Source organism: Mizuhopecten yessoensis, unplaced genomic scaffold, assembly GCF_002113885.1.
Source record: "Mizuhopecten yessoensis strain PY_sf001 unplaced genomic scaffold, ASM211388v2 scaffold11109, whole genome shotgun sequence".
In the NCBI taxonomy this organism is placed as follows: Eukaryota; Metazoa; Mollusca; class Bivalvia; order Pectinida; family Pectinidae; genus Mizuhopecten; species Mizuhopecten yessoensis.
In genome coordinates, this window is record NW_018408884.1 from 1,198,864 (window position 1) to 1,316,190 (window position 117,327).

General features: G+C 38.2%; 5 protein-coding genes across 22 annotated transcripts in view; 1 reads left to right on the plus strand and 4 right to left on the minus strand.

Annotated features, from left to right (window-relative positions):
- Positions 1–6,891, plus strand: part of LOC110465945 (leucine-rich repeat-containing protein 71-like) — a 57,027-nt gene extending 50,136 nt beyond the window's left edge. For 11 of the 18 annotated variants that reach the window (XM_021522140.1, XM_021522142.1, XM_021522148.1 and 8 more), the window contains 4 exons: positions 3,387–3,475; positions 4,388–4,496; positions 5,356–5,471; positions 6,733–6,891. In XM_021522140.1, the coding sequence (XP_021377815.1) occupies positions 3,387–3,475; positions 4,388–4,496; positions 5,356–5,471; positions 6,733–6,849 (431 nt within the window). In that variant the 3' untranslated portion in view covers positions 6,850–6,891. Of the gene's footprint in view, positions 1–1,539; positions 1,555–3,386; positions 3,476–4,387; positions 4,497–5,355; positions 5,472–6,732 lie in introns of all 18 variants that reach the window. The other 7 variants (XM_021522145.1, XM_021522136.1, XM_021522141.1 and 4 more) reach the window with 1 other exon arrangement.
- A 7,078-nt stretch (positions 6,892–13,969) lies between these two features.
- Positions 13,970–27,420, minus strand: LOC110465986. The gene is made up of 7 exons (XM_021522210.1): positions 27,340–27,420; positions 21,803–22,260; positions 19,971–20,201; positions 18,962–19,033; positions 18,703–18,783; positions 15,746–15,916; positions 13,970–15,024 (listed from the first exon to the last, which is right to left on the minus strand). Exons 2-7 carry the CDS (start codon positions 22,255–22,257, stop codon positions 14,973–14,975), a joined length of 1,062 nt encoding a protein of 353 aa, XP_021377885.1. The 5' UTR covers positions 22,258–22,260; positions 27,340–27,420; the 3' UTR covers positions 13,970–14,972.
- A 16,906-nt stretch (positions 27,421–44,326) lies between these two features.
- Positions 44,327–59,160, minus strand: LOC110465985. The gene is made up of 9 exons (XM_021522208.1): positions 59,015–59,160; positions 54,284–54,351; positions 51,634–51,840; positions 50,606–50,750; positions 50,085–50,330; positions 48,443–48,739; positions 47,647–47,703; positions 47,210–47,254; positions 44,327–46,390 (listed from the first exon to the last, which is right to left on the minus strand). The coding sequence occupies exons 2-9, from the start codon at positions 54,288–54,290 to the stop codon at positions 46,348–46,350; spliced, it is 1,047 nt and encodes a 348-aa protein (XP_021377883.1). The 5' UTR covers positions 54,291–54,351; positions 59,015–59,160; the 3' UTR covers positions 44,327–46,347.
- A 2,934-nt stretch (positions 59,161–62,094) lies between these two features.
- LOC110465960 lies at positions 62,095–77,771 on the minus strand. The gene is made up of 7 exons (XM_021522176.1): positions 77,608–77,771; positions 72,438–72,497; positions 68,378–68,669; positions 67,767–67,865; positions 66,508–66,549; positions 65,743–66,093; positions 62,095–63,268 (listed from the first exon to the last, which is right to left on the minus strand). Exons 1-7 carry the CDS (start codon positions 77,618–77,620, stop codon positions 63,178–63,180), a joined length of 948 nt encoding a protein of 315 aa, XP_021377851.1. The 5' UTR covers positions 77,621–77,771; the 3' UTR covers positions 62,095–63,177.
- An 8,339-nt stretch (positions 77,772–86,110) lies between these two features.
- LOC110465976 (potassium voltage-gated channel protein Shaw-like) lies at positions 86,111–107,534 on the minus strand. The gene is made up of 4 exons (XM_021522196.1): positions 105,776–107,534; positions 93,691–93,990; positions 88,129–88,571; positions 86,111–87,104 (listed from the first exon to the last, which is right to left on the minus strand). Exons 1-4 carry the CDS (start codon positions 106,100–106,102, stop codon positions 86,579–86,581), a joined length of 1,596 nt encoding a protein of 531 aa, XP_021377871.1. The 5' UTR covers positions 106,103–107,534; the 3' UTR covers positions 86,111–86,578.
- Between the last annotated feature and the right edge of the window lie 9,793 nt (positions 107,535–117,327).

The following is a 117,327-nucleotide window of genomic DNA, read 5'->3' on the forward strand; positions in this document are numbered from 1 at the left end:
GACAAAACAGGGCACTGGTCAAGTATTTTTTCTTATGTTTTTTATTTAACTGATATATATATATATACATAATTAATGATCTATTTTCAAATGTTAATCTATTGAATCTTCCTTCTTGTGAATTATATTTATTTTACAATACCATCCTCAATAATAGACAAGAACAAACAAGTAATCAAGAAACTATTTAAGGTTAATACTTACCATTCAATCAATCCTAGTCAATTTAGATTATTTTTTCATTTAAAGTAATTAGTGTTGATTGATAGCATGTGGTTTTGGGTACAATTATACAATTCAAATATTATAGTGGGCAAAAAACCTACGTCTGTGGAATTTTGAAAATTTTGAGAATTTTTGAAAAACACAACTTTTTGTTGCATTGGGCAATGGTTTTTATTTAATTTATATAAGATAATAGTGACATATTCCATATCCTGACAGTGTTCTTACGTTAAGTTTGATTGAAGATCTCGGTGAGCTATTTATTGAGACTTGATGTAACAAATTGTGAAGTTTTATAGTGCCCTATATATACTTACACTAGGGTATATTGTTGGTTTAGGTAAATATCTAGTCGTTAGAAAGTTAATTGTTTCTGTATGTTGTTATGCTTCTTAGAAACATCAGATGCATAAATTATTATCCTGTAGATAGCTTAAATATAGTTTTCTCATCAAAAAGTAATCAAAAGAATATGTACATGATTGAACATAAAAATGTTGTACGTAATAAAACATGATTTTTTTGTACAGTTATAAATATAACTAAATCAAATAATTAATATCAAAATAAGAAAAGTTATGAATAGAACAATGTGATAAATTTTATTGTTTTATTCGATACATGTTCTTATAAAATTGTACTATTGTTTAAATTGGCAACCATTTTCTCAAAAATGTGTGTTCAAATATGGCTCAGCATAAACTTAAACTGATAACAAAATTGTCTTGAACATTTTTCCAACAACTTATATTTAGATAGATGATTTTTTTTTTTTTTTTACTTAGAAGTAAATGATCATATTTTTTTGCCAAGTATTAAGGATTATTATTCCAAATAATTTTATGCATTAAAGTATTTGTATGATGATAAGTAAAACCTGTCTAAACTGATCATCTTTGAGACACAAAATGTCCTATTATACAGGTCCGAATATTTAATAGTGTCACCTAGCTGGCATGTCTAACTTAACCTGTTGTCAGGTTACTGATTCTTGAGGGAGACTCACGGTGGCTCCAGTTTCATAAATGCTTCTAATAGCTTAACCCTTTCACCCCTAGGTAGCTTTAGTGGACTCTTCCATGCATTTATTGGGATGAGTCAATTGTGGTATACAGTGGTGAAAGGGTTAAAGTGAGATTTTTCTTTAGTTATACTTTCACTGCAAGGAAACTTACCGTATTTGACCACAAATAAGCCCCCTCTTGAAGTTAATGATGTTTGTTAGATGTTTGGTAGCTGAAGTCAGTTTAGACAGGTGACCACAGGTTAAAAGTATTTGACTGATGTATATTTCTCTCCCCCGGTCACTACCAGAAACCACCAACAAAGGTAAACAATGTCATGTTGTAACACAAACACTTCGTTGTTGACAATTTTATTTGCAAATCCCAGTTTATTTTTACTTTCTCCAAAGTTTCACACCAACGTTTTGCTTTTTGATGTATCAGCAGATTTTACTACATATTCATGCACACTACAAAGATTTGATTTTCTAAACAGATAAAATTGACAGAGTTAATGCCCTTGGTAATTATAATTGACAGAGTTAATGCCCTTGGTAATTAGAATTGACAGAGTTAATGCCCTTGGTAATTAGCAATCTGAGAAAGTTACAATAAATGCAAAACCCTCAAAAGTCTTAAAAGCAATAGTCAAAACAGACACAAAAATCCCTGTACATATGCATTATCATACTATTTTGAAGGTGCAATATGGGACATTCAGACCAGAAAAACGAATAATGGCACTTATTACCACCAGAACATAGGTGTAAAGTTTGTGTGAGAAGAAAATGCAATTAAATTATTTATTTTCATTAGATAATTAACAGCAATATCATATAACTCCAAAATTCTTTTTTTTCATTACTACACGATATGATCAAATAAAATTCTGAGCAGAAGACATCTTTAAGGTTGTAATTGACCCATTATAGAAGTGTTTGTGGTTGTGAGAACAGAATGACCACAGCTATGTACTGTACTTTGTGTCACTTGTCTATCAGAACTGTTCACAGTAACTAGTCGCCATGGACATTCCGACTTGATGTTACGTATTTGTTTTACAGGAAGTCGTCTATTTACAGGGTTTTATTTCAGATATAAGGTACCCTATACGTCATACAAGTCACACACACGTCACACACACGTCATACACGTCAATCACGTCGTACACCACAGGTTTCTGTTATATACACAAAACAAACTTAAAAATACCTCTAACCAATATCTTTTCATTTGTTAATTTAAAAATGATCATCATAATCTTTAAAATATCTTCAATATTAAAGTACTGCTGACTCAGTCTTCAGTCTCATTACGGTTAAACTGTGTTAGTTTGAACACTTCGAAAGATACATCAAAATATTGTTAATTATAATTTATGCAACAACTGTTAGTAATTAAATCATTTAAGTTACTGTAGGTTATAGCTTTTGGAAAGCTTGTTGTAACATCAGATTTCGTCATCTGGCAACCTAATTTATATGCAGTCCTAAAATTTGGCTTAGTTTTCTTCGATTTTGCATGTAATAAAATTGGTTCAACTCATAAAACATATGACATTTAACAAATAAGCAGCAAAAACCAGGAAAGACATACAATAACATATATATATAATGTTATAACAAGTGTGTAACTTTCGGTATATGACAGTTTAAATCTGCATGCTTTCTGCTTACATTGTCCGGAGTGCATGTTGCATGATCGTAGCTATATCTGTGTGCTCTACTGCACATATTGTGCCATTTTCTGGCCAGAAATTTGTTTCTGGTGATGGTTTGCTTTTAATTTCTTCACTTCAAAAAATAAAAAAAACCATTGATTTAAACTAATTAAAACGGATAATCATCTTCGGAAAAAAATGTAACTTGATCATAAGAAGTACATGTATATATCTTTTATCATTTATCGTTAATCTTGTACATGGTATAATTACCTTGTAGTGTTTATTTCAATAAATATTTGGAGGAAGTTAATTGTCCTCTGATTAAGTTTTGATTTTACAAGTTGTCAATATGATTTAATATTACTTAATTCTGTATAAAACTTGATATTGTTTATGTTTCTGAAACTCAACCTCAAATAATACATATTAACCACTGTTACACCTTCATGAACGAAAGATAAAATGTATTTGACAGAATCTGTTCTTTCTTGCAGCCTCCATAGCGGCAGATACAAAAACAGCGGGTAAAGGGAAAGGCAAGGGGAAGGACAAAGGAAAAGGTCCAGCTGTACAGGAAGTAGAGGTGAGTACAGGGTAAGGGTGGTTAGTGGGAAAAGGGTAAATGAGAGAAAGTCTTTATGATGTGACATTTAAGCAGACTAACTGATGTTGTAGCTCAAACAAGTCTGGTAATGAAAGTTAAGATCGAGTCTCCATACTACTGTCAAATTATACACCTAATCATTGGAATGTATCTATTTTACGGGCATAACAATAGCTTTCATTAATCATGCATTCCTGAAAAGAAACCAAAAACCAAAACCTTGCAAGATTTTATTTTTTTAAAAAATGATAGAACAGCATAAAAAAGTGCAACACTACCTGACTGGAATTCCAACCCTGGACCTCCGGTCAGAATATGGTAATTGCAACTGACAAATGACAGCTAGTCCCTGCATGGCCTTGTTAAGCTACAGATAAATCCCAAAAAAAATAAAGTGATATTACTGTATACTTTGAAGAAAAAAACTTCAGCGAAATGTTCTAGTGTTGTGCCTTGTGTTTGACCTCGTTTGAAACCAGTAGATAGAGTGCTGGTAGGGGTAACACTCCCATTGTCAGGGCCAATGATTGTGTCACTCCTAAAGTAATTATATAATGTATATTTTAAGGCAAACCTTAATTGGTGAAAATATGTATTGATCATCCACATCAAATTAAGTGTCATTGCTTTTATATGAAATAATTAAATTAATATGAAAGTTGACATAAATATTTATTATTTCCAATTAATATTTATATCATAACTGATCAGTCAACGAGTGAGAGAAGTCTGGACCAGCAGGCCTGTGATTAAGGCCAGTTTGTACTAGGACTGTACCTGGTTCTATGATCTTACAGACATTTATAAACATGGACTAGATATTATTTCCACAACAATGTCAGTACTATACTGTCTGGTACATCATGATGTCGTTGTCTGTATTTTTACCAGGACGCCGGAGCCTCCGACTTTGTAAACCCGCTGACTGATGCGGCCGATTTTATAGATGGACAACTGCTTGTGGCGGGGAACAGGGTTCTCATCAACCTTAACTTGTCAAGTAAGTCGTTAATTCTTCCTAAATGTTACCGGAAAATGATCTACATTGTAGTTCACGACTTGGACGAGATGGAATATTTCAACAATTGTTCTGCTGCTTTCAGTTTAACATTACTCGCATGAACATTTGTAGAGTATAAAAGCAAATTATTTGTATTGAGGTATGAACTTAAGATTTATTGAGTTGAGTTAACAAGTATATTTCAGTTCTTATGAGATACAAGGTATAAAGATACAAAAGGATGAGATTGAAAAATGGTTTTGCTGTGATTTGAGTTGAGAATTACCCACATAAAAAAGTAGCAGGGTATAACAGATTGAATTATTTATATTCAGGTATAAAAGTATAAATTATTCGTATTCAGGAATGAAAGTATAAATTATTCGTATTTCAGGTATAAAAGTATAAATTATTCGTATTCAGGTATAAAAGTATAAATTATTCGTATTCAGGTATAAAAGTATAAGTTATTCGTATTCAGGCATAGGTATAAAGTATATTTTACTTGTCAGTTACGCACTAGGTATGATTTACTTGTACTGGAGCATACATATATAATTTGTATTGAGGTATGATTTACTTGTACTGAAGCATACATATATAATTTGTATTGAGGTATGATTTACTTGTACTGGAGCATACATATATAATTTGTATTGAGGTATTAACTTCTTATAAATTTGTTTACATGTAAGTAGGAAAGTATCAATTGTTTTTATTGAGATATGAAATGTGATTTATTCGAGTTTATTCCAAAGTATGATTTATTTCTATTGAGAAACAAGTTTATTTATATTGTGGTATAAAAGAATGAATTACACGGACATGCATTGTCATTGACGTTTACTTTCTGTGACAGGGAACTGTATCGGAGAACATGGGCTAGCTGCTCTGCTGAAAGCGATGCAGTACCAGACAACACTAACCCACGACAGTAAAAGTAGCGGTACCGGGCTGATGAGGATAGGAGTATATGTAAGTACAATACTTTAGTTCTGTATAAGCAACTTAATATGGCCTCACTTCCTTATAAACATCTACATTCAGCTACAGGACTTGTTATCATAATATATTATAATGACAATTGAATTGGATTTACAAGGTAGAGGTCTTAAAACCAGACATTTGCTAATTACCAGTAAAATGCTGAAGGTAGATTAAAAACTTTTATAAGATTTACAGAATAAAAATGCGGGAACCACTCTGAGTTACCGTGACGACTGTATCAGTGAAGGAGTGAGAGGTGACGACTGTATCAGTGAAGGAGTGAGAGGTGACGACTGTATCAGTGAAGGAGTGAGAGGTGAAGTTGTTGATGACCACTATTTGTATAGGATTGGGAATGACTCAAATTTATAGTAAGGGATCCATACAAGTTAACGTACAGAAGTTCATATTATGCAGTTATAGAATGAGTATGAGGAAATAGCAAATTTATGGTCCCCCGAGGTGAAAAACGTTTTCCAGAGGCGGCAAAGCTGCCGAGGGAAATAGTTTTTTCACCAAGGGTGAACATAAATTTGCTATTTCCCGAATTACCCGTTCTATAACTCTTTTATTATAATGAAACAAATTAATTTAAGTTAGCAAATGAATTTATTAATTCATTATGATTTCTTTAAACAAATTCAAAGAGAGAAAAAAAATATTACAATTGGAAGAGCTGTATGCATCGTCGTTGATGATATCTTCATTTCTAGCATCCAAGAAATGTTTTTGTAGACCGTCACCATTGATTTCCTAGCATATTTAGTCCCATCCACTTTTTTTAAAGTTCTGCATAAAACATCAGTAATGATCAAAACGGCCTACATCGATGTCGTCATTTTCGGTGTCGTCGTTTGGTTCTGAATTGTGACGTCACCTGCGTCACGGAGAAGGCCACGCCTACCGAATATTTTCATTGGTTGAAATTTTATAAGTTCCGCCTTCAAATATTTATGAGGGAGTGGTCTCTTTCTGTCAGGGAGTAGTCCTTTTTTTGCAGGGAATAGTTCTAATTTGGGGAGGGAGTAGCCCTCAGATGTAGAGGTTTTAGCGATTTTAGGGAAATAGGACATTTTATCGTATTGTTTTTATATAGGGAAAACTCAGTAGAGGTATAATAATAATTTATAGGGATCCATACAAATTTACAGGCAGAAATTCATACAAATTTATAGTCAGGAATCCATTCTAATTAACTTACAAGTTTATTTTTAGCATTAGTAATTTTGATATCATGTTGTTTCCCCAGAAAAACAAAGTGTCGACAGACAGCGAGGTGCTGGCCAAGCTGACAGAGTTTATGATGCCCAAAGATCCGTTCTACAAACCACCGCCACAGACACCGGACGGTGACTCCAACTCCTAACCTTAAAAACCATGTGTACTGACTGCTAGATTTCCGTCCAACCTCATCAATTCATTCATCAATTTCCTGTTTAAGATTTAGAATGTTTGTTTCTCTGTTTTGTAACTTTTATATTTTGTCATGCGTTATGTCCTTATTTAATTGTTTTAATTAATTTGTCCAAAAGTATAAAAAAAAAAAATATTTCTAATTCTGTGCAAATATTTCAGTGAAATTATTCTGTAATACAGACATATGTATTATAAATTATACTTAGTGAAAGGAGATTTTTTCAGTAACAGTATTTTTGACAGGAGAAAATGGATGTAGAAGTAATACATTTCGTATCTGCTATATTAATAGTGTTTTTTTTAAAACGAACTGTGATCAAACAAAATGGCTGGTGTAACAACAAACAAGTGGATTTACTTTGATTAAGTTTATTGGTTATAAAAACTTTGGCAGGTGTCTGGGTTTTTTGTAAAATTTAATTTTTATTGATGATGTTTCGCCATGAAGCAGCTAAGTGTAAGAAATAAGCCCCCAACATTAAGCTTTAGAATAAAAGAAAAGAAAAATGATAATAGTAGGAAAGTTTGAGCAGAAAATATCCAGTTTATGAAGACGAACTTGGAGGAAGGGGAAGCGACTCCTTACACCAGATAATGTGTGATATTTCTGTGTTATTACATTATATGTATACTTACTGTATAAAGAATGATGTTAAATGTATGTAGTAAGTTCTGTGATATTTATACAATAATGTGTGAGTGTGAGAGGGAGAATGAAGGAAATGCTTGTTTTAATAGTTTTCAGGGTGTAACGCTAATGACAAATATTGGCTATATATATTTATGTCTTGAAGAAGCTTGTGAACTTCGGTGACATTCCTCAGATACTTTGTAATTGAATAATCTGGACACCAAGAAAAACGTATAAGAAATCACTGTTTTGACTTTAAACACTAATTGTATTGGTGAAAATAATTACGATTCTGGTACAAAAATTATTATTTTTCTGAAATTTTATATTGATATTCACACAAAGTGTCATAGTTTTATAGGAAACCTGTTAATAAAACATAGTAATGGCAGTATAAAATTGTTTTTATCACTTTGTGTTGATAGGAGATACAACGTATTGTAAACTTCATTATACTATAATGGGGGTTCGACGATATAAGTGAGGGAGACATAAAAAGGAATTGTACTTGTAACAAACATAGCACATCACATCATCAGATGCTGGATACTAATTGGATAACATTGACGTGTAACATGCTGGTAGTAGGTTAGTCTAGTTTAAATCTGCTATAAGAAGGGACAACCACTGTTTGCTCATACCTTTCACGGACTGTTGGCTTTCGGAACCGTGAACGCGCGCTATTAATATGGTTTGAGGGCCGATTATAGACAAGGATGGGTGCAATTAAGAACCAATTGTGTGAAATTTCGGGGGTCCTTGATATGATGTTTTTGCTGTTCTGTACATCGAAGCAGTGTTGTGAGCTTTCCTTTGTTCTGTGAGGTTCCATTACGACGCATTCTGCAATAAAGTGCTGCCGAGTCTCTGGTGCCTGGTTATTGAGTTTGCATGTACCATTCACTTCGTATTGGTTGAACGCAGCTCTGTTTGATTGTAAAGTGTAAGTTCCAGTAAATAACATGGCATTGACCTCTAATCCACGTACATCCGTTCGGGTTGGTCTCAAAGTATGTAGTAGCTACTGTGACAACACTGTCTGGAGGGTGCTAGATTTATTCGAGGGTTTTTCTAATGGAAATATACTGTTTCAAGTCCATACAAGAATCTAGGAATGCTGAATGTGTTCCAGATATGTGGGTTTAATTTGTTGGGAGACACCAGTTTCTCTGTTGAACACAGCCGCAAGAAGTGAGTACGCTGTTTTCTGCCAGTATTGATGTTGTTGATGATGCCTTGGGTCTCTGTGCTGCGACGTATCCGAGGTATACGGCATTTGTTGTTACTTTGATTTCTTTATCGTGTAGAGTGAGAGGGCTGTGGTTCCTTTATTGTTGTAGTGTAGCAGTGAACTCTTGCTTGGGTTGATTCTGTATATGTTCTGGTTACTGAACTGGTAAACAGTGTTGCCATCACCCCCATCTCTATGTCAGAGGTCGTCTGCAAAAGTGATATGTTGTGGTATTCTGATGGTGCCTATCGCTGCTCCATCGAACTTGTCTTAGAAAAAGAAAAGGCTGTTGTTGTACCTTTTATAGTACTAGTAGACAGTACTCCACATTGTTGTACCCCTTGTGATAGATTGAAGGTTTCGGAAGTATGTCCTTGACACGGTCATGTTCTCATACAGGTCTTTCAGTAACAGCCATTCAGAATCTTGAATAATCCGATCATGATACAGATTGTGAAGTAGAATTTGATAGTTAACCCCATCAAAGGCCTTTTGGGTATGCAGCGTAGTGACTGGTCATTTGATGACGTTGCCTTTGATTTCAGAATGCATTATGTGATAAGAGCAGAGTTTAAATGAGAATGTTCCTTTGGTAAATCCTGTTTGGAGTTTGGATTGTGACTTTCCGAATACCGACGTATTTTTATCATTCAGTGTGTTCCTGTATTTTCAGAAGTATAGGCGTCACACAAGGAGCACCTCATCAGTATTGTACTTAAAATGAAGGTCCCAGACTCCCTGAAGACTCCTTCTATAGTTGTTAGGGTTGTATGTAGGACCATTATTATGGATGGGAGTTAGAAACGCTTTCTTCAGAGAGTCTGGGACCTTCATTTCAAGTATGAAATTGTAGGTTTATACCATAATGTCAATGGCACACTCACCTGCTAGCTTCAGATGTCTATGAGCTATAAATCCTCGCTGATACTGATGAATTGCTCCTTTTCGAACATGTCATCTACCAGAGGACGTGCCAGTTCCTTAAAGCAGACGGCCCATCCTTCTGTGATGTCTGGACAAACATGTTATATGACATGTTGGGTGTTTGATTGATCTTTGCGACTTTGTGAGCTTGTAAAATGTTTTTGGTTTCCCTTTGATTCCATGACATTGTTGGAGAAGGAGCGAAGAAAAAACATCTCTATCGTTAGCCGGTTTTCTAGTCATAGAGGCATTCAGGTCACCACGGAGTAAGATAACATGTGTGCTGTTGAATTTCGTGATGACTTCCCGGATCTCTGCTACGGTTGCTTATATCCCCCCTTAAAATGGTGCCTCTAGATGACATGAATGTACAATGTAGTTATGATACACAAGCTGGAGTCCATGTCTTGTTTCCGGGGGCTTGGTTGTTTTCAAGTTCCAGTTTGTTTTGTATTTTATGGAAGTGTCTCCGTACCCTCGAGGAATTGTGATAGGTGGTATAGGGTATAGGTGTTTACAGCCTTGGAAACAGCAGTGTGTGCTGCATGATCTTCTGATAATTTGTTTAGTGATCCAAGTTGGAAATCGAAGAACCAGTGTTCCTGTAAGCATATTATATCACGAATTGTACTAGATTTGCATGGAAGTCTATGAAATTCGATTTAACAAATGGGTGCCCGAACGGCAGGAGAAGTAGGTGGGGCGGGCACCAATTCACACATACTGAATCATTATCAGAATCAACAGGAAATCTAAATATTTCGCATTTCGTCTACACCAGCGAACCACATTTTTTCTTAATTCCCTACCGTCAAAGCCTAAGCTGCTCTCGCCTATTTTTGCCTCGGCCGATTATTTTTGTTTCTAGTTTGAGATGATCGGGAAACCAATATGTTCTCCTGACAGTCATCTCTGTATTAGATAATTTGGATTTCCAATATTTTGGCCCGAGCATCACCGATGAATCCTAGAAGGACAAAACGGCTGTATTTGAATTGCAGTTGTATTCATTTTGGCTTACTGTATCAATTACCAAATCTAAAGGGAATCGCTTATGTATGTATTGTGTTCATCTTCGCATTGAAAGTTTATTAATTTGCTGACGAACTTATGAAAATATCATGGCGAATAATGTCTATGTCTATGCTTATTGGTTAATTTTAATTAGTTGAAGATAATTGGCAAGTGAGGAGAGGACTATGCTGGATGAAAACTGGGTACCTTCACGGGGTTAAAGAAAAGTGTAAGTGCTGGTTTGAAGAAAGTAAAATAATTGATAGAGGTGATATACTATTGTCTGAAATAATCAATGGAAAGAAGGAGGCTTTTCTGGGGGGGGGGGGGGGGGGGGGGGGTTGTATAATGGTATTCGGTAAGAATTGTGATAAGAATTGCAGGAGGAGCGAATCGGAGTAAAGTTTCTCCGTTTAGCTATCAGATCGATTTAAATTTTGTAAGGAATGGTAAACCTCTGATTTTTCCTTCTGTCTACTAAAGAGCGCCGTTCTAGACTGTTACGCATTTCAACCAGAAGGAGTTGTTTCTCAATATATAGGAGACGTAGCGAGCTGCTCTACATTGCACAAGTTCGACTTCGTCAATGGTAGTTCTGGTATAATTATGGACCTAACTTGTATACTCTCAGAAAGCTGTCACAAGAGATATATATGCCTGTTGTTTAACCGTTCGGATTCATCCTGATGTTAACTTTGTTTTAGAGCCTACATTTTTATAAAGGCTTTCCTTTTTAAATTCGATTGCAAAGGGACTCCAGGATACTTTGCTTCCGTGATATGTTGTAGTTGTTTTCCGTAAAGCACATGTGAACACTGGACAATATTTGTTGTTGTTAGAGATTGGATGAAAGTAGACATTTATCTGGATAGAAACACATATCCCATCGACACTCATACAGTGCCAACCTGTCACGGTCGTGCTGTAGTGTTCTATGTATATTGAAGAACCATCCACGAACACCATGTCAGTGGATTTATGTACGGGGGATGTCGTTTAATAGAAGTGGCAAGGGCTGCTGACTACGCCCTGATGCACCCAACCTTTTATTTCAATTGGTACTCTATATGTTATCTGTTGGTGAACTTTCAATCCAGGTGTTGACCCCTTCGTATGACAGAGTAAAGAATTAATTACTTTCAAAGGTCTTCAAAATCCTCGGACTGTTTATCACTGTCTAAAGTCTGTGTTTACCTTCTAGAAACTCTAAAGCTGACTGGCTTCCGCACGACCTGAATTTTCGAAAATCGTGTAGGGTTGGATGTTTTGTTTCTCATTATTAGCATTTATTATGTTGCTTACTGCGAGTACTATACAATAGTACAGCAAATACAGGTAATTGGTATTTTATGTAGTTTTCTTGGTTGTACCTTTTTATAAACGGATGACACATACGCTTACTTCCAGTCATTCCTCCCTCTAAAGACTTGTTAAAACTCATTTGTAGGATTGAGGCTATTTTAAGATTCTTTGAGTATCATTGTTTTCATATTGGCAGTACTTAGCTGCTTAACACTGGTATTAATCTTTCCAAACGAAGAACTACACCTTTTGCTGTTATGGTGAATTTTGATATGACATGGAAGCTTGGCGTAAAAGGCATTTTTCATCTATTATAAAACTGGTCACTAGAGAAGTTTGTTTTTCACCAAATACCGACTGGAATTCTGGGCTTTTAGTGTAGGATTATTTACCAGTTTTTTTCCATTTGAGAGGATTTTAACAAACAAAAAATCCACATGCATTAATGACTTTGATCATATGCTTGGGGTTTGGTGTTTGGGAAGAATTTTTAACTTTTAGGGCTGGTCACCAGATTTCTTGTATAATCAATGTCTGCTTTTCGGTGTAATTAGGAATGGTAGATATATATATAATCCCTCCGGTCTTAAGTTTTGCCTCTTCAAATGTTGGCCCTAAATTGTCGATTGGCGGTTAAACAATACAAAAACAATTTTGAATGTCAATTTGTTATAGCTGTTTCTCAAGAAGTTCTGAATGGAAAAATCACGAAACATTGTTTACATGACCTCTTCAGTTTCCGCTTCAAAATCGTTCGTATGTTGAATATTTAAATGCAGGATCCCATTCATATATGTTCTAATTTGAGACGGATCGAAAAACAATATTGTCGCCATTTTGAATTTGCATGTAAAATTTTGGAACTGTTTTCACTGCATAATATAAAACCTTTCCCCTGGTCACTTATTACATATATTGTGGCTTCTTCAGAATTCGACCGATTCTGAAAACAAAAATAGCCTATTGGGCCGTCAAGAATTTCGTGCGGGTATTGCGTATGAAAGTTGTTATCTCAATTACTTGGAAAGTATTGAAGTGATTCTCCTATCTCTGGTTGTGTACGCTGTAATTGGAGATAAATTAGAGCTGCATGCTAGGCAGTCATCTTTGATTTTGCATTCCAAGGTTGTTACCGCTATTTCTCATGAACTATTTAAAAGATCATTACGAAACAGTGTTTACATGGTTCACATAGTCTGTAGGTGAACATTCTTAAAATTCGGTCGATTAAGAAAATTTGGCAAACAGGCCATCTGCATGTGTATGGCAGTTGCAGATTTATATTTGTTAACGATAATTTTCCGAGAGAAAAAAAATTGAGTCGTGAAAAAGTTGTATACATGATCCTGTTTGCGCATGTTCCAATGTGAGATGGATCGCAAAACCTAACAATTTTTTCCTGAATGGTCATGTTTTAACTTAATAATCACGATCCCTTTGGAACTTGCAGATGAGCTTGTGCAAGTAAAAAGCATAGAAATATATCAAACATATGAATCTGCACAATAGCAAAACCATTATCTTTCAATTGTGGGCGCCAGGACCTCAATTATCTATTGTTTAACATACATTTATTTTGTGAATAATCAATTGCCTAAGATCGTCATAAATATTTGGTCTCTTACGGGCAATCAAGTTCGTTTAAATGAGTAACACTGACCCGCCTTTAAGGTTATAGGGTTCAATGTATCAAACTATTTAAATTTCTTCCGAACACAATTACAGTAGTTTTCATGTAGCATGTTGAGTATAAGAACTAAAATAACTTTTAATTGATAACCTTGACCTACTTACAAAATAACGTATCATATATGCTTAAATGTTTCAAAGGCGTTTTAATTAGCGATATACAATGTACTTAATGTCTGAAGATTGTGTTATCGTTCATGGAGGTAGATATCTACTTACATCATTTCAGGAACCCTTCAAATGAACACACAAAAAAACAATTAATAATAATAGTGATAATTTATTTTATCAAGCTCAACAAGCATATAAGTTAATACTTCGGCAGTAATATAATGTTAACGTAACACCTATTTACATGTATATACAGTCACGTGGTCATAAACGGAAGTGAAATGAGACACCGGGTCGATATATCGTCCCCAAGGGGAGAACCGCTACCTCTTGATACGTCCCCACACATATACAGCACACGAACCTGCGCAGTGTATATTACTGACTGATGACGTACTTCACTAAAACAATCCTTACACATGATTGGATATTGTTTTTAAATGTGAAATAAGGTATGAATCGCTGGAATTGTTATCTTCAATGTTCAACATTGTCAGCGAATGGTTATCTCCCCTTTGGACATATGGAGCTTACTGAAGGTGAATCCATTCTCTACAACAACACTTTGTCTTACCTACACATTCATTATCACAAGTTTCCGTTCTGGAAGAATTTATAATTTGCTCTGACATAGAGTCACTCTCCTTGTTTTGGAATTGAAGAAGACATATTTACGTTTTCTAAGATGAGACAAATGTAACTTCAATTGTCATGATGTTTGTCTAGAGTCTCAATCCCTTTCTGAAAATCGATTTAATTGAATCTTCAATCATTTCGGTTTATTCCTGGTTCAATAAAACGGTCTTTCTTTCGTTACTACGATTACCGTTGCTGAGGAGTCTGTTCAGACGTAGTTCGTTCTATTTCCTTTACATATTGTTTCGAATCCCGTAGTATTTTTAGAGTTGGTTCCCTCGTTCAGATACTGGCACACATTTCACTTCATTCTCTTGCCTTTCAAGTCACCCACGCTCCTTGTGAAGAACTGACCTAGAATTGTTTTGTTGGCGAAGAGGTATATTTGTTGTTGGAGACTTTGCATTGGGTTGTCTTCCTTGGTTTGTATATCGTGTATATAGAACTAGAGGTATTTCCCTTGTAAAGGAATCGACAGAGTTAATTTCTGTGGCTGTGATATGGTCTGCAGTTTCTTTTCTTATCGTGAAGAGGACTACACGTACTTTCCTTGTGGTAGCTTTGACTCACCAACATTTGCTTTGTATCTGCAAGAAATAAAATTAACATTTTCAATAAAACGCTGGACTAACAACACCAAATATTTCCTTATATACTAACATGGTAGTGGGTGCTTGTGAATCGACATGTACCAACTTCGTCTATTGATAACCCGATAGTAAAATCAAGGTTTCCGACTCCATTGTCCTAGTACGTGTAATGACCATGTGCAGGAACATGTGTGATTGTGTCACAAACGTTCATAACCATTACATAACACGATTATGTCCAACCAACTGAATTCTGACCGTTTTTGATGTCTCATGAAGTCTCCAAAAATTATACGACATTATATATAATAAATCATACACTAAATTGAAGAAAAATAAAATTTCCTTTCCGGCGAGATATTATCATTGGTAATGACACAATCATTTGTTTTCTGGACTACTAGATTTAGCAACCTTGATTATATTGCAAGTGTAATTAGGAGGCGAGAACCTGTGGTAAACCCAAACTGTTTCTGGTTATAACCGTCTTTACATGAGAGGCTTGAACGCTGAAACGTTCTCTCTCGAACACCGCGTTAGACATTGTCTGTTGGTAGATTAACCATTCCTCACCTCAAAAAACCATATTTAATCATGCTCTTTACCATTATATATAAAGCTCCTTATCTCAAACATCCAATTGAGGTGTTCTACACTAGTAGGTATAAACTCCCTTATCTCGAACATTTTCTACAGTATGCATTTTCTGATCGCTTACTTGTTGTTGTAGCATTGCTTAAATAAAGGGTTGAGTTCAGTAACACGTTTGTCCAGCAGTCCGTCCGATCGTCTGTCCAGCAGTCCGTCCGATCGTCTGTCCAGGAGTCCGTCCGACCGCCCGTCTGATATAGATCCGTCAGTGAACGAAGACTTGAGCGATTGAGTCGACCTGTGAAATTATCGTTAAGTGATTTAGACCGATCGTCGGCTCTATCAGTAATAAACTGCATATAGAAGTTCTACAAGATTTCTTCGGACATGTCGGTAAGCCGAATTCTACCGAACTCCTACGGATATTGCAAAAAGAAATTCCACAGGCTTACTAAAATTTTCCCACATTATCTTGTATATTACTTCAGTGGATTTTCATCATTTAAAATTAGTACATGACTACTCTCCCCTACGGCAAAACATTTTATTACCACTTATTGTTAAAAACAAATTCAATATTATGAATTTACACTGGCGTAACTGATTCAGTTCAAGGGGAAATCGCGGAGAAAGAAACACCACGAGGGATACTTTTAAAGTAAACTGAAAAAAATCCTTTCTTGTGTATACATTACCTGTTCTATTACGACAAAATGATTAAGGTGGAATAGGACCATCCTCGATATCAAGGGGTTACGCTCACTTTTGCCCTGGAATATGTCATAGCAAAATTGAAGGCTCGGTGTGCAGCACCTTGTGGGTGCGACAAGAAGTCTAGTTGGGTCCTTTGATGTACATCAAAAGAATCTCGCGGTCGCGTAACGGTAAAAATTGACAGGATTTGAAGTCGGGCATCGCTCCTTTGTAATCTTCAAAGGACAAGTATCAGCCTAGTGATTGGTCAGGTTTTTTTTACCTGACACCAATAAAATAGCTGGCCGCGTGCCTTCAATTTTGCTATGACATATTCCAGTGGTGTAGAGAGCGAAAGTGAGCGTAACCCCTGGATATCGAGGATGGAATAGGACAGGTTTCAGCATTTTCCGGAACAAATTTTAGAACAGGTTTTAGCATTCAGGCCCAACTTCAAGCCTGTCTCAATTCGGGTATAATCACATCCACGGACAAATCCAAATATTATAATATAAATTGAGAGCGTCTCGCATATTTTATCACGTCTGCCGAACACCTGTTTAAATGGTCATATAATATTTTCTATTTAGGAATGAACCAATTATCACGGACCATAGTTTCTTAACGTGAATTGTTACGACGACATAACATGTGATCCCTTTTATACAGATGACAAAAATAAAAATGCTACGTCTATATCGTTTTTTGTACTATCAATTACAGAACTTCTGCTTTCAGGACGCCTAACAAATTCAAAATAAGGAGAAAAATCCCAATTAAAAGGGAAAACCGACCAATAGAACTAAACAATAACTATCCTTGTCCGTCTACCATTAAATCTCCTGTTCGATGTCCGTCAGTTTGTCCGTCTACCATTAAATCTCCTGTTTGATGTCCGTCAGTTTGTCCGTCTACCATTAAATCGCCTGTACGATGTCCATCAGTTTGTCCGTCTACCAATAAATCTCCTGTTCGATGTTCGTCAGTTTGTTCGTCTACCATTAAATCGCCTGTTCGATGGCCATCAGTTTGTCCGTCTACCATTAAACCTCCTGTTCGATGTCCGTCAGTTTGTCCGTCTACCATTAAATCTCCTGTTAGATGTCCATCAGTTTGTCTGTCTACCGTTAAATCTCCTGTTCGATGTTCATCAGTTTGTCCGTCTACCATTAAATCTCCTGTTCGATGTTCGTCAGTTTGTCCGTCTACCATTAAATCTCCTGATCGATGTCCATCAGTTTGTCCGTCTACCATTAAATCTCCTGTTCGATGTCCGTCAGTTTGTCCGTCTAACAATAAATCTCCTGTTCGATGTTCGTCAGTTTGTCCGTCTACCATTAAATCTCCTGTTCGATGTTCGTCAGTTTGTTCGTCTACCATTAAATCGCCTGTTCGATGTCCATCAGTTTGTCCGTCTACCATTAAATCTCCTGTTAGATGTCCATCAGTTTGTCTGTCTACCGTTAAATCTCCTGTTCGATGTTCGTCAGGTTGATCACCATACAAGGTCACCGAGACGACACGGATTAAGCTATGCTCTTCACGTGCATTGTTGTAACGAGCTTGGTATTAATTATTATTTAGCGACGAGGCACATGAAGAAGACGTGGACTGGTCAATGAAACCCTGCTTGTTGCAACAACGCATGTGAAAATCACAACTTAATCCGTATTGTCTTCGTTGCTTTGTATGGTGAACCCCAACCAGGAGGTTTACAGGGAAACGGAGCGAATAGTTTATTCTTATTCTTAATGACCGGCATTCCTCTCTTGGCGCTGAGAGATATTTTCTCCGTTTCTCTTGAAGTCGCCAGGTGTCCTGACACGTAGCGTTATATTTTGTTGTCCGTGGATAGGAAACGCCTGCAGTGTCGTCCGTAGGTACAGTTCCACTTTAGGTAACAAGCTGGGATTATTGTAAGTGATTATTGGTTCATTCTAATTCAAGCAAACTGTAGGACTATTAAACCAGATGCAGACGTGTGACTAACGCGATAAATATGGAAGACTTTCTTACTGTAAATAAACAGATGAGTTTGTCCGTCGATGTGATTATACCCGGACCGAGCAGCCTAAACGTTGTATCTGAATGCTTGTGAAATCCGTGCTATTCTAAATACTTAAACCAGTTCCATTCCAACTAAATCATCAATAGGCTATGCATCATTTTATAACAGAAAGGAATTGGTCAGTTTACCTTAACAAGATCCCTCGTGGTGCAGGTTTTTGAGCCAATTTCCCAGTAAACTGAATGTTTAGAGGTCACATTATTCCCTACATTGCAATTATTCATTATTTATAGCTGTGCATAGTGCAAAGCACCCCATCATCGCACCACAATTGCTTCTAGCAATGGGCTTCACAGCCTTGTACTACGAATAATAAAACTCACGCTCTGTCGTCGAAAATATCCGAACCTCGATCGGTGTCCGGACCCGTTTTTAGAATATAACTTCCGCTGTACTCGGTAAAGCTGTAAGAACAAAGACGGTTGTTAGGCGACGAGTTTCATTTTCCCAAGTAATATACAATAACTTAGGTGCTTTCGTACCGTTCAAAGTATTACCTTTATATAATTAACAATGCAATTCAGGTATTTCAGTATCGAATTATGAGAGATATCATTTGGTGAAGCTTGTATGCACACTTACGTTTTACGAGACAGTGCTGTCATAAGGCTGGCGTTGAGGCCCTCTGTGGAGTTTGACCGGGACAGGCTTCCTCTGGAAGGATAACAAGACAAAGAATTACAATAGAATTCCACATGACATATCAACACCACTAAACAGTCACATGACACCTCAACGTTCAGACGAACTACCCATACTTAAACTGATGACACAAAAGCGCCATAGTACCATCACAATGTCGGTGCGATTTTTGAAAGAGCGCAAAACGACATGTAGTTTATTTAAGGATTTTGTAAATTATAAAACAAGCAGTTAGTCAGTTGTGTCCTGTACCTTTCAGTCGATCATGCCGGTCACCAAGCTATCTAGTGTTGGCTTATCTTCAGTGATCAAAATAAGTAGCTCGAAACAGAGGGACAATTAGGTAAATAAAATTCATCTCAAATTGTGAGGGACAAATTAATTAATTTGTCATCCTTCTTAATAGGTATGGCAGTTATACATACAAAGGGAGAAAATCAAAAGCGTTCGTATGTAACTGCGTTTTATAAAATGTTACTTAAAAGACATTTTTGTCCTTGTTGAAGAATTATGAATGAAAAAATTAAACAATCTATTTGCTTTCAAACCACCAGTTAAAGTGATCCGACCAGGCGTGACGTCACTCCCGCCCAGTGATCCATTTTGTATCAAAAAATGTTTAAAGGCGAATGATGCAGGCCAGAGGCGCATGCGTGTCACAGCGGACGAGTTTGATACATGCTGATGGAGTACTGGCCAGGTGTTTAACAGTACGAACTACTTACCGCGGAGGTTTGTGGTCAACTGACTTCAAATCACAGAACTTATAGGAACATCACAGGGGCAGATTTCATTTACAGGATTTTAGCTAATTCGAGTTTGTTGACAAATTTTGAACTTGATTGTTAATTTCAATCAGTCTGGGTTTGTTAATAGAATAGTATTCAGCTTGTGTCTGTTATCAAAGCTTTAAATAGGTTTGTTGTGAAGTAAAAGTTCCAGGCCTTACCTGTCGCTAGGTAGACATGAAGGTAACGACAATGTGGAGCCTCTGAAGGTCCCAAACGAGGATTCCTTCCACAGCGCCACCTGGTGACTGTCTGACGAGTAGAACGTGCTTTTTGTATGATTACTGGAGGTTTCCGACCAGTCCGACTGTGTCGAGGATTGCGATTGGTCAGATTGTGTTGATGACTGTGATTGGTCAGAATCCATAGAAAGTGTATATGGCGCATACGCACTGTTTAAGATAAAGACAACCAATATAATATTACCGTTGACACTATAACGATACATATTTTGCTGTAACTGGACACAGATCAGTAGCGACGATCGGCCCAGATACAGCACCTACAAGTAAATAAATAGTCAACATATAGGTAGTGTATACCGACCTTACAATTCAGCATTTCCCCAATATTTTCACTCAATTTTACATATTCGACAATATTATGCAAACAAACCTGGATTATGTCCATTTTATCAAGTACATAAGTAACGAAACACATTTATTCCAGGCCAATAAGGTAAGACCGAAGTAATACAGGCTTTACATTTGACTGTTCCTTTGCACGTGCAAACACTTCTCACGTGGTCAGACTGGTATACGTAGTAACTGTTTGTTATAAAGATATGCACATTTAGTTTTATAGTGGTCACTTTTGGAACAGCGTTGCGCGTGCCTATAGGACTGGGTCACGTGCTTTTCCAGTAATTCAATTGTTTTGAAAATAACATTTGTCGCTATATCACTCCATTAGGTCGGGGATTAGGAAACGTGACCGTTAAGTGCTTTAAATATGGAAACCATCTGCAGCATCGGACATTTTCTTTTTTAATTGTTCCTCGACTTTGAGACAGGAAAGCGACTAACATAGATCTGCTGTGCCAGTTGTAACACTAGGGATCCTTTTATTATCTATCATTCTGGCTTTTTTGTTCCTTTTTCTGATACCTAAGTTGGCAATATCTCGCTTGTGGCATATCCTTAAATGACCCTGTAAACCAAAATCCAACTTCGCCCGAGCAAGGGAGGTTATAGATTGTAGAATTATATCCACTGGGCACGTATTCATGAAACCGTTCTCATGCTCAAGCATGGATTCTGTGCTTAAACTGACTTTCCTGTAATTTGGTTAATCTGTGTCAAATGATCAAAAAGTGAACTGGAAACATTGAAACAGTATTCGGCTCTAAGTCTCTACAAAATTTTCCAAATCATTGACAAAATAAGTTTTTTTATATTAATTTATAACCAGAACAAAAATTAGGCTTGAACACAAATCCATGCTTGAGCATGGGAACAGTTTCATGAATACGTGGAGTTACTGCTCTCTGATTGACGTTCAGCTCTAAATAGGTGGCGGTAAGGACCACTTAGTACGATGTAGAAATAATATTACTAAGTGAATTTTTTTTTCGCTACCGTGTCCATTCAGCCGTGTGAATCTCCCATGTAATAGACACAATCTTAATATGAACTTACCTGTTGGAAAGACTTAAAATCGATACGGTAGAAAGCTTATTTGCCACGTTATCGCGTAATGAAGAACAATAGACACTTCACTGCATGTATGTTTTGTTACAACGAACCACGCACGTGCAGCGCTCTTCCAAAAGCCTCCCTCGAATGGCAAATGGAAGCGAGGGAGCCTAGTGTTACCGGTCTTGGACGAATAAACATTGTCTACCGGCCTTCGTTGATTATTTTCAAACTTTTTTCAATTCCCATTAACATTCCAACATAATACAGAACCATCTATTGATTATTTTCTTATATGCTCTATCACATTGGTAAATATTTTTAAATTCTGCTGACCTTATGAATTACCGTGTACCTACCTTTCATCTCCTGGCTTCTCGTCGTAAAGGTCTTGTGTCTGGATTTCTGCTTTTGGTTTATTCTTTTGTACTCGGATCCTGTAAATTGGCATTGCGAACCTGAGAAATACCGCCAGAATCGCCAGCAAGCCCACCGTTATGGCCGCCCCCATGATCACCTGATCCTGAATTGAAAACGAGGCTTCAGTTCTATCTAAGACCGGATATGTGGTACTCAATGTGTCTGATAAGTTCGTTACCGTGATACTTCCGGTTATGGTGGATAATTGCACTGTCTGGTTTATTTGACGTTCCGTGAGGTTATTCTGTATATGATGTGGTACACTCATGGTCGTTTCCACTGAGGAAGCGTCCGTAACATTTAATGTATTTATTATCTCTGTCACATTCACATTGCTATCCCCAATTGTCTGTTGGATGATGGAAGCCAGGGAGTCCGACGGTAAAGTACCCATACCCTGTAACACAAAATTAACCAATGAATGTGGACGCAAACCCAAATAACGTATCACAAACCTTTTCAACTTGTTATAACATACGAAGTATTTGTAAAGCACAACAGACCCCGGAGACAACACATTTTGCTACATTTTGTTTTGTAGACAATATGTATGCAGTTACTAACACAGTATTTCATGTTTACATAACGATGGCAGCGATCTGGATCTAGCATCTCTATCACATGTATGTGTGATACCTCATTACGTATACTAAAGCATCTACAAATAAACCTCAATATCCGACCACTAAGGCTTTCGACTATTTATTGTTCGCCTGTTCGTCTTAAAGTAATTGGTTTTCGGCACATTATCAAAACTTACAACACTAGTTAATTGCCTAACAGAAATAGGTTTATATGACGTAATGTGACGTATATTAGTTTAAATTGACACAGTGCTCCTGTCAAGACAGCTTCGAACAGATCACGTGATTAATGGTATGACGTCACCTGTACACAATGCCACACCAACAACCGGTCAGTGAATGACCCAAATTAGACACATACGTTACACACGTATAGTCAACTTGCATGATCAACACCGCTATATAATTGTTATAAGATGGCTGTTAGATACTAATATAGAAAAAGTTTATGGTGTTTTAACTGTCATTTACCGGTTTGAATGCAAACATTTGTATGTGTATTTTATGGTTAATATATATATAGAAGCTATTAACGGCCATACCGGTATATTAACATGATGAATTATTAACTATCTGTCATTTATTTGGAAAGCTGTCTATAGCTAATTACGTCTTTGTTTAGAGTGTGTGTCGTTTATGAAACAATATTGACGAAACTGCACTCAAACAATCTTGGTCTATAGCGTGATTGATTCAAAGTTTTTCGCTGTCGGACTGCTAAGCGTTACACTGACATATGCAAAGATGGCGCAATAAACAAATGACGTCACACAATCTTCACTATGTGTGCAACTTCAAATTGGCCGGTTACTACACAGAATTAGATTATATATGTAACTCAAATGTAAATATACAGACCAAAAGATAGCCAAACGGCTTTCCTTGAGAGATGAATCCCCTGTTAAGGCGGTTATGACGTCATAGTGATTCTGTTGAATACAACTTGTCTTTGTAGGTATATGGCTATTCCATGTATTTGATAAAAAGGTATGCCTTATGCCGTGGGCCATATATTGAAGAAACTCAATCATGTTCTCTGTACCAAACGCACTCGTACGATATTGACTTTTTCGATGGGAAACACATGTATTTAAGATTGAAGTGTGACGTTGCAAAATATTCTGACGCGAAATTGAAGTCATGAAACCTTGATACTAGTATAGTAGTTATCAGGTAAGAGTGCTTACAGTGACTTGAACTGAAAAATATTTTTTAACATTTGTATAACTAATTATATTTTCTGTGTTATTGAAAAATGACAAATAGAAGCATTGCTTTTTTTCTTAATCTCAAAATAAAGCAACTCTAAACTTCAAGTCACACACAGGACTGTCACGTGTGTGTAAGTAAACACGTGCTTGATAAAACAGAGTAACACTACGGGAAACCATATCACCGTTAAACGCTGGAAAAAGACCGAACAATTGCATTTCAATGGTTTCTCAGTATTTTAGAATATCAATAGATTCATAAACGATTCACATTATCAAAATGAATAAGTACACACTGTATTTAAGTAATACCTAGTGCAATCAGACGGAGTTTGTGATTTCCAGTTACCATTAATAGTATAAGGATATCATAGAAAAACATATCAGCACTTAACTACAGGTGTGTCACATGTGTATTTTCATGTAAGTCACGCGTGTGTACAAGTAAGGTCCACATGCATAAGCACATGTATTTATATGTACATATATTTGTTTGGCTCACAGTCATTATGGCATGCAGGTATGTATAAGTATGCATTATACAGGTAAGCTACTTGGACGTAAACGTTTACGAAAGGTGGCCGTATCCACTAACATTACATAAACACGTCTCAACAATGTTATATTACATGTTTTATGCAACATGGCGAATGACGAATGGGTGTGAAATGCCGACTTCCGAGTTCTAATAGACAATAAATGTGCCCCGCCCGACTGTAAAACTCACAGAAACTGGGACGAACCGCGTTTCAGGTTGGTTACCATTTTTTTGGAAACATCAGTCATATACATCTTGATTAACACAGATCCCCACTAGCCCTTTACTAACGTAATGTTAAATGTATGAGTGTTACTTCTTCGTTTTAAGTTATTAATGTATGACAACGTTGTTGTGTGTTGTATTAAATCATTTCTAATTCGTAACTTACAATGTGAAGTGCATATTTGTTAATTGTATATTGCATCATCTTTACTTCACGGTAAATAATACAACATCTGCAGTATTACGCTAGCTAGACCAGTAGTCATTGTATGTTCGCTGTTTCTGATCAGACAAGATATCTCCACATTGTCCCCAATTACAACACATTGTCCCCAATTACAACACATTGTCCCCAATTACAACACATTATTAAATATTCGCACAAAACAGGATTTATTTTAAAAATCATGCATCCTCGCAAAAATATTATTTATTCTCGAGACGTCCTTATTTATGGGATTATTGTGCTGATCCTTGTCATGCACTGAATATATCACCGTCCTTTTGACTAGGTGAAGCCAACACCCTTACGATGTCCAGACAAACATGTTCGCCTGTCTCCGACAAACCTGCACATCGTAATAAATACACGATACAACTACAAATGAATCAATGCTTTTTCTCTCTCTAATAAATTGGTGTCCAAACGCCACAGGTTGAAAACTGCATAAAAATGTTATTTTACCGTAAGACCTATTTTTCAAAATATTTTGTTCCGTTTCGACAGGTTATGCATGCTTAGGTTCGCAGTAATAATTCCTCGTTATTGTGTTTGTTGGAAATGTAGTTCTTTCGCACATCTTGGTACAAATCTCTAGATCTACCGAGTGCATTTCTAAAAGAACCCCACGACGGCATTGCAGGTCCTAAGCATTCTCCATTGTTGAAATATCCGATGTTCACATAAATATTACAATCATGTATCAATAATAAGCCTTGACTTTACCTCTTGGAAGATAGCTAACATAGGCCACTCTAAAGCGTTTTACAGTACAAAGATTTACAATCAATACATTTTGAGGAATTCACAGGAGCTGCCTAATCAGGCTCTAACTACAAGTCCTATGCCACCTGGCTTATATCTCCCTATGTGTGTATGCCTGCGTGTGTGCTGGAGATGTCATGTAGAATGTCTCCTAGAATGTGCACGGTCATGTATTTGACCGAGTGTGCTAAATTTGATGGGGATACCATATTTTTATAAATGCAATAAAGTCCGTTTGTAGTAGCTGTGTGTGTCATAAACAAACCAGATACACTGTTTGACCTTCACATATCAAAATATCTTTGAGACAATATTTCTCTTTTTCAAATGCACGACAAAAGTGATTCGGAGGCAAAGTTACTGCTTACGTAAATCCGTCCCAATATTATTCGTCAGGACGTCAAAGTTATTAATATATACAGTTTGTTCGCTGATTTACCGTGTAATGTAAAGAGACACGTGGAATTGAACTTTCAACATTTAAATGTCGACATTGAGGTCTGACCCGGGCCCGGTTGTTACTATTTGTCATCTTCAATCCTGCCCAGCGAAACAAACCTGGAGGATTAGACAACTATATTAAAGTATAACAGACATGCCCTAGAGTGTCTGTGATGTTATATCACATCGTCAATTTAACAAGTTGTCACAACAAGCGTATGTCTGATTGAGAAATAGTCATAACAAGCGTGTGTCTGATTGAGAAGTTGTCATAGCAAGCGTGTGTCTGATTGAGAAGTTGTCATAACAAGCGCGTGTGTGAGTGAGAAGGGCGGTTTACACGATCACACCTGGATGACTTATTTACGAGCCGTTAATGTCACCTAACATATCATTTGACGACAGCCACGCGTTGTCAAATTACACAAGATGTTGATAATGTTTACAGACGTACAGAAGAATGTTTAGACACAAACCTAAAACAAAATTTTATATAAAAAAAGGTAGAAAAAAAACCCACCAGAATGCCGTTGTGGCCAAGAGCGCCGCGTGGAGGACATACATGTTTACAGAACGTCGTTTTACAAATTACTATGACTGAAGAGAAATGTACCCCTTTTTTTGCTGAAAGAGACATAACTGTAAATATGTCTCAGGAGAGAAAGATGCATATTTGCCAGAGGTAAACATTAATGTGCAAGATAAATAGAAACGCTTACGCCTGTGTTGGACTAGCATCACCGTAACACACCCAGGTGCTGAAAGAGAGACATAAGGTTGGACACACAAACTGAATTTCTTCTGTTAGCTGGTGTTCTTCCACAGATGTTGGTTCAAGTTTTTAAAAAGTTCACTGTTTATCTGCAGACTTGGGAATTTAAAAAGAAAATACATACTTACACCCCACTTCATTATCATCAACTCTTTACTCTGTACATTTTTTTTCTGTATTTATTACGAACACCAACTCAAACAAGTCAGTATTGTCCCTTGGCAACAACTTGCTGTCTGCTTTATAGGATATTTTTCAATCATAACATTTCTTCTCCTTTTTTTCTATGTCGTTTGCTTCTATTCTATTGACACAATTGTTTTCGGCTTTTGCGTCCATGTGTGTTTGACACCTGTATTTATTTTAACGTTTTGTGTTGCTCTTGATATTGCCTGTATCATTTTGTATTTGATTCAATACTGACATATTCCGATGCTTTTTTGTCTTTTGACGATGCAATAATCCCATGTCCATTTTGTATATCTTTCATAATCCTAAACTTACACAACGCACCACGATACAACACAACATTAAACAAAACCGTTAAGTCTACCTTGATGCAGTCATCCACATACATCACATTTCACTCTAGACACGTCATTTTTTTTCTTCAAACGACCATATCATAATTCTCACACGAAATTCTCAAAATGATGTAGCTATAAATAAGAAATGAAAATCGCTGAGCTATAAAGAAGTCTTACTCCAGGTAGGACTTACCTGGTATGTCTGATCCGTACGAGAGTTACTGCTACACCTGTACGCTACTGGAGTGTGAATGAATTTAACTATAGTCTGTTGTTTTCAAAGATTAGGTCACGGGGAATGCACCACTACACATTAAAGTATGATGTCACTTTCGTGGTTTTAAAAATAGACCAGGAAACCTCCCCCACTAATAGAGTTTTCCGGAGGCCTTTCGTGGGTTAGGCAACTTGTTTATGTTTATTTTGTTTTTCCATTTCCAGAATAACAACATCTATAATTGGATAATAATTAGTCCACTTACCACGTGAGTGAGGATGATAAACATTAAGTATTCGAAATTTAAGTAATAACTTGATTCAAGAAACTGTTAAGAGAAGTCATATATTATGAATATATAAGCTGTATCACAGTCTTGTTATACACGTCTTGTTTCTGTATAATGGGATTGAGGATATACTTTACGAAGAGTTATATTCTCATTTCATTATGTAATATTTAGTAATCGTTCTACCTTCATGTTGAGGTTGTGTGAATGACTTTGAAGTTTTGTTATTTCTTAGAAATTTGGCTAGCTTAAGGCTTATTTGTATAATGTCATACACAATTAAATCTTGCTGAGCCCGCTAAGTAACCCGAGGAAAAGCTCTAAGTTTTTCCCCAACTTATAACTATTTCATGAATTTGTTTGGAATGGAGTCTATTGCATATGTTCTCCGCCATTGTACAAGATAGTTGTGAAGTATTGATCGATATGTATATTTCTATATGCCTAAATGCAAAGTGCATATGAGGATTCAATGGTAAACCCGTTTGTCATCCCTAAGGCCGAGCTATTTTCTTATGGCGTAACAAAGAATTTTCGTGGAGTGTGATAGCTCTATTTCTTTCCCTGCCTAAACCATGCATGTGACCTTATCATTGTCAGTGACCTTGCGCCAACCATTTGAAATTGTCCCTACACCTTCCTGTGAACATGTCTTTATATTCTGCTCTTGTCCCCGCCATGCGACCTTGCCCTACGCGACCTACGTGGCCTATAACACATGTATTCATCCCTTTGTCATTTGACCCCAATAACAGGTTTGACCTTATCGCTGGCCTCTGTCCTTGTCCCCATCATTTGACAGTTTTCCTTCCTCGCCACCCCAACGTCTTGGCCATGCCCCGCCCATCACTATGGCATGCTTTAACATTGTCATACAAGTGTTCAATCGTAGAAAGGAAGTTTTGGTAGCAATGTACAAAGGCGTTCATTTATATATGTTAATTGTCCAGAAACACCATATCTGGCTATTTCTGCATTTATTTAGCAACAAAACGCAGTTTTGTTGCTTAAGTGTGTGATTTACGCATGCGCAATGAATAATCTGCATCAGGAAATATAGCGACACTTAACCAATATGATGTTTATAAAAGAAAACTGGTAATTAAATTCAAGTTTATTTAACGCCCAAAGACCTATGTCTGGTACAATTTTATTATATTGTTAGGTGTATATATATATGTATTGCTACGAACTGGACAACTGCAGGGACACACTGAAAAGTTGACAACTACAGGACACACTGGTTAGGTGACAACAACTGGACACACTGAAAAGTTGACAACTACAGGGACACACTGACTAAGTGACAACTACAGGACACACTGGTTAGGTGACATCTACAGGGACACAATGATTAGGTGACAACTACAGGACACAATGATTAGGTGACAACTACAGGGATATAATGATTCGGTGACAACTACAGGACACACTGATTAGGTAACAACTACAGGGACACAATGATTAGGTGACAACTACAGGACACAATGATTAGGTGACAACTACGGGGACACAATGATTAAGTGACAACTACAGGACACACTTGTTAGGTGACACCTACGGGAACACAATGATAAGGTGACAACTACAGGGACACACTGATAAGGTGACAACTACAGGAACACTGAAAAGTTGACAACTACAGGGACACACTGATTAGGTGACAACTACAGGACACACTGATTAGGTGACATCTACAGAGACACAATGATTAGGTGACAACTAGAGGGACACAATGAATAGGTGACAACTACAGGGACACAATGATTAGGTGACAACTACAGGGACACAATGATTAGGTGACAACTACAGGGCACAATGATTAGGTGACAACTACAGAGACACACTGATTAGGTGACAACTACAGATGTACATGCAGGGACGTACTGATTAAATGACAACTACAGGACACACTAATTAAGTGACAAGTACAAGGACACAATGATTAAGTAACATCATCCCTTTACAAAGTAGATTCTGTGTATACAGGTATATATAGATCTATACGCGACGGCCTGAAATGTCACAACTCAGCACTTAATTAAAATAATTTACCATAACGTAAAAAAGATTAAACAAAAGTATTGCACTTTTATAAAAGATCAAAAAAGATATCCTTTGAGTCAGTATTTTGGGGGACATAAAGTCATTTGAGTTAGGAAAGTAAAAACTTGAAAATTATGTGTCTGTTAAAAAAATAGGAATTAAGTATAACCCCACATCTACCTCCACCCCCATAAACATTTTAATGAATAGTTTAGGGCGGGGAGACGATTATTATGAATAAATAATATCAAACAAATACCATCACATCATTACCACAATGATGTAAAGCTTGTAATTCCGCCATTATTGTCGTAGTAACCTCCCTACATAACAACGAGTGTATGACGTCATTGGTCGGCGGTTGTCGTAGCCTCGGTGAGTAATGGCGTTGGAGTGGGCGGGGCGGGGCGGACGTTATTTAGCAAGAGAACATACACGCTAACACGATACTACCGCAGTCAGTCTGTTTTTACTCCCGTTTATAAATACAATCGGCTGATATTAATATGTAGTACAGAAATATGTTCAGACTCTACGCTATGATCAAAATGCGGATGTGCCACTGAAGGTCGCTGAAGTTAAGATTTAACACGGGGCGACGTATCCAAGCTAAACAATAACGAGCCGGCGAGGGGTGTGTTTACTAATCGGTCATAACTACCTCAACATTGTCTTACCTTGTTTGTACGTCAATTTAAACAAATGTCAACAAAGAAAAGAAAAAAACGGAATTAATCATCGGCAGATTTCAATATAGCGACCCACGTACGTGTTTTATATGACGAATTGTTTGTCAGATCTCTACGTAATTGACTTTAATGTTATAACAGACCGTTTATCACCACGTTAATAGAGATGAAGGATTATTATTAGGCAGCTGATGGATCACAATGTCCACAATTGTTTCTTTTATTTCCCAGAAATACTGAATGAATCCTTTCAAATGTGAGATAGATGTTTGTAAAAAGTATTTAATGACCAATGATGTATTCTAAGAAACTGCTTCTTTTTTTCAGATGAATCTCACTACTAAATTCCCGACAAATTACGATTAGCGCTTCTTTTAATTTTACATTTTTTAATTTGATATTTAGAATACATTTTTATAGTAAAGTAACCAGAGTTACCTCCCCTCGTTGAACTCATTCACGGTCGCCTTATTTAGACAGTCACTATGTTCTATTTAAAATAAGAATATATTTGTTCATGCAGTCGAGTTAAATACACATTTTTTATCGGAGAATTTTCATTCTGAGAACTATTTTTGGTGCTTTAAGTTCTTGGCACGTGCTACTACGTAATTTCAGGGTTCGAGGAATACGTCACATATTTTTCTGAGTGACAAATCGTGCCTTACCAAAATGGCACACATCAAACGAATTTGAAACCAGGATTTATGGAGGATTGGTCTTTATTTCAAATACTCCACGATTAGCTCAGCACGACCTCCCGATTCATCACTTTTATCAATCGACATTATAAATTTAGTTGAAACACAGGAACTGGACGCAATTCACTGTGTCGAGATCAATCAACTATCTATTAAGTATGCTTAAATAATCTTATCCTATACGTAAAATATAAAGATCTTGTGTCCTTAATTTCGTGAAATGGAAACGATTTTAGCATTCTTTTTATCAATTGGTTGAGAATTTTGCGATTATTTTGAGAGAAAAAAACGCGCATTTTCTAGGTCAATCTCAAGTCTAAAATTCCGCCATCTTATCTATGTATATCATCTTTATGATATTGTGATATCATTATAATTCGGTTATCTGTGCCGTTTAAATTATCACTTCGTGACTTCACAAAAGGTCGTATTAACATGTTCACTGAATAGAGAAATAATCATGTTGAAGAGATGTGAGACAACATTTAACGGTCAAGTTTAACGATGTTTGTCTTACTGCCGCTCATTTGATAAATACTGATAAATGTTATGTGACACAACAGTTATAAAAGTGTGATAAATAAAGGTCCCGTGACTTTTTTATGAGCTGAAATACCTATTATTTACGCCTTTTTCATTACACAACAATACATTTATAATTATAGTGCATGCTGTGACTTTAAGTGTTAAAGAAGGTATGTTTATTTGAATTTATTCATAGTTTACGATGTGCGGGCTTTGATAAATGAGAGTAACGCAGTACACACCTAGTGTGATATCGCCACCACGTGATACTTAAAAGAACTTTTTTTGTGCAAGATGTCGCTTCTGTTCTCAGTGATAATTCAGTTGAGACGAGGAAGGAACAGACATACAAAGTTGAAAACTGTCAAGAAATAAATCTCGTGCATTAAATTTCCTTATATTCTACCAGAAAAAAACTATGAGTAATTGATGAAGTATACTAATCTATGTGCATACTAAATACTTATTTTAAAAAGTGTTACCAACCCTGTGTAAGAGTGACCTGCCCTGTCTGAGAGTGACCTCCCCTGTCTGAGAGTGAACTCCCCTGTCTATGGGTTAACTACCGTGTCTGGCGATCATACAGGAACGGATGGGTGGCAACAGACGGTTTAGCAATTAGAGTGATATTTATGCAAACTTACAGCACCTTTATTCATCATTTCACCAAAAGATTTGATGTAACGCCTTGCGGAAACATGTCAAGAATTTCACAAATAGAAAGAGGGATCAAACGCCATGTTTTGTCTTCGTTTGTCAAGGTCATTATGTTGCTCTGTTGTTTGACAGTGGTGTAAGATACCCGGCTAGCCTACGAAGATGCTATGTTTTTTTAGCTTTGTCTGTTTCAAAAACACTCTCTGTTAACAGCAATATGGGTTACAAAAGACATAGACCCATGATTATTTCAATAGGACCCTCATACATTCCAACTAAACGTTATCGTATAAGGTAACAACGCTATTCCCCTGATTTATCGAGGTCTGTGTGCCCTCTACGTGAGACACGAAAGAGACCAAGATATATATATATATATGTTGTCCCCATCCCGCCATGACTACACATGGGACATCACTTTTTCTTTTCTTATTCTTTTCTCTTTCGTGCTTAAAACTCTAAACAAACATTATAATAGGAGGAACTTGCACACGATGACATTGTTCCTTTATCAGGAAACGTCCCGGATGTATCATACTGTATAACATAAACAAATAACACGTTTGCTGTGAAAGGAGTGGCCCGGACCTGTCATTAAATCCAGCACTATGGTAAAACGCCCGAGGCCCGATTTCGGTAAATTGTTGTCTTTGGTGATGCAGGCCTTAGAAAACACGAAATATCAAATCTCTGGTAATTTGATATGGCAGACGAGCAAAAAATGTAAAAAAAAACCACCGATTTATCTTAGTCCAAATATCTTAACACATCTGAAGGTCTTAACGAACGCAGAAGCCATGACCATTTTATGTTTCGACCCTCGCCCAGATTGTTAGACTGAAGATCTATTAACAGCGACTAGTGTGACCGTCTTTATGCGATGATACTTTTTTGAACTCTACGTGTAATAATGTTTACATCAATGTCATTTTATTAAGTTTGATTTGTCCTTTACGTTATCTTTGAGAACGACGCAAAAGGTTCATAAACATCGTTTATACGTAGGTACGACCCTTTCCGAGTAAGCTAGTAGCATGCTCGTCTACGAATGTAATGCAGTTCCTTAAACAGTCATTTACATTGTATTTAGTTAGAATATTGTTCAATCTCCGCTATGTTTATGCGGTCAAGTTGAAAACACTGCTCACTTTCTTTTAGAATGTACCAGATATGACGACATTAAAAAGCAGTATTTATATTCTTTGCCTTAAAATATTACAACATATTTTTTACTGTTTCGGAACGAGACACTGCCATTATAAGAAAATAAGGTTATCTTCCTAGCTGTCCAAGATTATATATTAAAAACAAACAGGTTTTCCTTATGATTTGATATTTCATAAACATGTATGTGCTTAAAGCCGAATTGTACGTATGTAAGAACAAGTAAAACCCTTTAACAACCAAAACCCTTCACCATTAATTATCTCCTTTTCTTTCTCCTTGTTTAAACTATTGTCACTGATTGTGTTATTTTATGTATTTTCATTGATAACAATATGCTGTCCATCCTAAATATATTTTTCAGTTTACGATAAGGTGATAGATTTACATAAATGTCTAAGACACCTGTTTCTATTTCCTATTTTGTACCATGTATTTTGTTACAACATGTATTATAATAATAAATAATATACAACATTTGATATAGCGCCCTATCTAGCTAACATAAGACACTCTAAAGCGCTTTACAGTACATAGATATACAATTTTATACAGTCAATACAATTAGCGTATATATATTAATCAATACAATATTGAGGAATTCGCAGGAGCTGCCTTATCAGGCGCTAACTACTAGTCCTATGCCACCTGGCTAATATCTCCATATGTGTGTATGTCTGTGTGTGTGCTGGAGATGTATTGTATTGTATTGTATTTAAGTAATTCAATAAAAGAATGTTTTAACTAAGCTAGTTTACATTTTTAACGGTATTGTGTTTAGGACGTGGGATAACAACGCCAAAACAAATTCAAATGCAATATTGGTATTAAAGTTTGAATTCCGGAGCATGTAAATGATGCTGGCTCCGTTTTTTAGAACATCTAACCATTCTTCGAGTGATTTAAAAAGTGAAACAATGGAACCTACAAAACACCCCGGGTTACATTATGTATGTGATTAATTCTTTGATTAATTCTAAATAAACAAAGCATTGGTTATTTACGATGATATAGCTTCATGTATTTTGTCATACTAGTAAGAAATTTCAAAAATAAAATATTAAAAAAATGATAATTATTCCGGAAATCATCCGAAAACGAGGTATAGACTCAATTCCAGTGAAAATGACAAGGAGGACGAACTTGCACTCGAAAAGTTCGTCAACAATATTTTTGATGAATTTGGTGAAAGAATATGTCGACAGACTATTTGTATTCCAAGGATAACTTAATGGACACCACTTGTAGCTGACTTTTTTATTCTTATAAAAGTTAATTGATAAAAGGGTGATTAAAGAAAGAAGATGAAATACAGGACAGATTCTTTTTATCAAATTCAGAAATATTTCTTTGTTTAACCATGACCAAAGATGATTTCGAGAACTATTTGAATTGCATTTATCCTCTCAAACTTGAAACTATTGATATCGCACCTATTTACTTTCCTAATTTGACATTTACCTTCAATCTGATAATAACAATCAACATTATGATATTTACCTTCAATCTGATAATAATAATCAACTCTATGACATTTACCTTCAATCTGATAACAATTATCAACTCTATGATATTTACCATCAATCTGATAATAATAATAATCAACTCTACGATATTTACCTTCAATCTGATAATAATAATCAACTCTATGACATTTACATTCAATCTGATAATAATAATCAACTCAATGACATTTACCTTCAATCTGATAATAATGATCAACTCTATGACATTTACCTTCAGTCTGATAATAATCATCAACTCTATGACATTTACCTTTAATCTGATAATAATAATCAACTCTATTACATTTACCTTCAATCTGATAATAATGATCAACTCTATGACATTTACCTTCAATCTGATAACAAATATCAACTCTATGATATTTACCATCAATCTGATAATAATAATAATCAACTCTCCGAAATTTACCTTCAATCTGATAATAATAACCAGCTCTATGACATTTACCTTCAATCTGATAATAATAATCAACTCTATGACATTTACCTTCAATCTGATAATAATCATCAACTCTATGACATTTACCTTTAATCTGATGATAATAATCAACTCTATAACATTTACCTTCAATCTGATAACAATAATCAACTCTATAACATTTACCTTCAATCTGATAATAATAATCAACTCTATGACATTTACCTTCAATATGATAATAATAATAACTTACTTACATGTCACAGTTGAAAGCAACTCCAAGTCCTGTTCTAAGTGTCAGTAATTATGAATAGATATGTTTTTGTAAACCTATAAATTACGAAGCCATGGTTTTGCATCTGCAAGTTATACATTAAGAAGATCTGTAACTTGATTATGATCTGAGATCGAACTATGAGATTTCAATGTCTACCATGAATATAGGAAACATCATGAAACAGGGTGTGCTCTTCCTTAAAGTCTTCCTACTTTTGTCCATTTTTTGTGTGGAGTTTTATGATGTCTTTCCTTGTTAGTGTCTCCTAACTTTCTGTTGCTGTCTGTTGAATACCCGTTTCTAATTCGAGTTTTTACTCTTGTTATTTATTCTGATTTACTTATATGATCACTAGAACAATCGGATGTACAGTTAGCTGACACACGGTCCTCATTCAATGTTAAAATTGTAATAAGTACGGCCTGTGACAATTTTGAAGAGCACAATCGTTTCAGCTAATGGTATATCTTTCGGTCTTTTTTCAATACTGACAACAGACTAAGGATCCAAATTCACTATGCGTCATGGAGGGGGGGGGGGGGGCAAGATAGCCGACGACATAAAAATAAAAGTTCTCTTTAATACAAAAATAAATAAATAAACGATGACACTATCTGATAATGTTGCAAAAAATATACAGCTCGACGAACGAACATCTGATCCCCCTGCCCTTGCCACGGTTACCTGGTATACTAAGAGGACTATATATGGAATCAGGTATATGTGTTGATAGATGGTGATAGGTCACTCTGTAACGTTCCGGTTTGTTGACTCGCATTGACCTAGTATAGTTTACGGTCTGGCATCATGTATATCTACTATTGAATTCCTAACATCGGCTTCTTCAGCGGTTACTCTAACGTTCCGGTTCATTGAATCGCATTCACCTAGTATTAACACCGGCTACATCAGCAGTTACTGAATATATGGTGTCTATGGTTACGTACGGTTTGACAGTATTATGTTCTTTCTATTATATGTAACACAAAGTGCATTGATGACGTCACCCATTGTTCTCATTGTGTATTAAATATAAATGTTTATTCAGAGTGTTAACGCCTTAGCTGTGGAGACAGTGCCCATTACTTGTGTTTATATAGCCACAGTCCTCTGACATTTTGAAACCTTTGAAGTTCCGACCTATTCGAAATTCTCTTGATATGAATGTTCGTTGTACCTTTTTTAAATATAAATGTGCTAATAGCAAAATGGTTTCGTTCTTTGCATTTCTCAAAATCATTTTTTCGAGTGTTACAATTATCCGAGGTTTGCTATTCACATATACCAAGACCTACATCACCTAAGTCCACACTTTACCGAATCGGGACTCGGGACGAAATAAAACGGCTATGTTTTTGGATTATATAATACCATAGTTAAATGGAGGAATTAGGGAATTGTTTGAGCCCCTTTCATAGCAAGAATGTTTGTTTGTTTATGTATAGTAACAGATCCTGAGCATTTCCCCGAAACATGACATACGTCCCCGTAACAGCTTAGGTCTACGACGACGGTGTCCACTGGTGATAGTGTCTCTAAGGGTGCACTTTACAACTCACTTGAGTGTTGTAACCTGCAGACGGCGTTAGCAGGATACTCCAGCTGGTCGAATTTTTGTATGTGCTAAGTAACATATCTACCGGTAATTGTCCTTTATCAAACAACAGTTGTTTAGAACAATCAAAAACCATATTTGATTATCCGTTTTGTTCTACCTAACTTTCCGTCCTCTTTAGGGTTTAACTTCCCTGCAACCATGGTTGTTGTGAGAAGATTAAACACCAGACAAACAAACAAACAAACATATTTTTGAATTGATTTTCGCCTAAATGGCGATACATGGTCATTAAACTACGTTCATAAAACAGGCTAAATAAATTATGGCTTTTGTTTTCACGAGGATCGGCAATTCGAGCATATAAAAATGCGACCAGGCTTATTATACAACACAACAAGGTGTTTTGGTGAGTTTAAAACCCTACTATTTGAATCGGCAAAGGGCAAGGGAAGTCGGATAAACAATGCAATAGTTACAAGAAGAAAGCCGAGATTCACATTATTCTTATTTGTGAATTAACTCTAACAACAGAAAAAAACCTATTGTGAAATATTATGAACCAATTATTGAAGTGCAGATGCAGCATTGGCCAGAACGTAGCCTCTTTATTAAACAGGAGGCCCAATGGGCCTGTATCGCTCAACTGGTATTAATCTCACACCAGTAACCTTAAACGTTGACCAAGATAGAAAACATGAAAACGGGATAAATTAAGCTACAGCACAAACATCACCGCCAAGGTGGGTTTGTTTTTGGTTATTAAGGAGAATGTGAAAGTCTCATCATTTTAAAAAATAAACCTTTGAATTGAGGTAAGTAAGTCTTCATGCTGGGTCAGGTGTTGTTATGTTCTCACCATTTTGCAAAAGCGATCCGATGTAATACATTAATGCAAATGCAATACTTAATTGAGCAAATATATAAATTCATAAGAAAAATTACACTGTTCTTCTTTGGGGAATTGCTATAAAATATATATAATGATTGGAAACGTTGGATTATACTGTTGATACAGATATTTAACAGATAATTAACAGATAATTAACAGATAATTAACAGATAATATGGTTAACAACAGTACCTAACGAAATTTTCATTTTCATTATAAATTCGTCAAGTTAATAAGTGCATAACAACATAAACCTGAGATTAGTCTTTGGCTAAACATGTATTATCCTAAAAGATAAACTGAAAATTGTGTTTGTATTACCTCAGTAGAAAGACGTTCTGATTGGCAGGGTAATACAAATATATTTTTTTATTTCAAATGCCACTGTGTGAAAGACGTAATTTGTATAGACTGAAAACTGGTGGTATTTAAATTATAGAAACTGTGTAATAAATAACAGTAGGTATCAAACAGCAGACTGTATCCAGTTAGGTATATAGGTATCCCGAACATTGGCCTACCAAGCGATACCAATCATTTTTATTTAAGGCGTTTTTCTACGGCATCAAAACATCCATAAATATCGTTCTTAGTCATATTTGAGGCAAAAAATACCGATCGAAATTTCATCGCATCGAAGCTTATGTCAGAGTTTATAATAAAAACGAGTGTCTCGTCTGTATTCGTTGATGTGTGAACTGCAGTACGACTTGTAACGTGTGACGGACGAGGCTCGTCACATATACAAGTTAACTCATTTGTAAAGTAAAGCTGTAACTGGTCGGATCAGTGTGATCGAACGATCAGTTGTCTCTGCTTCGTCTATGTTGTGTGGGCGCTTTATATACACTGTCACACTATACCGTTCATCACGTTAGTGAATCCCCTGTTCACCATACTAGTATATCCTGTACCTATAAACCGTTCTATGGAAGTGTTTTTTTACGAATTAACAATTGTGTTTAATAAGTAAACAAATGATTTATCGTAACAGATGACATAGTGTTCACATTGTACTTAAATATACCCTACGCGTGAGTGTGTGTGTCAAAATGTGTCAAGTTATCAATAACAAACCTAAAATACAATTATGAAAAAAGCTGACAACAAAAGTTGGTGGGTTTTTTGGTTTTGTTTTTGTTTTTTTTACATATTTCAAAATATGGCAGAGACGTCTCCGTGTTGAATACAATGGGTTTAAGAGGATTGTTTAGTAAAATCTCGGGGAATTTTGACAGGTACTTGAAATGGATTCCTAAGATAAGTGATATCATCCGACAGACGATATATATATATATATATATATATATATACTAAAGGACATGACATATGTATTCATTTGGTGTATGTAAGTATTTGGACACTTTACAAAATGACAAGCCATATACTCAATTTTAGTATTTGGGTTGTACATTATAACTGTTCAGTTTATGCTCTGCTCTGATGAACGCGATACCCTGTCGATGTGACCGGTCGAGTACGAAGCAAGCTTATCCCTACCTTGGGTGGCGGTGTCCTGTCTCGTACGGTGCTGTCCACTAAAACGTCACGCGATGTAGAACTGCAGGACGGTCACTGTATGTTGGATTTGGTGATATTTTCGTTGTCCAAGCTGGATTCAATGAAGTTCAAAATCATAACCTCAATAGCATCCTCTAACGGGAATTGAGATGTCCCCTACTATACGACAGTGGGAGTTCTGACCAGAGCATGTAGTAGTCAGATTTACAGGTACCGGAAATCCGCGAAAAGTTCAAAGTTACCAGAGCCCAGAGAACTAGTGGTTGCTGTGATATTGGCGTCCTCAGAACGGCAGATTCAAAGGGTTCCGCGGGTCGTTAGACCTAACGTTCCATTTAATTGGGGTCCCCAAATCAGACCCAAATGATTGTCTGGGGTTGGTAGACCCAACGTTCCAATAAAGATTGTGTCCCCAAATCAAATCCCAATGGTTTCCGCGGTGCGGTAGACCAGACGGATCCAGAGAAGTAGGTGTCTACAAAACAGATCGAAAGTAGTTCCAGCGATCGCGTCGTCAGACCTCCATGATTTCGACGTTTACGAATAACTTATTATAATATTAAGATTAACATTAACTATTTTGTAGTTCAGACGTCATCTACACTGATGGATATGAAACAATGACTGTAAACTGATGTGAAACACAAATAGTGGTGGCAGATTTATACACGACCTCCTCTGCTGTTTATGAGGACCGTTTGCCTAGTATATCACAGACGTATGTGCATGTTTGTTACTATAACTGGTCCACCACTGAAATATTCATACATTCCAGATTTTAGATTCATTCATTTGCATCCTATACAACTACCAGGTCAGAACGCCCTCTCGCTTATGTCACTGTCACAGTCGCCTTTGTTTGACATCCAAATGGTTTCCTATTCCAAGGTCAATAGACAGCTAGTTGATTCCATAGAAGATGTTTATCTCATGTAGAACAGTACGTACAACTGATGGCAGTGCTTTGTGGCATATAAAGGTACCCAGTCACTAGTTGCAGGATTCTTGAATTACATTGACCACGACATAGTACGGACATCAAATAGGACTGCAGTCAACAACGAAACTCAAATCAATGCATCAGAGTTGCTAAAGAAAGTGACATCCCTAATTTTGGAACTAAACATCTGTTACCTTGGTGATATGTCCTGTTTTGTCTCGGTAATAAAGGTATACGTTGCCTTGGTGATAACATTATACGCTGCGCCTTGGTGATAAGACTCTGCGTTGTTCAGTAACATGAACGGGTGAGACCAACGGCACCATATATCACATTTATAACCGGACCTCCCGAGGTAGAACCCCTTCGTTTTATCGGCGAGTACTTCAGATAGTTAAGCGATCATCAGACTCCAGACAGACAATTGACGTCATTTGTAGTTACGGACGATATGGACGGAATAGAACCAAGCGGACGTAAATCTCCGGGCTTCCGAGCCGCCTATAGATGTAAGACTGACGATACTCCAGAAAGACAGACGCTGCCTCAGTATTCAGCACCATACCATTTATTGTCCCACCTATAGTTACAGTATGTAAGTTTGTACGTACGGGTGAGAAAGGTCCCAACTGTACGGACTGGACACTGGTCGGATCCCGTCTGTGATCGGAGATCTGTCCTCTGGTTGTTAGAACAACCTCCGCCACTGATCGTTCTACAGACAACCCAGGGGCGTACTTGTTTGATATACTCTGTGTTAATCGTCCGTGCGTTCCTTCTCTGACCCCGTAATCGATCTGTCCTGACCGCTGTTCATCGGCCCAGCACGCCCCCCGGTCTGATCACCTCTCTGGGCTACAGATTTACTTTAATAGCTGAAGTTTTTCGTTCAGTATTTAAGTCATGTATCGACAAAACTAAACAACATACACGTTCAAAACGTTCAATCATTCAACGAATGAAATTTATGTTTTATTTGGATTGACTTTTTTTCTAAAAATCGTGTAAATTTTGGGCAGACATTTAAACTCATATACAGTAACATTAATAATGACGCGCCCCACGAGACAAGCAAGTGTTCGTCGTTTTGATCGAGCACAATCCTGGGCACAGGAGTCGAGGTGCATGAACAACGCCTAAACCCATATGTATTGTTAAACTGTTCTCGTACTATTTTTGCAGATCGCCCGTCCAGCGGTTTATCTTTCCTCTATCTGCTTGCCTGATCTTTTATTAAACTTACAGCTTCATTGACATCTAAAATAATTCACAAAAATGTATCAAAGTTTGTGTTTATACACAATCTATTTATAATTGATTTTGATATTATATTCAAATACAAGAAACAAGACACATTATTTCTGTCGTATATATTTTGCATAAAATATTAGCTCTGAAGATAGTCTTACGACAGAACATATAAAAATAGCATAGTGGGCATCAATGTAACAAACATACAATGAGACAAAGAAGCACATCAAAATTGAAACTAGAAATAAACATGGCCATAGATAGAAACATGCAGGAAATTACATGCGTATAAGAGTTGACTTATAAAAATCCATTTAATAAAACATTTAACCATAATCAATAAATCCAGGAAAAATATTTTACACTTTTAGGTTATATATGATTAAGATATTTATAAGTTATAATTATAAAAATAATAATCAAAACTCAAATATTTATAAAATACATTTAAGTTAGTAAAGATTCTGATTATCTTATCTTAAATACAGTAGAAATTATAAGTTCAGAGGACAGACCATCCAAACATATTTAAAAGAAATTGACTGGACAAAACATTCCGCAGATCGTTTAGTACAGTTTGGGCCATCCCAAGTGTGAATCAGCCGCCGGAATTTGAATGCTTATTCCTATAGTAATTTTGAGGCTATCGTCTGTTTACTACATTCGATGAAGGGCTTACTATCCGAATCCTCGACCATTCTCGCTAGAAAGTAGTATTTCCTGACATCGAGTCGGTATTGGGTTCTTTCGCTTATAGTTGTGACTGTTTCGCATGTTTTCCACTGTTTTCCGTACTGTTCTCGAAGAAGGATGGATGCCGGGATCACGTCGTATCTCTAGTGCCGGTACTGAAATGAGGGAAATCGTAGGCCTCTGAGAGGGTTCGACTTTTCAGCAATGTTGTTAACTAGTGTAGCCCTTCGCTGTGCATTAGCAAGACTTATGACTCTTTCATCTGTCATTTATCATCGACTACAACAGTGTTACAAGCATAATAACTACTCGGTAATTTGTCGGTTATTTTTCTGTTCCTTTGTTTTGTAGATGCACGTACTATAGAGATACTATTAGCATCTCTACATTGTGATGTGCATTCGTTGACTGACTTTTCGAACAACTATTGACCAAGGTTGACAGATATTGTTTCTCAGTTCAAAAATGATGTAATTGGGTCAAAGTATGTCCGTTCTATTTAACCTGGAGTGTCATCTCCATTTTGAAATTGGTTCTATTTGATCTTGATCTCTGTCTGTGAACCTATATCGCTCCAAAACAGCGTACAATGCTTGGCTTTCCCCTGTATCGTCCTCAATCAGATGTCCATCCATGTTCTCCAGCGGTCCCCAATGGACTTTTTCTTGGTTTGGATATAATTTGTAGCGTGTTTTGGAAATGTTCATGAAATGATCTATTGAATTATTCACTGTTAATATCTTATATTTCGCCTTTTTAAAGTAATAGCGATATGCCTTGTTGTTCTATAGTGTTCGTGTTTCTATGATGACTTTTTCACTTATTTCGAACATCTAATTTGTAAAGAGGTAGATAAGTCACTTGCAGTTGTGTGTTGCTTCATATATCGCCTTTGCACAAGATTATATATGTCCTCTTATGTTCTATATTTACATTTGCTCTACATTGCCACTATATAACACTACCAAAGCCGGTTCCTAGTTATGAGACCATAACACAGGCGTAGTGGTATCTCCACGGGTCCGACTAACTATCGAATCACTATTCCCTTCCGCACTAGCAAGCAGATAAGCAAAATGAAAACAACTGTGATCCATTTATCTTTACCGTTTTATTCAAGACTTGTAAAATGTGAATTGAATACACTGATTGACCAAATAATGGAAATAGTATCGACACTTTTGTGTTTATTTCAACGAACTAATTTTTGTATGCGGAAAGTCACGAGACAACATTCTGTGAGCAATTCCGTGGGTTGTTCTACCTCTTGAACAAACAACGCAAAATTCGAATTTAAAAGTGCGTTGTGAACTTAAAAATGAATATTGAAAAAATAAAAATGTAAATATTAATTTTGCTGTATAATTTATACCGCCTTTAGTCATAAGTATCGATGTCCATTTTATAGTAATTGTATGTAATTGTGGGTAATTCTTTTGAACACTGACCGCTTTATGTTTATCAACAGGTTACGGGCTATATCATGTGTGTGTACATATCGATTACGCATTGGCGTACATATGAGAGTCTTTGGAACTCTGATTTTCTATGAAATGGATACACGTTTAAGACAGCCACATCTCATCAAGCACCTTACTTCCAGAAACCAATTCTAATAACTGGATGTATTCAGACATGGAAAGATAAACATTATGAGAACCACAATTGTAAGATTTTGTAAACAACGTAAGGATAAGTCAGATATTTATTAAGAAGTAAAATTGGCTGTTACATATAAAATGTAAAATGTTTTGTGTTACAGCGTCAAAATTAGAAAGACAAAAAAACGGTGGTGAATGGTGTAATTTTGTTTTGCAAATTGCAAATCCTTGCATTTACTAATGCGTAATCGACAGTCATTGCAAGTAAACATATTTTTTTTATTTCTTTTTGTAAAATAGCCATTCATGATCTATCGAGATTGATTTCGAACGAGAGAAAGAAGAAGATGGAGAACGAGCAGACAGACAGAGACAGGATGAGGTCTTGATCCTTGAAATATAATGATTGATACGGCAAAACGAATGGATTAATTAGATAAAACCCTGACGCGGTATTAATCTTTATGCCATGGCGTTTGTTTTGATGCATTAATCATTGTTTTATCTAAACTGCACAAGTCATTACCTTTTATTGCAATACCGTTGATGCAAAACATTTTTCTTAGATTTACTTAAAATGAGACGACCGGGTGGTGTCAGCATGTTTATAGAAAAGGATGATATCCATAAAATTACTTACACGAAAAAAGCACCAATCTCGATCATTTCGAGGTCAACAAAGTTGGCCAGTTTTGAATCCCGATATATTGGTAACTTGTGTTGAACCTCTGAAATATTTGTATAAAAGTTGTTTGTTTGTCAATAATATTGATTGTCGAGTCCAGGGCATTCCCTGGTAAAAGGTTGGATTGTTGTGTTAGGAACACCCCTTCGTAAAAGTTTTCTTTGTCGATTTCGGGACATCACAAAAACACGTTATCTTTCTTTACATATTGATACTATTGGAAAGTTTTGGAAATATAACAAAAACGGAGCCATTGACTAGATTTAGCGATTTTGAAAAAAGTGTTTATGAAATTGACAAAGTATAGATGTATTGTTTATTTTTGAATGTGTGTTTTGATCCTCATAACGAGCATTTCAATGTGCCAGGACGAGCGTAAACCATTAAGGATATGACAATGTTATTAAGTTTTGATATAAAGTATATAAATAATGTATGAATGACGTCACTCGGATGAATACTCGTTATTTATTAGCTATATCTCTAACATTTTATTAATCATATCATTGACATACTTATACTTATACTTACATATATATATATAACATAGGAACATGTATACAAAAATAGGCAGGCACAGATTTGAGGACACTTCCCCTTGTCACTTAAAATCACCATTATACATTTTACTGAGTATCAGGTCGAGATAAACATAGTACAATAATGTATATTTAATGTAAACATTTTGTTCATGTTAACAGCTCACACAGGTAACCAGTAATACGGTACTATACTATTCTCACAGATCATCAACACTATATAGTTTTCACAGTTCATCAACACTATATAGTTCTCACAGATCATCAACACTATATAGTTCTCACAGTTAGGTATAGCACGATATAAGTACTCACCTTCACAAATGATATTGTTAAAACATCCAGTCAGTGGTTATTCATCTAATGTTATTAGCTCATGTTTTGGAACATACATATCCTCGGAAGTAATGGTAAAATAAGGTAGCCACAGCAAAGGGAGATATGACCCTAGATAGCTACATTATAGCGAGGGAGAGGTGACCGGATCTGGCCCCATAATATATAGGGAGGAAGTGGCCTAAATTGGCTACAATACAAACATGCGTATTGATATATTCCTGCTCGAACTTCACTGTCGATTGACCTCAGGTCATAGTTTAGATCAACTAAATTTCGTCTGCGTGTCGCTCACACAAGTTAAATCCGGGCACGTTGTATGGACTAGGAGTTGTATAGACTAGAAATAGACTGGTGTCCGACATGTAACTATTGGTCCCAAGTTACTACGTCCTCAATATGGAAGCATGGCTAGTTTGGTGACCGACATGTCTCCGAGGAAGCGCATAGCTGATTGGCCCTAACAACCAAACATCTATTGGAATTAACGCATCTCAGTGTAGGCGTGTCCATATATATCTATTTACCATTAATAGAATCGTAGTCTAAACAAACGCTTCTATTTTTGGGTTCATTGTTTTTGGCACGATTCATATATGTTTCCATCCGATTGAGGACCTCATTGAAAGTTGTCATGTTTGCTGAATATTTGGTATCCATGCTCTCTACACAGCTCAGTCTAAATGCCGTGTCTGTTCAGGTGGAACCCCCAATTCGAATCTCTGAAACATTGAAAGAAATATGTACGACAAAATATTAACCAGGTGTTCTAAACATAACAATACATTTACTGGTGCTCGGAGTATAACAATGCAGTCATCGATGTTTAAATGTTGTATCATACGGGTATTCTTAATGTATCAATACATTTCCTGTTGTTCTGAATATAGTAAAGCATGTATTGGCGTTCTAAATACAGCAATGCATTATCTGGGTGTTTTTTTTAATTTAATTCAAAAATTGACTTCATTCATACAAAATTGAAAGATAGCCCTTCCACCAAACTGAAGACAAGGGAGATAATTCATATAATTCTTGATGAAGGAGCATGTTTTATGTGAGGTTGATCAATGTTGGTAGCATTCCTAGGGGCAGACTGACATGACGGATGAAACAACGAAATCGTGGAAAAACAAGTTTCATCGAAAATATAAAGGATCAGTGGTACAGTAAAAATGTTTGCTTTGTTAAGCTGTTTGCATCAACTTACTAAATTTGTAAAAAGGTGCATCCTTACTTCTTTTTTCCAGTGAGTATTATTACAAACCTGACCTGACCTATCAAATTAAAATCCTAACAACTCTCCAGTTATCTACACAGAAAAAGGCCACAAGATTTAGCTATTAGGCAATTTCGCTATAAGCTAACCCGACTTTTGGAAATGTCACATTGCAAGAAATAACCTCATCGTATGATGATGATTCTCCTCCAACTGAAGTTCAATTAAATGTTATGGGAAGAAACGTTATGTTCAAAATCTGTGTTATTTTAAACTAGGCCATTGTGATGACCTGTGTTAGTACTCGTCACGTGATACCTACACAGGACGCCACAGGAAGGGGTCACGGCCGTGAAAGAGAGCTCTCCTGTCAACAGAGGTACAACAATTCATTACTTCTTACTAGACATAATCTATCACATTTATCTATGTGACAAACAAGCAAGCGTCAAAATAATCCTGTTTTATTCAAAATTCAAAATTCTCTTACAACCAATACTACAAAATATTATTTTTATACAAATTTAGTAGGATAAAAGAAAAGACTCGGATAGATCACACATCCAACATTTAAATACTGATTGAGTGCACGTGGCATGTTGGTACTATAGTGTTAAAATCACAATTGGTAATATAGGAGCTAGACTACTTCTTATAAATGTCGTTCAGTGAAATCTCGGGGATAAATACGAGATGGATGGAAATCTCGTCGACATCCCGCGAGTTCGTTCGAGATCAAGGAGGACCAGGAATACTTACGTGTTAAACTCATCGAGATCTCTCGTATCTGTGCGAGATGGCCACTCCACGGTCACCCTGGCAACATATCAATAAATGTCACATGACCAATTTGTGTCGGACATAATCTCCAAGTGATACCAGTTTGTCAACTAATTTTATGCCATCGCCTTTTTAAAATTGCTGTTAGTTTCGAAGTATTTCATTATAAAAACATACGTATAATTGTAAATTGTCCTTCAATAAAAAAAAGATCGACCCATCAGAAATACTGGGAAACATGTCATCAAATGTGCATCGTTTTTTTCCGTATGCGAAGGTAGCCATGCAATATTTACGAAAGAAAAAGCACCCCCTTTTATGTTTGCCATCTGATTTATGTCACAAGATATACCAATAAACTTACCTCCTAAGAAGCTCATTTTACAAGGACACTTGACAGTTTATTATTTCGCTATAAGGTTACCACATGTAAAGTTAAATTAATGAAAAGTGGACCAATGCAAATCGAAAACTACTGACCTTGTTTTTACTTTACATTTGTTCTCGTGTTAATCGAAAGAGACTTCCAGAACATGGAAATTAGAATATAGAATCCATGAAGTAAAGACAAGCTTAATGACTTATAAAGGGTCCAAAACGAAAATTCATGAAAAACGTGAAAGGAGTTGAAGTTCAGATAATTTATATCTAGTGCTTGAAAAAAAATCTTTGTTTTTTTACTTAACCTTAATTAGCACGATTCATATTAAAAGATTATACATGCAATTTATCGCGTTTTAACTAAGTTAATGACAGCAACAATGAACATGCTTACAGATCTTTCCGGTGAGGTCGACCCACTGGTGCCCCTCGATCCGAAACCGCTACTGGGACCCTTCGTGATGGTGGACCTCTCAGATTCCCGACCTTATAGTCGTAATCACTTTGTGCACGTTCCGGCCTGTAGTTAATCTCGCTTACAGGTCGGTCCCGTTCATCACCACGGGGACCCTGTTGCCGGTTCCGGTCTGGGTCGCCTTTGTAAATATAGAACATCTCTGCTCCGCGCATTCCCCTTGTAAGCGACCCCGTGACAGAGTTGGCTCTCTGTGGGCGGGGATCTATATGGTGACTGTAAGTAGAAACAAAGTGGGTTTTAACTCTTTAACCGTGCTATGGTTGACTTGGTTAATATGCCCATGAATCAAGTGGAAGGGCCGCAGTGACAAAGGGGTTAAGGCGTCTGATATTCTGTTAACATTAGTCCTCCACCACTGGGTCGCGGGTTCGAGACCAACGTTGGGCAGTAGCCAGGTACTGACCAGGTAGGTCGGTGGTTTCCCCCGGGATCTCTGGTATTTCTCCATCACCAAAATAGGACGTAAAACAAACACAGAACAAAAGGATAACGTGGCGCGCGTTATATACAGGTAAAAACAACAGTGATGAACAGGTTATTATATAGAAACCCTACTGACATGATCGCGAACAGGGATCTACGGCTAAGGACGTTGAAGAATTGTTGAAGAAGGCAAACAGTTACTCAGAAGTCAAGTGCAATAACATAGATATTCTCATACATGTGGGGTCGAATGACGTCGAATCACGAACAACCCGGACGAACACTGTGAGCATGAGTAATACAGAGACATGGTGTCTACGTATTTCTTTCTAACATTCTCCACAGTAAACGACAAATACATCAACATATGTAAACCAATCCACTTATACACTTTAACAGACATGTAAACAATTTATTGATATAGGATATATTAATTAAAATGGAATAGCAAAGTATTAAACGAAAATTAACCAATATTACCATATTATACCATATAAACAGGAACACAGTCAACATGGAACAGTTGTCCACTTTACAAGATGTCATCAATATAAAACACTTAAGTGGGGTAAAACAGAGCAATAGAGGTCAGTAACACAATCAAATACTGGTTAAGTTTGGCATCAGTAAAGATTGAAAGCAGAATTTTAAAGAACAGGAATAGTGATCAAAAAGGTTTCATGAAAGGAGCAAATATAAAAAATAGTACTACCTTTTATAAGTAATTGAATAAATATACAGAAACATTTTTCTTATCTTGGATTTGGGGATGATGTGAAGAAATTATTAATTGATACGACATTTAAATGTTCAAATGTTGCCTTCGTAAAATGTTAGAATATGAATCAGTCAGTATCACATTTCATAGATATAAATGACAAAGTGTCAGTTTAAAAAATTCCTGTCCCTACAAAAAGTATTCACTGTTTTTCGAAACGTTCATAGCTTGCTTAGCGGTGGTCCATGTCTGTGTGTTGCTTACCTCAGTTCATAAACACCTTGGTCTAGTTTTTTTACTTTTTGTTTCGACAAGGTCGTCTTTTCTTCATGTCTATCTATTGTTAAAAAATATTCCTTACAATGATACCAACCCCACACAGGGGACCAACAGTTTAGTGACAAGTTATCTACTGACCTGTAAGTACCGTCAACACTGGTACTCCGAGGTCTGTAGCGGTTATCGTTCTTATCGAAGAGAGGTTCATCCCGTCGTACAGGTGTTTCACCTCCCCTGTACTGGTTATCGGCCCTGTATGGAGTATCGCTCCTGTATAAGTTTTCATCTCGGTAAGTAGGAGGGGCGCTGGAGCGCGGAGGCACAACGTAGGCAATTTCGTCAGCGTTGTTCCCTTTGTTGCCATAGTAACCCTTGTTTGCTGACCTTCAACACAAAAATATACGTCTTTATGTAAGGTCAAATATTAACCCAATAAGGAATACTTACTCTTTCTCAACTGAAAATGCAAATGATATTCCAACACCTGGCGTGTGACGTGCGGTGTTCAATTGATGTACGATACAGTGGGTAGCGGATGTGACGTATATATATAGTACCCAAAATGGTACACGTATCTTTTGTTCCTCTGTGACTTGATTGTAGACCGATATATACCGGATGACGTAGTGACCTTTTTTTTAATGACGTAGTACACATACCTTTTCTGGCGGCGAGACTTGGCCGTTCCCTGGACGATGCACACAATACACAAGAGCACCATGATGACGAAAGCACCCACCGCTACCAACACACCAATCAGGATCTTCGTCTCTGCCGTCATGCCTTCGTCAGTCATAGCTTTGTCTGAAGTTATATGTTACACAACCAGAAAACATCATATAAAAGATCCTTTTTATTATTGTATCTGTTGACGATTGTTAACGGGCGTGATAATGTGTTTCTGTAGACAGCACTACATTAATAAACAGTGACAGAAACAGCACTTTAGTTAGTTCGTTTACCAGAGCAATATTAGATATTTGATGTAACTGAATAAAGTTATATCAACAAGGCGTCGACAGAAACATTAGCGACAGCAGCACTTTGGTGGATACTGTAAATTACTTTATTTTCGCGTGATTTTTATTTCACAAACACTACCTTTGTAATTATTTGAAATCGCGATTGAGAGGATGTTATTTCACTATTGATAGTAATCTTATCTATTGAATATAATTTATATTCGGGTTAGACTGAATTCGCGTCTGAATGAGGTATCCATAGTACCACATTAATGTTTGTCAACGAATGCAAGATGATTCTCATGTAAGGTAGTTTTATTTTATTTTATTATTTGAAGTAATTATCTAGGTAAACCAACCATACCATACAAACCAACAATAACAAATTGTTTACGTAAGTTTTTTTTATTTTTTGCGAAAAATCATTTTCGCGTTAATTCGCGATAAGGTTCATTTACAAACGAATTTATTATCATTACCACCAATTCTGAAGTATCATCCTCTCTATAAACGACAAAAAAAGTATTCACGAATTAAACCTGCATATTTAACAAAATAAATTTCACGCAAAAATAAAATAGCATGTAATTACAGTAAGCCTTTTATGCTATAACATTTATACGTTTCCCTGTCAGGAAAGTACTGTTGCTCGATGTTGCCTCAATCACAAACAGGAGCTGTCGTATCAAAACTATCACGTGTTCCAAACACTAAAAGTAACAAACCTCCACAGAACGGCATGGTGTCCACGTCCCACGTGCCGTCAGCCTGACACGTGACCTTAGACTGGCCATTGAGGACGTAGGGTGAGTAACAGGACAGCGTGACATCTGTACCTGCTGTCCGGTTGTAAGAGGACAACACCAGTTGTTTATGGTTGGTGGAACTGATGATGTCAGGTTGGCCGTCTTGGGTGTTTAACTTCGAACATACTGAAGACAACAACAAACAATCAACACTTAAACCTGTGGGGTTATTATCACATGATAAGAACAATACAATATCAATTTTAGACTAACCCATCTCTAGAAAATTGAATGATTTAGAAAATATAAACTCTGATAATTTTGATCACTTTGATGTATAATGCTTTAAAATCTCAATCTTTGCGGAGATAGGTGGGCAGCTGCATAAAACACACTGTACAAATTAGGGGCTAGTAGCCAGTCAACATCAAATTTGATTTGAAGGCAAAACATCTAATTCGAGAGATAATCAAATTTGTTTAAATTTATAACTAATACAAGAAGGAAAGGCGATACATCATTGCCGACTTCACATTTATATTCGTCTAGAAAGGTGTATTTATCACCAATTTGTACACAATTGGTATGTACAGTATTTATGTTTGTACCGTTTTTAAATCGTATATGTCAACTGTCGATATGTCCCTAACAAACGTTTCCATAACGGTAGTGATATTGATACAGATAAACGGCTGTATCATAGTAAGGTAGATGCCGGGTACTTCATAAAACGTGACCTCCATGTCAAAACAAATTATCAAAATACGGAGATAGACGTGAACATTCCTAAATTCACGTCATTTAGCAAGTTAGTGCTTAATCTTCAGCCCGGTAACGTAAGGTGTTTCTCCGGGTCAAAAACTACCATCCGTTGATATAGGACAATAGCATCTACTGTCGCATTACTTTTAAGCAAATGTATAATACTATAATTTGTAAGAGATATTAAAGATATAGATACCTACAGTAACTTAGAATTGCTCATGAAGAGTCAGGGGAGCATATGAACATTATACAATTGTTTCATGGCTATTTGGGGAACAGTCAAAACTATCATCCCGAGGTAGGGGGAAGCCCTGGGGAACTGTTTGCCCGAGGCCGCTAGGCCAAGGGCAAACAGTTCCACAGGGCTTCCCCCTACCGAGGGATGATAGTTTTGACTGTTCCCAAAATAACCATGAAACAATTGTTTTATTACCAAATAAATATTAGTATCAATGCTGCATGCAATGTTGCCATTGCTTCAACACTGAGTCGCGGTCACCGAAACGCTTGAACGGGGCTCTCGAGGGGGGATTTCTGCGCATCGAATTCGCGCCGGGTAACAGTTCGCTCCGACCGGGAAAACAGTTTTGACTGTTTCACCCCTACAGCCGAAATTGGACAAAAGGCCAGAAACAGTCAAAAATGACTAATTATAATTTATATAGACTATTGGGTAATAAAACAAAATGACAAGTACTCTCAGTCGACCTTCTACTATGGTTATGATTTTTTTTGGAAGAATTAGATCCCTAACTAATACATCAATAAATATCATTAAAAGAATCACATCTCGCTAATATTCAATCCGGGTGGTCGGGTGGTGCAGTGGATAGCGCACCTGCCTCCAAGGCGGCCGGGGTTCGATTGCCCGATCGGACGTGAAAAGGTATTGGGTCACCTGCCCGAATGCGTGGGTTTTTCCGGGTACTCCGGTTTCCTTCCACAATAAGACCCATCGCGCGCCAACATCCGGGCCAACACGAGTGAATAATATAAGTTGAAACAACTTGTTTCATAATTATTGTAGAATAAATGAAGTTTATATTTTCATAATATTCAAATCACCGTCATGTGACATTTATTTATGTACACGCTGTACTCTATGCAATTACATCAATGACTAAGTCACAATGTTCCTTCATACAAAAACAGCAGCCATTTCAAAAAGCATATACTTTCTGTCAAGATATCTTAATGAAAATGTAAGGAGTTAAAAATAGATTATTGATAAAAATCATTAATTTATAATAATTTATGAATATTCATATTGTTTAGCTATTATCATTTCCCCGTAAATATTTCTCTGTAAATTAACGGCACATTCCGTTATATGAGCCAGCATTGTTACAAAGGTCAGAAAGCGGTCACAGATTTTGTGAAGCCTCAGGATACATCTACACGTAACCTACCGTAGGCTTAATGCTTTAATTAAAGTGAAAGGTAAATAATTAATTTTTATATGACGCCCGTTAATGCCTTATACTTTATGTATAATGTCATATCTAGATTTACCTGTCGCACCTGTTTCTCCTCCATAGATCACGTGATACAGTTAACATTCCACACGTATGGTGACGGTATTATATTACCACGATTGTATCCTAGCAAACAACTGAGTAGGAACGAGTGTTGTAAACATTCTCCATTGATGAATATATTTCAGTAGCAAAATTATTTTATCATAAATTAAATAAACAAACATTAACATAATGAATTAAATTCTTTAATCCACTGATAACAGCACCAGGCATGCATACTTCAATGAACCAAATAAATATCTGCGTATATAAAATCTCTATTACAACTCTAACCTGTGTGTAATCCGTAGGTTTTACTTTCAAATTTGTCACCGGAAATCACTCACCTTTCATTTTGATTTGTCACTTCCGGCTCCGGTGGACTATGTGGTCAGTCTGTTGGTTGTGCTGATAACTGTAAATGAATAAAGGGAACGCTCAAATTGATTAAGTGTATATAATCCAACACCGTGTAAGGTTGTTTTTAATTGTTCTCTGAATCGAATGAGGGAGAGACCACGACGGCATATCGGAAGTATCCAGCGACCTGTTGTCGAAAATAAGAGACAAGGGCGTTCCGAAAACAACAACTTTGGTCTTTAAATGACGTCATGAAACCGTGACGGTTTACAACACTGTCGCTGGCAAAAAATCACAACGTTTTACAAATCTATTGATGGTTTATCAAGACAACAAATACTGAGAGCGTCTTATTGATAGCGGCTGATCATGAGATACTAGTGTTCCGAATGGACAATATTTTTGACGGCCGATAGGTGACATTTTCGCTACTTGATAAATTATTTTTTCACAAACAGCAACAATAAATCAGACATATTTAATTCCGTGAGTGAATGACGCAGTGTATTAAAAAATTCAGATTGAAATAGTGTAACAATGGATTGACTTGTATCTCTACAATATCGGGAGTTTATTGGTTTTAAGTCGCTTAAAAGTGGCGTACACTTGTCAACCTGCAATTGTTGTTTATTTGGTTCAGAGCGTTTCGTCCTCGCGACAACTAAGGTAATATGTAAAGGATATGGTCCAGTTCCTGGCGTTTTATTATCACGTACAGATGTATATTGTAATACTAGAAAGAAATAACCTCACACACAGTTGGGACAGAGGCCTGGATTCGATCACACAAAAAGGCATGGCATATTCCTATAACTAAACCATGCTTATGTAATAGTAAAGGACAATATTTACGTGAATGTGACTATACGTGCTATATGTAATAAAACAATACAATATGTAACTCATAAGACACCTTGCGAATGTTTTAAAACATCAAATACCGTCACAAAAATACGATTATCATGTAATTTTGTAATAGCGTCACAAGTTGAATCCGTAAATAACGTTACAAAAACAAACAATACCATATCACATTAAACGTGAAGTTTTGTTCGCCAAGCTTTCTTAACGAAGATGTTAAGATAGGAAAGAGTTTCGAAAACAGCCATTTGACATGCAATTTGGGAATAATTGACACAATGGCCTAGTAATCTTAAGATATAACAGCTGCATGCGAGTTAAGGAATATACAATACATGTTCAAAATCATACATATAAATTAGGACAAACATCTACCAAACACGAAAGCGATGAGTCGATATCTCCTGTAACAAGGCTATAGTTTTAGTTAGTGGAGACAATACTGCACTTTTATAATTTGCCATTTTTGATTTCCTGCTACCATAATTGAAAGGTTAAAATAAAGATGAAAAAGAAAGGACCTACCTTTTCAACAATTGCAAGTTGTCGACTGTACGTCGTGCCGAACCGGGACTGATAAGGGTATTGGCATAGTGATTACCACATATTGATCTACTGTTAAACCAAATATCCCTATCTCTACCACTTCCTAATTATAGCAGGGCCGAGGTGCCAAACAGGAGGGCTGGCCCCGATTGTGTACACTCCCTCCGTACAAATTAACCCTGCTAAACAGGCCTGGAGTCAGTGATCTTCCCATAGGACATGGGAGAGGTAGTTGGGTAACCCTGACTGTCAGTCTGTCGGATTTATAAAGGATATACCCGATCACTCAGGGTTGTTATGCTAAGTACGATGTGATTATCATAGTTTGTATTGCATCAACCATTTAAGACGTTCTTAATTTACTACTTCTTTCTCTGTTATGACTTGGCTTTTTTACCTTATTCAGCAATAACTGTTTTTTAACCACCATATTTCAAATTTTGCATAATTTATTTTTGTTTTTGGTTATAGCTGAGCGGTGGTATGTTTTGATGGCCTATTTTAACCTCACATTGTACAAATAATTCGCCCATGGCGATGAACAAACGGTATATTTGTGTGATGTTGCGCGTCTAAAACGATACTCAGCAGTTTTAATATGAAGATGAGTTTGAAGATACCACTATTTGGTGATAAAAACATACATTTCGAGATGAATAACGAGATATTTAGAAATATGAAAACGTTCAATTGTTATGGTGAAGCTTTTGGATTTTGATGCCCATGGATTTGTAGGTGACTGTCTGTAAAATCGTGTGAAACTGAAATGTTAGAGGAAGATTGCTTTTTAAGTTTTATCACTTTTGCGTAATCCTTTGTTCTAATTTTGTAAATTACAGAATGTTAGAATTCAAAGCCAAATATCCCTTTCCATTGGACTTCTGCAGTACAATCCACTGTGAGATATATACCTACATTGTACTTATATCAAATCACACAGGATACTACTGTTAAATAAGGTCTTTAAAATACTGAATAAAAAGACAAAGGCATAAAACAGTTCTGTTTTATGTTTTCAGTTAATTTGCTTTAGTTTTAGTGATAAATGTTATAAATTTAACATTTCAAACAGCGAAGAAAATAGAATACTTTATAGGATGCCTAGTGTTTATTGCACTAAACAACTAAGTTTATATATCTTTACAATCCTAAGTGTAATACAATATTTTCCCCCCAACAAGATATATTTTGTTTTGGAAGAGTGTCTCTGACTTAGATTTAGCATGTGTTGTGATCTTAAAAGATTTGATGTCGAAATATAAATATTGGATCCATATACCTCTTTTATCATGCTACCAGTTGGTACTGTAGGCTAATAATGTAATCAAACATGTTACCATAACAACAAGTCTATGTTTTGTAAGATGGTTAAGTACTTCAGAGCCAGTTGTTCAGATTGTTAAACGTTACCGGTGATTAATAAACAATTTCAAAATGATGATTTTTGAAAAATGTCTTGAAATTATCAAATAGTTTTCGGAAGACGATCATTAATAATCTCTCGACATGTAATGTTAAGAACTTCGCAAATTTGTCCAGTTTTTTTATGTATTCACCCGATAACCTCCTGAAACTCTTTCTTCATTCCTCCTTATAGAGTAAGCTGTATATTTACTCTGATATTTTGTATATCACACATCATTTTAGTTGGTTTATTAGGAAGTGATTGTCCTGCCTGATATCACATATCACATCATGTGTTTGTATATCATTGCTATTTTACCCCGACTATTAAAGCATCTTTTTTGGTTATATTTCATTGTTATATTGATTTAACCAATACCATTTAGTTATAATTACCTCCTGTGATATATGTTAACAATTTCCTAAGTTGACGATCTATACTATCTGTGTATAACACTTCAGTACATTTGTTTATTGTCAAAAATATGAGACATAAAAATAAGTGAATACTGTGTCGTTGTTGTGTCCTTTATGCAAATAATGTTAATATGCCGAGCGACAGTGTGATATTGTGGGCCTGCAGTCGTTAGCAGTAACGTCCTGTATTTATAAAAATAAATGAATTTTCAATACTCATTCATAAATACATATCAGTTATATCAGCAATAGACAGTGTAAGATGAATGACAAATCAATATTGTATGATGTGTGTATTATGGGATAGAAATGAACCGGAGAGATCAAGACACGCCCTGACAACAGGGTAACAGACTAGCAATGACGCCTGACTGGGGTGTCGGGGTGGTGTGTATAGTGTAATATCTTGGTGGGGCCCGCTATATAGACACCAACACATGCATGATATGTATCCCCTACTACAGAAACTAGGACATAAAGAATTAACTATTTGGAGATCAAATTGATATAAAAATGTACTGGGTCGATATTTTTAAGACTGTACAAAAAAGCAAAAGGGTAGGAAAGTGGACGGGTTAGAATAAATAATGCAACTGTATCATGTATATTATACAATGGCAAGGAGGATGCTATGGTTGTATTGTTAATACTCATATTGCCATCAAATCACTGTATACCTATAAATGTGCAAATGAAATAGAATAGACTTGAGTTAACTATGAGGGAATTACTGTCACTTAACATACATGGGGACAGATGATTTCAAGGACTAGAAAGACTCTGGCGATAAACTAAGGGCACTAGACGGACTAAAATGACTGATAAGACACGAGTTAATTTAAAATTTGTGTCAGTATAAAGACCAGACGGATGCACTTTAGAAGTACTGTAGAGTGACTATGGAGACACTTGGTGCTGTGGCTATTATACTATACGTTTGTCTAAGGTGAGTCAATTGAGTCACTAAGAATGAAAACGAACCAATGAGGGGCTAGATGAGGATTATATAAGGACTACTAAAGTAAGTAAACCTGTGTATAACAACAATTACGAGACAGATTGAGGTGGAGTGGGGAGACAATGTTTTCTGGATAAGGGACAATACTTATTGACTACAAAAAGAGAAACAGTTTGATGCTGGGAGATTATGTACACCTAGAAACCCTTTTGCACCACTCAGGTGTATTCTATCGAAACTAGTGATACGTGAAACTAAACAAAATCGTCCGTGGTCTAAACTAACCTGCATGTTACCGCCTATGTCTAATCGTTCATATACTGACGTAATAGATAGATGCCAGTGATAGACGCCCCTGTCTGTGGTTAATACTGACACGATCGAAGTTCCATTGACATAACCATGCAGAGGATGTGGGGTCGCCTAGCACGCGATCAATGGCCCACCTAACAGGTAATAGGCGGACATCCTTATATCAAACATCTGTATTCAACATCGAAATCACCCATCATCAATGACATAATCTCATTACCTGCCGTTCTGATTACCTCCTCGTGTTCTGGCCACAGCTGTACCCGGCTGTTGGTTAATCCTCCCCTGTGTGGACGCTATGTCCCTCCTGTTCAGGGTCGTTCCAGGGTTTGTTATGGTCGGGCTGTCAAGCGTGAACTTTACACAAAATTACCTGACGGAGACGACGTGAGAGGAATAATTTATTCACCTAGTAAACTTTAAGGAGAACTGTGCCGCCTTGGGTGTGGCTAGACAGGTTATGCATCCCCGATATCACTGATACAGACAATACACTGACGTAACGACAAATTTGATCATTTGACATCTTGTTGTGAAGACCACATTAGTTTCATAAAGAAGACCCCAACCACATTAATAGTCGCAACTTATACGGTGCGGCTGGAGTATACATTATGACTTATAATTGGATCTGGCATTAGTCAGAATATTAAGTCCGGTTTAAAACGTTGACGAAACAATTTTACTTTTATTTGACTTAATAATTATATTTAGATATACGCTGCCTTACTGAGTGTTCTAAGTGAATATTTTTGGTGAACAAAAGAAACTAGAATTTCAGAATTGAATCCAGTTGGAATTTGGTAATTCAGAGAAATCTAGACACCTGTACTATAACAATGCTATCACACAGGTATTTCATAAAACAATTAAAGAATATTCATGAAGAGACGAGGCGTGTCAATAACCGCGGCACCACTCCCGGCAAAGTATCCCATCAACTTAATGACCAGGTCACATGACTTGACCCTTTGGGCTTTAACATTCTTCTGATACCTGGTGTGTGAAACCCTACAATAAGTGTGGCGGGATGTTACAAACGTATACTGTTAATTATGGACCAATGAAGCAGGCTCTCTAGTAAAGATATTCTCGTAAGTATAGTATATTGAGTCACTCCTACTGAATGCACTTTGGAAATATGAGCAATAACCAGACATTCACTTCCTCCTTCTTTAAAAATTAGTTTTCCTTACCTGGCTTTCCTCATCTATCTTTTTTTCTCTCTTTACTCTCTGTATATTTCAGTTCCCTTACCTGTAATTAAATGTCAGTTATATGTGATAATTCGTTTTGCATAACCAAGACCGTTTTTCTTATTATATCTTATTATCATTACAGTTTTTGTCACTCTTTGGTCCTTTATCCAAAAAACTGTATATTTTTTTCCTTCAAAACTCTTAATTTGATCTTCACATATATATTGAAAACTTTATCATAAGGCACGTTGTCTTTGGTTCTATCAGATACAACGTATTTATATGTTGATTTTCAATTGAGTTCTTTTTTTTTTCTTTTTTTTTCCCTTCTCAGTCCATGTGATTATATTTGTCCAATGAAGATGGTAATACTTATCTGAGTTTATGCCGAGACGTACTCCCGACATCGTTTGTCACCTAGGTTATACCCTCGAACAGATTAATGAATCTTGTTGTTACATCCTAGTAACAAACTCTCCTCCTCAGACGCCAGATAAACTCTCTTTGTGTCCCTATACCGCAGAAGTGGTGTCATCTGCTATTTTTGCGATTATTACATTCCCTTTTCTGACTGCTCAAATAAGGATCAAACCTTTGGTAACATTTTAAATAAAATATTACATTCATCCATGTTAAATTTCTTCGGCTGATTTGTGATGTTTTGAATTGACCTGTTCTCTCGATTTTTTGTTGTTGGTACAACAATAGATATTCTGTTATCAACAAGCAAAGACAATCACAAGTATTTAAAAATAAAAACGTCCAATCGTCATTTTCCCCTCTACTCATCCAGCAGTAGGAAAGGTGTCCTCCTCTAACCAAACCACATTACACTAGGTAGGCTGTCACCATATGTTACGTTGACACTAAATATTTAAACTGTTGATATATCTCTTTACCTCAGACAATTTCTAAATGCATTTGTTCCTTTTCCCCATCTTTCTCTGTCTCGGACAGTCACCCTAGCTGCATTCGTTTTTCACTATCTCGTTGGTTTCATTCTTTTACAACCATTACTGTTTTTTTCCGAAATGGTAATTTATTGCAGTACCACCGAAGGGTCCTAAATGGACCAAACAGACACATGGTGCAGTAATTGATATTGTAGACTTTCTTAACAGACAATCTATTGTTAATACGTGCTACCTTGATTTGTATTTTTTATAAATTATTTAAGCAATTAAGTGATTGAATGCTGGTGCACCGTCGGTCCCCGAGGTCAGCTGTAACCATATAACTGGTATCTGTTCTGTTACGGTGTATATGGATTAATAGGGCAAGAATAACCTATCTGTTGTGACCATTTTTCTGAACTTTTTACACATGGATATGTTGCAGTAAAGGTTTACGTTATGTGACTATCATCTTCAACACACTAATGCATTTCTCTGTATCTTCTTTGTCTAGTTCTGTTCTGATACCATCTTTCCCTCCACATTTTGGAGACGTTTGATTGCTTTCTCTACAGGCCCATGACCTCTTCTGAGATGTTTACAGATTTTGCTGGAAAAGACCTTTGATATAAAATAACTCTCCTCCGTCCGTCTGTTCGTTCAATCGTCATATATGTTTTTATATACTGATGAAGGCTTAAGAAGAGATCGGAGAAATATATAAAAGACGTTCAATTATATATAGGCTTTAACTTGTATATACGAGTATGCTTAACGAAAAGTAACGGTTACGACCAGGGCTTCTTCTTGGTAGACATAATAGAAGAGATATACAAGAAAAGGAAAACCTCACATGGTCAAAATAAAGAAATCAAATTCAAAGTTATATCGGCTGATATAAGCAGACTTTGTTTTTGTTTTATATTATTGTGATCTCACCTAAAGTCATTTTGCAAGGATTCATCTTCATAAACCAATTGAAGATTCATGATGTCCTGCCTTAATACGATGATATACGTAAAACGCATGAAACCCGATAAATAAAGGTATTCTATTTGCAAAATCGTTTTATAGTTGTCGTTTAAACGGAGATTTAATATATGCATAACATATGGCATTGTGTCTCACACAAATCCCCCCCACCCTCTCTCTCTCTCTCTCTCTCTCTCTCTCTCTCTCTCTCTCTCTCAAGAAAATAACAAGACGTCTCAATTATCATCGCTTTATTGAAGGTTGTGTCAGCAATATCATAAAAACATATATAGCACAAAGGCACACAAGTGTTTGGAGATTATCTCCCCTTATAAAAGGCACTATGTGAGAACTCTGAAAAGTGGAGTTACCTCCCTTGTCATGCACTCTGGCTATGACGTAAAATATACAACATTATATATATACCACATACATGTATAAAATAAGTCAAATAACACCACCACATATAACAAAATGATATATGACGTTGTGATAGCCCACATCATCTGGACTCCGATAGTGATGTTATTGTGTAAACACGTACGGGGCGTCATTTCCCTTCATGAATCAAGAGCAACTCTTCGGGTAAAGAGACCCCATCAATGTTGTCTTAACTACCTATGTATCAGATACAAACATGAAAATATGTGTAAAAGATATCGAAAATACAAAATGTTTTATCATTATGTATTTTTACGTGATTTATTTAATTATCAAATAATAGATGACACAAACGTAATACCCATTGTCTTCAACATTACGACAGACTAAACTTGTTCCTGAACTATGAACATATAGCTGTCCCTGACAGGTACTCGTGAGTTGGTTTCATTTGAAGATGAAGATAGTGCTAAAATTACAATGCAAATTAGACTATATAACTAAACAGTGAGTAATTTTAACAACGAGATCGAAAGAAATACTTTCCATCTTCTAAAAATACGCTGGTCTTCCTGTACTGTCGTGAAAAATCACTTCACGTTATTGTAAATGATGCACGCTTCTGTAGAAAGATCGCATCTATAATCACTTAACAATAGGTAACTCATTTTTGAAAAACAATTATTAAAAGCACTTTCAACTAATAGAAATAGATTTTAAAAAATGATAAAATAAATATATACATAACAAAATTGACATGTTCACACGTGCCAAGCAGTCCGACTGGTTCCATTGGTATATTAAGAATCCAGTAATTGTGTGTATTACAATATACTGTTCTCTCATTTACCGGAACTCCGAAATATTAGGCCGGTATATGTAGGAGGTACCGTTTGGATACGTCACTGTTCTTAGGAAGGTGTGGTTCAAAGCTTGGTTCAGAATGCAGTCTGCTTACTATCGTCAAGCATTCGTCGGTAGGTCTGGTAAATCTTCATAAAGTTGTCACGTTCCATGCCATTCATCTCCCTGGAAACAGAAGAAATATAGAGTGGGTCAATGTAAGAGGCGGAAAAACATGACACCAGAGAAATGGCACACAGCCTAATGGTATGTTAACTAATAATCGGTAGGTCATGGCAACAAGAAGTTTTAATGTAATAGTACTGGTTATCAACGTGATATATAGGAAAATATTTCTCTGAAATGTCAGATAAATCTCGTCAACGGTTTAATGAAACCTTAAGCCAAACATTCTACTGAAAATATAATCGTTGAACAGATTAGAACCAAAAACGAAAATTATTACTAGAAAATAATGACAAAACTCCTAATAAAGTCAAAAACAAGTGAAGGTTTTCAGAAACAGCAAATACTCGGAAATCAGGCGAACTGATGACTGAAAGCTCGATGATCATACCAAAAATGTTCGGGAAGGCCTAATCGTAGTGGAAATATATCAGTTGGATGATATTTCTCATGGAAATCTTAAAGCACAGCCAAATTACATATTTAAAAAAATCACGTGTCTTAAAATGAAACAAGTACAACACAAACTCGAAGCTAAATATTGTACCATTGGGTTTCAATGCAAACATAGTTACCTGGAGAACAACTGGACATGAGGAGGAGAAACCTATACATAATCACCACTTGTAGCTACATGTATAAGGCAGACCACATCTGATATCAACCTACCCCAGACACCAGTAAGATACAGGGAAGGAATGTGTTCGAGGTGCTGTTAACTAATGAAGAAAGTGTGTATGTAAGACTGACCGACCAACGAATAGCAATGTTTAACTACAATTGTTTTTCTGAGGAAATTCAAGTGGAATTACTCCAACCAGAACACTACCAAACAGGTATGGGGATACATGTGACAGCCAGACAGAAGCCTGAATCTACCAAACAGGTATGGGGATATAATGTGACAGCCAGACAGAAACCTGGATCTACCAAACAGGTATGGGAATACATGTGACAGTCAGACAGAAACCTGGATCTACCAAACAGGTATGGGGATACATGTGACAGTCAGACAGAAGCCTGGATCTACCAAAAAGGTATGGGGATACATGTGACAGCCAGACAGAAACCTGGATCTACCAAACAGGTATGGGGATACATGTGACAGCCAGACAGAAGCCTGGATCTCCCAAACAGGTATGGGGATATAATGTGACAGCCAGACAGAAGCCTGGAACTACCAAACAGTTATGGGGATACATGTGACAGCCAGACAGAAGCCTGGATCTACCAAACAGTTATGGGGATACATGTGACAGCCAGACAGAAGCCTGGATCTCCCAAACAGGTATGGGGATATAATGTGACAGCCAGACATAAGCCTGGATCTACCAAACAGGTATGGGGATATAATGTGACAGCCAGACATAAGCCTGGATCTACCAAACAGGTATGGGGATATAATGTGACAACCAGACAGAAGCCTGGATCTACCAAACAAGTATTGGGATACATGTGACAGCCAGACAGAAGCCCGAATCTACCAAACAGGTATGGGGATATAATGTGACAGCCAGACAGAAACCTGGATCTACCAAACAGGTATGGGGATATAATGTGACAGCCAGACATAAGCCTGGATCTACCAAACAGGTATGGGGATATAATGTGACAACCAGACAGAAGCCTGGATCTACCAAACAAGTATTCGGATACATGTGACAGCCAGACAGAAGCCTGAATCTACCAAACAGGTATGGGGATATAATGTGACAGCCAGACAGAAACCTGGATCTACTTTAATCACTTAAAGTTGTCAGTGAGTGAGGATGGCTGGGTCATTGGAAGAATCATTTCATCTTTGACAAAGAAACGAACAGAGATGTCAAATATAAGAAAATGCCTTGGAAGTAGCACTGGCACTGCAAGACGAATGACAACATTAGACAATATTAAACAGCAAGGAATAAACCAACTTTAGTCGTCACAGACCGGATCTTTCAACTATATTTGAAGCAAATGCCTATGATAAGAAGCAAAACAAATCAAAAGGTCATCAGACCTATTTTAAAAGTTCTCCTACTGTCTTAACTCCATTGCTAAAAACGGACAAAATGTCATTAGTAATGTCTAAAGGCGTGCCACCAAACCTGTATTATAACCAAAGACCTGTCATATCAAGACTTAGAGCAGTTATGGCTGCAGTTTATAAGGTCTGCAATAGCTTACACCAAGTTGCTTTTCAAACATCAAAAACTGAAAAGGTGAGCCGAATTAGCCAGCTAAGATATAAAATATGTTTTCTGTAACAGGTTGGTAAATGTATCGAACAACTGTAGTGACAGACTCCGGTATCCTAACAAGCAGTGGGCAAAATTCACACTAATGTTTTATCTTTTCATCATAGATATTACGTTTACAAACTGGGATTCTAGTTCAAGAACGAGAACTCGTATTAAGAAGTCATCAGAAGAGAAATCAAGTAACATTATCATATACAAATATGAATGGAGAGTGGCGCCCAATAAACTTACTGGCGGAACTCTCGCTCTAAGATGTATTCCTGTTCCGGAAGTTCCGATGCCGCTATGTTGATCTGACGAGTTGTCTCCCATTCCAACACCTGTCCACCATCTCGACCGGAAGTGGAAGTGGAAAAAACATGTCCGTTACCGCCTCCACCACTTCCGTAAATATGTCCGTTCCCGCCGCCACCACCTCCGTAACCTCCTGAAGTTTCCATGGTCATATTTCTCTCCAGAGTCTGCATGTCTCGTCCGTCCTCGTATCCGCCCTGGTAACCTCCATTCCTGTGCATGTCAGTACCCTGCCAATTTGTAGCCTCCAATTCCTGCAGGCGACCATCAATCTGATCGTCAGGAACTCTGTGGAGTCAAATACAAACACGTAAAACATCTCACTGAACATCAGGGGAGGTAATCTCAAACATGTAAAACATATCACACAACATCAGGAGAGGTAATCTCAAATATGTAAAATAGCTCACACAACATCGGGGGAGGTAATCTCAAACGTGTACAAAAAAAATCTCAATACCATATTAGAATAGGTAATCGTAAACATTTGAATACATCTCGAAACAACAGCAATTAACATACTTGGGGAACACCTCGTCACAACATAAGCGAAACGCTCAACGAATATAACTTAGGAACACCGCTGATTGTGTCATATATAAGTAATGTAAAGTAGCTGAACAGGAAATTATTTACATAAATATCTCTGCTGCTGGATGTACAGACATCCAGTGGACGCACGTGCAGTCATTCTAGACTTACCCTCGTAATGTTTCCAGCCAGACACGTGGTAATTTCATGTCCCTAAAACATAAAATGAAATATTACCAAAAACGAAACTCTCGGTGCTACCATTACTTTCAGGATTTCAAAAACGAGTAACAAAATGTCACAAACAATACTTTGTTTGATGTTCATATTCATATGAACAATCATTAACGTTCGCGTTGGGAAGTAAGCGAAAGGGGACACATTCTCGTAGCTATCGCGATAATAGCTAACGACTAAGTAATTATTTACCAGAAATAGGAAGTAAGAAGCACGTATTAAATTTAGTCGACGCAAAAGCTTTACAAAGTTAACTTGTTAACTGTACCAGACGATCATTTCATCCATAAAGGACTTGTCTTAGGTACCAAAGGTCGAAAGAATAAAAATCCTTGTCTCACGTGTTCGAGAACATGCATAGAAAACAGCAAAACGAAAAAGAGCCTATATAAAAAACTTCATAACGTTAAATGTACAAGTTTTGGTGCCACTGATATTTTTAGTTTTAAACCAGTTTTCATGTTAACGATGTCAGAATAATTCCGGCTGCAAGGTTAAGGCAAACCTTGGGGACTGATAGTCTATCAGCTTGTGATGAATAATTATCACTAGAAATACGAAGTAAGAATAAACGTATTAATAAATATGTCAGTCGATTTAAAGATAACGTTAACATTATCACTGCACATTACGGTCATTTCGTTCATAAACGGCTCAAAAAGTGGTACTGAAGATTAAAAAGAATGAAATTCTAGACTGGTTTCCTCCCCTGTTAGCTCCTCTGCAATACGCTTCACAGAGATTGGTAGCGAGTAACCTTGGGCAGGAATCCCTTTTCCAACTTGTGCGCATCTTTCTCACTCATTGTTGATATTGAGAGTTCTGACGATAACTGCTTTTGAAGATCTCATTGTGTATATTATTTCGAAATTCAGAGATGATGCATCATTTTCATATGCGCATCTAATGCTCTTCGCTTGTAATGTTTTCAGTCAATCCAAGTGCGTGCGTGATAGCGATGCTAAACCCCATCGGGTTTTACTTCTTAGTAACTGTACCCGTCACCGGATATCGGAACTGACCAATGAAAAAATAAACACGGGTGCCCGCTACAGGTCCTTTGTGAGGCGAGCTAAGGGAGGGAACCATGACAGTTTAGGAAAACCCATGTCTGATGCATTCCGAAATAACAAGGTTATTGGTGGAAGATAACGATAGTGATTTGGTAGTTAAACATTTGTTTATATACTCACACTTCATACAGGTTGTCGTAATCCACCTTGTCCAGCTTGTCCCAATTCTTGTCAAATGACCGGAAACTCATGATTGACTCCACGTCAGTGCTGCGACCACTGGAAACAGAAAGACGAGTGTCTGAACGTCCGCTCAATGCCGAGCAGTAATAAGCCCTCTCCCACTTAACTGTGGTTCTCTATCTTCAGTGACCTCCCCTTAACTTCTGTTTGGATTTAGCGGTAGAACTATTGGGTCAGACCGCTCTCGTCGACAAGGTAGCACAATCGGTTAGGGCGATAGTTATAGGCAGTAAGAGTAGATCAGAGTTCGAATCCGGGTCTATCCCCGCAATGTTTTTTTTTTATCACTTATAACAATGTTCTTGATCATATTGTGTTTATTCCATTTTAATAAAAAAAAAAAATGCCTTGAAAGATATGGATTTCTTACAGAAATGATTTATCAAAATTAGAGTCTTACTGGAAAGAAAAACAGTTTCCAATATTTAGTAAAAGTGTTTGGCAGTGGTATGGGGATCTTTAATTACATGTACATTGGATATTTCAACACAAGCTTCTGGAGCAACGTATCATAATATCCTCAATCAAATTACAACAATAAAGCTTACCTTATGCCATCGTGCATATGTTTCTCTTTCCGCTTGGCGGCGCCACCGGCTCCTGCTCCTGCTCCTGCCCCTGCCCCTGCTAACGCCTTACCTCCCTTGCCGCCAGCTCCCCCGCAGCACAGACACGGGAAGGGGCAGAGACAACAGAGGATAGGGATTGCCAGAAACAGGAAGGTTGCCAGACCCGTGAGTACGCCTGCCAAAATGGCGGTGTCCTGATGGCTTAGTCCCGGGAGAACACCCATTCCTGCCCCATAGAAGATGGGGCTTTTTGCAATACTAGTTACCTCCCCTGAAAAGAGAAACAAACGATGGAATTCTAAATAAAACGGAATTGCAGATCGCAATTGGAATCAGAAGTGATGTGAGTTGTGAGATGTTATTTGTTTTAAAGAGACTGAATTCAATCAACATTAGTAACACCTTGCATCACTCTAGGAAAACGATCAACCATCAGAGGTAAAATAGATATTGTCTACCATTTCCTACACACAATAACAACCATCGCGTATATAACCAGTAGCCATTCATCGATCACTACCCTAACTCTCACATTGATGACCTGACATTACATGGATTTTACCTAGACGTACAATGCAGGTGGCGTTAATAAAGCAGAAGACGGTTATCCTTCCGGGACACTCTGCATTATCTCCCCGTACTTTTTCAGGGTTTCCATGTACATTTTCCTTTGTTCAAATGTTGCTGTAATTTTAACGATTCTAAGTTCCATAGAAGTATTGTACACGTCGATGTTATCTCTTGTTGTTAATAGGTAACCTTATTTCCTCTCCACAATCTTAGTTCTGTTCTTTGTCCAGTTTCTGTTATACTGTAGTACTATCGACCTTATCATTACAGAACCCCGTGTGGACCCGATAGAAACAATAACTTTAACTCACCCACAAGGTCCATCTTTACTTGTCATAATAAAAGTATCATATGGGAATAAGATCGGAAACACACCTGTTTTTATACCTATTATGTTTTAGAATATCTAGGTCTAGTCATAGGATCCTGATGTCAGAACTTACCATTCGTCAGTAGCAACATACCAACGTTCAATTGGTGAGTTAGACATCATGATATAGTGGATGCGACCTACTGACCAATAACGTCCTCGCCAATGTTTATTGTCTCTGTGTATTGACGCTGTGGTATAGTTTGTCCCTGTGTGCTGACGCTGTGGTATGTTTTAGTCTTGTGTGCTGACGCTGTGGTATATTTTAGTCTTGTGTGCTGACGCTGTGTTATATTTTGTCCTTGTGTGTCGACGTTATGGTATGTTTTGTCCCTGTGTGCTGACGTTGTGGTATGTTTTGTCCCTGTGTGCTGACGCTGTTATATTTTGTCCTTGTTTGTTGACACTGTGGTATGTTTTAGTCTTGTGTGCTGACGCTGTGGTATATTTTGTCCCAGTGTGTTGACGCTGTGGTATGTTTTAGTCTTGTGTGCTGACACTGTGGTATGTTTTAGTCTTGTGTGCTGACGCTGTGGTATATTTTGACCCTTTGTGTTGACGTTGTGGTATGTTTTGGCCCTGTGTGCTGACGCTGTGGTATATGTTGTCCCTGTGTGTTGACGTTGTGGTATATTTTGTCCCTGTGTGCTGACGCTGTGGTATGTTTTGTCCCTGTGTGCTGACGTTGTTATATTTTGACCTTGTTTGTTGACACTGTGGTTTGTTTAAGTCTTGTGTGCTAACGCAGTGTTATATTTTGTCCCTGTGTGTCGACGTTATGGTATGTTTTGTCCCTGTGTGCTGACGTTGTGGTATGTGTTGTCCCTGTGTGCTGACGTTGTGGTATGTTTTGTCCCTGTGTGCTGACGTTGTGGTATGTTTTAGTCTTGTGTGTTGGCGGTGTGGTATGTTTTGCCCCTGTGTGCTGACGCTGTGGTATGTTTTAGTCTTGTGTGTTGGCGTTGTGGTATGTTTTGTCCCTGTGTGCTGACGTTGAGGTATATTTTGTCCCTGTGTGCTGACGTTGTTATATTTTGACCTTGTTTGTTGACACTGTGGTTTGTTTAAGTCTTGTGTGCTAACGCAGTGTTATATTTTGTCCCTGTGTGTCGACGTTATGGTATGTTTTGTCCCTGTGTGCTGACGTTGTGGTATGTTTTGTCCCTGTGTGTTGACGCTGTGGTATAGTTTGTCCTTGTGTGTTGACGCTGTGGTATATTTTGTCCTTGTGTGTTGACGCTGTGGTTTGTTTTAGTCTTGTGTGCTGACGCTGTGGTATATTTTAGTCTTGTGTGCTGACGTTGTGGTATGTTTTGTCCCTGTGTGCTGACGCTGTGTTATATTTTGTCCTTGTGTGTAGACGCTGTGATATATTTTGTCCCTGTGTGTTGACGCTGTGTTATATTTTGTCCTTGTGCTTTGACGCTTAGGTATATTTTGTCCTTGTGTGTTGACACAGTGGTATAGTTTGTCCCTGTGTGTTGCCGCTGTGGTATAGTTTGTCCTTGTGTGTTGACGCTGTGGTATATTTTGTCCTTGTGTGTTGACGCTGTGGTATATTTTGTCCTTGTGTGTTGACGCTGTGGTTTGTTTTAGTCTTGTGTGCTGACGCTGTGGTATATGTTGTCCCTGTGTGTTGACGCTGTGGTATATTTTGTCCTTGTGTGTTGACGCTGTGGGTTGTTTTAGTCTTGAGTGCTGACGCTGTGGTATATTTTGTCCCTGTGTGCTGACGCTGTGGTATATTTTAGTCTTGTGTGCTGACGTTGTGGTATGTTTTGTCCCTGTGTGTTGACGCTGTGGTATAGTTTGTCCCTGTGTGTTGACGCTGTGGTATATTTTGTCCCTGTGTGTTGACGCTTTCGTATATTTTGTCCTTGTGTGTTGACGCTGTGGTATAGTTTGTCCCTGTGTGTTGACGCTGTGGTATATTTTGTCCTTGTGTGTTGACGCTGTGGTTTGTTTTAGTCTTGTGTGCTGACGCTGTGGTATATGTTGTCTCTGTGTGTTGACGTTGTGGTATATTTTGTCCCTGTGTGCTGGCGCTGTGGTATGTTTTAGTCTTGTGTGCTGACGCTGTGGTAGATTTTAGTCTTGTGTGCTGACGCTGTGTTATATTTTGTCCCTGTGTGTCGACGTTATGGTATGTTTTGTCCCTGTGTGCTGACGGTGTGGTATGTTTTGTCCCTGTGTGCTGACGCTGTCGTATATTTTGTCCCTGTGTGCTGACGCTGTGGTATGTTTTGTCCCTGTGTGCTGACGCTGTTATATTTTGTCCTTGTTTGTTGACACTGTGGTATGTTTTAGTCTTGTGTGCTGACGCTGTGGTAGATTTTAGTCTTGTGTGCTGACGCTGTGTTATATTTTGTCCCTGTGTGTCGACGTTATGGTATGTTTTGCCCCTGTGTGCTGACGTTGTGGTATGTTTTGTCCCTGTGTGTTGACGCTGTGGTATAGTTTGTCCTTGTGTGTTGACGCTGTGGTATATTTTGTCCTTGTGTGTTGACGCTGTGGGTTGTTTTAGTCTTGAGTGCTGACGCTGTGGTATATTTTGTCCCTGTGTGTCGACGTTGTGGTATGTTTTGTCCCTGTGTGCTGACACTGTCGTATATTTTGTCCCTGTGTGCTGACGCTGTGGTATATTTTAGTCTTGTGTGCTGACGTTGTGGTATGTTTTGTCCCTGTGTGCTGACGTTGTGGTATGTTTTAGTCTTGTGTGCTGACGCTGTGGTATGTTTTAGTCTTGTGTGTTGACTCTGTGGTATAGGTTGTCCCCGTGTGTTGACGCCGTGGTATATTTTGTCCTTGTGTATTGATGCTGTGGTATAGTTTGTCCCTTTGTGTTGACACTGTGGTATATTTTGTCCTTGTGTGTTGACGCTCTGGTATATTTTGTCCTTGTGTGTTGAAGCTGTGGTATATTTTGTCTTTCTGTGTTGACGCTGTGTTTGATTTTGTCCCAGTGTGTTGACGGGGTGGTATATTCTGTCCCTGTGCTGACGTTGTGGTATATTTTGTATCTGTGTGATGATGCCGTGGTATATTTTGTCCCTGTGATCACGTGATAACTACCTAAACTCGTCACAGATGTTGACTTACCAAATCCGCCCTCACAGACGCAGTTTGGGTCAGCTGACATGCTCTGCCACGTGCCGATACCTAGCGGAAAACAAAAACATCATACAAATAAATGACAATATCGAATGGTTGGCCTTGGAGAGTTTTGGTAGCATACGCATATGCATCACAATAAATACAACTGCACTTAACAGTCTCTACAAGATACAGAGACAGAATTTATTTATTTCATTTCCATAGCAAGTCAGCATTGCGTAGTATACATGTATTGCGTGCACTCGTAGGAGGGAAACAATGTAGCAGAGCATGTTACAAGGTTGAATGGGGAAAACATATGACCGGGAAAACTCGAGCGGGAGAGATAAGTTTAATGATTTGATTTATCAATTTACGCTATTATATGAATATATGTAAATGAGATGTAATTCTTTTTAAATATACTGTTCGTGCTGACCAGGTTTTCACGTGATAATGTCTGGTGATATAGGTCACAAAAGCTGTGTTGAGGACATGGTGTCTGGTGTATACAGAATACCGTTAGTAAACTAAAATGTATTGGTTATATACTTACTGAACTGATGACTGTCTAGAACTGTTGATATAAGTAAAAATGTCATCTTATACGGATTGGGTGGATGTACGAACGAACAGATAGGATTGTATCACAGGGGAACAAATATTGGGATGTTTATTACTTTCCGACCTTTTTCTCAGAGCCTAATCTATAAATATTGTCTGAGAAAGGCCGAAGGGCATGCGGCCTTTCTAATACATAACTCAAAGTAATGAGATTTTAAGTTCGAGGATACGAGTATATAGTGGTGGCCATGGGATCGCCATTACATCAACAGAAATAATCATACAGCAAAAAACCTCCAGTTACTCTGAATCAGACACGCTTTGTAATATACACTTTTTAAATGAAATCCTTAAAAACGTCTGACTTTTTAATTGCATTAGATAAGTCTTTCGAGTGGAACGGAATTCCCGGGATAGAAACTCGCATATATTAAATGTTTACAGTATATAACTGGGAGCTGGCCTGGAGATAAAAACTCACTAAAATTAAGTGTTTATTGAAGTCAACAGTGGGCTGTCTGGAGAAGACGAGAATTGAAATAAAAACTCACTAAAATTAGCTGTTTATTGAAGTCAACAGTGGGCTGTCTGGAGAAGACGAGAATTGAAATAAAAACTCACTAAAATTAAGTGTTTATTGAAGTCAACAGTGGGCTGTCAGGAGAAGACGAGAATCGAAATAAAAACTCACTAAAATTAAGTGTTTATTGAAGTCAACAGTTGGCTGTCAGGAGAAGACGAGAATTGAAATAAAAACTCACTAAAATTAGCTGTTTATTGAAGTCAACAGTGGGCTGTCTGAAGGCGACGAGAATTGAAACAAAACCTCACTAAAATTAGATGTTTATTGAAGTCAACAGTGGGCTGTCTGGAGGCGACGAGAATTGAAACAAAAACTCACTAAAATTAAGTGTTTATTGAAGTCAACAGTGGGCTGTCTGGAGGCGACGAGACTTGAAATAAAATCTCACTAAAATTAAGTGTTTATTAAAGTCAACAGCGGGTTGTCTGGAGAAGGCGAGAATTGAAATAAAAACTCGCTAAAATTAGGTGTTTATTGAAGTCAACAGTGGGCTGTCTGGAGGCGACGAGAATTGAAATAAAAACTCACTAAAATTAAGTGTTGTCTGTATCGTCCTCGAGGCGACGAGCAAAAACGATGATGCAACATCTCTAAGATTTATTTATCAATGCAAACAAAAAAAGTCATGTGGGTTCTCATTCTTTTATAATTTTACTTACTATTGATATACATCGTTCATGTTTATATGTACTTTATTTGGGTGAAAATATATCGGTAAGGCACGTTCGAGTATGACATTGTGTAAGTACATATTTCTCCCACCAATACACCGCTAGCTGTTGTGTTACATGTTTATGGTGCACTCAGCACTATGACTGGGAAACCTACCGTAGAATACTTCTAACAAAGTGCATACCTGTACAGGTTTACACGTACAGTATATATATGTACTTATTTACCTGTGGAGACAGTCGTGTAAAGGACACAGGTAAAACAATTGGACGTCACCTGTATACCAGTACGTATAGAGTCCTTACCTAGCTAATATAACCATGTGATGTCGTGTTATGTCGTCGCTTCCGGACAAACCTAACGGAGCCACAAAACATGTCGTTAACATGCGTCCCCGGGGGACAGGCGCGAGGCTCTCAAACGGGGTTACCAAAACGTATGTTTATTATAAGTCATGTTCTAAGGTAGTCGGGTTTTTCACTTACCCTTAATTATCATTACTCAACAATGCAATGCGTAAAAAGTGAGAAGGAGGGAAGTGTGTGTGGTGTGTGTGTGTGTGTAGGGGGGGGGGGGGGGGGGGNGACCTATGACGGGGTCGCATTAATTAAATCATATAGTCACCTTCGAAGAAATGAAAAACATTGATTGATATTTTCGTTGTATTTTAATGTTATTAACATTATAAAACATGGCATCCAGTCTTGAAAATGATGCAACATATTTTGCGTATAATAATTGTAAAATTTTAATGAAAACTGACACACTTGACAAATGATTGACAATCGCATTCCTAGTGATGTACATTACAGTTGATATATATTTCTCTCGTCCGTCGCTGAAAGCCGTCAGTAATTTCTCTTTTCTTGTTTTCAACTATCGAGCCATTCTTTCAACAGGTGCCGGTTAAAAGAACTGTTAATTAACCGATTTATTAATAGCTTTCTTCATTTTGTTTGGTTAAACCCATAAACTATGGAACGTGTCCTTTTGAAATTTGGCGCCGATAACTTCGTGCTCCGCCATTATGAAAATTCCACCGCGAGTTAGTACACTATTACTGATCGCTATATTCTTACTAGTGGTTAGCCTTTTTGAACTTCAAGATTTTATTAAAATCAAACAATATCAAAATATTTGAAGAATACTAAGATAAAATCAATGTATAGATGTGTAACTTGACATAGCTTTGTTGTTTATGCATATCATTGAGCAAACTTTTCACTACAAATTCTTACGTGGTTTGTTCTCATTTGTAAACAACAACGTCAGTTACTTAGAAGTGTCATACAAAATTGTGGCAGACAGAAGTTCACAGCTCACGACTGTTGTCTGTGACGTTTATCTCACTCTCGTTAGCTAATTATTATTTTTTGAGATGAAACAGAAAAATCCGTACAGGATACGAAACGACTGTTGTTTATCATACTCCATGGATTCTTCTGTGTGGCAATACTAGCCGGTCGTTTACAGTTGTGTCCCCACTCTAGAGCCGGGTTTAATATGAGGACGTTTGGTAGATAATTACGCTTTAAGGCTGTCATTTACCTAGACGAGTCAATCTCAGAAATTATAGACTTGATCGTGGTGTGTTTGACCTTTGGTGACCTAGCAATATATTTGGTAAAGGAGTTTGGCAATATATTTAAGGATGCTTGATTGGAAAAACCACAAGGTGGTAAATATACTAGGAAGGTTGAGGGAGAATGTATTAAGGTTTTTATTTAATTTCTTTTTTATTATTTAGTTCGCTGAGATGGGATGAACTGGAAAGTGATGTCACTAAATTGCGTTTTGATCATTTCAGGGTGTTTATTGCAAAACACATCTTCTGAACTTTATGACAAAACCGGAAGTACCGTAAATATATATTGTACTACTCATGTCTACGTTACTGCTACTACAATTAATATTTGTGTGGACGTCTGTCGTTCTGGCCATTTGTGTTCATTTAATCAGTTAAGATCCACATAGTTTTTATATATGACAAACACGTTTTTTGTTTATAAACGTATTTTTCAAACCATCATTTCTATACCGCAGACTTTACCTCCCATTGTGAGTACTTCGTCCCTCTAACCGTATAAATCAACATAATTCTACTTCAAATACTTTAACGGAACTGAAGAATTTTGAACTTTGGAAGTGTAAACAAAATAAGCAACGTTCAACTGAATGGTTGACATTATAATTTATGATTTCTTCTTCTTATAAGTCTTATAGGGACAATTTGACCGACTATCTTGTTTTTGTCAATTTTACCTTTTAACCTCAAAAAATAGCTGATTTCTAGACTGATGACCCTTACACCAGGTGAGATACTACTAGATCCATCTAAAGATTCCGTATTCAATTTATAGATGTATCGATGTTTTTAAGGAAGCTGTTTACCCTCTGGCGCCTCACATTTCATCACAAGGAGATACATATCTTGAGATCTGGGTGCGACACAAACTTGATAGCCGCGAGCGGTCAGTGTGACGAACAATCCGAGTCATAACAAAGCTTAACGGTGAATCACACAGAGACACAGGAACACTCATAGACACTCATTTATAGTAATATCAAACGTTGATATCTAATAAAAACGATGCCAGGTATATATTTATAAAGTATGCGAAGCGTCTGCTGTTTGTTTCAAGTGTTCATAAATAATGTATAGCGTCTTCTACTTGTACAATATATATATACAGTATATGTAAACGATAATTTGCTGAACACATTTACTGAAAAGAATTTCTAGATAGTTTGAATCCACAGCTAACATTGCAGTCAGGGAAGTTTAAAAATAAGGCATATATTTACTCAATTCTGTCGAGAATTTGTTATGCCTTTTAAGATCACGTGACCCTGTCAGGCCAATACTTTTGTAAAGTTCTTCATTCTTTAACGATTTTTTTTGTCACTGACCTTCCTAGCGATTAGAACAGGACATTTGAGTTACTACAGAAAATAAGTTTAAACATTCTCAAGTTCTTTCTTCGTTTTAGAGGACCGGGTCTTTATCAAGTATTTAGTCGTAAAAAAGTAAATATATTCTGGCTTGAGGAAGAATGTGTAGTCTACTTCTGTGGTATTTAATGGAGCTGGCGCGTATTTTCTTTCTAATTTACAATTAACGACACAAGAACGAAACATCTTATAACGGGAATAACTGAGGCCGGGAATGTCTCCTGATTGTGTCCCGGGTGATCTAAGATGTTGTACCGTTACGGCAAGTTGCTTGACCATTGATCACACTATAATGGAAATAAAACAACATTCCGACGCAGTACAGTGGTAAATAAGAAACGACTATTTCTGTAATGACCACTTGACCAAAACAACATGTCCACGTTAGAAATATGTGGTACTTACCCGCAGTGGCCATAGTGTTAAATTGTCCGTTAGAATCAAATCTGGACGCGAAATTCTCACAAACTACTGCTAGTTAAAACAATGGCGGACAGGCTTTCGTGATGGACGTAAATCGCCTCTGGTCATCTAGCGCGCAGTGATATGATTGGCTCCCGTGACAGTCAATAATTCTCCGTGACGTCACTCGGTGAAGGGACGGCCGCCCGCGCCTCGGGTTGCTGCTGCAGTCTGGGGTCAAAGGTTACAGTATGATGAGTTAGAGAAACCGGAGAATTCATACATGCGTGATACAGGTACCACTAATCACAGGTAAAACCATGTGACGTAAACTTGGCTAAGGGATCCGCCGACATGGGCTGTAGATCAAAGACATTTACACGCTATTAACTTCCTCCGCCTATCCGTGGTTTTCACGAATTTCAACACACAGAATAATCTGTCGAAAACGATTCCAGATAATCCGTAACATTGTTCGGAAAAATACATATGTCAAGCCACGGGAGTCAGACACGTGGAACTAAGGCTTATGTGGTACTGGTGTTGTTTCATCATACGTAAAATTGTTCTTCTCTAGAAAACACATGAAAAGTCAGTATTATCATCGAGGGTTTTTAGCGGCCGTTTTCAAATGACCTGTCTCGGTCACACAAACGCTTCAAATATAATATTTGGCTGTCGCTTCAAACTACTGGGTGGGTGACCGAAATATAATTTGAAAATGCTACTAAATATTGAGTTTGTTTATATTTTCTTGTGAACAATGATCGATGGCTTCGAGGAATAGTCCGTTTAAAAGTTTGTTTGAATTGTATCGATACAAAGTAGAGATTGGAATTGGCTAGTAATTAGGCAGTCAAGTATTCGGAGGATCGACCGGTAAAAGTAAATTGATCGATATTCAGAATGAGATTCATTGGTTTAGTATGAATAATAAAAGCTCATACTGTACATAAACAGTAATTGAAAACTTACTTTACGAGCTTTCTATAACGTGTTTCCTATGTCAAGCAAAGAGTGCAAATGACCGGTGTCTCTACTCTAAACCGCTGAAAACAACTCACTAAGCCACTATATGCCGAATCAGTAATGTCAACAGTCAGAAAATATGGAAACATTTCGTCTAAATAGCACTCTAATACTACAGGCAGTCAGAGGGACGGGTAATATGTTTACCCATCCCGCCCCTAAGTGGATGTCAAAATGGGGTTATAAAGATGACTCAGCTGGTGCCCCCTCGTCTCTGTTCATCGAATACCCTTCCCTACTGACCCAGATGGATTCTTTGATTTTCCTCCCTTTCAAGCACTTTCGAGTTGTTCTAGTTTATGATGTGGTTGTGTGTGTTAGCATGGTCTGTAATTGTTTTCTGGAAATGTATTCTACGAATAATTGGCACAATTTTGAGTTTAATCAACATTTTATCCGATATCATATCAATTTGATAGTTAAGGGTAACGCAAGCTACATGCACTTTTTCTAGTATTACAACAGATCGTGCATCTATAATAGACATTAAGCTGTAGATATGCCTTATGGGAGGAAATCCGAATATCTTAATCAGGTGTTTTTTTAATTATGTGTAAAACACTCTATGGTGATTTAATCATCTAATCTATGTAACGAATTTGTGTTGAAAAATCGTCTGGAATAAAAGTGCCCAACACTTACATATTCTATACAACCTTTACTGGCTGTAACCTCATAACTTTGTTTGAGTGATTCAAGTTTTGTTTTCGAGGAAATAAACATAAAGCGTCGTTTTATCGTATATTTCTTCTCGTCTTTTTCGCAACGCACCAGTCGTGTATACCTTTGAAAGCATTCGTATATGAGTTTTAATCTCTTAAACTGAAATGGTGTTGTATCATCTGTAATAAAGTCTTTTCTGCTGTTGTCTAAGGTCAGAAGTAAAGACTTTTATCACATAATGTACTGTGTTATCCAGTGAATATATCTATGTCATATTTTTTGCGTATTAACCCATGTATTATGACCTATCAGCCCTGTGATTAGTTGTAAGTATACAGTTTTGACTATTGACTGAAAGGGCATGTATTAACTGTGTTGTTACTTACAATTATCTGTATGGACTACATTTGTATACACATTACAAAATACAACGCAACACATTTTTAACTGTGATAACGTTTAACTTTAATGATAACGATTATGAACTTTAGAATTCTTACCGCTGCCTTTAATACATTTTTGGTATTACGAGAAACCCCGTTCCAAACAATTCCAGTAAACCCTGCTCTGATATTTCTTGAATACGTTATCTTTAAGCGGCTCGTAAACAAACGACGTCAGCGTTCGCAAAGCGCTTTAATCGAGATCAAATACGTGATTGGGTGCGTTCGTTGCTAAGGAAACGTGTGTTAGTTAGAGAGCTTCCATTGAAAATAATTTTGACTAATTCATGGCTGTATATGAATAACGCTATTTTCACTATGGATATAGTCAAAATTGCTTCATTACTTTTCATATAGAGAGTCAGGTATCAATTTCAATTTTGATGTCACGCCTAGGACAAGTACATGATGTCACAGACTTAGGCACTGGAGTCAAAATGGCGGCTTTTTACATTTCAAGGTTGCATGAAAATTGTCGTTTTACACAAATAAATGCCCCAAATCTTGATTATGCGATAAGAAGGATCTTAAACTCGTTTTCATTTCATATGAAATTTATGAAACTAGTAACGATTTAGCTCGTCAGAGGCTCGCTAAATTGAAAATGTCTAAGACTAGTTTCATAAATCTATTATGAAATGGAAACTCATGTAATATCCTATATATGTGAGAAACAAAATCGGACCAAGAAAGAACTAATAGACTAAACTCCAAAAAAATCATAAACAGTGATATCAGTAATAACGATGATTGTATACGGCTCTCAAAACTATGTAATCCTTATAAAAATGGTAGACTCCGTACCTATCACAGTCGCTGAAACTTACATTACCGGAGCCATTTGCCAACTTAGACTCGGTTGTCTCCCTTTGATTATTGGTTCATTTTCCCTGTGATCGCCCTATGTATTCTAAAACAAGATCCGTTTTATTTAGTTGCCTTTGGCTAATCATTTTGCATACTCTTTTAACCAGTTCATTTTTTTTTAATTCAAATGGTAAGTTATCAGATTTAATTCAAGAAAGTGATCTTAAGTTTTCACTTTCAAAGACTATATAGCCACGGGCTCTAATCTAATTCCGTGATATAGCTTATGATTCGACGATGACGATCTCTTTTAACAGAAATGTTTGAATCAACTTGCATAATTCGTCACATTGTATTTGTTTTACTCAACACATCAAAATCTTCAACTCTTTCGCAGGACAATTTCCCGCTCTGTGAAAACTCTCGAGGCACGCTCCCATGGAGTTATCGTCCTTAGATGACGTAAGCTGTTGATAGGGTGTTATAGCATGTACCACTAAACCATAGAGTACTTTACTGAGCAACGAGTGGAAACTGTAGTAACATAGGACATGTTATTCCTATAATAGCTGAACTTATATCTTTAATCTTATTTGTTTGATTAGCATTGTCTCGTAAACCAAATTTAGCGATGTATAACTTTCAAATATGAAAAAAATATGTATTTTATAATTGTTATATCGATTTGAATGCATTGTATGTGTTATGTTTGTGAAACGCGACACGTAAAAAATCGATTGATTGATTAATTGATTAATTGCAACAAACCCTTTGCGCAATGTTCGATATACAATAAAATGACCCCCGAGTTATCTATGATTACAGGGATTAGAAGCGGTACTCGGGAGGGATTAACTGTAGTAGGTATACCTAATATAAGATAGAACAAACAAAGAGTTACCTACCATCTTACTCACCTTTGAATCAACTTTAATAAATCAAGTTTTGGTGTTTTACTTCACTATTTAAAACATATTAAAATGTCATTGTTTAGAAAGCACTCAAGCATATTCCTTTAAATTGATTGATAGTAGAAAAAATGTTGTAATATGATAATTAATGTTTTTAAAACTGTACACCTGCGGATATCGATTTTATTTTATATAAAGATGTACGTTCTTCGTACCATAAATGTATTTGTTTCAAACACAGAAGTGACCTAACTGAGCTCGTGTATAATCAAAGCTCCCCTAATCCCTTATTGGCCTGATACTCAGCTTTTGTAGATGTTTACGTGTACCAGCACTACACGTTCATCTACAATTCCGATTGAGGACTGATACTTCGGCAGTTGTATTCTAATATTGGATGTACCTACTTTGTTAGGTCACTTCTGATTGCTTACTTCTTGCTCACGGAACCAGTTTACTGAAGCGGGTTTGTTTAATTCTAAGAGAGAGTGAGTGGAAAAGGGGTTGTGTTGTACTGTGTTAGGATGATAAACATATGCATACCGGGATTAATAAATCGATACTCTTCAAACACAATACCCGCCGACACCATCTGTTCTGTTAATCCTTAACAAAGATCCAACACGTGCACTCCGTCTATATCCACTGACATTGACAAGTTGACATGGTTTGCTTTATATAGTATCAATATTAACTTTAACTATTTATCTTACAATTTATATTAATCACTTGTTGGTCTGGGTGTCAGTCGTAGTGTGGGAGGAAACCGGAGAAACCCTTTTCTAATTTTCACATCCGATCGGGGGAATCGAACCCCGGTCGCCTTGGTAAAAGCCAATTGTTATCCACTGTGTCGCCATATCATCCGAGTGGCAAGATATAAATAAACCGAGTGTAAATATTCTCCAAATATCTTGACAGAAAATGGCGATCATTATGCCAGCTTGAAACAGCTTAGCATAAACCATTACTGAAAATATGCGTTTAGGAAAAATCAATAATTATAATAGTTACAAATGGATGATGTTGAAAATGTATCAACCACTAATGTAATATTCATCGAAGGGTTAACCTGCGCCCTCTGTGTAACCGAGTTACACTAGTCCCCCACTGTGTTACCGAGTTACACTAGTCGCCCTCAGTGTAACCGAGTTACACAAGTCGACCACTGTGTAACCGAGTTACACTAGTCTGTCACTGTGTAACCGAGCTACACTAGTCTGTCACTGTGTAACCGTGTTACACTATTCGCCCACTGTGTAACCGTGTTGCACTAGTCGCCCACTGTGTAACCGTGTTGCACTAGTCGCCCACTGTATAACAGAGTTGCACTAGTCGCCCACTGTGTAACCGACTTGCACTAGTCTGTCACTGTGTAACTGAGCTACACTAGTCTGTCACTGTGTAACCGTGTTACACTAGTCGCCCACTGTGTAACCGAGTTGCACTAGTCTGTCACTGTGTAACCGAGTTACACTAGTCGCCCTCAGTGTAACCGAGTTACACTAGTCGCCCACTGTGTAACCGAGTTGCACTAGTCGCCCACTGTGTAACCGTGTTACACTAGTCGCCCACTGTGTAACCGTTACACTAGTCTGTCACTGTGTAACCGAGTTACACTAGTCGCCCACTGTGTAACCGAGTTACGCTAGTCGCCCACTGTGTAACCGAGCTACACTAGTCTGTCACTGTGTAACCGAGTTACACTAGTCCCCACTGTGTAACCGAGTTACACTAGTCGCCCACTGTGTAACCGAGTTACACTAGTCGCCCACTGTGTAACCGTGTTACACTAGTCGCCCTCTGTGTTACCGAGTTACACTTGTCGCCCACTGTGTAACCGAGTTACACTAGTCGCCCACTGTGTAACCGAGTTACACTAGTCGCCCACTGTGTAACCGTGTTACACTAGTCGCCCTCTGTGTTACCGAGTTACACTTGTCGCCCACTGTGTAACCGAGTTACACTAGTCGCCCACTGTGTAACCGAGTTACACTAGTCGCCCACTGTGTAACCGTGTTACACTAGTCGCCCTCTGTGTTACCGAGTTACACTTGTCGCCCACTGTCTAACCGAGTTACACTAGTCGCCCACTGTGTAACCGTGTTACACTAGTCGCCCACTGTGTAACCGAGTTACACTAGTCGCCCGCTGTGTAACCGTGTTACACAAGTCGCCCACTGTGTAACCGATTTACACTTGTCGCCCACTGTCTAACCGAGTTACAGTAGTCGCCCACTGTCTAACCGAGTTACAGTTGTCGCCCACTGTGTAACCGAGTTACACTAGTCGCCCACTGTGTAACTGAGACACACTAGTCGCCCACTGTGTAACCGTGTTACATTAGTCCCCCACTGTGTAACTGAGACACACTAGTCCTGCACTGTGTAACCGAGTAACACTAGTCTCCCACTGTGTAACCGAGTAACACTAGTCTCCCACTGTGTAACCGTGTTACACTAGTCCCCCACTTTGTAACCGAGTTACACTAGTCGCCCACTGTGTTACAGAGTTACACTAGTCCCCCACTGTGTAACCGCGTTACACTAGTCGCCGACTGTGTAACCGTGTTACACTAGTCGCCCACTGTGTAACCGTGTTACATTAATCGCCCAATGTGTAACCGTGTTACACTAGTCGCCCACTGTGTAACCGGGTTACACAAGTCGCCCACTGTGTAACCGAGTTACACTAGTCGCCCACTGTGTAATCGTGTTACACTAGTCGCCCACTGTGTAACCGTGTTACACTAGTCGCCCACTATGTAACCGTGTTACACTAGTTGCCCACTGTGTAACCGTGTTACACTAGTCGCCCACTGTGTAACCGAGTTACCCTTGTCGCCCACTGTCTAACCGAGTTACACTAGTCGCCCACTGTGTAACCGAGTTACACTCGTTGCCCACTGTGTAACCGAGTTACACTAGTCCCCCACTGTGTAACTGAGACACGCTAGTCGCCCACTGTGTAACCGTGTTACACAAGTTCCTCACTGTGTAACTGAGACACACTAGTCGCCCACTGTATAACCGTGTTACACTAGTCGCCCACTCTGTAACCGTGTTACACTAGTCGCCAACTGTGTTACAGAGTTACACTAGTCGCCCACTGTGTAACCGGGTTACACTAGTCGCCCACTGTGTAACCGGGTTACACTAGTCGCCCACTGTGTAACCGAGATACACTAGTCTGTCACTGTGTAACCGTGCTACACTAGTCGCCCACTGTGTAACCGAGATACACTAGTCTGTCACTGTGTAACCGTGCTACACTAGTCGCCCACTGTGTAACCGAGATACACTAGTCTGTCACTGTGTAACCGTGTTACGCTAGTCTGTCACTGTGTAACCGGGTTACGCTAGTCGCCCACTGCGTAACCGAGTTACACTAGTCTGTCACTGTGTAACCATGTTACACTAGTCGCCCACTGTGTAACCGTGTAACACTAGTCGCCCACTATGTAACCGAGTTACACTTGTCGCCAACTGTGTAACCTAGTTACACTAGTCCCCCACTGTGTAACCGTGTTACACTAGTTCCTCACTGTGTAACTGAGACACACTAGTCGCCCACTGCATAACCGTGTTACACTAGTCGCCCACTATGTAACCGTGTTACACTAGTTGCCCACTGTGTAACCGAGTTACACTAGTCGCGCACTGTGTAACCGATTTACGCTAGTCGCCCACTGAGTTACACTAGCCGCCCACTGTGTAACCGAGTTACACTAGTCGCGCACTGTGTAACCGATTTACACTAGTCGCCCACTGAGTTACACTAGTCGCCCACTGTGTAACTGAGTGACAGAGAAATCTCCAACCCGAGGGATAATATTCTCTAATGTTATAAGCCGAGGGTAAGTCATTCGAGAATATCATCCCGAGGGTTTGAGATTTTTCTGTCACACCCGCAAGGTAGGGGATGATTATTTTTCTCCCATCCCGTTTCACTTATAAATGACATATAAACGTTGATTGCATGTTTTTCCAGCAAATCCAGAGTTGTCTTTCATAGTCTGCTACTGATGACGTGACGTCAATGCTTTGATGATGTGACGTCATACTATTGTTATGACTTATATCGCGCCATTCTGCACGAGGCTATCCTATATATTGAAAGGGAGACAAACCTGTGAAGGGTAGGAGGAACATATGTCATGATATATCTATCAGCCTAGCTTTACAGACACTAGTTTAAGCCCTTCCTGCGTGACATTAACTGTCGTGAAATTATATAATCATATCACGTCCAAAAGCAATGGAATATAATTTCGTATGAAGATCTGCATATGCACGCGTTTACCCTCAACTCGTCACTAATATTGGCTTTTCCCCAATGCTAGACTTTTCCATGCTATATCGTATAAATGATGACGTCGTATACCGCAATGTTTGCCGCGGTATTTGTACTTAATTATAAATTATAATTGGTTAAAGTTTCTCGGCGACAAAATCGCAATTAAGATTCTACTGTTTTGAACGAAGAAGTGTTGTCTTTCTGTTAAAATGAAATCATAAAAGATAGCGATGATTATTCTTGGCGTTACATGATATAAACTGGGAAAAAAAGCATGCGCTTTTGCTTCCGGTATATCTGTATAACCCCGAAAGTAATCTTGCTTATTCCATAAATAACCCATCAACTTAGACTTAATGGAGGAATGATGATTTTATTAACTTTACCACAGCGATATACTATGAGTAAAACCGATATACTGGCAACAATCCCAGGAACTGCTAATAACAACGGACCTCTGAAACGTGAATGATAAACAATGTGTATACGTCACAATAAAATACCAATATAGCCTGTGTACGTATTGTCTCTGTACACGTCATAAAATAACCTCAATTGTATTACGGTATCATGACCACTAATTACATGACACACGTAACCGCAAGAAAATAAATGTATACAGTATATAGATGTATATGAACAACGTAGTAAAATATCTTCGTAACGAGCAATTATACAATCAACGTAATCAAAACGGTTGATACATTTCGAAAACAACTACATCTATTGTATTTCCTTTGTCAAATTCTGACTTGATAAGAAAATCCATAGATATTTAGACACCAAATTTGCCGAGTTGTCTTTTCCATTAACGGACACTATCAGTTACACGTCAGCGACCCCCTGGTTATTACGGTTTGGTGATAAACTATTTAGTGGAACAGTTTCGGGGGAGCACTCCTTCCTTCCGGTTGATCCTTTAGTCATCATACCCAACAACCCCCCGCTGGCCTCTTTTTCTCGAACCTTCTTGTTGTGTTCCTCTTCCAGCGCAAATTGGACGTGTTTGTAGTACATTATAAAGTTGTTGACGAGAACCGGTACGGAAAATCCGATCATTAGCAGGCCAGACAAAGCACAGAACGACCCCACGAGATATCCCAAGTTTGTGGTCGGGTACATGTCACCGTATCCCACGGTCGTCATGGTAATGATGGCCCACCAAAAACCGTGCGGTATTGAGGTGAATATCTTGTGGTCATCCACGTAGTATATTAGTGAAGAAAAGACTAGCATGCCCACCAGAAGAAAAGCCGACATTAATAATAGCTCCTTGAATGACGCACGTAACGTATAAATGAGAATCCAAAGTCCTGGCACGTGCCGGACCAGTCGGAATATCCTCAGCACCCTGAAAAAGAGTAATCTCCCTTGATGAAATCGAAAAGAATTAAGAAATGTAGAAACTTGAGAAATGACAGCGATTTTCTATAAATAACAACAATGACCTTGACCTTGGTACCTTGATAAAACATACACTCTGTTGAGGTACTCTCATACTCTACCACTGTATGTGTGATGATTGATATAAGCATCCATTCAGAAATGAACTGACAAAAGTGATATCAAATAATTCATAAAGGCACATTGGTTTCTCGGAGATAGAATTTCCTTTATAGGGAACTTTATATTGTCAAGCAAGTTATTTCCCCTTTGTATTATCTTATGATGTAATCAAGTTAGCTATCTACCCTTATAATCTTGTGATCCTCAGACAAATTTATCTCCAATTATTACAATTATCCAGTTAGTAAACTTTCTCAGTAATCTAGTGATCCAGATACGGAGTTATCTCCCGTTAGTACAATTATCCACTTAATTAGCTCCCCTGCTTTAATGGTAATTCTGAGAGAAATTAGTCGCCTGCAATTATACTTATCATATAAGTAACATTTCTCCTGATAATCCTGAGACAGAGTTATCTTCCATTTGTACATTTATTCAGAAAGTAACAATTCTCTGATGATCTAGAGACAGAGTTATCTCCCATTAGTACATTTATCCAGTAAGTAACCTTTCTCTGATGATCTAAAGATAGACTTATCTCTCATTAGTAATTTATCAAGTAAGTTACCTTTCTCTTGTTATCTAGAGACAGAGTTATCTCCCATTAGTACAAATATCCAGTAAGTTACCTCCCCTATTTAAAAGGTAATTCATAGACAAATAAATCTCCCGTTATTACAATTATCCAGTAAGTAATCTTTCTCAGTTACCTGGTGACCAATATACAGAGTTATCTCCCGTTATTACAATTAATATATGTTACCTCCTTCAGTAAAATAGTGATGCTGAGACATTAGTAATCTAGTTACTTCCCCTTGTTACTTGGTGATGCTGAGATAAAGGCACCTGCAATCATTATTGCTGTTTACCTGGTAATTCTGAGAACAGAAATGAAGTCCACGGACCCATCAAACTGTAGTTCTGGGTTAACGTTGTAGACGATGAGCTCGATATAGTCGGGGATGAGTGCCAGAAGGTCGATGACCCCCATTAGAGAGGTCAAGTACTGTAACCTCCGCCTGGACAGACAGAGTCGACATATAAATTCAACGGTGAAGAATGCAAGACAAATGATGTCTATTACTGCCAATACAGGGTGTGTAACAGATTCTGTTTTTACGTCACCAGTACTCGTGCTCACGTTTACTGGAACCACACTTCCATTGACGTCAGAGTAATTTGTGTATGCCGTGCCGTTGGATGATGATGTTGGTATGTTCCTGTGTAATGAGTAGCTGAAGCTCGGGTGGGTTTCCGCCATGAAGCTGAAGATGGACACCGCCACAACCATCAGGGAAATCCAACCGTAGATCTACAAAATATCAATTATAATCAGTTAAAACAGTTATACATCAATACTATAGACACACTCAGACTATCAAAATGTAAACTGAAGAAATAGCCAATGATATTCAGAAATAAAATCTGAGAACTAACAAGGGGGTATAATCATATCAAAACCTCCAATGCAATCAGCCTGTGATTCTTGTAACGAGAAATTACATTGGTCAGTTGCCGTCATGTGTAGCGATAACGATGTTTTTGAAATATATTGTAATATCAAAAATATTTTTGTATCGAAGAAGTAAAATTGAAGTGTCAGCCTCAATATTTCAATCTAAGAAATAACGCCGAATTAGCGAAAATTATTTATCCATATAAGCTATAGTTTGTAAACCGCTCACGGTGCCACGTGACTGAAGGTATTCACGAACACTTAAATGACGCGTTCCGGCAGCCTTGTTCTCCGCTGACTTGTAAAGGTAATGTTTACTGGTGCGCCATTAGGTAATGTTTACTCGTGCGCCATTAGGTAATGTTTACTCGTGCGCCATTGCTGAAAATTCTGAGCGTTAAAAGGATTATCTTGGAGAGTTCGCAAGAAAAAATATTACAGTTTGAAAAGTGTATTCGATAATCAGACATGTACGAGGTCCTATGAATAAATTATGTCACAGCACAGCTCCCGTGCGAACGTGCAGTATACATATACTACAGTTTAGCCCCTTGGTAGACTGCAAAAGCATTTACAGAATACTGCACGTGCAGAAGTTCGACATCTTCATTGGTGAATGATATGCATTCCTGGTGGCTACTTTTCAATGCTAGAATGAAGGTTGAGACTAAACCTGAAATAGGCTGCGATATCAAAGCTTTACAAATACCACCAAAACAGACACACGCAGAGTTGTGAAGCTAAAAAGGCACATCTGCCATCACTTTGAGAACTGTTTACAGGTGTTTGAACAAATTCAAGAGTGGTAAAGTCGACATCAAACAAGACGCACAACTAGGCAGGCCAGTTGTTGCAGCATCTAAGAAATTAAGGATGATGGTCGTTATACTGTTTCTGAGACAGCTCGTATGGTAAGCATTTGTGTTTCAGGTACCGTGCAAAGAAGGAAAATGTATGACTGTTTTACAAAGACAAAGTACTGAAGCCTGTCAAAAGATTATACATGAAAGAGCGTCCAAGTAAACGGTTGAATGGCATCTAGCCAATTCACGACAATGGCTCTTCCAACAAAACCCATATTATACAGTTGTTTTTGAAGCAAGAGAATGTGGTACAAATTGACCACCCACCCTATTCACCTGATCTAAGTCCCTGTCACACTTCCTGTTTTCTTTACTAAAGAAAATACTCTCTCGTGGAAACGGTATGAATCTTCCAGTGTCTTGTCATGTTACCAAGGGGAGACTACCGCGCAGTGTTTACACCAAGGACAGCGCTATTGCTGCGAGAGTGCGTTTCTGCTAAAGGGGGTGATAACAAGGTCAAACGATGTGCATACATCATACACGTGGTTCCTATTGAATGGCCCTCGAGCATGTTTATTACAAACATATTATTTAAGATTCAATAACAAGCTTAGAGCTTATATTATAGCCTCTCCTAATCCCTTTTGATTGCGATAGCAGTACCAGATGGCGCTCATAGATACGAACGTATTTCCGACGTAATTATATTCAAACACGCACCGCTCGCGATGATGGCTTGTTATGCTTTAATCTACCAATGCGGTAATCCGAGAACGAAAAATTACACCTTGAGACTATAATCGGATGATGTGTGCATATTTCCTATGTGAACCTCTCCAATGGGGTTGGGGGTATCGCGATTTTATTTTGGGAAATCTAATTGATCCCTTAAAGAAGTGCGTGAGTTCGACAGTAAATTACAACAAACTGAACTCGAAAATCCTGATGCTTTATCATGTAAATATAAAACCGTTGTCGATTTTACATGTACTTAGTACATTTCGTAGGCATTTTATTAACACAGAAATGTTTTAACGGCATAGGGAGATTCATTGCTACAGTGTACGTCCTTAGGACGATTCCTCGCCTTATTGTACGTCTCTAAGGACGCTTTCCTGTCCTAAAATTACGTACGGCCTAAGGACGATTCATCGCCTTATTGTACGTCTCTAAGGACGTTTTCCTGTCGTATGATTATGTACGTCACTTAGAACACGTTCCTGTCATCTAATTACGTACGTCATAAGGACGATTCCTTGCCTTATTGTACGTCTCTAAGGACGCTTTCCTATCATATAATTACGTACGTCATAAGGACGATTCCTTGCCTTATTGTACGTCTCTAATGACGTTTTCCTGTCATATGATTACGTACGTCCCTTAGGACACATTCTTGTCATTTAATTACGTACGTCCTTAGGACGATTCCTCGCCTTATTGTACGTCTCTAATGACGCTATCCTGTCATATAATTACGTACGTCCTAAGGACGATTCCTCGCCTTATTGTACGTCTCTAATGACGTTTTCCTGTCATATGATTACGTACGTCCCTTAGGACACATTCTTGTCATTTAATTACGTACGTCCTTAGGACGATTCCTCGCCTTATTGTACTTCTCTAAGGACGCTTTCCTGTCATATAATTACGTACGTCCTAAGGACGATTCCTCGCCTTATTGTACGTCTCTAAGGACGATTTCCTGTCATACAATTACGAACGTCCCTTAGGACACGTTCCTGTCATCTACTTACGTACGTCCTTACGATGATTCCTCACCTTATTGTACTTCTCTAAGGACGCATTCCTGTCATATAACTACGTACGTCCTTAGGAGACTTTCCTGTCATATAATTACGTACGTCCTTTGGACAATTCCTCACCTTATTGTACGTCTCTAAAGACGCTTTCCTGTTATATGATTACGTACGTCCCTTAGGGCACGTTCCTGTCATCTAATTACGCAACTCCTAAGGACGATTCATTGCCTTATTGTACGTCTCTTAGGACGCTTTCCTGTCTTGTAACTTCGTACGTCCTGAGGAGACTTTCCTGTCATATAATTACGTACGTCCTAAGTACGATTCCTTGCCTTATTGTACGTCTCTAATGACGCTTTCTTGTCATATAATTACGTACGTCCTTAGGACGACTCATCGCCTTATTGTACGTCTCTAAGGACGCTTTCCTGTCATATAACTACGTACGTCCTTAGGAGACTTTCCTGTCAAATAATTACGTACGTCCTTAGGACGATTCATCGCCTTATTGTACGTCTCTAAGGACGCTTTCCTGTTATATGATTACGTACGTCCCTTAGGACACGTTCCTGTCATCTAATTACGTACGTCCTTAGGACGATTCCTCATCTTATTGTACGTCAATTATGACGCTTTCCTGTCATATAAATATGTTCGTCCTTAGGACGATTACTCACCTTATTGTACGTCTCTAATGACGCCTTCTTGTCATATAATTACGTACGTCCTAAGGACGATTCCTTGCCTTATTGTACGTCCCTTAGGACGCTTTCCTGTCTTGTAATTACGTACGTCCTGAGGAGACTTTCCTGTCATATAATTACGTTCGTCCTTTGGACGATTCCTCGCCTTATTGTACGTCTCTAAGGACGATTTCCTGTCATATAATTACGTACGTCCTTAGGACGCTTTCTTTTTATATAATTACGTACGTCCCTTCGGACGATTCCTTGCCTTATTGTACGTCTCTAATGACGCTTTCCGGCATATAATTACGTACGTCCCATAGACGATTCAACCAATAGCGTGCCTCTTATACCTCATATTAACAACAAAAATTTCAAGACTCCGTCACCGATCTTCGAAAACTCCAGTGACATTTGATACTGTAACAATCATTTAGTATATAATTTAACCAATTTATTCAAAAAAGTGATGAGCATAGAAGTCAAGCCCATACGTAGTTGTGGAAGTTTGCATGATAAATGTTGTATGTTCGGTTAAATACGGTGAAACAGAATCATAACAAAAGTGTAGGGGAACAGTCCCACGCTTATTCAGTTTATAGACAACTTTATGGGACAACACGGGTGTAAAATTTACATTATTTTTTTATTTTTTTTTATAAACATATAAAAACTAAATTCGTGTTTACTGTATAGTGTGAGATATATGAATGGCCACAATAATATCAGGTACCAGTGACGTATTACGTTTCTCCGAGACTGGATAGTGTGAGACACGGCTATAAATAGCCGTATCACCGGGTATAGGTGTCTGTGATCACGTAAGCGTGTCAAGTGGCAACTTTATATCACCTCACACACATCTCTGACGCCACATGTACAGCACACCCATACTTTACAAAAATAGCACTGAATAAATAAAGTCTATTTTACAAGAAAGGGGTGTTAACAGATGTTTCGGGTTTAACGAGTACCTTTTATTACAGTAGTTTGAAATTACTTTTAAAGGGGTTTATTCTCCTTAATTTTGAGTGCATTAAAGAGTTTTTGAGGTGTTTTTTTTTTGCGTTTGCGTTGTAACCAGATATCCACCAATTATGAGAGAAATGCATTTCAGTAGGCCATGAACGCAATACGATCATGTTCATTATGACGCTTCTCCTCCCGTCTCGCAAAACACGAGACCATTGTTTGAAGCAAACATTTAGGTGATGTGAGGGATGTATTTTGCACATCACAAACAACTATAAATAAAGGATGTTAACATACGTATTAAACGGCATTATTGCAATGTTCATAACGATATAAACATCAGTCTTTTACATAATGTATCGTGAGGCGGGCGACCTGGATTACGTGCGTATTATACATGTTTATGTTACCGTCTTGCGTTCATATCGTCATGAACGTTGACATTTAAGAATTACCCGTTTTCCCTATAAAAGGGAGCGAAACAGCTAAGGTTGAGAGATAAAACGGCAAATATGGAAGGAGGCATGCTTCTTTTGTTTAGGGAGACAAAACGCTGATATTGAGGTGAAAGTAAGTAGTCACTGCGAAAGTACAAAACAACGGGAGGTAAAACATATTGTCGCTTCATAACTTAATACGTGTGAATGTATATATGATAGATAAATCCATCATATTTTCTTATAGGCAAAGTAAGAGGTAATTTTGTTAGAGAACAGGGATTTTACTCCACATCCTGAGTAACCAAATTTACCTTTGCTGTTCGTGATGATGCGGGATCGTTTATTATCATCCATAATCGTGGCCGCCATTTTGTCCAAGTTGTCTTTTCTCCCTCCTCTGACTCTGTAGAGTCTAGTAGCGACCCCTTGCGGTCGTGCTCGAGTTGGTTAAGGGCGTTAACTGTGGCGTTCCAGGAGTTGTAATCTGTCCAGCAGCACCTCTCGATCAGATCGTCTTGAATCTTCCAGAATGCCAATTCCGCTTTGGCCGCAGGTCCGCATATATTGGAGGGTAAGTGAAGCTCTCCGGTACGGAGGTAGTTTAGTATAGACTGCAAAATAGTAAAATGAGTCAGAATTTCCCGTTCATTCGATATGTCAATTAAATGAAAATATAGACCTGCAGTTCATATGCTAAAATAAGTCAAGTTTACTTTTTTCATAGATTAATGTCGAGGTATTGGTGGTTAATTTGTCAGCTGTTCCCAGTTGTCTTTGCCGGGGTACATAAAAACGAGCAACACATACACACACATTTCACACAGTAGGGGAGATAACTCCCATATTCATATCCTAGTGGAAAACAAACGATACCTACGCTATCGTCAACACAGCGAAACCGAAGTCAATCGTGAAAAACTGGTTCAAGCAATACAACAATAAAAACGGTCAGTTAAAAATGATGGAAAACTCAGGGAAAACAATTTCGAATCAAATGGTTCGATTCTCGGTATTTTTATCACGACATAATTGAAGGCTTAAGGTAAGCTTTTCATTGGTTCCAGTCATCAACAACTGACCAATCACAAGGCTGATACACAGTAGTTTCCTTACTAAAGTCAACTCGGACCATCCGCAAACCGACGCGTACGGGAAAGATTATTATTTCACAAGACGTTCCAAGAGTATAACCGTTCAGGCAATCGGGAACCGTCGGCACTTCCCGTATAAATAGTATTTTCTCGTTTACGGAAAGTGCCGACGGTTCCCGATTGACCGTTCCGGATATAGATGACAATAGACTTACCTATATCTTGTACCTATAAAAGTACCCGGATGTTTTACTTAGAAAATAATCACGATTTTGTATTAAGATGCAAGCTACAGTTTAAAAAAAATCTGATCAGGGAATTTTAAATATAATCACTAAAACTGACCTTAGTAAGTTACTAAATACTTATAAAAAGGTTCCATATTGCAGAAATAATCAACATGTAAGCGTGTATTATGTACAATGGGGAAATATATAACGAAAGGGAGAAAATAATGGATGGTAATTAACGACGGCCATTTCTATCTCAATGCGTTCCGTCATAATTAGGGCTGCAACGATATATCGTACCGTATCGTAACGTGATACTTTCTTATGTATCGTTTCGAATCGTTTTCTGTGCCTATATCGCGATACATTAACGGTTCTGTATTAATACTGAACGATATTAATCTTGTTTTTTTATTTGACTCCAAGCTCTAAGAGTTTACTTGTTTTGGAATCTCTCAGTAAAGGTAAGGCCCACTGTGCAAAAGTACTAAAAATCATACAAAACATATTTTGACAGTATCTACTATACATATATAGTTAAGTCAATGACAAAACTCTGTTAAATCCTGGACTCGATCCTTCCGAAGTTTGACTTTTGAGCAGATACGTGTATCGTGATACGTATCGTAACGTAAGCATCATACCGTGATACGTATCGTAACGTAAGCATCACACCGTGATATGTATCGTATCGTAAGTATAATATCGTGATATGTATCGTATCGTAAATATAATATCGTGATATGTATCGTATCGTAAGCATCACACCGTGATATGTATCGTATCGTAAGTATAATATCGTGATATGTATCGTATGGTAAGCAGAATATCGTGATACGTATCGTATCGTAAGCATCATATCGTGGTAATCGCATCATAATTATCGTATCGTAGTATGTATCTCACCGTGAGCTAAGCGTATCGTTGCAGTTCTAAACTCATAATATACAAACATATAATAACATATCTAACACAGCCACACACGGATCACTTATTTACATTAGCTCAAAGGCTAGGGGTGTCCACGTCATTCTTCAAAATAGGTTGTCTCAAATATCTCCTAGCCGGTATAGAATTCACACGATGTGGTGGTATAGGTGGTGTACAGTGTTGCGCAGTTTAGGGATGAAATTGATCTTATGGTATCCAGTGTGTGCCAAATCGGAAAATAATTGGACGAACAGCCATTGATTTAAAGCAACGGAAGAAAACATAAAAAGGTCCACAGGGGGATGGGAGGGGGCGGCAGGAAAAATCCTGAGAGACACTTCCAAATTAAAAAGCTTTTCAAAATGTATTTACTGAAATCTACATTGTCAGTTGTAACGATTAAATGTCACTTATCGCAGTGCTATTCCGCATTCATATCTGATATAACAGGATGACCTATTGTATACAGCTGTGAGTTTCTTAATACATTTCCTGAATACTTACCGTACAGCGGGTTACATTTACGCCTTAAAATCATTGGATTATGTTTTCAATACTTAAATAGCATTACTATTGTAGAATTTAAAAGGATAGCGTATAACTTCGGTTGTAAGATCTAAATAGTCCACCTTGTTACGATCGCCCACACGGGTATCATAACAGCTGAACTACAATCTTGGTCTGGACTGGACAAACCCGGGCCCTGATCACTAGACCAGGAATGCTACGGTTTCGGAAAGGAAAGTGTCTTAAACTTGAAATATCGGAGAATGTCAGAAGAATGGCTGTAAGTCATTTAACTTTTAGCCGTCTCGCCGTCACCGTTCGTACCGGTCTCTTACATACGGTAAATGACCCCACAGGGTCGCTTTATTGCGTTATCTCACTCCCAGTGGTAATACGTTGTATTCTGGTTGCGACGTCGGCAACCATCATGCAACGTCCGGGCAACGCCTTTTACCAGATGTTGTAACAACGTTAGAAATTGGGACGTGAAGCTATACAGCTTATTGTTTACAAATATTTTCTAGTTAAAATTATCTCTCCAGGGTGTATCGGTATAATAAAACGGTTAAAATATTGGGTTGAGGGATGTAACAAGTTTCAAGTGTCCCTTGACCATGCCTATTTCCCTCGGCTTCGCCTCGGGAAATAGACCTGGTCTCGGGACACCAGAAACTTGCTATATCCCTTAACCCTATACTTTAACTGTATATTATTACACCTCTACTTTATTTACTCTATATAAAAGTGATTGGTTAAATCGAATATATCCCCATTTTTGCCTGAGTGTGTTTTAGTCCTGTGTGTTAGTCTGGGAACTAAAAACACACCTACACTCGGGTATTTCCGCCGAGCCAATCAGGCGAGAGGTGGGCGGAGCTTGTTACCGAACTCGGCAGTGACGCGCGAGGTGGACGGAGCTTGCTACCGAACTCCGAAGCATTTGGCGTTTGGTGTAATAAAACCAGATACATGTAGTTGTAATTGTTCGTGTGTAAGTTACGTAACAGGCTTTCAACAGGATACATTTATTTATTTATGGAAACCACACAAGAACTGCACTGACAGCGGTAGTGCTAGCCTGAGTTTCCTCTCCAATGACATATTCCGAGACATTTTGACAGATATAGATGTCTGGGGATATATCAGTCAAAATGTCACAAGTCTAGAGATGGAGACAGAAATAAAACTTCGGCTAGCCTATACCCGCAGATCTCGCTGGTCATTCGTGGTGTAAATCAGAAATTCAATATGATGCAGCATCACTGTTTGACTAAAAGCCTGGACCACTACAGTCTAGGTATTTCCACGAAGACTGATAAACTTTGCGGTGGTATTATTTCTATAATGTAGATCCTGTGTAAGTCAATGAAATATAGGAAACATGTGAACAGAAACAAGAGAATATGGACGTGTCAACAAAACCATAATTCTAACTGCAAATCGATAAAAGAATGGGGAAATATGAACGAAGGAAAGGTTTTACAAGGAGAATAAGACCAGGCGTTCAGGAAGGATCAGCGTCTTCTGCTTCATTCGAGGACACCCGCGATATAAATCTAGTCAAATTCTAGAACCGGGGTAATGACGACAAAGCAACACGACGGCACACTAATGAGCAAAAACATCGACTCTCATATCACTCACAAAAATAGAATAATTCCTAATGAGATCATAAAATGGACCATAAACCTTGCCTACAGTCTTAATAATCTTACATCTTTTAAAATCCTTGTTGCTTGTTCGTCAGTCTCCGTGCTTTACGAACGGTCCTTCACGAACAGCACTGCGCGAGCCGGAGATCTAGGGGACACTTGTCGTATGTTACAGCATTGTAACAAAACCACACCTGGTCAGATGAGCGGTGCCCGGGCCCCAGGGATATATACCTTTTTTAATATATTTTCGTAACACATGAAATAAGACACAAGTTATTCTGATAGGTAACTGCCCGCACGCGTATTGTAGCGAGAAGATTCTTTATTCACGCTTCAAGTTGTTTGCTTCATGTAAATTTGTAATTATGCAATGGGCACAATGTGAACTGACGTGACCTTGACTTGACCTTTTTACTTGACCCTGTATTTTATTGGCTAAGGTGGTTATGAGGGAAGGTTTATGAGAACTCTCCTCTAGTAGTCATGAGAAAGAGATCTGTTGAGGCATCACCAAGTATAAATTACCCAGGTGTTCGTTGGATAGAGTGTGTACGTATAAATTACCAAGGTGTTCGTTGGATAGAGTGTGTAAGGCTTGTTTGAACAGATTCACTGGGGATCAGTTCGTGACCCTCAACCCTCCGGGGTCATGTGTATATTATGTTATTATGTAAATGGGGTACTGGTCACGAGGTCCCTGGTCATAGTGGTCTAAGGGCACATAACTCTAAATCCGGACAATGTTAACTGGGCGTTGTTTCTATGAATTAGGAGAGAAATAAAAAATAAAAAAATAAAAAATTGACAAATGCAGCTTCAGAACTTTGTCTGATTATTGTAACCAAACGAGTACCCAACACGTTGTATATTATGTACAGCTAAATCTATAATACTGTAAAATCATAAATTTTCGTGGGACATTAAATTTCGTTTAATTCGTGGATACCAAAAATCCACGAAAATAAATCCCCACGAATACATAAATTTGGTATGATATAGATAGGGGAAAATCAGAAATCAGAAACAGGCTAGTATATGAAAACCACGAAATTTTAACCCCACGAAAATAACAGATTCTACAGTACATAATCACTAGCAACAAGTTCTCACTGTACAGACAGCCGTTACAAAGTCTCCAAAAGTACCAAGTAGCTGTAATTGATGCCCAATCAAAAAGCACACCTTCACACCTCATTGAAACGAAACTGAACACTACTCTAACTTGTGATTAATCAGAGGCTACGGCGGCCATGTTGGATTCCTGTCGAGAAAATAAATGTATAGTGCACATCTGTGCATGTCGACCGATACCCATGCTAAGTTTCATGAAACCACTATAGTAGATTTCACACGGAAAGTAGTATTCTGAGAAATGAAAACAAAATCATTAAACAGTGGAGAACCAATGGCGTTACCCATTTTCAACCCCTAATTGCCTAGCCATATTAGAGCGCAAAATACATTCTTCATATGCCTACCAATTCTAGTGTGAAGTTTCATCTTCGTTTCCGACAATTTGAAGTCTCTGGTGAAACTTTGGGAAACCATTTGGAAAGAAGAAGAATAAACAAGCCCCCAAATTGATTTTGATTTTAATGGTGTATGTCCGCTCGTATGGCCTTGCGGCCTTTCAGTAGACGAGAAACGAAAGAAAAGACAAAGCATATAGAGAAAGGAGAGAAGGGGAGAGGGTAGAGGTGGAGAAGATAGGAGTCGTATGTCCTATAGGTCCTACACCGGCGATGTGTATAAGATTGTAGGACGACTCCTGAACCGAATATCCGTAGCGCATCAAGATGTTGGACGCGGTAATAGAGAAGAGCGGAGGGATGGCATTAACGCGGATGATCCACCTCCAGGAAGACCCTGAAACCAGCCAAGTCGACTTAACACTAGCTAAGATGAACTTGATTAAATCTGATTTTTGAAGTCCGTCTAAACTTCTAATAAATACACCAAACCCTTATTATAAGTCTAAAATATCCTAACCTCTGGGTCGGCGTTATCCCGCCTACTCTTCTTCGACAATACTTAAAGGGATCTCTCTCGTGCGATGTGGACAATCTCACACGGAACACCATTTTAAGTCCCGTCCGACGGACTGTGTAAAAAAGTCCCCAACCTCGTTAGGGTTTTAATCAAAAGTATCAAACCTGACCTTTTGGTTGTCTACTAGTCTTTAGGGACTCCTAGTTAGGGGTCAAATACAGCGACCTCTTGGTGATCCTAACAATGAGGAAACGAACATGGCCGCCCACCCAAGCCCTTTTAAACTAAACAGATATGGTGTTTTATCTTGTAAAAGTAACATGTTTTAGTGCCGTGGTTTTATGTCGTTCAATTATTCGGCTATAAACAAAACATAAGTTGTTGTAAAATTCTATAAAATATCATACAGATACAGTTTCCCTTTGTCTGTAATTACTCGTACAGGTAAAATACAGGTAAAACACAGGTGAAACCCGGGTCACAAAATGTCAGGAAATATGTCGAGGTAGTATGCTACAAATTATCTTCCTTCCCATCGTTTCCCAGGAACAACCCTATTTTATGGTTCTGCCGAGAGGGATAACTATGTGTATTTCAATTAGTTTATCACAAATGATATAGCTTATTAAAGATGACACTACTATCATGTCTACAAATACATACGTTGAAATATAATTGTCACACATACATCATTTTCAAAATAAGACATGTGCTTTCATTTCGAAGGCTATTTATATTTCCCATGGTTATAACGTTACGTATTTTTTGCAGGAAATTTCTGTGCACTGCAATTATGATAATTTATGCATGCATGGATTGTGGCGATAATATGTTTTTAAAAGTTCTAAACGAAAAAAACCCAATGCGGAGCACACCGCTGTCGCCCACTTTATTAGATAGAGCTAAGGTGATGGTTAACCAAATACAAAGTCACGTCGAGTTCGTCAAGCACATTTAAATATGACAAATGTTCTTATAAATCAACGTTTAAGTTCATTTAGAATATACACTCAGCCAATATCAATCGGTGACTTATTTATTGCTAGTTTTTATTACATAAGGTCGTTTGTTTGATGTTTAAACAAAGTGCTTGGCCCCGTCGTAAGAAGCCACTGTAGATGTTCAGTCTTCAAATAAGGGTTTGCCTAGGGTCTGACACCAAAGTCTGTACCCGAGGGTCTGACACCAAAGTCTGTATACGTGGGTCTGACACCAAGGTCTGTACCCGAGGGTAGTGTCTCCAATGTGTACGTACCCACATAATAACTGACTCTTCGGTAATCACGACACAGACAATGCTAATACAACACTTCTAGAGGTTGTAAATAAAAAGGCCATATTTTGAAAGAGCAGAAGAAAACACAGGGTTGTATTGTATATTAACTCCTTTTGACTGTTATCCACCGATCAAATTGACGAACTAAAACTAGATTTGGTTCCGAACATTTTAGTGCCGTTATTTCATCCTCGACGTCATATGTCCGCAATAGTTGTTCGGTTCAAGTTTCGGAATAAAAATTGAACAGAGCGGAGTACGTATGTGTAACGTTTAGTAAAAACTATCATACGTGTTTATATGACATCTCAGAATCGGCTGGTTTATTGCGATAATAGACAGTGAAAGGGGCTACAGTGACGTGAAAGGACTATAGTGACGTCAAAGGGGCTATAGTGACGTCAAAGGGACTATAGTGACGTCAAAGGGGCTATAGTGACGTCAAATGGGCTATAGTAACGTCAAATGGGCTACCGTGACGTCAAAGGGACTAAAGTGACGTCAAATGGGCTATAGTGACGTCAAATGGGCTATCGTGACGTCAAAGGGGCTATAGTGACGTCAAATGGGATATCGTGACGTCAAATGGGCTATACTGATGTGAAAGGGGCTATAGTGATGTATTTGACATGACGTAAGGAAACTTAACGATGGCACGAATGCCGTTTGTGTTTAATCTATATGCCTTGCACATTTTTTGGTTCATGTGATCAACAAAATAGAAGATCTCACATACGTGTGACTATGTAAGGTAGGGGTTTAAAGTCCTCGCAATATTTAAGGTCACGTGATAACAGGGATACACCTGCCGGGGGGAAAAGTGAAAAAGTGAAAAGGGGTCCACACTAGTCGCCTATTACAATAACATGCAGTAGAGTACGACAGGTCTATTCCCGAACCTGCTGGGGGTCGACAGGTCTATTCCCGAACCTGCTGGGGGTCGACAGGTCTATTCCCGAACCTGCTGGGGGTCGACAGGTCTATTCCCGAACCTGCTGGGGGTCGACAGGTCTATTCCCGAACCTGCTGGGGGTCGACAGGTCTATTCCCGAACCTGCTGGGGGTCGACAGGTCTATTCCCGAACCTGCTGGGGGTCGACAGGTCTATTCCCGAACCTGCTGGGGGTCGATGGCATGCACTATTAAAACAGGTATCTGTAGATGCTGTCATGCCAGTGAGCCAACTAAGAACGACACTTTTAAATTGTTATTCAGTATAGAAATATTTTAAACATTTATACTTTCAAGCACGTTCCGAGGTTCTACACGTTATATGTCTAGTGCGATGTAAGTGTACCTATTGTTTACGTTGTACCCCTATCCCATTATAGGAGGGATTCTATTTACTTACAGGGGACTGAAAAAGAAACAGAAACACGTTATTTGAGACCAGCGATCGTACACACCACCGCGTAACCTCCTTTGTCAATCGTCTGAGATGGATGTTTTAGATTGTGTCGCGTCCGTACCTCAGTCAGTTTTTTATTGTGTACATAAGAAATGTAACACGCCCTTCAAACATAACGTATCTGTCGAAATAATGTCTCAGATTTCTACATCAACTCACGAACAGCTAATTGAGTAATACACCGTGACTAGGGGGTATTTTACTTGGGTTTTCGTTTCACGCTTTGCAGACAGATTTAAGAAATACGCGAACTATAAGGTAAAATACGGTAAAAAAAACACTTCCGTAATTAGTAGCGACAAACGTTTGCTACCCGGTATTTCACTCTACGACATTAAACTCTAAATCAGATTAGGATTGGTGTAGCAGCCGTTAGACGGAGTGTGTTTCCAGGGAAATGCCGCTCGTTGTACATGCGTCCAGTGACATCGTTACCCGGTGTTTGTTTCACACCCGATGCAGTATATTATGTGAACACAAACTGGAGCTAGCCATGGGGCGTCTCAAAAGTATACGAAGAGACCAGAGACTCTGTAAAAAAATGCGGTGTGTTAAAAATGAACTACACTTCCTTTTTCACTGCTCCCTTAATGAATCTGCCAGAAAAGAATATTTCCAAAAATGCATTCCTAATCACAAGGATGTTACCTTAGATACCAATCAAACAATCTCTAGAACAGAGGAGAGTGGCCTTGCTGACAGTATAGGGTATGGACTTTGCAGCTAACAATGTTTAAATGGTATTTTCTTTTTGAAGCTATGTATATTTTGTTCATGTGAATGTATATTAGAAATATAAGCTACCACCTTGCGACTTTTCTACATGTCGTCTATTTGTATGTATTTCACTGTTTTGTCTTCAAACTAATTTGTAGTTACCATAATGTGCAAATAAAATTTTGAATTTTTGATTTTTTTTTTATATTATGGAGTACGTTGATACTGTATGACAGTGTGGGGTATTGGGGGTATTACCACGGAATTAGATTATGCTATCTAAGTCCGTGGTATTACCGCTAATAAAGCTCACTAGCAAGTATACCTTCACACTAAGCCGTAACGACGATAAGTCTATTTTCCCCCAAAGATAATGTGTCCTGTATTCCACACAAATATACGATGGCCGCTCTACGATGGCCGAGAGCGGCCGGACACTTCTCATTACTTTTATGTTCAAAAGTGTACACTTTTGTGAGGTACACTTTTGAATATAAAAGTGATCAAATATGTACCTTTTTAGCACTAGCGACCGATAGCTGCCGGACACTTTTAATTACTTTTATGTACAAAAGTGTACCATAGGGTACACTTTGTGTGGTACACTTTTATTCAGTTTTACAGTCAAATGTGTACCATGGTACACTTTAAGATGACTAAAAGCGGCCAACGGTTGATAAATGACATTTTGTGTAGAAGAATGTTAGAAAACAGATGGCCTTTTTAATCGTTGAACGTGGGTTCCCATAGGGTAAACAGAATCAATTTATATAAAACATCATTGTAATCTACAGTTTGTAACGTGATCAACATTATTTTTGTCAGCTCTATATTATAAAAGAAACAATGTTTCCAGTGGGATAATTTCCCCAGTATTGTAATCATTGTTATTTGATATAAATATATAGTACATCACATATGCATACGACTGGTGGTTGTACGGTACCCCTTTCCTGTTTAATCATCTTAACATTGTGTTTCTAAATTCCGTGCTTTTGGCCGGGGAACAACGATAATGGCTTGAGTATACTGTACAATAATGTAAGTATAACCTATTAAGTACTTGGTGGTAAATCCGCGGCTATGTTGATAAAAAACAGACCTGTTTCCCCGCCGTCATTCGACAAGTCAGGAGTAATTAATTAACAACGGCTCCAATGAAAACCTTTTGTAGATTTTTTGTTATTAAATGTGTAACCAGTGGCCGCTTTCGGCTGAAAATGAAGGACAAATACACACTTAAATGTGTACCACACAAAAGTGTACCATGGTACACCTTTGTTTATAAAAGTGATTAAAAAGTGTACCATGCACAAGTGTACCATGTTACACTTTTGAACATAAAAGGAATGAAAAGTGTCCGGCTGCTCTCGGCCATCGTACAAATACCACCAATTGACAGATAGAAATCGGGTCAAGACGAGCTTATATCTTCACATGGCTTGTTAACCCTTCTATCTAAGGTAGTGTTCTATCTAAGCTGGAAGCTGATCATATTTAATTAATAAAACATCATATAAGATTTCAGATTTTTTGATAACAAATGTTAAAATTTATAATATTTAAATATTAATTATAAATATATAAAAATAGATTTACTTAATATATCCATTCTGTAGTCCTTGTGCTGATGATGTTATTTTATTTTGTAATAATTTTGTACTTTAAACATATTATTAAAAAAGTAATGACGTAACGTCAGATGTTGACGTACAATACTGTAACATACTTCTGACGTCATTTCGTTTTAGATTTGACGTTTGTGACACACGGTTGGCTTTGTAAAACATGTGTTAGTCAGACAGGTAACTTTCACACGGGTGAGTTACCTTGGGAGTAAGTATGAAACAGACAATAATTGGTTTGCCATTGTTTTCCTATATCAACACTTTTCTTTGTTCTCTAAAAAGTGGGGGACCTGAGAACACCCCCTCAAATCTAACGAATTACCCGAGTTGGTTGACACTCTGAGACTACTTATGTATCATGACACGACAGCTTGGCAGACGTGTGTAGTAGCTTGGTTATTTCAAAGTCGTAATACAACATCGGGACACACAGAGTGTACATTCAGCTGATGCATACATATAACGTACACATACTTGTACATTAACGTACACATACAGATCATAAACAATAAACACCATTTTATAACACGTGGTCTGTGTTTTGCCGTTATAAATGCCCGGATTTTACTGTCAGCGTCAACAAGTTTTTAGCTCCTGGTCGTTTATTTGTCCTGTCACAATTACTACGCTGTGCTTCAATAAATCAAGAAGTATACACGAGCACTGCTATATTGTCAAGTCGTCAACCTCAGCTTATGTATGTTATTAAACAGCTAGAACTAATAGCAACAAGTTGTTAGTTCCCGGATGCAAAGCTAGTTCCCGGGTGTAAGGTATAGTTTTAGTTCCCGGATGTAAAGTATACCGTTACTTCCCGGATGTTAGGCATACAACTGTTAGTTCCCGGATGTAACTTATACTGTTAGTTCAAGTTGTTAGTGCAGAGCATACCTTAAGTGCTCATAGTAAGCTACGAATTCCCGGATGTAAATGTTAGTAACAAATTGTTACGATTGACAACTCACTTTGAACATATCAGGATCACGGTCGAAAAAGTAATCCCCGACATCTTTCCGGAAGTGCTTCCGCAGAAAGTTTTCATCCGCCAAAGCGAAATCGGGTTGCCTTTTGAGCGTGGATTTGTAAGTTTCAAACCGCGTGCCGCCCACATTGAAGATGACAGTCTCGCGCGTGGTCCCCACACTCACCACCACTTTTCCATCTGACTGTATTTTTGCTCCCGGTAATAGTGCGGCCAATATGCCCCGGTTTTTCCCGTCGTCTCTTCCCTTGACTGGCATGGCAAAATTATCAGGCTTGTCAGTTGAGGCATTGGTTCTCGTGTGTAACATTGTGACAGTCACGTGATCCAACAGACTCGACAACTTACCCAAAAAAACACAATCTTCATATAATTGAAAGCAATGACGCGGAAAGGTGCACGATTCAAGATAACTGAGCGGATGACACTGAATGCTCTATTTAAATATTTATGGGAGAATCAATCGGCCGTAAATCCTTACACATTACCTAGTGTGCAATCACCCGAGGAGAAACCAGTGTTATTGGAATGATAAATACAGCACAGAGATCCAGTCGAGATAGTGTAACAGAGACATTTCAGGTTGTGACAGTGGCTGTTAGTCTAACAGGTCCCGGAATGTGTCGTCAGTACTCACAACACATGTATTCCCGTTTGTTCAGATATTTGTGTATTTCCGTGGCTGGACACTTGTTGTACGTATATATATAGCGTTAATATCTGTCAACTCTACGATCACTCCTCGACACAAAATCAACCTATGTTCTGATGCCGACGATAACAGCATTTCCCTCGGTCGTTACATTTTCTGTCGACAGTCTTCCTCCCTGATGACCCGGTCTGTCCAACGTCCTGGACCTTTACATCTGTTCCACTATTATATAGCACAACGCAATAACACAGTATACGCTAGCACAGTCACAAATGGTCTACAGTGGGTCGTACACATATATACGCTATACAGACTGGAGGTACGGAATTCCGGAATACATTGGAGTCCAACAGTAATTTGAAAGTCAAACTGTCCAAAAACACGACACTGACTTAGAGTACTGCGGTAGTTCTACTGTCCGGCTGTAGCCAAAGTATTTGGCTGCTTTCCCTGTGTCCTAGTTCTAGTGTCCAGCAGCTGTAGTTCTAGTGTCCAGTAGCTGTAGTTCTAGTGTCCCGCTGTATTTCTAGTGTCCAGCAGCTGTAGTTCTAGTGTCCAGCAGCTGTAGTTCTATTGCCCAGCTGTAGTTCTGTGTCCCGCTGTAGTTCTATTGCCCAGCTGTAGTTCTGTGTCCCGCTGTAGTTCTATTGCCCAGCTGTAGTTCTGTGTCCGGCTGTAGTTCTAGTGTCCGGCTGTAGTTCTATTGCCCAGCTGTAGTTCTGTGTCCCGCTGTAGTTCTATTGCCCAGCTGTAGTTCTGTGTCCCGCTGTAGTTCTGACACCCCTAGAGGATGTAACAGGGAACAGTGAGCGGCCTGGTAGAGAAGAGACGCTGTGTATAGCGGGGACTATCATATCGTTATGACAATGCAGTAAACCGAATTACAATGAGATTTTACTATCCTAGCGGAACGAAATCATTGTCGGTCGACTCGTGGTCTGGCTGTGTTGTTTTATGACATGCCGTTAGTGAAACTTGAACCTCACAGTTGTAAAACTAATTTTACAATCTAATACTTATATGAAGTACGTCACGGAATATTTCAGGGCGATGCTCTTTGACCTGTCGTTTTCAGCCATGATTCTGGTAGATATTTTCTTTGACCACGTGTTAGCTGTACGGCGTTATAACGCCACGATCACTGTCAGGTTATCGTATATTCTCCTCCATGTTTACATCCAGAAGAGCAAAAATGACGTAAAAATATCAACTCCACACGAACAATTTAACTTTATACTAAGTACCAAGCCACACTGAAAAATCTACCCCAATGACGTCACTGTACTTGTCAACTACATAACTTCACCCCTGCATGAAGCTGTCCTAATGAAGTGTTTTCCTGACGGGTAGTACATTGAGAACACAGACGTTGGGGTGTGCGGTACTGTTCTATAGGTTCTCTACCTCTACCTAACTGGCCGTGTTCTGGCGTCAGAATTATTTTATGTATAATCACCTTAATTACATTAATGTAACCTCTTTTAACTACTCGATAATGACCTTAACACCTAAACACCCTTAGTGTAAACTCGTGTACCCCCTCAATGTACACTGACTCGTGTGCCCCTTCACGTACACTCGTGTACCCCTTAATTTACCATGACTCTTGTGCCCTCTCACGAACACCCGTGTACCCCTTAATATACCGCGACTCGTGTGCCCCTTCACGAACACTCGTGTACCCTTTAATGTACCGTGACTCGTGTGCCCCCTTAATGTACCGTGACTCGGGTGCCCCTTCATGTACACACGTGTACCCCTTAATGTACCGTGACTCGTGAGCCCCCTTAATGTACCGTGACTCGTGTGCACCTTCACGTACACTCGTCTACCCCTTAATTTACCATGTCTCTTGTGCCCTTTCACGAACACCCGTGTAACCCTTAATATACCGTGACTCGTGTGCCCCTTCACGAACACTCCTGTGCCCCCTTAATGTACCGGGACTCAGGTGCCCCTTCATGTACACACGTGTACCCCTCAATGTACCGTGACTCGTGTGCCCCTTCATGTACACTCGTGTGCCCCTTCATGTACACTCGTGTGCCCCTGCATGTACACTCGTGTACCCCTTAATGTACCGTAACTCGTGTGCCCCTTCACGTACACTCGTGTCCCCCTTAATGTACCGTGACTCGTGTGCCCCTTTATGTACACTCGTGTACCCCTTAATGTACCATGATTCGTGTGCCCCTTCATGTACACTCGTGTATCCCTTAATGTACCATGACTCGTGTGCCCCTTCATGTACACTCATGTACCCCCTTAATGTACCGTGAGTCGTGTGCCCCTTCATGTACACTCGTGTATCCCTTAATGTACCATGACTCGTGTGCCCCTTCACGAACACCCGTGTACCCCTTAATATTCCGTGACTCGTGTGCCCCTTCACGAACACTCCTGTGCCCCCTTAATGTACCGGGACTCAGGTGCCCCTTCATGTACACACGTGTACCCCTCAATGTACCGTGACTCGTGTGCCCCCTTAATGTACCATGACTCGTGTGCACCTTCACGTACACTCGTCTACCCCTTAATTTCCCATGACTCTTGTGCCCTTTCACGAACACCCGTGCACCCCTTAATATACCGTGACTCGTGTGCCCCTTCACGTATACTCGTGTACCCCCTTAATGTACCGTGACTCGTGTGGCCCTTAATGTACCGTGACTCTTGTGCCCCTTTATGTACACTCGTGTACCCCTTAATGTACCGTAACTCGTGTGCCCCTTCACGTACACTCGTGTTCCCCTTAATGTACCATGACTCGTGTGCCCCTTCATGTACACTCATGTACCCCCTTAATGTACCGTGAGTCGTGTGCCCCTTCATGTACACTCGTGTACCCCCTTAATGTCCCGTGACTCGTGTGCCCCTTCACGTACACTCGTCTACCCCTTAATTTCCCATGACTCTTGTGCCCTTTCACGAACACCCTTGTACCCCTTAATATACCGTGACTCGTGTACCCCTTAATGTACCATGACTCGTGTGCCCCTTCACGTACACTCGTCTACCCCTTAATTTACCATGACTCTTGTGCCCTTTCACGAACACCCGTGTACCCCTTAATATACCGTGACTCGTGTGCCCCTTCACGAACACTCGTGTACCCTTTAATGTACCGTGACTCGTGTGCCCCCTTAATGTACCATGACTCGTGTGCACCTTCACGTACACTCGTCTACCCCTTAATTTACCATGTCTCTTGTGCCCTTTCACGAACACCCGTGTACACCTTAATATACCGTGACTCGTGTGCCCCTTCACGTATACTCGTGTACCCCCTTAATGTACCGTGACTCGTGTGTCCCTTAATGTGCCGTGACTCGTGTGCCCCTTCACGTATACTCGTGTACCCCCAAATGTGCCGTGACTCGTGTGCCCCTTCGCGTACACTCGTGTACCTCCTGAATGTACCGTGACTCGTGTACCCCCTTAATGGACTGTGACTCGTGTGCCCCTTCACCTACACTTGTGTACCCCCTTAATGTACCGTGACTCAGGTGCCCCTTCACGTATACTCGTGTACCCCCAATTGTGCCGTGACTCGTGTGCCCCTTCGCGTACCCTCGTGTTCCTCCTGAATGTACCTTGACTCGTGTACCCCCTTAATGAACTGTGACTCTTGTGTCCCTTCACGTACACTCGTGTGCCCCCTTAATGTACTGTGACTCGTGTACCCCCTTAAAGTACTGTGACTCGTGTGCCCCTTCACGTACACTCGTGTACCCCCTTAATGTACCGTAAATCTCGTGCCCCTTCTTGTACACTCGTGTACCCCCTTAATGTACCGTGACTCGTGTGCCCCTTCACGTACACTTGTGTACCCCCTTAATGTACCGTGACTCGTGTACCCCTTCACGTACACTCGTGTACCCCCTTAATGTACAATGACTCGTGTGCCCCTTCACATACACTCGTGTACCCCCTTAATGTACAGTGACTCGTGTGCCCCTTCACGTACACTTGTGTACCCCCTTAATGTACCGTGACTCGTGTACCCCCTTAATGTACCGTGACTCGTGTACCCCTTCACGTACACTCGTGTACCCCCTTAATGTACAGTGACTTGTGTGCCCCTTCACATACACTCGTGTACCCCCTTAATGTACAGTGACTCGTGTGCCCCTTCACATACACTCTTGTACCCCTTATATTTCTGAGGCATAACCAACGAACATAAAATCCGGAAAGAGGTAGGAATCTGTATTTTACCCTCACCCCTACACCCTTTAATCCGGCCCTCACACCCTCTTCTGATCTGCCCACTTCTTCAACACCATCCCTAACCCCCTGCTCCTACCCCCAGGGGCCTGCTTCCATCCGTTCCCCGCATAACAAGAAAATGTCATTCGATCACTTTACTTCTGTGAGTGTCTAGACTGCTTCGATTCCGATGTTTAGCAGCTATTTGAAAATGTCAGTGCCACGATTGTATTTATCATCAAACTGTCGATTATTTATTGGTAATAATTATAAGCTGCCTTGTAATACCATATTGTACCGTGGATTAGTGCTTGGTATTCTAATACTGTCGCATTTAGTGCTATTGTTCCATGGATTAACGCTTGCTACCACGCTTTAATTAGTAATTAGCTGACATATTATGTTTCTCTGTATTGCCTCCAAAGATGAAAATTACAAAGTAATGTGGAACATATATACACGAATACATAATAAACATTACATAAATATACACTTTATATATAGGGATGTGTATATAAGGTGAAATAATAAAACATTTTAGAGTAAACCTAAAAAGTTTCAACAAGCCAACTAAATTATAATAAATTGTATTGATAAGTGGTACGTAATACTGATACATGACTATGTATAGACATCAACGTATCGTTGTATTTGTAAATACATGCAATAAAGACATTTATCGTAACATACAAACTATAAACGTGGAGGATACATTTGTGGGTCTGGATCACATAAGGGTGGGGGATATCCCTACCTGCGAGGTGTTACGGGCCCACATTTCCTCCAATCATTATGTGTTATATCTCAAGATCTGGGAGAGAGTGTAAATAGACACTAAACAGTATATCCTTGATATTAATTATACAGCACCATAGTTGGTCCCTCAACTCGGAAGTCTAAGTACACTGTAGCACTAGATGTGTCATTAGGTCTTGATATAAAAACCCTCATGTATGACATAATTCCATGGTAGTCAAGCTACGGATGGTTACAACTATTGTCATTATAAATTGTATATATTCTCTGTATTGAGGAAATCGTAGCGCTAGCTTCCATAAAGTATTAGGTTTGAGGTGGTTATGTATTTCTCGAAACGTTGTAAAATCATTATCAACTTTCATACGTAGGTCCAACCAAGTAAGGATGTACACATGTCTGTTCTGGTTCTTTTTTCAAACCCTTGAATAGATTTAACAATAAAGTGTTGTGCTCTTTATAACATTATTATTTCGGTTTTTGTCAATTGACAAAGCTCGCACCCGTATAAGGCGGATGGATAAATTTTAATTTTGATCAGCTTCGCTACTGTTAAAGGGTTAAGAGCACAAGGATGTGCACCGGAACGAACAAGGGACATCGTACCCGATCTTAACTTATTACATGCAAGTGTTGTTCTCTCAAAAGAGTTCTGTTAAGAGTTTAATAAAATACCAACATGTGTAATGCCGTCAGTCTGTGGCATAATACAATTGTAGAGATAAAGATATTTATACATAGTACAAGTTCCACTACTTGGGTTTGTGAAAGTTACAATTTTGCTTTTTACAGCAGATAATGAAAAACGCCATTTTTTACTATAATTCTCACATATTGATATCATTTTCTGAAGACTTTTAAGACTCGTACTCGCCAGACAAATGTCATCTGCCTGTGTAGGAACATTAACATTTAAATCAACAATTACTGCACCTAAACCAGAATTCTCTATTTCATTTAATAAATCGTTAATAAATGCTAGATACATTTTGGCAGACAACGCCCCTCCTTGTAATATTCCACGTTCCATTTTGAGCATGGAGGACTTTAATCCATTAAATAAAACACAACTTTCAACATTTGTATACATGTATTTTAGCAAAATCCACCTTTTGGCGTTTAGACCTAATTCATAAATTTGTACAATAATCCAGCGTGCCACACAGTGTCAAACGCTTTGTTTCTATCTAGGAAAGCAACGTGGACGTTGGAACCGTATTCAATATTATGACTAATGCATTCTTGAAGACTGAATGATGTGCATAAACTACACAAATTCTTTTGATAAGCAGACTGTTGTATATTTGGAAATACACGGGAATTTAAAACTCGTTGAATTCTTTGTGATAAAACCATTTCAAACAGTTTAAATAATATAGGTAATAATGTAATCCCCCTGTAGCTATTGAGGTCTTCTTTCTTTTTACCTTGACCTTTATACAAAGTTATAATAATGCCCTTTTTCCAGCCATTTGAAATATATCCATTTTTTGTAACATTATTAAATAAGGTGGCGATATATTCAAAAAGTGTTGTTCCACCGTGTTTAATATGTTCACATACTATACCGTCCCATCCTCCTGCTTTTTAGATTTGAGACCTCTAGACACCAAGGCAATTTCCGAGGGGGTAAGGTAATGCATTCATTCAGGTATATGTCTTCCTCGTTATGAATTTGTTTTTTAATTTCATTAACACGGTTTATGATTTCTCTTTGGAACGTATTGTCAAATTCTTCATTCGGTTTATCTTGGAACAGATTTTCAAAATGTGACGCCCACGCTTCGACAATGTTTTTGGGGTCTCGTAAAGTTACATTGTTGTATCTCATCTCGGTTTGAGGTGTTTTGCTTTTACATGATTTTCCTTTGTATAACTACCAGAATAAATTCTGGTCAAGTTCACTGCATTTTTCTATTTCATTAAATTGTTCAGACATATACTTATTGAATGCATCACGTAGGTTTCTTCTGAAAGAAGTTTTGCTTTCTTTATACTCCAGAAAACTATTAGATACATTTCTAGGTTTCCCTTCACTTATCCATATTTGTCTTTTTATTGTGCATTTCTGACAACTCGTTAGACCAATAAGGTTTGAAATAACTTTTGTACTTTGTTATAGGTAAGGTAGTATTAGAGGATTGTAATATAGCAGAAACAATATCTTTGTTAAACTGATCTATACATTCGTTATTACTGGTCCTCGTTCCGAATAAACAGAGACAAGCGATTCTAATAGATTTATATGGTCAATGAAAATTTCAATTGGTCTCGAGGAGGCCGGCATGTACGCCAAAAACAATATATATGCTCCCCATTCTGAGTTTGAATCTCACTTCCAATAATTTTCGGGCTATCCACAGGGATTTCTTGAACAATTAGCGATTTGTCTTTGTACAAAATACCAACACCACCTCTACTACTACATCTATAACGGAGTGGGTCAATTTCATAGACTGGTTTTGCTATGTATGAGTAACCACCACATTTGAAAGTATCAAAAAATGACATATCAAATTCTCTCAACCAGTGCTCGGAGACACCACATATATCAATGTTATGTGTGTTGAGACAATTAAGAAGATATGGCGTGCCAGCCATTATCCCCTCAATGTTCCAACACATAATGTTAAGTTTTTCAGTCGCGCCCGTTCTCAGTTAAGAACACTTCGCGAGGTAGCCACGAGCGTACATATATGCCTTCTTGCCAGAAGGACCGGTTTTCAACCAAACAGTTACCGTCGTCTTCCACGTTTAATTGTGCCGATGCTGTTCGTTTGTAGTCTCTTTCGAAATATCGAAAAAAGGTAACTTTGATATTTTTCCGTTCGAGGTATTGTCGCATCAGTTCCTCTGACGAGGTTGCCTTATGGATACCATGCACATAGAATCTTTGGACTTTACGACGATTCACGGGTTTAAATCCACTGAACTGTTCACGCAGTATGTTACATACTGATGACGGACAGTGGACTTGTATGGGTTACGGTTTCTCGTGTGTCTGTTTAATCGTGGTATTATCGGTTGTAGATTTTCCGAGAGGAGATTTTTCGGGCGCAGATGAAGAGCAGTGAACTGGTATAGGTTTTGGTTCATCGTTTGTCCGTTTGTTTGTCGTACCATCACTTGTACATTTATTGACAGTGCCACTTTTCTTTTGCTCATTGTTGTTGGTGTCGTCTAACACTTGAAATCTGTTTGACAGATTAAGTGTAGGCTGTGTTGGTGTGGTGCCACTCAATTTGCTATGTTGTGTCGTAGATGTGCGTTGGGCGTCTTTGTGGTCCTTTGAAACCATCTTTTTGAGATCGTTTTGTTGTTTTTGTAGAGTAGATGTCGATAATTTTAAGTGTTCTATGGCTTCGTCTAGGTCTCCGTACTCCGTATCACGTTGCTTCATTTTCTGATTTGAAAGCCTTATTTGGTATTTAAGACTCGCAACACCGTTTTGTTCCTTCGTTTCAGAAATATCTGATTTCAACATGTTAATTTTCTTTTCAATATTTACACTAAGTTTTTGTATTACATCGTCTTGTTCATTAATGTCTTCCTTATTGTTGTTAATATTTGTCTCCAGCTTGTTGTTTTCTTGTCTTATGTTTTCGATTTTCTGCTGTGTGTCCTTTTCTATTTGTTCTACTTTACGTTTAATCGTTCCGTTGTCTTTCTCACAGTTTTCCAGCTGATATTTCATTGTCTTTATTTCCGCCTGAAGCTTTTTAGCTCTATTTTGGGCACCTTCTTTTTCTTTCAAAAGTTTGTTTATTGTGGTTTTGAGTTCATCTATCTATCGAGGATAGCCGTTCACTAGTTCAGCGATGTCCAGTGTGGTCAGTGACTGGATGGTGCCCACAAGCATGTTGCACTCTTGTTTGAGATCATGGTTTTCATATCAGATTTCTTATTGACTTAAAGCAAATAAATCAATTCTTATGTGATCAGGTGTGTGTGTATATATATATGTAGTGAACATTTATCAATTTTGTTAAAATTAAGTTTTCAAAAATTGATTAGAAATAGAAAAGGACTCGACAGATGGATTAAAAATGGTCCAAAGAAAAAACCTGGGTATCAGATGATCATTTGGACTGAAAACAAGCTAACGATGTGTTAACAGAACCGTTATCATATTCTAAAGTCGATAGAATAAGATGAACAAAGGATATCTTCACATGGAGACCCTTGGTGGAGGGCTAGTGGTACCAGAATGTCAGACGCCTTAACCACTTAGCCACCGCCATCTGCTTCATCGGTTACACCCGCAATGTAAACTAGGTCAAGTAATGTCACGTCCCTAAATCGAGGCTTAGGTAGGCATAATAAAACGTCGACGTCAATATCACACATATTTACCAATGAGATAATGATGGCGATCGTAAAAATTGCCCATATTTATCATCAGGCTGCATCTCTTATAAGTTTTCCGTCAGTAGTCGAAGGTTAGGGGTGTAGGGATTTTGCTATCAGGAAAGGGAAAACTTACAAACGGAAAATCGAAATCATAAAGCTTTAAAATGAAGTCAATCTTGTTGGTCATGTTGAAAGTACCGACAAAGAAAAGCGGCTGGTGTAGAAGAGGCTGGTGTGTACTTGATTTCAAGCTCATGAGGGTATAAACGATCGACAGGGTCGCAAACCTCCAGTTATTTAAATATCANGAGGCTTTGTTTACTGCATGTATGTTATGTCCATATACAGTTCAACACATGGTCATGCAATCGCCCGAGGCACACCTCCGGTGAATACGCGTACAGGTAAGTCAGGTAACACTCAGGTATAACCGGGGAAAAGTAGGGGGCCTGGAAGGTGGACGTTGACGTCTGTCTGAGAAAGGGACATGCGACTCGGTTCAGTGCACGACCAGCTAAAATTAGCGCACAAGTGTCTAGCTTTGTCTGCGAAACGTCGACACATACATTGATGTGATTTTTATATACTTTTTAACATACACCGTTGTGACTCGTAGTCCACGTGTTCACTTCAGCCAACATTAAGTGCGTGAATTGATTCCTGCTGGAAACAGTAAACAAAACAAATAGGATCTGATATTGGAAATGTTTTGTGATTCGTTGAAATGCTCACTCCAGTTATTAAACCAGACTACAGGTGACCCACTTGTACACGTTGATGATGCATGTGTACCTGTCTAGACCGAGTTTCCTCTGGCCCTAACATCAGACTTAGATATTTTGACATGAAGATGTCTGGTGTGGGGCCAGAGCGCACTGCTACTGTGAACCAGGGTCAAAAGTATACGCGCGGTGGTAATTTACGCGGTCGCGGTAAACTGACGTTTACTCTGCATAGTTATCTCCCTTACTTAACAAAATGTTTACAGGTTAAAATACTAGTAGCTACTGAGTACATGTTACGTATGCGTACCGACTGGTCATTGGACAGATGAAAATAAAGGTGAAATGTTTTCATATGTATGTGTGTGTCTTATACCAGCTGATCTCGTAATCAACTGGAATCAAACAGGTGAGTGCTATTTAAAACAAACACGTTTTCCAAATAACAATGATAAAACTATACACTATTCGTAAGTTACCGTAACTCATCGAGCGCAGTTAAGGAGTTTCCACCCTTCGTAATACACATGTTTTTCTTGTCGTATTTTCGTGTCGTCATTTCCGTATTGCGTATCGGGCATTCCATTACCGTAGTGTAAATTATAGTAACACCGGGTAAACAATAGTACACGTGCGTGACGTGATATGTCAACACCCGATATCTAGACTTAACTTGGAAATGTGTAATCACATGTACTTCAGAAATAAAGCTTATGATACAAAGACATTAATTAACTCACGGGAAAACACTGACATACGATCAGACGACTTCAAGAAGGTCGTATATGAGGCGCCTGGAATGCAGACTGATGTGTTTTGTTTACCGACCTCACCTGTACGTATCAC

Coding starts and splice junctions, on each gene's coding strand:
- LOC110465986 (XM_021522210.1), bottom strand. CDS start 22,257: ATGGGTACTTTACCGTCGGACTCCCTGGCTTCCATCATCCAACAGACA. Junction 19,034..19,970: donor TCATGTCTACCTAGCGACAG/GTAAGGCCTGGA, acceptor TTATCCTTCCAG/AGGAAGCCTGTCCCGGTCAA. Junction 15,917..18,702: donor GATATTTTCGACGACAGAGC/GTGAGTTTTATT, acceptor ATAATTTCACAG/GTCGACTCAATCGCTCAAGT.
- LOC110465985 (XM_021522208.1), bottom strand. Junction 48,740..50,084: donor AGTGTTGACGGTACTTACAG/GTCAGTAGATAA, acceptor TTCTACTTACAG/TCACCATATAGATCCCCGCC. Junction 47,255..47,646: donor GATCTCGATGAGTTTAACAC/GTAAGTATTCCT, acceptor CTCTGTTGACAG/GAGAGCTCTCTTTCACGGCC.
- LOC110465960 (XM_021522176.1), bottom strand. Junction 67,866..68,377: donor CATATGCACGATGGCATAAG/GTAAGCTTTATT, acceptor TTCTGTTTCCAG/TGGTCGCAGCACTGACGTGG. Junction 63,269..65,742: donor TTAGAGCGAGAGTTCCGCCA/GTAAGTTTATTG, acceptor TTCTGTTTCCAG/GGAGATGAATGGCATGGAAC.
- LOC110465976 (XM_021522196.1), bottom strand. CDS start 106,102: ATGTTACACACGAGAACCAATGCCTCAACTGACAAGCCTGATAATTTT. Junction 88,572..93,690: donor CATCATCACGAACAGCAAAG/GTAAATTTGGTT, acceptor GATATTTTGTAG/ATCTACGGTTGGATTTCCCT. Junction 87,105..88,128: donor TCTGTTCTCAGAATTACCAG/GTAAACAGCAAT, acceptor ACTCTTTTTCAG/GGTGCTGAGGATATTCCGAC.